The following is a 144,179-nucleotide window of genomic DNA, read 5'->3' as shown; positions in this document are numbered from 1 at the left end:
TCTGCCCCAAGACCCAAGACAGAGCAATACATCACTGCTACAGTTAAATCATCATGCTCCAATGTTGCCAAAGTCTCTGGCTTTCCCTCTTTACAACCAGAGAAAGTAGATAAGGTTTTAGTAGAGAACTGGGCTGTGGAAGATGGACCATTATGGCAGCAAACACAGAAAGAGATTCCAGCTATTGGAGTCAGTAGATCAGATGATGGCAAAGGAATGGCAGCTATGTTACTATCTTGCCCAAAAGAAGCTAGTATACCTGGCTTTCCATCAGCACCATGGCCTAAAGAAGAACAAGAGCCAAACATGCCCAGTCTTTTGTTAACTTGCCCAATGGTTACACATGTCCAAGGGATTCCATCCACAAAGACGCAAAATCAAGAGGATCCTCCAATTCATCAGTGTCCTGTGGAGGAGAAGCCATTTTGGGAAAAGTCACTGAAAGAGAAAACAGTGCAGTCTCTGGCTCCCACTCATGATGAATTAGAGAAGGGAATGGTGTCTATGTTGCCATCTTGCCCAAGTGAGGCCATTGACGCTGGCTTTCCATCGACACATTGTCAAACACCTCTCTACAGTGATTTGTCTCTCAATCAACAGTCAAGTCGAGGTAAAATGCCTGAATGGGCAGAGGAGATATATGACTGCAAGGAGGGCCAAACAGAGCTTAGCCACAAACCCAAACGAATGAAATCAGTGGTGAATGAGAACAAACAAGAATTTAAACATGGCTCAGTTTTGGAGAGGCTCAAGGAAGAGGGGGTCATTCAGACCAGATATGAGGCGCAAGACGTGGGCGTTCTAGAAAGAGGGTGAGTGAGTGGGAGTAGGAGAGCAGACTATTCTAAATCTGCATTATGGCACTTTTATGAGACTTTAAAGCACATTTCTCTGCCTGTCAGTTGCCTGTCAGATAGAGTATGAAACACTTGCATTTCAACTCTGTTTTCAGACACTTGCACTGCCGAATGTGGCACTCCATTCCTACAGACATGCCATTATTCTTGACTGTCAGAGAGAGGTGGGTTGTGTTGGTTTACTGCAGGAGTGCAGCTGTTCTTGTTTGGCTGCTTACAATAATGCTTGTGCACCATCTCCTCCACATCTGACTGACACTACTGTGTTTTTTTGCACTATTCTTGCAAGGTGCATGCCCTGTGCTTTTCACTGTGTAATTCTTCCCGGTTATTTGGTCTCTCACTTCCTGTCACTCTCTTTCAGCCCTTCGTGTCAGTCTCCCATTCAAGGGGGACAGCCATTACCGTATGGGATGGGAGCAGCTGTTGACAATGAGCCAAAAGAAATTTCACACAGCCAGATGGCGTGTGAGGTTGTGGCACTAGTAGAATATCAAGTTGTAGAGGACTTGGACATGATATGTGAGGAAGAAGCGGTAGATGAAGTCTTAGAGTCAGTCTCTGGAATAGAGCATTCTGGGAAGGAAGAGGCTAGGCAGGTGAAAGTTTATGAGATGCGGTAAGTGTGAAAGGGCCACAGCGCTCAACCTCACTACCTGCCAGCATGGTGCTGGTTTAGTTGTGTTGATCTGCATGGTGTTGCATTCCTATTGCTGTTTTTGGAGTTTGGATTTAACATAACTTAAACAGAGCATTAGCCAAATGCAGGAATGGTATGAAATCGTATTGTAAAATTTGTGCTTCTAGACTTAATTGAAGTTGTCGATATTTTGCATTATCAATTACAATTTTAATGACTATATATATATACTGAACAATAATATAAATGCAACATGTAAAATGTTGGTCCCATGTTTCATGAGCTGAAATAAAGATCCCAGAAATGTTCCATACGCCAAAAAAAATATGTTTTCTAAAATGTTGTGCACAAATTTGTTTACATCCATTAGTGTGCATTTATCCTTTGCCAAGATAGTCTATCCACCTGACAGGTGTGGCATATCAAGAAGCTGATTAAACAGCCTGACATAGCCTGACACATTACACAGGTGCAACTTGTGCTGGGGAAAATAAAAGGCCACTCTAAAATGTGCCGTTTTGTCACACAACACAGTGCCACAGATGTCTGAGGAAGTGTGAAATTGGCATGCTGACTGGAGGAATGTCCACAAGAGCTGTTGCCAGAGAATGTAATGTTAATTTCTCTACCATATGCTGTCTCCAACGTAATTTTGGAGAATTTGTCAGTACGTCCAACCGGCTTCAGAACCGCAGACCATGTGTAACCACGCCAGCCCAGGACCTCCACATCCGGCTTCTTCACCTGCAGGATCGTCTGAGACCAGCCACCCGGATAGCTGATGAAACTGTGGGTTTGCGCAACAAAATAATTTCTGCACAAATTGTCATAAACGGTCTCAGGGAAGCTCATCTGAGTGCTCGTTGTCCTCACCAGAGTCTTGACCTGTCTGCAGTTCGGCATCGTAACCGACTTCAGTGGGCGAATGCTCACCTTCGATGGCCACTGGCACACTGGAGAAGTATTCCCTTCACGGATTAATCCCAGTTTCAACTGTACCGGGCAGATAATAATGAATTTATTTAAATTGACTGATTTTCCTTATATGAACTGTAACTCAGTAAAATCTTTTGAAATTGTTGCATGTTGCGTTTATATTTTTGTTCAGTATACATTTTTGCAAGCATGGTTTTGAAAAAACCTTTACATTTGATTGTGTGGTATTTATGCACCTAGATTGGCTTTATCTTGATTGAAGTGTTTGCATTATTAATTGTAATTTTTGTGAATAGTCAGATAATGTTTGAGCATGAGTTTTGGTTTGTGAGCATGAGTCCTGGTTTGTTATAGTCACCTCTGACCATGGTTTACCCTCTCCTCAGACCTCATAATATGGCTTCATCATCTCCAAGAGTTGCCAGTGCACCAGGGTTTCCATCCACTCAAGCGTCCTGTTTCGAGGCTCAATTGGAAGACTGCCCAGTGGACACGAGCATATTATGGGAGAAACCAACAAAGGACGGTCCACAGCTGGCCATGGATAGATCAAAAGAGGAGAGAGACATGGTGAGATTTATGGCAGATATGGTCCCATCTTGCCCAAGAACTGCCAGCATTCCAGGCTTTCCGTCTATACATCTGTCCAAGGAAGTCAAGGTAGAGAGGGAACCTAACATGGCAGATCTAATGCCATCCTGTCCAAGAGTGGCTGGCACACTCAGATTCCCTTCTCTTGAAAGTCAGGTAGAGGAGTGTACAATCAACACTGAGGCAGTGAAGGGGAAAGAAGGGGTGACCATTAGGTCCAGTCCACATTTGGACAGATTACAAGAAGAGCTAATGAAAAACATGGTGACTATGGAGCTATCGTGCCCTACTGCAGCAAGTATTCCTGGCTTGCCCTCTGCACCACATCCCAAAGCTGAGGTAGATCTAAGTATGTTGAGTCTTGTGCCCGCTTGTCCTAAAGTTTCCAGTCTCCCGGGTTTCGCATCCACTGAGGGGGCTGCAACATTAGAGTGGCTTGTTGACCCGAAGCCTATGTTTGAGCACTTGGAGAGAAAGAAGAAGAAAGAAGAAGAAAATGTTTTTCCAAAAGACAGATCAAAAGAAGACAGCGAAAAAATGAAAGCAATGGTTGCTTTGATGCCATGTTGCCCAAAAGCATCCCTGATTCCTGGTTTCCCCTCTGCACCACATCCAGAAGCTGAAGTGGGGACAAGTAGTGTGAATCTTGTTCCCTCCTGCCCTAAAGTTTCTAGTCTCCCTGGTTTTCCATCCATTGAGAACAATAGGGAAGCAGGGTGGGTTGTTGATCAAAGCTCATTGTTCAAGATACCATTAAAGGATAGGAAAGTCATTATTGACAGCTTAAAGGTAGACAAAGAGGAAATTAAAACCAATGTTTCATTGAGGCCTTCGTGTCCTGATGCTGCAAGGATCCCTGGCTTCCCATCTGCACCACAATCCAGTATGTTGAGTCTTCCCACTTTCCCTGAAGTTTCCTGTCTCCCTGGTTTCACATCTACTGAGGGGATTACAACATTAGAGTGGCTTGTTGACCCCAAGCCTATGTTTGAGGACTTGCAGAAGAGGAAGAAAGAAGACGTTTTTCCAAAAGACAAATTTAGGAAGGAAGACAGTTCAAAGGTTGCTTTGGTGCCATGTTGCCCAAAAACATCCATGATTCCTGGCTTTCCCTCTGTGCCGCAACCCCAAGAGGTCTATTTTGAGCCAACTATACTCAGCCTTCTTTCATTGTGTCCAAAAGTCTCCAGTATTGCAGGTTTCCCATCTCGTCAGCAAACTGACAGAAAGGATTGGCACACAGATCTGCCCGAGGATCATCAGCCATTATGGGAGAAGCAAATGAAGGTGAACCCAGTTTTGAAAATGGAAAGGTCAGAAAAAGACCAAGCCAAGACGAAAGGAATGGTGGCTCTGGTACCATCTTGTCCCAAAGTGGCTCGCACTCCTGGTTTCCCATCTGTATCACAACCCAAAGAGGTATATTATGGGCCAAGTATTGTCAGTCTATCATGTCCAAAAGTCTCCAGTATTGCAGGGCTCCCGTCCCGTCAGCAAACTAACAGAAAAGATTGGCACACAGATCAGCCCGAGGATCATCAGCCATTATGGGAGAAGCAAATGAAGAAGAAGCTGGTGTTATTGATGGAATTATCAGAAAAACACAAGCAAGAAATGAAAGAAATGTTGGCTCTGGTACCATCTTGTCCGAAAGTGGCTCGTATCCCTGGTTTCCCATCTGTACCACAACCCAAAGTAGGTATATTATGGGCCAAGTATTGTCAACCTTCTTCCATTGTGTCCAAAAGTCTCCAGTATTGCAGGTTTCCCATCCCGTCAGCAAACTGACAGAAAAGATTGGCACACAGATCTGCCCGAGGATCATCAGCCATTATGGGAGAAGAAAATGAAGGTGAAGCCTGTTGTTATAGATGGAAAGATCGGAAAAAGACAAAGAAAGTATGAAAGGAATAGTGGCTCTGGTTCCATCCTGTCCGAAAGATTTCTCGTGGTGCCTGGTTTCTCATCTGTACCACAACCCAAAGTAGTATATTATGGGCCAAGTATTGTCAACCTTCTTCCATTGTGTCCAAAAGTCTCCAGTATTGCAGGTTTCCCATCCCGTCAGCAAACTGACAGAAAAGATTGGCACACAGATCTGCCCGAGGATCATCAGCCATTATGGGAGAAGAAAATGAAGGTGAAGCCTGTTGTTATAATGGAAAGATCGGAAAAAGACAAAGAAAGTATGAAAGGAATAGTGGCTCTGGTTCCATCCTGTCCAAAGATTTCTCTGGTGCCTGGTTTCTCATCTGTACCACAACCCAAAGAGGTCTATTATGGGCCAAGGATGATCAGTCTATCATGTCCAAAAGTCTCCAGTATTGCAGGTTTCCCATCCCGTCAGCAAACTGACAGAAAAGATTGGCACACAGATCAGCCCAAGGATCATCAGCCATTATGGGAGAAGCAAATGAAGAAGAAGATGTTATTGATGGAAATATCAGAAAAACACAAACAAGAAATGAAAGGAATGTTGGCTCTGGTACCATCTTGTCCGAAAGTGGCTCGTATCCCTGGTTTCCCATCTGTACCAAAACCCAAAGAGGTCTATTATGGGCCAAGTATGATCAGTCTATCATGTCCAAAAGTCTCCAGTATTGCAGGTTTCACATCCCGTCAGCAAACTGACAGAAAAGATTGGCACACAGATCAGCCCAAGGATCATCAGCCATTATGGGAGAAGCCAATGAAGAAGAAGATGATGTTATTGATGGAAATATCAGAAAAACACAAACAAGAAATGAAAGAAATGTTGGCTCTGGTACCATCTTGTCCGAAAGTGGCTCGTACCCCTGGTTTCCCATCTGTACCAAAACCCAAAGTAGTATATTATGGGCCAAGTATTGTCAACCTTCTTTTATTGTGTCCAAAAGTCTCCAGTATTGCAGGTTTCCCATCCCGTCAGCAAACTGACAAACATTATTGGCACACAGATCTGCCCGAGGATCATCAGCCATTATGGGAGAAGCAAATGAAGGTGAAGCCAGTTGTGATAACGGAAAGATCAGAAATAGACAAAGCCAAGATGAAAGGAATAGTATCTCTGGTACCATCTTGTCCGAAAGTGGCTCGTACCCCTGGTTTCCCATCTGTACCACAACCCAAAGAGGTATATTGTGGACCAAGTATTATCTGTCTTTCATGTCCAAAAGTCTCCAGTATTGCAGGTTTCCCATCCAATCAGCAAACTGACAGAAAAGATTGGCAAACAGATCCACCCAAGGAACATCAACCATTATGGGAGAAGCATATGAAGAAGCTGATTTTATTAATGGAAATATCAGAAAAAGACAAACAAGAAATGAAAGGAATGGTGGATCTGCTACCATCATGCCCTACTGCAGCAAGTATTCCTGGCTTCCCCTCTGCACCACATCCCAAAGCTGAGGTAGATATAAGTATGTTGAGTCTTGTGCCCGCTTTCCCTGAAGTTTCCAGTCTCCCTGGTTTTGCATCCACTGAGGGGGCTACACATTTAGAGTGGCTTGTTGACCCCAAGCCTATGTTTGAGCTCTTGCAAAAGAAGAAGAAGAAAGAAGAAAACATTCTCCCAAAAGACGGATCAAAAGAAGACATTGACAAAACAAGAGCAATGGTTGCTTTGGTGCCATGTTGCACAGAAGCAGCTGGGATTCCTAGCTTCCCCTCTGCACCACAACCTAAGAAGGAAGTAAATAGTGTGGATTTCACACAATCGTGCCCCAAAATCTCCAGTCTACCAGGTTTGCCATCTACGGCCAAAGTCCCGACAGGAAATTGGCACGTTGACCAGAAGCCATTGTATGAAAAACCATTGAAGGATAGGTCAGAGGATACCGCACTTTCCAAGCCTGACCTAGGCAGTGCAGTTGGAGATGAAGACCTTAAAACTATGGTTGCACTGGCACCATCTTGCCCCGAGGCAGCAAGCATTCCTGGTTTTCCATCTGTGCTCCCTCACAGTCCAGAGTCTGTAGAGGCACATGGTAAGACGTGTGTGGTTAAGCATGTAATATTCTATTTCCAGTGACTCACATTGCAAGTGGAATGCAACATTCTTTTGCTTTTGGTTTTTAAGAGACAAGTATGCAGACAAAGGAGAAAGAGGTTGCTGGAGAACCAGCAGAGTATGTTCTAGATAAGGGGTAAGTGTTTGAGCATATGACTCTCTGCATGGATTGCAGTGGTAGTGGTAGTGATATGTTGTTGTTTGTCTTATTTGGTCTGCCATGGCCACTGGAAAGCCAGATATTTGAGCTCTGGCAAATCTCTGAACTAACTGTCTAGTGAAAATCTAACTTTTAAAAGTTAATATTCTGTTGACTCATACCCAAATAATGTCGTCGACTCATCTTATAATCGTATTTGTGGCCAAAGCATAAATGAGAGAGAAAAAAAACCCACCGGTAACTTCTATCTCAAACGGACTGTTTCAAAAGTGCTTGCTATGAGCTGGCCAATCAGCGGTCTACTCGCATGAATATTTTCTATGACCGGTATACTCCCATACCATTCTGTTGTTGGGGTACGCCCACACCATTCCAACAGAGAAAAGCTGCTTTTTAACATACTTAATTATAATTTTTGGAAGGAAAACTATTTCACTCATATTGTAATTCATCCTAGGTTATATTTCATAGAAATCTGGAAACACTGAAAATTTAGTTTTAAAGACAGCATGGCTTTTGGTCATTTTCAAGATGCTCTTCATCTGAGATGTGTTTTAGGTCTGTGAGCCTCTTACATGGCAATCAATAATTATGGATAGAAATTCTTACTGAATTTGTGACGGGTGAGTCATTGTGGTGCATGCCAACAGCTGTGTGTTTTTCTGTATGTGGCATGGATTCTGTGGGGATGTTCTTTTCAATGTTCACCTCCTCATGTTAGTGTCCTCAGCAGCCCACAAATAGAGAAGGCCACACCTGAGGAGATCCAGAAGCCCTCAGCAGTGTCAGAACCAGAGCTAGTCTTGGGGTGGGAGGTGCTGGAGGCTGAGGGTTCTGTGGCAGAGAAGCCGGAGGAGGCCTCTGGCCTTCTACAGAATATTGTTGGTGTCTTCTCCAGAGGGTAAGTGGGAGATTGGTGTGAGGCAAAATGTGTCGTGTGTTTTCTTTTTAGAAAGCAGAAGCATTCTGACTCATGAGTCCACTTAAGGTCATTATATTCACCAGTATCACCGTCATGTTCACTAGAGTTGTTTAGATTTCTGTTTGCATGTGATGGCATTTTCTATTTTTGATCTTCATCATGGATTGAAAAATCACCATTTGGTCAAATTTAGAACTTCGAGCAACTTTCGTATGCGATTAATTAAAATACATTTCTTGATGATTGAAGTTTGAATGATCTGTGTTTATTCGCCTTGATTTCTGAGAAGACTTGAGACTTTGTATATGGTTGGCATGCTCCAAATGTGTATGACTCTTGTTTTAGGGTTCAATCCCTCACTTACTGTTAGTATCCCTCTCTCACAGTTATAAAACAGTAGCAGCCATTTTGGGTCCGTCTGGTTCACCTCCAACAGAAGATGTAGACAGTAGTGTTGTGGACCCAGAGGACAGTACAGTCCCATCAGAGAGCTCCTCTGATCCTCTCCCAGATATATCTATCCTTGTTCAGGAAGCAGTGTCTGGAGAGGCACCACATGTTGAGGGTGAAACCAAACCAACTATAGAGCTCCCAACCACCGCTGAGCCATCCTTGTTGACTGTGGAAGACAAGCAATCCAACTCTCCATCAGCAGTGAGACAAGACAGTGAGGATGGGTTTGCTGGAGTCGAAGGCCCAAGCAGTATGAGAAAATGGCCACCGTTGACGGAGGCTGACCTTACTGAGATCTCCAGAGGAGAGTTTGTGGTAACTGGGGAAGAAGAGGTTACCCTTGACTCATGGGCGCAAATAGGGGAGAAGTCAACATTCAAAGTGCAGGATTCTGGACAGATAACAGGTTATGTTGAAGTTTTTTCAGCAGGATCACCTATCGAGACAGAATTATCACCTTCATTACACCTGGACAAGGGGTGAGTGTCATGGCAGCAAACCGGTCTCGGAACTATTTGCCTGCACGGCTTGAGAATTCAAATTCGTTTATTTGCAGTTATAACATTGTCTCTCGTTTGCATAATGATTTGCTCAGCAATGCTTGCTACTCAGTGAACTGTGATGGACAAGTCTACAGTACAGAATGTTGGATGAGTTTAAGCTGCTTCTTGATGTTTAAAGCACTTGTTTGTGGGCCCAGGTCATCAGTGTCTTTGCACTGTTTATGCTGCTATGTCCGACGTGTGATAAATATATGTGTGTGAGCGCATGTTTGTAATTTAAGCAAAGGAACATGGACGATTTGTATGAGTTATAACTGGTCACTGTGTTGAGTTGTTCTCTTGTAACACTTCAGTGTCTCCACAGTGGACTTGGGTATGCAACTGTCTCTATTTAGTCATTTGCTAGCTTATGGAATGTGGCTTTTGTGAAAAATCATTGTTGAAAGGTTGTTTTTTTGAAGATATAATTAAACAAAAAAGCGTTGTTTAAAGTGCGAAGTTAGGACTTCAATGGAATCTAATTCTATAGCAAGACCTGAGACATGACTGTATTTTTTTTTCTTTAAGCCCCCAACACGCAAGCACAGAAGAAGCCTCTGGCCCTACCTCACAACCTACTGCAGACAAGTTGCTAGTAGAGGACAAGTCTGAAGAGCATATAGTACCCATACCAGATAAACCCTCTGATGATCAGACTGTCACCCCAGTCATCTCAGTTGAAACACAATCAGAAGTTGCCCCCCCCCAGAGAGGCAGAAAGAAAAAGAGATCCCTTCCACAAGAGTCTCAACAAAAAGCAGATGGCCAAGGAGGTGTGGCTACCCAGGATGTCGCTGCACAGGTAACAACTAAACTGGTCGCTCCTCATCGTGTGAAGAAAAGAGAGGGAAGTTTTCCTCCAGAAACTCAACGGGAAGCTGATGATCAAGGGATTGTATTTAATGTAGTCCCTTCACAGCCTCTAAGGAGAAAAGACAGCCTCAGTCCAGAGCGCATACAAAAATCTGAGAATGTATCTGGACAGAAGCCCATTGAAGTAGTCACTTCCTGCTGTCCGAAGAGAAAAGACAGTAGTCTTTTAACAGAACCACTAAAGAAAGCTGATGGTCAGAAGGGTTTCACTGCCCAGGCAGCTCCTCAGGTGGTCCCACCACGGCCTGGTAGTAAAAGAGACCGTAGTCTTTCAACAGAGCCACAACAGAAAGCTGATGCCCCTGTCCAGGCGCACACAGAAGTGGTCCCTCCTTGCCGTACTAAGAAAAGAGACCGTAGTCTTCCAGCAGAGTCTCCACACCGACCTTTGAGGAGAAAGGAAAGCTTCACTAAAGACACATCAACACAGGCAACTAGCCTGGTCCCACCTCCGTGCCCAAGGAGAACTTCTAGAGCCTCCAGTGCAGAACCTTCAGAGAAACTTGGCCAGGGAGCCACTGAACTGATTCTACCACAATCAACTCGGAAAGCTGATGAGCCAGAGAATTTGATTGCCCAGGTCGTCACCAAGCTGATTCCACCTCAGCGCACAAGGAAAGCATCTCTCTCTACCGAACATCAACAGAAAGCTGACGATTTAGAGAGTGCTGCTGGTCAGGTCACAACTGTTCCCCTAACACCAGATCATGTACCGATAGAGTTGTACCCGGACTTTGGTGTGAGAGAGACTGCCCCCCTCTTGATCATCAGAAAAATAGCCCCGCCAAGGCGCAGCAAGAAAACAAATTCTCCCCCAGTGGAATCAGGCAAAGCAGAAGATGAGGCTGTGGTTGTAGAGGCCCTGAATGCTGCCAACCAGGGGTCTACAGCACCATCCAAGATAGAGGATCTGATGATAGACTCGTTTGAAAATGTTAAGACCGAGATGCAATCTCAGAAAGTCACAGAAATGGCCACTGAGCCAATTGAAGATAAGCCACACTGTGAAGGGGTTGCCGTGAATTTGACAGTAATTTATAGGCCGCTCATTGACAAGTAAGTTCCTGTATTTCATATTGCAGTACACCTACTGTAATCTTAAAACAGTATCAAAGCAAATACTGTACAATGACATACTGTACAATACCGTAGAATTGACTGTATTATACCGTGAAAAAAGTCAATGCTACCGTAATCAAATGAATGAATGAATGGATGGATGGAGGGATGAATGAAATTCATTGAGAGAATTAGGGCTTGTATTTCACATTATTTTACTGTAATTACATGGGATTGGTGCAAGCAGGTTGGCTGCTAGGTAATGTGTTTACATATCGCAACATATCAAATAAATATTTGGTGTTTTATATCACTTCCACTTCTAGAGGCCTTAACAAAGGCTTCTAAACAGGCTATGACTACAGGGCAAAACGGAACAAAAGGACATGGCAAAATGCTCAACCATTAAAGGTTTAACACTTGTTGCAACTCCAATCCTGTTCCCTATATATTGTAATTTGATGGAGTACTACTACCACATTCCAGTTCAATTGGTACAGCTCTCTCTAACAGGTGCAACAAATATAGCCTCTTATAAGACATGCCTTAAAATATGTTAATGAGCCAGAAACAACAATACCATGCACCCACTAGTGGTCAAAAGGTTTTTGGCGCTCCCAAAATACGGTACGGTACTGTATTCTGTGGAATGGAATTACAGTACCATTCAAAATCCCCACCCACAACAATTTCCCACAATGCACCATAATTTACAGTATGCTGCAGTATAATGCTTCACAGCATTTTACTGTTGATAATACCCCAAATTAGCGCATAAATTACAGTTTTCCGTTACAGGGCAGCTCAGAAGGTATTGACAGAGGACACTGCGCCAGAAGTAAAGACTGAGGACAAGCAGGAGTACTTACCAGTCCCAAAGCCTCGTGGGAAACGAGACCCGACCCCACCTGTCCTTTTAGATGCTACCAGACCAAAGACCCGGCATGCCTCTAGTGGGGATGACAACGATTCTACCAGAGAGAGAGGACGTTCACATGCAGCCTCAGCCTCTGTGCTGGAACCACCTCGACGCAGCAAGAGGAGCAGTAGTCTTCCTCCCGTACCCCCTGGTTGCCAGCCTGCAGCATCTGGTGAAGTGGTGGTTGCTCCTCTGCGTAGGAGGAGGAGTAGACTAAATATAGAACAATCAAGCATGCCTGTTCCAGTTCCCCGCTCGAAAAAACGCCTCAGTTCCTCTTTCTCCGATGGAACTCCTTCAATGGACTCCTCATTCACTAGACAGACAGATTCCCTTGAGGGCTTGTTGTCTCTCTCTCAGGAAGACAAACAAGTCACCAGTCAGGAAGCCACGGAGGGTTCAATATCATTAACCTCAAGCATGGTCTCCGAAGGTAGCTTTGTCACAATTCTTCACTCAGAGGAGATATCACCAGAAGTTATTGTCTGTGAAAAGGGACTGGAGGAGAGTGGGGAGAGCTGGACCTTCACAGATACCGCTATGGTCACTGAGGCTTTCACAGATACTGTAAGCGAGGACATTGAGAGGGGTTCAGAGGCAGAGACTGTCTTTGAGAAGGGACTGGAGGAGAGCATGGAGAGCTTGACCTTTACAGATACTGCCATTGTCACTGAGTCCTTCACAGAAACCCCTAAGTTTTTCGCAGACACTGTTAGTGAGGACATTGAGAGGGGTTCAGAGGCAGAAGTTCTTGACCAGACCTCTCCAACCACTGCTACACCAGCTGAGGACGACTGGTTACATGTTAAGGGAGCCAAAGAGACAGAGAAGATGGAGGTAGAGAGAAAACACATGGGTGTTGAAGAGGTGGACTTTGGCTTTGAGTCAGTCGACGTAGCTGCCGGTGGCTTAGATAAAGAGAGGTACTGTATGTTATGTTGGACACGCATGTGCAAAAGAGTGGTTGCGTGACGTGTTTACATTTTTGAGTGCATTTACATGTAGGGGAGAGCGGGGTAAGTTTAGACATTAACGATCAGCATCACTCCGTCAAGGGAAATAATGTGTTATTTCTAACAAAGATATTTACATATATTTCAGGATGTTGTGTATCCCTGGAAATAATCTGAATTCATGTAAACATGACCGTTTAAAAAAAAAAAAAAGTGGTCTTTTGGCACAACTTACTCCGGGTATGGGGTAAGTTGAGCCGTGGGACGGGCTAAATTAAGCCGCCTACAAATGTATGTACCGAATTAAATATTACCACTACCTTTTTAAAATCATGTCTATCTTTATTTCCCAAACACAATTCAACACTATCAAAAATAGCTTTTTGTCTTTGAATCATTTTAAGCATCTTTTAACACAGGCTTAACACCGAACAAACACTTTGTACTTTTTTAAACACTTCTAACATAAGCCAGGCCCTGTTGTTACCTCATATCCCAGTAATAATGCCTTGCATTATGCCTGGGAAGAAAACATTTGCCAATGGCTCAACCATTGGCTCAATTTACCCCAACCATGGCTGTTGGCTCAACATACTCCAAGGCAAACATTTTGACTATATTTGCCCATACAGCTTCAAGGATGCACTTTCATAACTAGGTTAAGGACCACATATTGAAGCTTATAGAGACCCCAACTGATCTTTAAAGATCTCCTTTGGTTTAGATACAGGCATCATGAAACCTCTAATGCAATAAATTAGTCTTAGTGAGAATCCTAACTTGCTTTGCACTTTTTCCCATGTGGTTTCTTCCTTCACGTACTCCATGAAATGATGACCTCTTCCTAAATCTTTGGTCAAGTGATTAGAAACAAGGGTGACTCAACTTACCCCTTTAGCTCAACTTACCACACTCTCCCCTAGTTGTTGAAAGTTCTACTGCTACTATGCTTGCATGAAAATTAACCGATTGACAAAATCCCATATATTTCATCCATTGCCATTGTTTTAAATGTGTTGCTACAAAACTGTTTGAACAAAAAAATCCAGAGTATAACATTGTTGCTGCGTAGTCAAGTCATATTAAATCCCTGTCTTTCTCTTTTTAGGCAGCAGGAGGCAGCAGAGGAGCCAACAACGCCTAAACGCAGACCTGCAAACTCTCAGGAAATGGGTCAAGACAGTGCTGCTTCTCCAGAAGTACACTATTTATAGTCGTATCAGTTGACCAATCCTCCACCATCCATTTTGTTTCATCATTGACTTATGAAATGTTTACCCTTACCACCATCATTAATGTTTACCCTTACCACCATCATTAATGTTTACCCTTACCACCATCATAAATGTTTACCCTTACCACCATCATTAATGTTTACCCTTACCACCATCATTAATGTTTACCCTTACCACCATCATAAATGTTTAGCCTTACCACCATCATTAATGTTTACCCTTACCACCATCATTAATGTTTACCCTTACCACCATCATTAATGTTTACCCTTACCACCATCATAAATGTTTACCCTTACCACCATCATAAATGTTTAGCCTTACCACCATCATTAATGTTTACCCTTACCACCATCATTAATGTTTACCCTTACCACCATCATTGGACCCACCCCTCGTTTACCCTTACCACCATCATAAATGTTTACCCTTACCACCATCATAAATGTTTAGCCTTACCACCATCATTAATGTTTACCCTTACCACCATCATTAATGTTTACCCTTACCACCATCATTAATGTTTACCCTTACCACCATCATTAATGTTTACCCTTACCACCATCATTAATGTTTACCCTTACCACCATCATAAATGTTTACCCTTACCACCATCATAAATGTTTACCCTTACCACCATCATAAATGTTTACCCTTACCACCATCATAAATGTTTACCCTTACCACCATCATAAATGTTTACCCTTACCACCATCATAAATGTTGACTCCTTACCACCATCATAACTGTCAATTTTGTCAATGACAAAACAACACTTTATTTTTGTAGTTGTTGCTGCGTGATACCTGGTCATTTCTATATCATAAAATGAAGTACCACCTAGATTTAACTCTGAATTGACCTATTATATTTGATGTCGTGTTGTTTTAGCGCCTCATGGCCAGTCCTGGCCTGGTCACTTCCAGCCAGTCACTACTGGAGTGGTGTCAGGAGGCCACCAAAGAACACAAGGGGGTCAAGATCACTAACTTCAGCACATCCTGGAGGAACGGCCTGGCCTTCTGTGCCCTTCTACACCACTTCCACCCGGACAGGATGTAGGTACCGTCTGTGGAGAGCTTAGACATGAACATAAGCAGGCATTATATGATGGTTTCTTTAACCTTTTGAAAATGACATCATGATTATTTTTGTGTTAACTTGTTTCCTGTTATTGTGTATCGATTTTTTTTCTTTTTTTTCTCTCTTCGCTACTTAGAAACTTTGAGATGCTGGACCCTTATGACATCAAGCGCAACAACAAGAAGGTGATTTCCCACATGTTATTTCGGCGTGTGATAATCAGTCAGAGTATAATTTGCTAACCCATAATTTCCTAGGCCTAGAATTTTTATCATGAAGTGTTTAGCACCTTAACATTTTACCAGTGGTGGAGGAAAGTACCCAAAAGTAAAGATACCTTAATAGAAAATGAGTCAAGTAAAAGGGAAAGTCACCCAGTAAAATAGTACTTGAGTAAAAGTATTTGGTTTTAAATATAGTTACATTTTTGAGTGCGTTTACTGTAGGGGAGAGTGGGGTAAGTTGAGCCATTTTTTACATTCTGCATTACTTCGTCAAGGGAAATATAATATTATTTCTAACAAAGATATTTACATATATTTCAGGATATTCAGGATATATCCCTGGAAATAATCAGAATTCATGTTAACATGACAGTCTAAGTCTCAAAAGTAAAAGTATAAATAATTTCTTATATTAAGCAAACCAGGTGGTACGATTTTCTTGTTTTATTATTTTATATAGCCAGGGGCACTCCAACACTCAGACATAATTTACAAACGAAGCATTTGTGGTTAGTGAGTCAGCCAGATCAGAGGCAGTAGGGATGACCAGTGATGTTCTCTTGCAAGTGTGTGAATTGGTAAATGTTTCTGTCCTGCTAAGCATTCGAAATGTAACGAGTACTTTTGGGTGTCAAGGAAAATGTATGGAGTAAAAGTACATTATTTTCTTTCGGAATGTAGTAGAGAAAAAGCGAAAGTTGTCAAAAATAGAAACAGTAAAGTACAGATACCCCCAAAAAACGACTTAAGTATTAACTTAAAGTATTTTTAACTTAAGTACTACTGCATTTTACCCTTCCACCCCATCTCCTCTTTAACCCCCAGGCTTTCGAAGGCTTTGCTGAGCTGGGCATTTCTCGGCTGATGGAGCCCTCAGACATGGCCCTCCTGGCCGTGCCTGACCGCCTCATCGTCATGACCTACCTCAACCAGATCCGCACCTACTTCTTGGGCCAGGAGCTGAGCGTGCTGCACATAGAGGCAGACAGCAGCGAGTCCAGTTACGGCGTGGCCGGGGAGAGCCGGGAGGCCCCCGACCCAGAGGCCGCTGCACGCTACTGTCAACGGATCCACGATGAGGCCCTCACAACAGACACCAATGGGGGCGCTGCAGAGAAGGAGGCGTATAGTGACACTAAGGGGGACACCAATGGGGACGTGGTCCCGCCCCCTAGAACCAAACGGCTGCAGGCTGCAGGGGCAGGAGGAGGGGCACAGGCCCCCGTCGCACCCCCCAGGACACACTTCTTATCTGCCAAGTCTGGGTTCTCCCAGCTAAAGGATGCAGATCTGGTTAAGAAGCGGCGGTCGCAACGCAGGTCAATAGACGAAGCAGACTCAACCGAGGTAAGCGGCCTACGATCTCTCTGTCTCTCTTCACCTTCTCTTACTCTCACACCCAGCCCCTCTTTGTCTCTTTTTCTTTCTTTCTCTCTCTCTCTCTCCTCTCTCTCTCTCTCTCTCTCTCTCTCTCTCCTCTCTCTCTCTCTCTCTCTCTCCCCTCCACTTTCTGCCACTTAATCTGCTATCTCTCTTTCTTCATCTCTGTGAGTGATTCTTTTGTTGTTTTTACAGGTTGCTACAGGTCAGGAAGAGGTTGGAGCTACCAGAAGCAAATCAGAAACAGGTACATACAGTGTATTGATTTTGTATGATGTTATTGGAGTTTACACCCACACAGACTTAATGAGTCTCCAGTTTCCCAGGAACTTTGATTGCACAACACCCATCAGAGGTGCAGTGGAAAGGAGAGCGAGAGAGAGAGAGTACAGACACAAGTCATCACAGTTTTCTTTGCTGTACTTGACTCATCCATCCCTTGAGCATTGGCATCACTCACTCTAATTACTTTGATGGTTTCCTGTCGTTAGGATCAGTCCTTGGCCTATCAAACTATGCTAATTGCCTCTTGTCATCGCAGTCTAGTTTGCCACTTTAATGCTCGTCTAGTAATTTCAATTCCATGCTGTCACAATCACTAGCCCATTCAAGCTTAACATCCTTACCATTTATCGCCCTCCAGATTCCCTTGGAGAGTTCATCAATGAGCTTGACGCCTTGATAAGTTCCTTTCCTGAGGATGGCTCACCCCTCACAGTTCTGGGTGACTTTAACCTCCCTACGTCTACCTTTGACTCATTTCTCTCTGCCTCCTTCTATCCACTCATCTCCTCTTTTGACCTCACCCTCTCACCGTCCCCCCCTACTCACAAGGCAGGCAATACGCTTGACCTCATCTTCACTAGATGCTGTTCTTCTACTAATCTCACTGCAACTCCCCTCCAAATCTCCGATCACTACCTTGTATCCTTTTCCCTCTCGCTCTCCTCCAACACTACTCACTCTGCCCCTACTCAGATGGTAATGCGCCGTCGCAACCTTCACTCTCTCTCCTGTTACTCTCTCCTCTTCCATCCTATCATCTCTTCCATCTGCTCAATCCTTCTCCAACCAATCTCCTGATTCTGCCTCCTCAACCCTCCTCTCCTCCCTTTCTGCATCCTTTGACTCTCTATGTCCCCTATCCTCCCGGCCGGCTCGGTCCTCCCCTCCTGCTCCGTGGCTTGACGACTCATTGCGAGCTCACAGAACAGGGCTCCGGGCAGCCGAGCGGAAATGGAGGAAAACTAGCCTCCTTGCGGACCTGGCATCTTTTCACTCGCTCCTCTCTACATTTTCCTCCTCTGTTTCTGCTGCTAAAGCCACTTTCTACCACTCTAACTTCCAAGCATCTGCCTCTAACCCTAGGAAGCTCTTTGCCACCTTCTCCTCCCTCCTGAATCCTCCTCCCCCTAATCCAGGCACTTGTCATCTCCCGTCTGGATTACTGCAACTGTTGGCGGGGCTCCCTGCCTGTGCCATTAAACCCCTACAACTCATCCAGAACGCCGCAGCCCGTCTGGTGTTCAACCTTCCCAAGTTCTCTCACGTCACCCCGCTCCTCCGCACACTCCACTGGCTTCCAGTTGAAGCTTGCATCTGCTACAAGACCATGGTGCTTGCCTACGGAGCTGTGAGGGGAACGGCACCTCCGTACCTTCAGGCTCTGATCAGGCCCTACACCCAAACAAGGGCACTGCGTTCATCCACCTCTGGCCTGCTGGCCCCCCTACCTCTGCGGAAGCACAGTTCCCGCTCAGCCCAGTCAAAACTGTTCGCTGCTCTGGCACCCCAATGGTGGAACAAGCTCCCTCACGACGCCAGGACAGCGGAGTCAATCACCACCTTCCGTAGACACCTGAAACCCCCACCTCTTTAAGGAATACCTGGGATAGGATATAGTAATCCTTCTAACCCCCCCCCCCCCCAAAAAAAAAGATATAGATGTACTATTGTAAAGTGGTTGTTCCACTGGATATCTTAAGGTGAATGCACCAATTTGTAAGTCACTCTGGATAAGAGCGTCTGCTAAATGACGTAAATGTAAATGTAAATGTAATTGCTCAGTGGAGCTACTGCAATATGTTCCTATGTATTTCCTTACGCTGTGTTTGTGTGTATTTTCCATATAGAAGGGGAAGCTGGTGAAGAAGGACGATCAGCTGAGGAGGAGTGCCAGGTCTGTCTCTTTCACAAATCCCTCCCTGCCGCTGTCATAAACACTTACGTCCATCAAGGAAATACCAATGTTCTGTATATGAAAGAAGGTTGTGTGTGTGTGCATCCAGGACGCCAGCCAGTATGCACTGAGTGAGATGAAGGCCCTGGAGGCGGAACAGAAGCACATTGACAGCAGGGCAGACATAGTGGAAAGGAGACTACGCCGATTGATGGAGTCAGGTGAGGGAGGATGGAGGGAGGAGAGGGGGGGTGGAGGGGGGGAGAGGGGGGGGGTGGAGGGAGGAGAGGGGGGGTGGAGGGAGGATGGAGGGAGGAGAGGGGGGGTGGAGGGAGGAGAGGGGGGGTGGAGGGAGGATGGAGGGAGGAGAGGGGGGATGGAGGGAGGAGAGGGGGGGTGGAAGGGGGAGAGGGGGGATGGAGGGAGGAGGATGGAGGGAGGAGAGGGGGTTGGAGGGAGGAGGGGGGGTGGAGGGGGGAGAGGGGGGTGGAGGGAGGGGGATGAAGAAAGAGAAAGAAAAATACCCTTGAATAAATGCTTTCAGTATTTTCAAGGCTTCTCTTTACAATGATGCCCTCTCTGTCTCCGTACATGCAGGAAGTGACAAGATGCAGGAGGAGAAGCTGATCCAGGAGTGGTTCACTCTGGTCAACAAGAAGAACGCCCTCATCAGGAGACAAGACCAACTACAGCTACTGTAAGATCCACCATCCCCGCTGTGTTCTCTACCGTTACCTAGTGCTTTAAAACAACGCTGACATATTATAGAGCCATTACGTTGATCTAACCAAAAGTTATTCTGCTCCACAGACAAGAAGAGCAGAACCTGGAAACGAGGTTTGAGATGCTGAACCGAGAACTGAGAGACATGATGGCTATTGAAGGTAAAACTGCAGTACCGATATACTGAACTACAAGATTCATGATGCAGCTCTTTTCTGCAGTACAGCTCACTACTGTGGTCAGTTTTGGTTATAGTAACATACAATGGCAAAAATCTGTCTTAAAGCTAGAATCCTTAATTGAAACAATAATAATGTTTTTCCCCCGCCCCTGTTTTGCTAAAAAGCTAAGGGATGGGATTGGATAAATGTAACCCCTCTCAAATTCATAGACAGAGATAATTATGCAATGACTGACTATCCATGATATCAAATGTATAGTTTTAACCCTGTTTTGAGGCTTTACAGTGTTTGTTTACATTTACGTTGTTAACAAACATTGGAGTAAAACAAGCTTATGGGGTTCGACAGTTGAACTAAGCTCACGAGGTGTTTATAAGTTATATTCTTCAAGAATCAATGGATATACAGTGGGAGGAAAAAGTATTTGATCCCCTGCTGATTTTGTACGTTTGCCCACTTACAAAGAAATGATCAGTCTATAATTTTAAATGGTAGGTTTATTTGAACAGTGAGAGACAGAATAACAACAACAAAAAATCCAGAAAAACGCATGTCAAAAATGTTATAAAATGATTTCCATTTTAATGAGGGAAATAAGTATTTGACCCCTTTGCAAAACATGACTTAGTACTTGGTGGCAAAAGCCTTGTTGGCAATCACAGAGGTCAGACGTTTCTTGTAGTTGGCCACCAGGTTTGCACACATCTCAGGAGGGATTTTGTCCCACTCCTCTTTGCAGATCTTCTCCAAGTCATTAAGGTTTCGAGGCTGACGTTTGGCAACTCGAACCTTCAGCTCCCTCCACAGATTTTCTATGGGATTAAGGTCTGGAGACTGGCTAGGCCACTCCAGGACCTTAATGGGCTTCTTCTTGAGCTACTCCTTTGTTGCCTTGGCCGTGTGTTTTGGGTCATTGTCATGCTGGAATACCCATCCACGACCCATTTTCAATGCCCTGGCTGAGGGAAGGAGGTTCTCACCCAAGATTTGACAGTACATGGCCCCGTCAAATGATGCGGTGAAGTTGTCCTGTCCCCTTAGCAGAAAAACACCCCCAAAGCATAATGTTTTCACCTCCATGTTTGACGATGGAGATGGTGTTCTTGGGGTCATAGGCAGCATTCCTCCTCCTCCAAACACGGCGAGTTGAATTGATGCCAAAGAGCTCCATTTTGGTCTCATCTAACCACAACACTTTCACCAGTTGTCCTCTGAATCATTCAGATGTTCATTGGCAAACTTCAGACGGGCAAGTATATGTATTCTTGAGCAGGGGGACCTTGCGGGCGCTGCAGGATTTCAGTCCTTCACGGCGTAGTGTGTTACCAATTGTTTTCTTGGTGACAATGGTCCCAGCTGCCTTGAGATCATTGACAAGATCCTCCCGTGTAGTTCTGGGCTGATTCCTCACCGTTCTCATGATCATTGCAACCCCACGAGGTGAGATCTTGCATGGAGCCCCAGGCCGAGGGATATTGACAGTTCTTTTGTGTTTCTTCCATTTGCGAATAATCGCACCAAATGTTGTCACCTTCTCACCAAGCTGCTTGGCGATGGTCTTGTAGCCCATTCCAGCCTTGTGTAGGTCTACAATCTTGTCCCTGACATCCTTGGAGAGCTCTTTGGTCTTGGCCATGGTGGAGAGTTTGGAGTCTGATTGATTGATTGCTTCTGTGGACATGTGTCTTTTTTACAGGTAACAAGCTGCAGTTAGGAGCACTCCCTTTAAGAGTGTGCTCCTAATCTCAGCTCGTTACCTGTATAAAAGACACCTGGGAGCCAGAAATCTTTCTGATTGAGAGGGGGTCAAATACTTATTTCGCTCATTAAAATGCTAATCAATTTATTATATTTTTGACATGCGTTTTCTGGATTTTTTTGTTGTTATTCTGTCTCTCACTGTTCAAATAAACCTACCATTAAAATTATAGACTGATCCTTTCTTTATCAGTGGGCAAACGTACAAAATCAGCAGGGGATCAAATACTTTTTCCCCCCACTGTATATATAATCAATTTCTAAGTCCAAAAATGGATGTAGCAGCTAAGGATTCTAGCTTTGAGTCTGCAAAGGAAATCTGAAGTATGGCAGTAAGCTTTGGGCGTGATTGACTCACACTAGTTCATCTGTTTGGAAAAGCCAGACCTGCCAACTGTGCCAAGTGGTATCTGCCCTGGAGTTGGTTTGAGGAAGTGATCCTTTCTTTAATGTCATAATTTATCTGAATCCTTTATTTACTTCCAGTTTCATCATTAGGTTCTAAATCTTTAAAGAGGTCCTCCTGAGTGGCGCAGTGGTCAAAGGCACTGCAGTGCTTGAGGTGTCAATACAGATCCGTGTTCGATCCCGGGCTATGTCGCAGCCGGCCGCGACCAGTAGAGACCCAATGACGCGACGCACAATTGGCCCAGAGTCGTCCGGGTTAGGGGAGGGTTTGGCCGGTCGGGATGTCCTTGTCCCATCGCGCTCTTGCGACTCCTGTGGCGGGCCGGGCGCAGTGCATGCTGACACGGTCACCAGGTGTACGGTGTTTCCTCTGACACATTGGTGCGGCTGGCTTCCGGGCTTTGTGAGCAGTGTGTCAAGAAGCGGTGCGGCTTGGCAGGGTCGTGTTTCGGAGGACGCACGGCTCTTGAACTTTGCCTCTCCCGGGTCCGCACGGGAGTTGCAGCGATGGCACAAGACTGTAACTACCAATTGGATATCACAAAATTGTAGAGAAAAAAGGGGTAAAAAAAAATATATATATATATTTCATTGATCTTTAAAAAGAAGTTTAAAATTAAACTACAGGGGATTTTTGTTATGTTTCACACGAAATTAGAATGTTATTAGAGCAAGGTGAAAGCCAATGGAATAAAAAAAGGAAAAAGACCATTGGAAGAAAAAGCTGGTCATGGAACTAAATTGCACATTGGCAAAGCAACAACTGTCTTTTCTACTCTGTACCACCCTCAAACCTGTATCACTCTTTCCCTGTCTTCCTCTCCTCCGTGCCCTCTCTCTCTCTCTTCCACTCCCTTTTTTCTGTCCTCCAGAGTGGCAGAAGACAGCGGCCCATAAGCACAGGGAGCAGCTGCTCCTGCAAGAGCTGGTGTCTCTGGTCAACCTGAGGGACGAGCTGGTCCACGACATGGATGCCAAGGAGAGAGGGTGAGACAGCCATGTCTGCATATCAGGGTTCCCCAATTGGTGACCCGCAGACCGAATTTGGCCTGCGAATGGTTTTATTTGGCCCCTCAAGTTTATGAGCAAAAAAAAATACATTTATTTATTTTAATGGTTGGACATAAAAGACTGTAAAAAGACCAGGAAATCAGCTGCAAGTTATTTTAATTTTGGAAATCTGTTCCCAAGTATTCCCACTCATAATAGAGAGACACGTGATCATATACAAGTTTCTACGCAAGGTTTGAAATCATTATGTTTTAGTCAAATATTATATCTGTTTGGGCATCTTGCGGTCCATTTTCAGTCTACAAATGATTTGTAATTAAGTTCCGGTCCCAACCATCCGCTCAAGATAAAATCGTCCCACCGCTGAATCTAATTGCTGATCCCTGCCCTATACAGTGCACTACTTTTGACTAGAGCCCAAATTGCCCCAGGTCAAAAGTAATGTACTATAGGGAGTAGGGTGCCAATTGGGACGCAGTCCCTTCTAAGTCTGAGAGGGGGACTATTTTCTATGGGACTACTGTTCTAGCAGGTCTGTCTCCCTGTTCTCTGCGCCTTAGGGCTCTGGAGGAGGACGAGAGGCTGGAGAGAGGCCTGGAGCAGAGACGCAGGAAGTACAGCAAGAAGAGCAAGGAGGAGAAGTGTGTGCTGCAGTGAGGCCTGGCGTCGGACACGCCTGAACCAGGCAGCCCTGTGGAAGGTCACCTGGGTGCACTTTGGGACTGATGTTGTATGTGTGTGGCTCATGACATCAACACCGCATGGAAGAAACTGAGGACAGTGTTATGTGACTGCACTAAGAGGACGGAAAATGATGTTCGCCCCCCCCCCCCCCCCCCATGATATGACTGAGCCTCAATCCAACCTATGACTGGTTAGCATCAGTCACTTTGCTCTTCAGATTGTGTTTTGATTGGATTGAAGTGTTTTTCTTGTCGTGTATTTTTCTATATGGATGCAGAGTTTGTGTGTACCTGTGTTTGTGCGTGTGAATGTGTGCGCTGACGCGTGTCATTGTGAGTGCAATCTATGAATGTATGGCGTTATTTTGTGGATTAACTTCAGGTCACAAAGACATATCCCTAACTAACTGATCACCAGATAGGTGCCTTACTGTAGAATCTGTTACAGTAGTGTATTGTATAATGGGTTACTTATAAAAGGTATTTTCCACTGAATCGCATATTATGGACGGGACAGGGCTCCAGTTACTATGTATAACAAAGACCTACTTTAGGCCCATGCAGCAGGTGGGTTGATTCACCCGTCTTCACCTACAGTTACATGAAACTGACAGGAGCAGTCTGTGATTTATTGCCAGTTACAATGGAGAGATGGAAGTGAAGTACTCAACTTGTGCCAAACAAATAATGCCAAAAGGATCTTTCTTATTTCCTGCAGTATGTTGGCTTGCACTGTGCAGACAGCACACAGCAAACATCTGTTGTCTGATTGTTTATCGACGTGGATGTCGAAAGAAGACTGACATTGCTGACAAGGTCTTGGTATTGAAGATGTTAAATGTTTACTTGCTGTGCTCCAACACTCAACCTGAGTGGGAGATTTAGGAGGAAAGGGAAAACGAACGGGAGTCTATACGGTAGCTAGTTTCGTACCCTACAGCTCGGTGTCTGAAAGAGCAAAAACGTTTTAACTTATCAAAATAATTTATGGTTTTATTTATTGAATAGGTATTCAACAGATAATCTTACAGATCCTGCCTGCCGAATGTGCCTTTTGACCAGACCCATAGTTTTAAAAATGACTGGAAGTATGAACTTTGTTCCTAGTTTGGATATGTTTATGCAGTGAGTTTGAGTTCCGTTACTGTTTGTGACATTAGTCTTGTAATGTCTTGTTTTCCATCGATTGGGTTTTGTTGTTTTATTAATTCAATTAATTGACGTAGAAGCTGTGGAGTCTGAAAATGAAATGATCTGAAATACTAGAGAACAGCAATATGCAAACAGAAAACATCAGGCAAATGCATGTTTTGTAGTATTTCCATCTTTACCTCACCGCTATCAATTACTATAGTCTTATGCACGTGGTTATTACAGAAGATGAAATGTGCAAAAGTGTATGCAGTAAACAAATAACCCCCATAAGCTAACATGGTCTAAAAAATACACTTTACTTTTGCAAAGAATATTCTAAGATTAAAACTCCAGCACTTCCTTATTACTATTATTGGCCAAGATTGGACCAGAGGTTGATATACCCTTGACCTCTGCGGCGCAACACAACAGAGTAAAAACTAGATTCTGTCCTGAGTTATTTTGGGGTGCCATTTGACTGAGTGAATTTTTTTTCGACGGTGAAGTGTTTGAACTTGTGTTCCAGTCTGTGCTTCCTCTGCCACTCTGTTGTTAGTTACTTTGGTAATGTTTACTATCCCCTGTGTGAGTTTGAGAAATGTGCTTTTAGTTTTCTGAAATAGCTTTTTGGGGAAGTTTTTTTGTTTGTTTTAATGTTACGTACATTTGCACTATTTGTAATGTTTGGAAAATAAAAGCTATTTTGGATGACTCGGAGAAACCACAATGCGTCTATTTAATTCTAATTTTTATATGGAAATCATTCATGAATCCTTACACTTCAAGGTGGATACATACACATCATAGCCAAAGTATGTGGACACCTGCACGTCGAAGATCTCATTCCAAAATTATGGGCATTAATATGGAGTTGGTCCCCCTTTGCTGCTTTAACAGCCTCCACTTTTCTGGGAAGGCTTTCCACTAGATGTTGTTGGAACATTGGTGCGGGGACTTGCTTCCATTCAGCCACAAGAGCATTAGTGAGGTCGGCACTGATGTTGGGCAATTAGGCCTGGCTAGCAGTCGGTGTTCCAATTCATTCCAAAGGTGTTCGATGGGGTTGAGGTCAGGGATCTGTGCAGTCCAGTCAAGTTCTTCCAAACCAATCTCGACAAACCTTTTCTGTATGGACCTCGCTTTGTGCACGCGGGCATGCTGAAATGGGAAAGGGCCTTCCACAAACTGTAGCCACAAAGTTGGAAGCACAGAATCGTCTAGAATGCCATTCTATGCTGTAGCATTAAGATTCCCTTCAGTGGAACTAAGGGGCCTAGCCCGAACCATGAAAAACAGCCCCAGACCATTATTCCTCCTCCAAACTTTACAGTTGGCACTATGCATTCGGGCAGGTAGCGTTCTCCTGGCCAAACCCAGATGGTGAATGGTGATTCATCACTCCAGAGAATGCGTTTCCACTGCTCCAGAGTCCAATGGTGGCAAGCTTTACACCACTCCAGCCAACGCTTGGCATTGCACATGGTGATCTTAGGCTTGTGTGCAGCTGCTCAGCCATGGAAACCCATTTCAAGAAGCTCCTGACGAACAGTTATTGTGCTGATGTTGCTTCCAGAGTCCGTTTGGAACTCTGTAGTGAGTGTTGCAACCGAGGACAGATGATTTTTACGTGCTGTGTGCTTCAGCACTCAACAGTCCCGTTCTGTGAGCTTGTGTGGCCTACCACTTTGCGTCTGAGCCGTTGTTGCTCCTATACATTTCAACTTCACAATAACAGCACTTACAGTTGACCGGGGCAGCTCTAGCAGGGCAGAAATGTGACGAACTGACTTGTTGGAAAGGTGGCATCCCATGACGGTGCCACGTTGAAAGTCACTGAGCTCTTCAGTAAGACCATTCTATGCCAATGTTTGTCTATGGAGATTTCATGGCTGTGTGCTCAATTTGATATAACTGTCAGCAACGGGTGTGGCTGAAATAGCAGAATCCACTAATTTGAAGGGGTGTCCACATAATTCTGGCCATGTAGTGTAGCTTTAGCCATTAGTGAGCATAGGCATGCTCCGTCTACTTACTATCATGAAAGCTAATGCCAGTGTCAGTGAACCAATGTGTGGTTACTATTTCCATTCAGGTTGCTTTAACTCATTCATTTCCATTCCACTGAGTTGGTCCTCATTGGGTGTCTCACTAACAGGCCTTGCAGTGCCTATGGGCACCATGAGGATTCAGTTAGTCCAGTGCACAGAGCTGTAGGCCTAGAGCTCTAAGGGAACAACAATACAAACTGTGTTAATCTGAAGTAAGGGAACGGGGGATACCTAGTCAATTGTACAACTGAATGCTTCAACTGAAATGTGTCTTCCGCATTTAACCCAACCCCTCTGAATCGGAGAGGTGCCCCATTAAAAGAATGTTGATTAGATTGGGTGCTGGATCATGTTGTAATGTGTTTTCCTGTTAGATAATGGAAAAGAGATTGAATCTCGGGAACAAAGCAGGACTGCCCACTCCTGACACAAGATCTTGTAACCCCCGGTTAACCCCTTATTGTCTTTGGTCAAAGAATGACGTAAGTTACTGGCCAAGGTGTACCTTTCTGTGTACCGCTCTGACCTCACAAGCAAACAAAGACTCAACAAGTTCTAGAGAACCTTTTGTATTTCAGTTGTTTAAGATTTTTAATTTTTCAAAGTTGAAAAGAGAGCATTTGAAACTATGAAAGAGTGAGGGATTAGAAGTGAGTAAAGTTATCTTGTTCCTATAAACAATTAATAGTTCATTTTGTTTACTCATTCAGGAAGCAGGCTCCAACTGCACAAATGGTGTGTCTTTGTATCAGGATAAGGTAAGACCCAGATTCAGACTGTGGCGAAGTAAGCACAGGATGGCAGGCAGGCAGGCTCAGGCAGAGTGGTCAGGCAGGCGGGTTCAGCGTCAGGACAGGCAAGGGTCAAAAACCAGGAGGGTGAGGAAAAAGAGAGGCTGGGAAAAGACAGGCGCTGACAGCACAAATGCTGGCAAGCTTGACAAACAAGATGAACTGGCAACAGACAAACAGAGAACACAGGTATAAATACAAAGGGAATAATGGGGAAGATGGGCAACACCTGGAGGGGGGTGGAGACAATCACAAAGACAGGACAAACAGATCAGGGCGTGACACTTTGGCTACACAGTGTTCCTCACATACGTCCCCCATAGCCACAAAGCTTTGTCAACATTAGAAACATTGGTTATATTACCCCATGTACCAGAAACCTGGACCCTATCCTCGCTGCTTCAGTGTATATGGGATTTGCGGAACAACCCAACTAGCCCATAACGTTCTGAGAACCATAGAACCGCCCCACAACTTTCTGGGAATGGTGCAGGATAGTTGCTTGTCTTTGGAACATTCTCAGCACATTTAAGGAACTTGACAAACAAATATTTTCTTGGTATTTCATTATTTAAAGCTACAATATGTAACTTTTTGGGCAACCCGACCACATTCACACAGAAATGTGAGTTATAGGTCTGTCATTTTCATTGAAAGCAAGTCCCAAGAAGCGGTAGATCTGTTCTATGTGTGCTATTTCTATGCTTCCTGTTCTTAAGTTTTATTTTTGTGTATTTTACTTTCGGTTTTGTACACCAGCTTCAAATAGATGAAAACACTACATTTTTGGTTATGGAAAATATATTTCACAGGGGTTTGGATGGTACAGTGATTCTCTACACAATGACTGCTTGTTTTGTCACATAAACTGAAATGAGCCTAACTATTTGAATTTTAGCAACCAGGAAATGGCGGAGCGATTTCTGCAAATTGCACCTTTAACAGAAAGTTTCCTAAAAGTTCAAACATGGTTACATTTCATTTCAATTTTGGTAATGTTCTAGGAATGTTCTCCAACCGGTTTGACATTGGGAATGTTCTCAAATTGTTGCAAGAATGTTAAGAAACAACATTATTCTGTGGCAATTTCAGTACTAAAGCATAATGTTTCCTACAGGTTTCCTCATGGTTTTATTTAAAGTAATGTTCTCAAATTGTTGCAAGAACATTAGGAAACAACGTTCTGGGCCTCCCGAGTGGCTCAACGGTCTAAGGCACTGCATCGAAGTGCTAGAAGCGTCTCTACAGACGAGGATTCGATCCCGGGCTGTATCACAACCGGCTGCTATCAGGAGTCCCATAGGGACATTCTGTTCTCAGAACATTAAGAAAACTTTAGTAAAGTTCAGAGAACGTTCTAAGAATGTTATTTAAAATCATATACATTTCCTTCTCAGCATGAACAAAACTGTCTCGATCCTCTATCTTGTTAAGTGTGTTGGCCCCGCCCACTAATTGGCCACACCTGATCTTAATGGGTGCATGTTTCCTATCAAATCAGGTATTTTTGAATAGACTAAAATTAACAGCTTTGTAGGCATAAACAAAGATGGAATGCTAGCTTCATCCTGGAGTTAGACAAACTTTGATTTTTCGGCAGGGACATATACAGGATGCTACCCTCCACAGCATAACCTTCACTCCAGATCAAAACTCCAAACCTACAACACTAATTAAGGACAAAATTACCTGGAAGGATTAATATACCATCCAACCTGGAACTGAGACAGACCAGATACAACTTCAATTAGCACTGAGGTGTGAAGTGAGAGGTGTCAAAGCCTTTGAGCCCAACAAATGGCAGGGTACCCCACCCAAATCCAGAGGCCTTGAAGCCCCCTCCTGCTGTTCAGAGACCATCCACTGGCATTTTCTACAAGAAATCTGCCTCCAGTAATAAAAGCTTCTCCCAAGTGGGTGTGACACCTACTCCCGTTGCCTGCTGCACTGCTGCTTGGATTCCACCTGACGATCTGTTCACCGTCTGCCCAGGGGCGGAAATCCCAGGGGGGACGGGGGGGACACGACCCCCCCATCCTGGGAAAAATATGATTTGTCCCCCCCAATATATCACTGAAACATAACAATGTAATTTAGATAATATTAATAATACGCAATGAACGCAATTGTGCTGATTATAGACACTTAATAGCGCGTTTTTAAGTTTCAAAAGATTGCGACCCCCCACCCTTTGCCTCACAATGGTTTGATCCACTGCCAGTTGCTTAGTTGGCAAGGTAACAGAGGGGTCGTATCTACTGTCTGAAAGGCACTCAATGAACATAACTGACGTGAGGTTAATCCAGTCAATCGCGCACACACACTAGCTGAATATGCAGAGCTAGCGCGCAAATATTAACTATTAAGCTAGCTAGTACCTATTCCATTTATGTGGCCTCGTCAAAGATGGAATCTTTGCTATCGTCAATTTATTCCAAGATCAGCATGAGGATGATGTAAATTAGTGCTTCAAAGTCCCTGTGATAAGGTTAGCGATAAACTGAAGTCCAAACTGAACAGAACTACACTCTCTTCTACCATTGTCTTAAATATATTTAATGGTCTCGTTACAAAAGCTAAATTGTCGCAAGGGAACTTTTATTTATTTATTTTATTTCACCTTTATTTAACCCGGGTAGCAAAGATTATAGCAAACACCACTGAAACTGAATTGGTGCTCACTAGCTTTGCAAATTCAGCTATTGTTGGAAGCCAGCCAATATGAAACAAACTATAAAATTACAAAAGGTTGCAGCATATGTTGTGTAAATGGTGAACTCATACAGCTGTCAACTCTTGTCATTTTGATCCGTTTCACATTTGCTAGCTACCTTTTAGATCGAAGCCCAAATAGAATGATATAAGATAAGATGATAGAAGCCCATCTCCTACTGTAAATAACCTACACACTGTGTGTGTGTGTGTAGCCAGCCAGCCAGGTAGAAAAATGGCAGAAAAATAAAAGACGGACATCAGAGTATTTTTCAGTACACCAAAACGCAAAGTAAGAACCCTAGTAGCCTAATATCTCAAAGACTAGTTGATAAAATGTTCATAAGAAAGAAATGAAATTCTAATGGAAATGTTTCACAATGATGTCATTAGGCAGAGCAGGCAACAGATGGCACACAGACAGCAGAGTTGGGGACAGATATGCAGGGACAGACTGGCAGAGACAGGGAGTCTCAGGTAAGTTTGTTGAGTCTTTGTTTGGCAACATTATGAAAGGTTCTCCATTTTTTTAACTTGTAAAATAGGAACATAATTGGAAAATGCCATGGATACCCCCACTCTCAACTTAAACTGGTGACTGAACTAAGATTTGTTAAAGGCAATGGTATTGCTGTTGTGATTAGTTGTGTAGTTTTGGGTACCGGTAGTTAGGAGTACGGCAAACACCTTATTTCTTTGGTTCCTCAATATACATTAACCATATTACAATGTAAGCTATGTGTTACAGCACTACTTTTGGTGTCCCCCTCAGGAATTGCTCTTGAGAAAATTTCATGTAATTGTCCCCTCCAAAGTTGATATCAGATTTTCGCCCCTGCGTCTGCCCTGGATGTCTCCCCCTGTCTGGTACAGGTACCCATACCACACTTCCCCCTCTCTCCTGAGCTTTCGCTCGCCTCCAGCACACGTGCTGTTGGGGCGAGTGACTCTGAACTTACAATGGCTAGCCCTAAGTCGTTATATTTTTTGGGTGCATTTTGCTATTTGCCTCATGACTCCTGCATGCTTTGTTGACTATGGATTTTCTTGTTTACCCAACCGTGGGACAGACTGTTTGTTCCCACACTCGAGATTCTGACTCTCTATTGGTTACACTGACTTTTGACCTCCCACTCTAGTCTAACCACCTCTCACCGGCTTTGTATTCATGTTACCTGATAAAATTGCTGTATAATATGATCTTGTTGCCATCTAATGCAAATTCTATTGTCATCAATCAATACTGCAGAGCTCTCCCTGTCCTCTGCTGTGCCTTGCTTGTAATACTGTTGATGATATCTGGAAATGTGCACCCTGGCCCATCTACTGTTGCTAGCCCCAATTCTGACTTGTGCTCTGATATGTTTCACTGATTTCTGCCCTTGTAAAAGCCTGGGTTTTCTGCACATTTACACTTGAAGCTTATTAACTAAAATGGATCAATTGAAAGTGTGGGTTCACAGCTCCAATCCAGATGTGTTGGTCATTACTGAGACGTGGTTAAGAGTTTTTTGAATACTGATGTTAACTTTTCTGGTTATAACCTTTTTCGGCAAGACTGATCTTCCAAAGGTGAGGGACTGGCAATCTTTACCAAGGATCTCCTTCAGTGCTCGGTTGTCTCCATCAAGTCTGTCCTCAAACAATTTGATTTGCTGGTTTTAAGCATTAAACTTTCAAATAGCTCTTCGTTGACTGTTGCTGTGTGCTATCGTCCTCCATCAGCACCGGCCTGTACCCTACCTGCCCTAAGCTCTCTCCTGGCCCCTTACACTAAGTCTGAATTTGTCCTGCTAGGTGACCTAAACTGGGACATGCTTATACTACCTGACCAAGTCCTAAAGCAATGGGACTCCCTAAATCTTTCTCAGATTATTACCAATCCCACAAGGTATGACTCCAAACACACAGAAAAGGCTACTCTCTTCAACATTATCCTCACAAATAATCCTGATAGGTATCAGTCTGGTGTTTTCTGTAATGACCTTAGTGATCACTGTTTTACAGCCTGTGTTCGTAATGGCTGCTCAGTGACACGACCTGTCCTGATTTGTCATTGACGCTTGCTAAAAAGCTTTAATGAGCAAGCCTTCCTTCATGACCTGGCCTCTGTAAATTGGTATAGAATCGGGCTTGATTCCCTCTGTCGAAGACGTTTGGACCTTTTTTTATATTTTCAGTAATATTGTTAACAAACACGCTTCTGGTTCGACCTTGATCTTGTAGAGTTACTCCAACTCAAGAATTCCATTTGGCGAAAAGCTCGGCACACGCATACTCATGCTGACTGGCTCTCGTTCAGGCAAATGAGAAATAAGTGCACTCAGGCTATCCGGAAGGCCAAAGTTAGTCTCTTTAAGGAGCAGTTCTCTCTCTGTGGGTCTAACCCCAAGAAATTCTGGGTTTTTGGGTAATGTTCTTGTTTTGTATTTCTATGTTTTTCAATGCTGTGTATTTCTTTGTTGGCCTGGTATGGCTCTCAATCAGGAACAGCTGTACATCGTTGTTGCTGATTGAGAGTCATACTTAAGTAGCCCTGTTGTCACCTGTCCCTTTGTGGGAAGTTGTTGTTGTACTGCTGTGTGTTAGCCTGCAACACTTCGTTAGATCGTTTTCTTGTTTTGTTTGTTACGTGTTCTAATAAAGTTAAGATGAGCACTCAACCCGCTGCGCCTTGGTCCATGACGTATGACTACCGTTACAGTTACTCCTGTGGCGGGCCAGGCGCCAGGTGAACGGTGCTTTCTCCGACACATTGGTGCGGCTGGCTTCCGGGTTAAGTGAGCATTGTGTCAAGAAGCAGTGCGGCTTGCTTGGGTTGTGTTTCAGAGGATACACGGCTCTCGACCTTCGCCTCTCCCAAGGCCGTACGGGAGTTGCAGCGATGAGACAAGACTGTAACTACCAAATGGATACCACGAAATTGGGGAGGAAAAAGAGGTACAAGAAAAAGAAGCACATGGCTGAGCTTTTTAATCACCACTTCATTAAGTCAGAATTCCTATTTGATTCAGCCATGCCTCCTTGCCCGTGCAACATTTCCTCATCTCCCACCCCTTCCAATGCGACTAGCTCCGATGCTCCCCCCTCTTTTTCCCCTGCCCCACTACAAAATGTCTCCCTGCAGGCGGTCACTGAATCCGAGGTGCTAAAGGAGCTCCTTAAACTTGACCCCCAAAAAACATCTGGGTCAGATGGTTTCGAGCCTTTCTTCTTGAAGGTTGCTGCCCCTATAATCGCTAAGCCTATCTCTGACATTTTTAACCTGTCTCTCCTCTCTGGGGAGGTTCCCATTGCTTGGAAGGCAGCCACGGTTCATCCTTTATTTAAAGGGGGAGATCAAGCTGATCTTAACTGTTATAGGACAATTTCTATTTTGCCCTGTTTATCAAAAGTGTTGGAAAAACTTGTCAATAATCAACTGACTGGCTTTCTTGATGTCTATAGTATTCTCTCTGATATGCAATCTGGTTTCCGCTCAGGTTATGGATGTGTCACTGCAACCTTAAAGGTCCTCAATGATGTCACCATTGCCCTTGATTCTAAGCAATGTTGTGCTGCTATTTTTATTGACTTGGCCAAAGCTTTTGATACGGTAGACCATTCCATTCTTGTGGGCCGGCTAAGGAATATTGGTGTCTCTGAGGGGTCTTTGGCCTGGTTTGCTAACTACTTCTCTCAATGAGTGCAGTGTATAAAGTCAGAACATCTGCCGTCTCAGCCACTGCCTGTCACCAAGGGAGTACCCCAAGGCTCGAACCTAGGCCCCACACTCTTCTCAATTTACATCAACAACATAGCTCAGGCAGTAGGAAGCTCTCTCATCAATTTATATGCAGATGATAGTCTTATACTCAGCTGGCCCCTCCCCGGATTTTGTGTTTAAACGCTCTACAACAAAGCTTTCTTAGTGTCCAATAAGCTTTCTCTGGGTTTAGAGCTTGAGAAGGCCTTTTGGTAGGCCGTCATTGTAAATAAGAATTTGTTCTTAACTGACTTGCCTTGTTAAAGGTTAAATAAGTAAATAAATTTAAAAATTATGGTGGTGCAGTGGACTAATTCCATGGACAGAACTGAATATTATAGGTTCAAATCTCACTGATGCTGTGTCACAATTACAAAAGTATTTGTTTGTATGATTAATGCCTAAGGAAATGAATAATGTAGTTTGGAGCGAACAGTCGCACTACGCTTCGCTCCACAGGTAATATTACACTTCACTACATTACAACGGCTTGATTTGTTTGATCTGAGCAATTCTTCTTAGCTAGCTACATAGCCGTCTTTGTATCAAAGATAATTGTGTAGTTTAGAGTAATTGAGTAATTATCGAGGCTAGCTATCTTCGTCCTCCTAACGTAGTCAACACTGCTAGCTGCTAGCTAGCTAGTCATCACTGCTAGCTAGCCAACTTCTACCGACTAGCAGCACTGTAGAAACTATTACATTACACCGTAACGACTTGATTAGTGTGGTGTTAGTGTTAGTTAGCCAGCTACATAGTTGTCTTTGCTGTCTCTGTATCTAAGATAATTGTGTAGTTTGAGTAATTATCGAGGTGAGCTAGCCAGCCGCGACGCGGCGCCAGACTTAGTCAACACACCAAGTCATCATTAACCCACTGCTAGCTAGCCAACCGTTACCGACTAGCATCGCTGTAGATACTAATACTTTACAACGGAACGATTTGACTAGTGCAGTGTTAGCTAGCTAGCTACTTAGTTGTCTTTGTCATAGCTTGATAATTGTGTAGTCTAGTAATTACCGAGGTTAGCTAGCCAGCCATCGAGGTTAGCTAACCAGCTATTTCCGTCCCCCGCGACGCCATTTTTCCTAACCCAGCCAACTATTACCGACGAGCAGCATTGTAGAAACTAAATACATTACAAGGAACGTCTTGATTAGTGTTATGTTAGCTAGCTAGCTACAAAGTTGCTTTGTATCATGACAAGGTGTAGTACTGAAACTATCGAGGTTACCTAGCCAGCTACACGTTCAAAGTCAACAACGCAGCCACTGCTAGCTAGCCTACTCCACCAGCCAGCAGTACTGTATCATTTTAGTCAATAAGATTTTTGCAACGTAAGCTTAACTTTCTGAACATTCGAGACGTGTAGTCCACTTGTCATTCCAATCTCCTTTGCATTAGCGTAGCCTCTTCTGTAGCTTGTCTACTATGTGTCTGTCTATCCCTGTTCTCTCCCCTCTGCACAGGCCATACAAACGCTCCACACCGCGTGGCCGCTGCCACTCTAACCTGGTGGTCCCAGCGCGCACGACCCACGTGGAGTTCCAGGTCTCCGGCAGCCTCTGGAACTGCCGGTCTGCGGCCAACAAGGCTGAGTTCATCTCAGCCTATGCTACCCTCCAGTCCCTAGACTTCCTGGCGCTGACGGAAACATGGATTACCACAGATAACACTGCTACTCCTACTGCTCTCTCCTCGTCTGACTACGTGTTCTCGCATACCCCTAGAGCATCGAGCCAGCGGGGTGGTGGCACTGGAATCCTCATCTCTCCCAAGTGGACATTCTCTCTTTCTCCCCTGACCCATCTGTCTATCTCCTCATTTGAATTCCATGCTGTCACAGTTACCAGCCCTTTCAAGCTTAACATCCTTATCATTTATCGCCCTCCAGGTTCCCTTGGAGAGTTCATCAATGAGCTTGACGCCTTAATAAGTTCCTTTCCTGAGGATGGCTCACCTCTCACAGTTCTGGGTGACTTTAACCTCCCCACGTCTACCTTCGACTCATTCCTCTCTGCCTCCTTCTTTCCACTCCTCTCCTCTTTCGACCTCACCCTCTCACCTCCCCCCCTACTCACAAGGCAGGCAATACGCTTGACCTCATCTTTACTAGATGCTGTTCTTCCACTAATCTCATTGCAACTCCCCTCCAAGTCTCCGACCACTACCTTGTATCCTTTTCCCTCTCGCTCTCATCCAACACTTCTCACTCTGCCCCTACTCGGATGGTATTGCGCCGTCCCAACCTTCGCTCTCTCTCTCCCGCTACTCTCTCCTCTTCCATCCTATCATCTCTTCCCTCTGCTCAAACCTTCTCCAACCTATCTCCTGATTCTGCCTCCTCAACCCTCCTCTCCTCCCTCTCTGCATCCTTTGATTTCCTCTGTCCCCTATCCTCCAGGCCGGCTCGGTCCTCCCCTCCCGCTCCGTGGCTCGACGACTCACTGCGAGCTCACAGAACAGGGCTCCGGGCAGCCGAGCGGAAATGGAGGAAAACTCTCCTTCCTGCGGACCTGGCATCCTTTCACTCCCTCCTCTCTACATTTTCCTCTTCTGTCTCTGCTGCTAAAGCCACTTTCTACCACTCTAAACTCCAAGCATCTGCCTCTAACCCTAGGAAGCTCTTTGCTACCTTCTCCTCCCTCCTGAATCCTCCTCCCCCTCCCCCCCCCTCCTCCCTCTCTGCGGATGACTTCGTCAACCATTTTGAAAAGAAGGTTGACGACATCCGATCCTCGTTTGCTAAGTCAAACGACACCGCTGGTCCTGCTCACACTGCCCTACCCTGTGCTTTGACCTCTTTCTCCCCTCTCTCTCCAGATGAAATCTCGCGTCTTGTGATGGCCGGCCGCCCAACAACCTGCCCACTTGACCCTATCCCCTCCTCTCTTCTCCAGACCATTTCCGGAGACCTTCTCCCCTACCTCACCTCGCTCATCAACTCATCGTTGACCGCTGGCTACGTCCCTTCCGTCTTCAAGAGAGCGAGAGTTGCACCCCTTCTGAAAAAACCTACACTCGATCCCTCCGATGTCAACAACTACAGACCAGTATCCCTTCTCTCCTTTCTTTCCAAAACTCTTGAACGTGCCGTCCTTGGCCAGCTCTCTTGCTATCTCTCTCAGAATGACCTTCTTGATCCTAATCAGTCAGGTTTCAAGACTGGGCATTCAACTGAGACTGCTCTTCTCTGTGTCACGGAGGCTCTCCGCACTGCTAAAGCTAACTCTCTCTCCTCTGCTCTCATCCTTCTAGATCTATCTGCTGCCTTTGATACCGTGAACCATCAGATCCTCCTCTCCACCCTCTCCGAGCTGGGCATCTCCGGCGCGGCCCACGCTTGGATTGCGTCCTACCTGACAGGTCGCTCCTACCAGGTGGCGTGGCGAGAATCTGTCTCCGCACCACGTGCTCTCACCACTGGTGTCCCCCAGGGCTCTGTTCTAGGCCCACTCCTATTCTCGCTATACACCAAGTCACTTGGCTCTGTCATATCCTCACATGGTCTCTCATATCGTTGCTATGCAGATGACACACAATTAATCTTCTCCTTTCCCCCTTCTGACAACCAGGTGGCGAATCGCATCTCTGCATGTCTGGCAGACATATCAGTGTGGATGACGGATCACCACCTCAAGCTGAACCTCAGCAAGACGGAGCTGCTCTTCCTCCCGGGGAAGGACTGCCCGTTCCATGATCTCGCCATCACGGTTGACAACTCCCTTGTGTCCTCCTCCCAGAGTGCTAAGAGCCTCGGCGTGACCCTGGACAACACCCTGTCGTTCTCCACTAACATCAAGGCGGTGACCCGATCCTGTAGGTTCATGCTCTACAACATTCGCAGAGTACGACCCTGCCTCACACAGGAAGCGGCGCAGGTCCTAATCCAGGCACTTGTCATCTCCCGTCTGGATTACTGCAACTCGTTGTTGGCTGGGCTCCCTGCCTGTGCCATTAAACCCCTACAACTCATCCAGAACGCCGCAGCCCGTCTGGTGTTCAACCTTCCCAAGTTCTCTCATGTCACCCCGCTCCTCCGCTCTCTCCACTGGCTTCCAGTCGAAGCTCGCATCCGCTACAAGACCATGGTGCTTGCCTACGGAGCTGTGAGGGGAACGGCACCTCCGTACCTTCAGGCTCTGATCAGGCCCTACACCCAAACAAGGGCACTGCGTTCATCCACCTCTGGCCTGCTCGCCTCCCTACCTCTGAGGAAGCACAGTTCCCGCTCAGCCCAGTCAAAACTGTTCGCTGCTCTGGCACCCCAATGGTGGAACAAGCTCCCTCACGACGCCAGGACAGCGGAGTCAATCACCACCTTCCGGAGACACCTGAAACCCCACCTCTTTAAGGAATACCTGGGATAGGATAAAGTAATCCTTCTAACCCCCCCGTAAAATATTTAGATGCACTATTGTAAAGTGGTTGTTCCACTGGATATTATAAGGTGAATGCACCAATTTGTAAGTCGCTCTGGATAAGAGCGTCTGCTAAATGACTTAAATGTAAATGTAAATGTAAATTTCCATGTGTTCTATCTACACTTAAAGTTAACCCCAAATGAGCTAGCAGTGTTAAGTCTTATTGAAACATTCAGTGAAGGTTTTAAGGAAATTTTTGCCTAACCATTTTTTTCTGTTCTCAGTGTTAATAAAACCTCCCAGGTAACTTTCAAGGAACCAGAATAAAACGTTCCCAGAACCTCCCTGCAACCTAAAAATAAAGGCAACATTTTCACTTCTGTTTTCAGAATGTTTAAAAAAGTTTTACAGGTCCGTAAACATATAGCTTAATTCCCACAAACAATGTGAAACCAAAAACATTACGTTCCCACAACTTTCAAGGAATCAAATGTGCTAGCTTGGCCACCTCTTCATTGCTGGAGGACAGTGTGTTCTGATTTCTATTGACAGACTTTGAGAAGACTTTGAAGTGTGCAGACAATGTCGGCCATGAGGTGGAATGTTGTACTTTGGTGATGGATATATGGTGTTGGTACCTTTTGCGCAAACAACCTCTGAGGAAGGTAAGTCACTCAGGTGTTCAAGCTCCTCTCAATGCAATTCACTGTACTGTAGGATATAGTGTCACATTTATTAGATTAATAATCGTTTCCTTTTAAATTGTTCTAGTAGTATCCTAATGCTAATTAAATGGTGATACCAGAGAAGCCGGTGTTTGGAGGATATATTGGCATGGTGTTAGGCCTGAGAGGTTACCAACATATTCAAATAATGATTGACATATTTTCATTAAACTTTATTTTCATTCATTTATTCATACTATTTCATCCTTCCACAAGATATAGTCCAGAAACAAATATACGGTTTCCACTGATCCGGTTGCCAGAGATGCGACCCAGTTGTAAAGTCTTTTTTTTCTGTATCTACTCTATGCATGCGACCCAGTCGTTCGTTCTAAATGTTCCATTGCCATACTGGCTGGCAACATTGTTATCCCTTGCTTGCTAGCTAGCCAGCTACAGCTAATTTACAGTCAGGTTAAACCGTGCAGACAGAATAACAACAGTAGCTGCATTTGTTTAAGCTGTTTTCTAGTGACAATTATTTGGATACATCCAGAAGAATGAGCTAATGAGGCACGATTTCGCCTGGCATAGAACATTTTCTCTCTCATTAGGACACTGTTGTTCAGAGGAGCTAGCCAACAACACAGCTAACACAATAACTTCAAACTGAAGCTGGAAAGACTGCGAACTAGCCGCACTTCATTTCGTTTTCAATTTTTCCATGGACATTTATTTGCACAGTATATTGATAATGTCTAGATGCTTTTTATTTTACATTTCTTTACATTTTAGTCATTTAGCAGACGCTCTTATCCAGAGCGACTTACGGTAATGAATGCATACATTTCATTTCATGCATTTATTTGTACTGGCCCCCCGTGGAGATCAAGTTTATAACTTCCCTGCCTGGGATGATGAAACAGTGGATTGCGCAGTGAGATGGAACAGAGTAAATAGGCATTTTAACATCATATTATTAGCCGGTGGTAACTTGTGGAATAGACACTGGATTGGGTTTTTAAGTCATCAGCATTCTTGATTTGACCCACCCGTTGTATAATGCCTCGTAGCCTACTAGGCCTACATTACACTGCTAAGATTAATACAATCATAATGTTATTCAAAATACAAATAGAAGAGAAAGTAGGGAAAGGAGTTTTGCCGTTACTGTAAATAGACTGTCTGTGCGCTTCACAGTATTTTGATTTCATGCCAGACCACCCCATTTTTTTGACAGCTCTAGCTCAAAGGTTTCTGATGTAAAAAGGGATTTACAAAATAAATTTGATAGACCGCTGCGCCACTCGGGAGCACAAAGGCACGGCATCTCAGTGCTAGAGGCATCACTACAGACCCTGGTTCGATCCCAGGCTGTATCACAATCGGCCGTGATTGGGAGTCCCATAGGGAGGTGCACAATTGGCCCAGCGTCGTTAGGGGAGGGTTTGGCCGAGGTAGGTTGTTATTGTAAATAAGAATTTGTTCTTAACTGACTTGTTAAATAAATACAATTTGAAGTGTGCTTTGTTATTTTTTTTGTGATACATAGATATATGGGAACATAGACAAACTCGATTGTGCACCATTTTGAAGGGACCAACGTATACTGGTCTTGGTGAGGAAATTTTTATATTTTGATGATGCTGATGATGGTGATGACTCTGGGTGAAATTATATATTATATGAAAGGATTTCTTTTAACAAATCTTGTAAGTCAATCTTATCGGATTATGTACTGTATCACGAAATAAAAGAAAGCACACTTCAATCAATCACATTTATTTTGCAAAACCATTTTTACATCAGCAAATTGTCACAGTGTTTTACAGATATCCAGCCTAAAACCCACAATTAATAGAGGGTGCAAACACTTCAAGACTGTAAGATCAGATGGCTTATCATGTTTTAGGAAGTCAAGGGTTGTGGGTGTGGTGGTAAGGGGGATGGTAGTCGGGGAACAGTCCAGGGCACGCCAGCTAATCAGCAGCACAGGATAGGCAGTACGACCAGGTGGATTGGGGACAGGCACAGCCAGGAATCATCAGGCCAGGGTGCCCTCAGGCACAGAGAGAGAATAGGGTGATTAGCGGGAGCATTCAGATCCAATTTGTTTTATTGATATTCATAATTTTGTCTATCAATTGCACTTTTTATGAACATATAATTTAATACACCTATTAACAAAACAATCATTACATTAATTTCATATTGCATCTGGGGTGAAAAATACATGTATTCTACTTTAAATCTCACTAACTTTATAATTTGACTTAATAAATGTTTCATCTTTCTTATTAAAACTGTGACGGGCTTTACAAAATAAATGTGATTGATTATGCTCCCGAGTGGCTGAAGGACTTGTAAGTAAGCATTTTAAATTTTATTTTATTTAACCTTTATTTAACTAGTCAAGTGAGTTAAGAACAAATTCTTATTTACAATGACGGCCTACCAAAAGGCAAAAGTCCTCCTGCGGGGACGGGGGCTGGAATTAAAACAAACATATAACATATAAATATAGGACAAAACACACATCACGACAAGAGAGACAACACAACACTACATAAAGAGAGACCTAAGACAACAACATAGCAAGGCAGCAACACATGACAACACAGCATGGTAGCAACACAACAGGACAGCAACATGGTAGAAAAACAACATGGTAGCAGCACAAAACATGGTACAAACATTATTGGGCACAGACAACAGCACAAAGGGCAAGAAGGTAGAGACAACAATAGATCACGCAAAGCAGCCACAACTGTCAGTAAGACATTTCATGGACCCACTCTTGATTGAGCGTTTCACTGTAAGGTCTATAGCTGTTGTATTCTGCACATGTGACAAATAAAATGTGATTTGATTAGAATAATGTTCTGTAAAAGGAGTTCATGCCAACAAATCCAATACATGTAGTGTTGCCTGGAGAAGTGTGTATACTCTAATTTTGTCACAATTTTTCCAAACAGCCCCACCGGTGAAGGAAAGACACCCTGTGTGAAGAATTCTATGAGTAACAGCGCCATACACTCTAAATGACCTACATTGAAGAATCCCATATTGGTCTTTCACAGTCAGGCCAACCCAAGCTGTAATGTGCAGTAGGATAATAGTAGGCCTACTATTGAAACTGATAAACTGAGTCAGAAATTCATAGGTTTCAGATTTTTCTCAAATTTTGTGGTTTTTCTGTTAGAACATACTTTTTTAAAGTCCATAATAATGCATAAACCACATCAGGAGACCACTTTTGAGGTCTGGGAAAAATCTAAGAAATTGTGGTTTTTGAGAGTAGTTAGCCTTTAATTCAAGTGAGAAGGCACCTAGCACTATTGTTTGATTAGTGGTGATTCTGTAGCACATGAGATGGAGTTTGCAAAAGAAGTCGGCCACTTTATTGACGCGATGGTTACTTTGGTTATTTTGTTGCTAGTTAACATTTAATTAATAGAGAAGGCTTTTGGGAAAGCCTTTCCATCTACCAGAAGACAGTTAGGCCTATCATTACCATCACTATATTTGTCCTGTTCCTTAATTGTTTGAAATCTGGACGTTTTACTTCATATTATGAGGCATGTCTTACCTTGCCTTGCTTCAAAATAGTCTATAGCCAAAATTCCACCATAGAAACGTGGAGGCAGTTATTTTTTATAAAGACTTACTCATATGCCTTCTCCTGTTCTATTGGTTTTGTTTCAACATTCTTTCATTGTCTAGCAGCCAAAGGTATTAGCCTAATCATATTAGCAACCCACAGTGGCGTGTATTCATGGATGCAAAGGGAAGCCAGGCTTCCCCAGAAAATGTACCAAATAAAACATTTATTTGCAAGAGTCTGAATGTATCGGAGCGGGCGAAACAGCGCCCCTCTGTCTCTCTACGTGTAGGCCATCTATCTGATGCTGTCTGGTCCAAACAAATATGACATTGTTACCGCCTGTAGCATTGAATGCAAGAGAAGCCAGCGAGCATTTGGCCTCCTTTGACCAAAAAATATACAACATTTGCCAATCAGCAATGAGCTAAACTGAGCGAGCTAAACTGAGCGAGCTAAACTGAGCGAGCTAAACTGAGCGAGCTCAACTGTGAATGGTCCTGGCGCACCAAAAAGAAAGTGTCAAGGGAAGCCAGCTTGGATTTGGCGTCTCTCCTATCAAATTGCATTGAGAGCATAAGTCATTCACAGACACAACTTGAATTGTTGTGTTGTTGTCCTCTGGTGGCTAGTTAGCTAATTAAAATGGGCCCTTTCCTAAATTAGCAATGGATGGAGATAGGGATTTGGACTTGTGGTTTTACTTAATTCTCCATACTGGCCAATGATTATAACGGCGATTCTGATCCAACCATTAATTCATACATTGTTGGGCACCTGGTCTGCTAAATGAACGGAAGTTCAATAAGTAGCTAGATGTAGAAGGCTAATGTCAACTAGCTAACGTTGCCTATGAAGTTAGGCTAGCAAGCAAGAATTTTAACAAGGTAGCCTAGGACAACAAAAAAGTGTGTATTGTATGACAGTGATAGACCGTTTCCTCAACATGAAAGAGAGGAGGATGGCATTGGCGTTTCTCTACATGTAAGGTGAGTCAGCATGTTTTTTTCTTCTTGCACACACACACAAATTAGAACCATGGACAACCACATCATATTTAGCTTACGTTGATTGGACTACATTTTTGTTAGGTATCTTTTTGTTGTCACTGTATTAGACTAGGCGTAGGTAGATTGATGATATTGAAATGTTGCTTTATCTTGGCCAGGTCGCAGTTGTAAATGAGAACTTGTTCTCAACTGGCCTACCTGGTTAAATAAAGGTGAAATAAAAATAAAAAATAAAAAACTCTCCCTGGTTCTAAATATAGTTGTTAAGTGGTCCGAAAATGTCAGAAAAATTAACTTGCTTGACCATGCTATAGATCACGTAACTGTCTGTTATATGCTTTTGTGGAATTTACCGGACAGAGGTTGCTCTCTGGTTTTGTGATGAAATAAAGGTGTGGTTGAATTTATTCTGCCACAGTGTGTTATTGTCTCTGCCTTTTGGCCTATACATCACGGTCGCATGGCATATGAACTAACAGGTTATAAAGTAAACAACACAATTATCACAACACATAGTTAGTAATATTTCTGTGGGGTAACTAAAAAAACATTCCCAATACTTTCCCTGGCTGCCACTGCTCTTGCTCAACAGAAAATGTCCTCTGTGTCATCACAACTTTCGGAGAAATTTCAACTAAAACGATTATGTGGTAAATTGATCAAATGTTTTTACATTTGGAAAAAGTTGTAGATATATGAAGTTAGATCTACAATTGTTTTTTAAATATACAAGAATGAAGACCTTAAGATAAATAATCCACTTGTTTAGAGAGAAAAATATAGTTTTTGAGTAAAGTAGTAACCCCAATGGTGGAACAAGCTCCCTCACGACGCCAGGACAGCGGAGTCAATCACCACCTTCCGTAGACACCTGAAACCCCACCTCTTTAAGGAATACCTGGGATAGGATATAGTAATCCTTCTAACCCCCCCCCCAAAAAAAAGATATAGATGTACTATTGTAAAGTGGTTGTTCCACTGGATATCATAAGGTGAATGCACCAATTTGTAAGTCGCTCTGGATAAGAGCGTCTGCTAAATGACGTAAATGTAAATGTAAATATGTTGGATGAGTGTGTTGGGGGGTAACTGGCCCCTGGGGGCTAGTTACCCCTTTATGGTAATGAATGTGTTTCTACCCATCATTTAGACAATGACTGGCCCAGTTAGCGCTAGTTTTTGCTAACTTGCTTGCTAGCGAGTTCACTAGCAGGAAATGCGAGCCAACTAGCTAGTTAACATAAGCTGCTAGGAGTGCTAGCCTGAAAACTTACTAAATAAAATAAAATCACATTTTTATTTGTCACATGCGCTGAATACAACAGACCTTACAGTGAAATGCTTACTTACCAGCCCTTAACCAACAATGCATTTTTAAGAAAAATGTGTTTAGTAAAAATAACTAATAATTAAATAGCAGCAGTAAAATCACAGTAGCGAGGCTATATACAGGGGGTACTGGTACAGAGTCAATGTGCGGGGGCACAGGTTAGTCGAGGTAATTGAGGTAATATGTACATGTAGGTAGAGTTAAAGTGACTATGCATGGATAATAAACAGAGTAGCACCGGTATCGCTTGCCGTGCGGTAGCAGAGAGAACAGTCTATGACTAGGGTAGGTGGCGTCTTTGACAATGTTTAGGGCTGTCCACCGGCTGGTATAGAGGTCCTGGATGTCAGGGAGCTTGGCCCCATTGATGTACTGGGCCGTACACACTACCCTCTGTAGTGCCTTGCGGTCGGAGGTCGAGCAGTTGCCATATCAGACAGTGATGCAACCAGTCAGGATGTTCTCGATGGTGCAGCTGAAGAATTTGAGGATCTGAGGACCCATGCCAAATCATTTCAGTCTCCTGAGGGGGAATAAGCTTTGTCGTGCCCTCTTCACAACTGTCTTGGTGTGTTTGAGCCATGATAGTTTGTTGGTGATGTGGACACCAAGGAACTTTGTCCTGAGGATCGGCAATCAGGCCTACCACTGTTGTGTCGTTGTCACGACTTCCGCCGAAGTCGGTCCCTCTTTCCTTTTTCGGGCGGCGTTCGGCGGTCGACGTCACCGTCCTTCTAGCCATCGCCGATCCACCTTTCATTTTCCATTGGTTTTGTCTTGTCTTCCCTCACACCTGGTTTCAATTCCATCAATTACATGTTGTGTATTTAACCCTCTGTTACCCACATGTCCTTGTCCGGAATTGTTTATTGTAAGAGTTTGTGCACGTTATGTCTGGCGTGTGAAGGGTTTCGTCCCATTGTATTTATTTATTGTTTTTGTTCACTGTGATTTTTATTATTAAACTGCACCATTGTAACACAGTCTTTGCTCTCCTGCGCCTGACTTCTCTGCCGCCAGTACGCACGCATTACAGTTGTCGGCAAACTTAATGACGGTCTTGTAGTCGTGCCTGGTCATGCAGTCATGGGTGAACAGGGATTACAGGAGGGGACTGAGCACGCATCCCTGAGGGGCCCCCGTATTGAGGATCAGCATGGCAGATGTGTTGTTACCTACCCTTACCACCTGGGGGTGGCCTGTCAGGAAGTCCAGGACATGTGCAACATCATTTTCCCCCCATATTTTATTTAATAAATTAAAATCAGACAACTAGACTTAGCTGTTAAGTAATACTTACTAAATAATTTCTAAATAAATCTGATTAAATGGATTTTATCACACTTGTGTGAAACCCTATGCCATAATCTTCTATCAGGGTAACTGGCGCCCCCAGGGGCCAACACCCCTTTTCTAAAAACATTTCATGAAATAACAAAAACTGTAGCCATTTATTTCCCTTTCTAGTTTATTCGCCTAAGCATGACCTTCATCCACATACCAATTTTAATCCAAAAGTTGCTTTTTTTGTGTCAGAAATTAGACATTGTTCTTAGGGAGGGCTAGTTACCCCCTAGTACCCTACGCATATTTTCCCAGTTCGATTTAAGAAGGAAATGTACCTTTGCCGTGGCCTTTGAAGCCTGAATGGAGATTTATTTATGTACAAACCGGTATACATTCCTTTTTAGGACAGTAAAATGAAATAATATGAGTGTGTTGGAGTTACCGGCAGATGGTGATATTGAGTCGTTATGGTTCATATCAGTTCGTAGCCCTTTCCTGCATGCAGATTACCTAGCGGCCTCATGGGTGGAATGTTATTCATATTTTTCATAATTAATAAACATTACTTTTTTTAAATGAAGAAACTCAAGTGTTTCTATGTCAAACGGTTTTGTTATTTCAGTCTTCGGTGATGAATATAAAGTGTAATATTGGGATGAAAACTCCAAAATGTAATACATTTCAACTCTATATCTGACATGGTACAGGTGTCTTCTTTTTTTCAAGCCCATAACCATGTGTGTGAAGTGTATACTGTTGTTTCAGATACAGGCTACCAAGAAACATTCTAAATGAACGACTTTTACTTCCCATCCTCTCTCCTCTTTCCCCTTTCTCCTCTTCCTTCCAGTGGAGCTCTTTAACTCAATCAAACTGGCTGGTCTGAAATGGACATCTGATCCTAAACTTAAAGCAGTACATATAGCAAGCTTCCCATTCTCCTCCCTATGCCTAGCAGAAACAGTAGACGCTGTGGGGGTTAAGATTATTTGAAGGAATGGGGTAGAAAAATAACAGTTACCACTTCCTTCATAGATCATTCGTAAAATACATTTTGGGACAGTTTCCCAGACACTGGTTAAGCACAACCATGTGTCATCCTCTCATGTCACTACAGAGGACAGAAAAAGCACTGAAGATGGGTTCAGAGACGGAAGTCCCAGTCTATCAAGCATGTGCTGTCAACAACAAATGCAGATCAGTACTGACCAAATGGATTGCACGGAAAGATGCCCTGCATCTGCTATTGGATCCAAAATTCGTCCAGGAAGAGGAGTCATTTTAGAAGGACATGGATTGTCAGGATGGATGAATCCAAGCCACTTGAAATTATATCTACTTTGTGTGTGTGTGTGTGTGTGTGTGTGTGTTATGGTGGGAAATTACAAGATGATGTGTTAATACTGTTTATGCATCGAATAAGGTTTCCCAGTACTCTCTCATCTGTGTCTGTGGGACTGAGTTGGGCCTCTGGGGCTTGGCGCTAGCAATTGATTTATGATGGCTTGGTGATAGAACCTACAGCCTGCATTCCATTGAATGATTAGTGTCTGTGAAATGCTGGCCTGTCTGCCAGGGCCAGGTGAACCCTCCCTCCAGTTTCTCTCCCACATGCAGAAGAACCCTGGACTTGATGCGTTAGTATCTGTGTGTTAAGGAGAGCAAAACGGAGAAGATAACACTGCATAAACAAGCAGTAAATGACCTAGAGACAGAAACCTGGCGCAATGTAAATCTTGCTGTCTGTTGCTTGATAGCACAATGTACCTTTTTGTATAATTCTACACATGTTGTTTGTCATGAACATTCAGGAGGATGTACTTTGCTATAAAGAGCTGTAACCCAAATCTGCTTGTTGGGCTCTCAACGACCAGCTCCATTATTGAAATACTAAATCGATAAGAAAGATTGATTGTTTGAAGAAATAACAATCTTTCTCACTTGGTTAGAATTTCCGTGCGTGTGTGTGTGTGCGTGTGTGCGCGTGCGTGTGCGTTCATATACTGTATCCGTCTGTCTACAGGGAAATCTTCTGGGATAAACGCCCCTGGCCCCATCCCCCTGGACCCCCACTCATCCCCTCTGGAGGGTGCCTCTTCCTGGCTGACTATAGGAGCTATACGGTGAGTCCTTCTGCTGTTGGCTCTGGTTCCTGTTGCTGTTTGTTCTCTGCAACACATACACCAAGCTCAGGTAAACCTAAATAACTACCTGGGGACAGAGCCTTTGGGACCTTTGTGGTCAAGCTTTGATGTAGACGTTGAAATACATTTATTTTCCAGTCAAGACCAGGAGGAGGTGGAGCTGGTGCCTATTCACTCAGGTGTGGCCTATCATCGTTAAAAGAAGCCACACTTTGCCCCCGGAAGTCTATAACAGTAGTGAGTCTAAAACTGCCAAGAAACACTATGTGACCCAAGATAATTAATTTGACAGTCCTATCTACACTACACTAAAAGTATGTGGACACCTGCTCGTCGAACATCTCTTTCCAAAATCATGAGCATTAATATGGAGTTGGTCCCCCCTTTGCTGCTTTAACAGCCTCCACTCTTCTGGGAAGTCTTTCCACTAGATGTTGATATGTTGCTGTGTGGACTTGCTTCCATTCAGCCACAAGAGCATTAGAGAGATCGGGCACTGATGTTGGGTGATTAGGCCTGGGTCGCAGTCTGCGTTCCTATTCATACCAAAGGTGTTCATTGGGGTTGAGGTTCATTGAGGTATGGACCCCACTTTGTGCACGGGGGCATTGTCATGCTGAAACAGGAAAGGGCCATCCCCAAACTGTTGCCTCAAATTTGGAAGCACAGAATTGTCTGTAATGTCATTGCATGCTGTAGCATGAAGATTTCCCTTCACTGGAACTAAGGGGCCTAGCCAGAACCATGAAAAACAGCCCCAGACCATTATTCCGCCTCCACTAAACTTTACAGTTGGCACTATGCATTGGGGCAGGTAGTGTTCTACTGGCATCCGCCAAACTCAGATTAGTCCGTCGGACTGCCTGATAGTGAAGTGTGATTCATCACTCCAGAGAACTCATTTCCACTGCTCCAGAGTCCAACTACTTCAGCCAACGCTTGGCATTGTGCATAGTGATCTTAGGCTTGTGTGCGGCTGCTCGGCCATGGAAACCCATTTCATGAAGCTCCTGAAGAACAGTTATTTTGCTGAGGTTGCTTCCAGAGGCAGTTTAGAACTCGGTAGTGAGTGTTACAGACGATATTTTACGCGATTTACCACTCGCCGGTCCCGTTATGTGATCTTGTGTGGCTTCACGGCTGAGCCGTTGTTGCTCCTAGACGTTTCCACAATAACACAATAACAGCACTTACAGTTGGCCGGGGGAGCTCTAGCAGGGCAGACATTTTATGAACTGACTTGTTGGAAGGTGGCATCGTATGATGGTGCCGCGTTGAAAGTCACTGAGCTCTTCAGTAAGGCCATTCTACTGCCAACCTTTGTCTATCGAGATTGCATGGCGGTGTGCTCAATTTTATATACCTGTCAGCAACAAGTGTGGATGAAATAGCCCAATCCACTAATTTTAAGGGATGTCCACATACTTCTGTATATATAGTGTATATCTGGTCGGTATATATCCTGATAATTATGCATGTTTCAGTTAATTATAATCTGTTTTGACTCTGTACCTCCAGGAGAGTTTGGCTCTTTACTCCAGAGGAATGGATGGATATCAAAATAGTGGTCAAGACCATGAGATGTACGCATCATTCAGGGATATCTTGAATTATCCCCATGTAAAGTTCATGTAGCCTATTCCTTCGGACTTTATATATGATCCCTATGTGGCTTCAGTTGGAATCCACGTTCAGGAGGACTTACAGTCGTTTCTGAAGGAAGCAGAGAACATGCAGCATTTTGACCATAAAGTCATCAGACTTCTAGCTCACCTTACTCTGAAACGTATTTTAACGCTGACTTTAATGCTAATATTCTATTCAACATTACATTCATCATCCAAATTCTGTCTGCAATATTGGCATCCTTTGAAAGTTGGTTGTAATGTCTGTTTGTCCTGCAGGGTCACTTTGGAGCAGGAGCAGGATTCTCCCCTGCCAGTGCCTCTGGTGATCCTACCCTTCATGAAGCATGGAGACCTGTGCCGGTTCCTCATCGCTACCTGCTACGGGGATATTCCCATGGTGAGTCTCATACAAACACACACACACACACAGAGGCAAGGACGCACATAACACATAGTTTTTTTCCCGTTTTTTTTTAATGTAACCTTTATTTAACCAGTTAGGCCAGTTGAGAACAAGTTCTCATTTACAACTGCGACCTGGCCAAGATAAAGCAAAGCAGTGCGACAAAAACAACAACACAATGTTACACATAAACAAACGTACGGTCAATAACACAATAGAGAAATCTATGTACAGTGTGTGCAAATGTAGAAGAGTAGGGGGTAGGCAATAAATAGGCCATGGGGGCTAAATAATGACAATTTAGCATTAACACTGGAGTGATAGATGTGCAGATGATGATGTGCAAGTAGAGATACTGGGGTGCAAAAGAGCACGAGGGTAAGTAATAATATGGGGATGAGGTAGTTGGGTGTGCTATTTACAGATTGGCTGTGTACAGGTACAGTGATCGGTACGCTGCTCTGACAGCTGATGCTTAAAGTTAGAGAGGGAGATACAAGACTCCTGCTTCAGTGATTCGTTCCAGTCATTGGCAGCAGAAAACTGGGAGGAAAGGCAGCCAAAGGAAGTGTTGGCTTTGAGGATGACCAGTGAAATATACCGGCTGTAGCGCGTGCTACGGGTGGGTGTTGCTATGGTGACCAGTGAGCTGAGATAAGGCGGGGCTTTACCTAGCAGAGACTTATAGATGACCTGGAACTAGTGGGCTTGGTGACGAATATGAAGCGAGGGCCAGCCAACGAGAGCATACAGGTCGCAGTGGTGGGTTGTATATGGGGCTTTGGTGACAAAACGGATGGCACTGTGATAGACTACATCCAGTTTGCTGAGTAGAGTGTTGCAGGCTATTTTGTAAATGAGTGAGTCTGGAAGGAGAGTTTACAGTCTAACCAGACACCAAGGTATTTGTAATTGTCCACATATTCTAGGTCAGAACCGTCCAGAGTAGTGATGCTAGTCGGTCGGTCGGTCAGGTGCGGGCAGCAATCGGTTGAAGAGCAAGCACTTAGTTTGACTAGCATTTAAAAGCAGTTGGAGGCCATGGAAGGAGTGTTGTATGGCGTTGAAGCTCGTTTGGAAATTTGTTAGCACAGTGTCCAAAGAAAGGCCAGATGTATACAGAATGGTGTCGTCTGCGTAGAGGTGGATCAGAGAATCACCAGCAGCAAGAGCGACATCATTGATATATACAGAGAAAAGAGTCGGCCTGAGAATTGAACCCTGTGGCACACCCATAGAGACTGCCAGAGGTCCGGACAACAGGCCCTCCGATTTGACACATGGAACTCTATCTGAGAAGTAGTTGGTAAACCAGGCGAGGCAGTCATTTGAGAAGCCAAGGCTATTGAGTCTGCCGATAAGAATGCGGTGAATGAGTTGAAAGCCTTGGCCAGGTCGACGAAGACAGCTGCAAGTACTGTCTTTTATCGATGGCGGCTATGATATCGCTTAGGACCTTGAGCGTGGCTGAGGTGCACCCATGACCAGCTCGGAAACAGATTGCATAGTGGAGAAGGTCCGGTGGGATGTGGGCAAGTTGCTGCAGGGGGTGCTGAGATGTTGGCCGGGGTAGGGGTAGCCAGGTGGAAAGCATGGCCAGCTGTAGAAAAATGCCTATTGAAATGATCGATTATCATATATTTATCGGTAGTGACAGTGTTTCCTATCCTCAGTGCAGTGAGCAGCTGGGAGGAGGTGCTCTTATTCTCCATGGACTTTAGTGTCCCAAAACTTTTTGGAATTAGTGCTACAGGAAACAAATTTCTGTTTGAAAAAGCTAGCCTTAGCTTTCCTAACTGACTGAATATATTGGTTCCTGACTTCCCTGAAAAGTTGGATATCGCGGGGGCTATTCGATGCTAATGCAGAAGGCCACAGGATGTTTTTGTGTTGATCAAGGGCAGTCAAGTCTGGGAGTGAACCAAGGGCTATATCTGTTCTTAGTTCTACATTTTTTGAATGGGGCATGCTTATTTAAGATGGTGAGGACAGCACTTTTGAAGAGCAACCAGGCATCCTCTACTGACGGGATGAGGTCAGTATCCTTCCAGGATACCCGGGCCAGGTCGATTAGAAAGGCCTGTTCGCTGAAGTGTTTTAGGGAGCGTTTGACAGTGATGAGGGGTGGTCATTTGACCTCGGACTCATTACGCACGCAGGCAATGAGGCAGTGATCGCTGAGATCCTGGTTGAAGACAGCAGAGGTGTATTTAGAGGGAAAGTTGGTCAGGATGATATCTAAGAGGGTGCCCATGGTTACGGCTTTAGGGTTGTACCTGGTAGGTTCCTTGATAATTTGTGTGAGATTGAAGGCATCTAGCTTAGATTGTAGGACGGCTGGGGGGTTATGCATGTCCCAGTTTAGGTCACCTAACAGTACGAACTCTGAAGATAGATGGGGGGTGATCAATTCACATATGGTGTCCAGGGCACAGCTGGGGGCTGAGGGGGGGTCTATAGCAAGCGGCAACGGTGAGAGACTTGTTTCTGGAAAGGTGGATTTTTAAAAGTAGAAGCTCAAATTTTTTGGGCACAGACCTGGATAGTATGACAGAACTCTGCAGGCTATCTCTGCAGCAGATTGCAACACCGCCCCTTTTGGCCGTTCTATCTTGTCGGAAAATGTTATCGTTAGGGATGGACATTTCAGGATTTTTGGTGGCCTTCCTAAGCCAGGATTCAGACATGGCTATGACATCCGTGTTGGTGGAGTGTGCTAAAGCAGTGAATAAAACACATTTTGGGAGGAGGCTTCTAATGTTAACATGCATTAAACCAAGGCTTTTATGATTACAGAAGTCAACAAATGAGAGCGCCTGAGGAATAGGAGTGATGCTGGGGGCTGCAGAGCCTGGGTTAACCTCTACATCACCAGAGGAACAGAGGAGGAGTAGGATACGGGTGCGGCTAAAGGCTATAAGAATTGGTCGTCTAGTGCATTCGGAACAGAGTGTAAAAGGAGCAGGTTTCTGGGCGCGGAAGAATAGATTCAAGGCATAATGTACAGACAAGGGTATGGTAGGATGTGAGGTCAGTGGAGGTAAAGCTAGGCATTGAGTGACGATGAGAGAGATTTTGTCTCTAGAAGCACCATTTAAGCCAGGTGAGGTCACTGTATGTGTGGGGGGTGGAACAAAAGGGCTAGCTAAGGCATATTGAGCAGGGCTGGAGGCTCACAGTGAAATAAGACAATAATCACTAACCAAAACAGCAATAGACAAGGCATATTGACATTGGGGAGAGGCATGTGTAGCCGAGTGATCATAGGGTCCAGTGAGTAGCTAGGCGAGCTGGAGACACGGCGATTCAGACAGCTAGCAGGCCGGGGCTAGCAGATGGGTGTCAGGGGGACGTCGCAACGGGCGAGCCTGTTGAAACACCCTCGAACAGCTACGTCGGCAGACCATTCGTGATGGATCGGCAGGGCTCCGTGTCGGCAGCAAAGGGTCCAGGCCAATTGGCAAAAGAGGTATTGAAGCCCAGGAAATGTCTGATGGATCTCTTCGGCTAGCCGGGAGATGGGCCTAGCTCGAGGTTAGCTCCAGGCTAACTGGTGCTTGCTTCGGGACATGCGATGATCCGGTGTAAAGGTTTAGAGCTTGCGATAGGAATCCGGAGATGTGATAGAGAAAAATCTGTCCGATATGCTCAGGGTTGATATTGCTCTGTGCAGACTGGCAGGAATTGACCAGGCTGAGGCTGGCTGATGTCCTAGTTAATAGTGATGACCGCTAGCAGGTCTAATTGACTACTAGCTAGTAGCTAGTTAGCTGGCTAGCTACTGATGGGGGTTCCGGTTCTAAAGTATAAAAAACAGCAGATCCATAACACATTGGGTGAGGCGGGTTGCAGGAGAGTATGTTGAAATTGAGATTAAAAATATATACGAAATATATACTTAGAAAACGATATATACACGGGACAAGACAAAGACGTCTGACTGCTACGCCATATTGGAAGAGAAAAATAAATACACATATTAGTCTCTGACTAATATGTGTATTATAAATTATTACCTCTCCCCTCCTCACAGTTTGTGCCCCAGAAGAGTCTCCTGCGCTTCATGCTTTACATTGCAGTAGGGATGGAGTATCTGAGTTCGAAGGGGTTTCTGCACAGGGACCTGGCTGCACGCAACTGCATGTGAGTCCACCAGGGGATGCCATTCGGTCAGTGTATACACATGGGAGCCCCACATAAGGCCTCCTTGTTCAAAGGAAGACTGCATCTGCCCACACCATTTGTATTCAGCTTGGACTTACTATGAGATGGACGCAACCAACAATTTCAATGAGGATGGATAAGGGTGTTCAAGGACATAGTATAAAGCCATAGATATTAGAATTGTGGGATGGATGGATACAGTTGTTGGAAACTCAATTGAAACAAAGCAAGCCATAATGAGTAGGCCTACAGATGATCATGAATTAGTGAACATGTTTTCTTTGTTGCTGTAAGTATATGTATGAAAAGTGTATAATAGTATAGTTGAAAAGTATAGTTGACTACCTGTCATAATTGGTGTGTGTGTGTGTGTGTGTGTGTGTGTGTGTGTGTGTGTGTGTGTGTGTGTGTGTGTGTGTGTGTGTGTGTGTGTGTGTGTGTGTGTGTGTGTGTCTGCTTGCCTGCATACGTGTCTGCTTGCCTGCATACGTGTGTGCCTGCCTGCATACGTGTGTGACTTTCCTAGGTTGGGGGATGACTTGCGTGTGTTTGTGTGGCTGACTCTCCAAGAAGATATACAGCAACAAATACTACAGGCAGACAGTGATCGTCCACACGCCGGTCAAGTGGATGGACATAGAGAGCCTATTAGAGTCCATCTTTACCAGCAATAGTGTCGTGGTAAGTCACACCTGACTCGGATGACTAAGAGATCACTGGCATGACATCTGACTGACTCATAAGGAGTCCCAGGAGTTTTTCCTGACCATGTGACCTGTCCATGAAAAGGCCTGACTAATTCGCTAGCAGAGGCTGATCATAATGAATGCATGTTTATAACTGGCTGTTATGTCAATTCATGTTTAAATTGAAGAAAGTGTGTGTGTATTCGTGCGTGTGTCTGTCCCTCTACTACAGTGGTCATTTGGGGTCACGAATTGGGAGATAGTATCGAGGGAAAGGACACCGTATCCTGGAGTCCACAACTATACATTTTTACATTTTAGTCATTTAGCAGACGCTCTTATCCAGAGCGACTTACAAATTGGTGCATTCACCTTATAATATCCAGTGGAACAACCACTTTACAATAGTGCATCTAAATCTTTTAAGGGGGGGGGTTAGAAGGATTACTTTATCCTATCCCAGGTATTCCTTGAAGAGGTGGGGTTTCAGGTGTCTCCGGAAGGTGGTGATTGACTCCGCTGTCCTGGCGTCGTGAGGGAGCTTGTTCCACCATTGGGGTGCCAGAGCAGCGAACAGTTTTGACTGGGCTGAGCGGGAACTGTGCTTCCTCAGAGGTAGGGAGGCGAGCAGGCCAGAGGTGGATGAACGGAGTGCCCTCGTTTGGGTGTAGGGCCTGATCAGAGCCTGAAGGTACGGAGGTGCCGTTCCCCTCACAGCTCCGTAGGCAAGCACCATGGTCTTGTAGCGGATGCGAGCTTCGACTGGAAGCCAGTGGAGAGAGCGGAGGAGCGGGGTGACGTGAGAGAACTTGGGAAGGTTGAACACCAGACGGGCTGCGGCGTTCTGGATGAGTTGTAGGGGTTTAATGGCACAGGCAGGGAGCCCAGCCAACAGCGAGTTGCAATAATCCAGACGGGAGATGACAAGTGCCTGGATTAGGACCTGCGCCGCTTCCTGTGTGAGGCAGGGTCGTACTCTGCGAATGTTGTAGAGCATGAACCTACAGGATCGGGTCACCGCCTTGATGTTGGTGGAGAACGACAGGGTGTTGTCCAGGGTCACGCCAAGGCTCTTAGCACTCTGGGAGGAGGACACAATGGAGTTGTCAACCGTGATGGCGAGATCATGGAACGGGCAGTCCTTCCCCGGGAGGAAGAGCAGCTCCGTCTTGCCGAGGTTCAGCTTGAGGTGGTGATCCGTCATCCACACTGATATGTCTGCCAGACATGCAGAGATGCGATTCGCCACCTGGTTGTCAGAAGGGGGAAAGGAGAAGATTAATTGTGTGTCATCTGCATAGCAATGATATGAGAGACCATGTGAGGATATGACAGAGCCAAGTGACTTGGTGTATAGCGAGAATAGGAGTGGGCCAAGAACAGAGCCCTGGGGGACACCAGTGGTGAGAGCACGTGGTGCGGAGACAGATTCTCGCCACGCCACCTGGTAGGAGCGACCTGTCAGGTAGGACGCAATCCAAGCGTGCGCGGTGCCGGAGATGCCCAGCTCGGAGAGGGTGGAGAGGAGGATCTGATGGTTCACGGTATCAAAGGCAGCAGATAAGTCTAGAAGGATGAGAGCAGAGGAGAGAGAGTTAGCTTTAGCAGTGCGGAGAGCCTCCGTGACACAGAGAAGAGCAGTCTCAGTTGAATGCCCAGTCTTGAAACCTGACTGATTAGGATCAAGAAGGTCATTCTGAGAGAGATAGCAAGAGAGCTGGCCAAGGACGGCGCGTTCAAGAGTTTTGGAGAGAAAGGAAAGAAGGGATACTGGTCTGTAGTTGTTGACATCGGAGGGATCGAGTGTAGGTTTTTTCAGAAGGGGTGCAACTCTCGCTCTCTTGAAGACGGAAGGGACGTAGCCAGCGGTCAAGGATGAGTTGATGAGCGAGGTGAGGTAGGGGAGAAGGTCTCCGGAAATGGTCTGGAGAAGAGACGAGGGGATAGGGTCAAGTGGGCAGGTTGTTGGGCGGCCGGCCGTCACAAGACGCGAGATTTCATCTGGAGAGAGAGGGGAGAAAGAGGTCAAAGCACAGGGTAGGGCAGTGTGAGCAGGACCAGCAGTGTCGTTTGACTTAGCAAACGAGGATCGGATGTCGTCAACCTTCTTTTCAAAATGGTTGACGAAGTCATCCGCAGAGAGGGAGGAGGGGGGGGGGGGGGGAGGAGGATTCAGGAGGGAGGAGAAGGTAGCAAAGAGCTTCCTAGGGTTAGAGGCAGATGCTTGGAGTTTAGAGTGGTAGAAAGTGGCTTTAGCAGCAGAGACAGAAGAGGAAAATGTAGAGAGGAGGGAGTGAAAGGATGCCAGGTCCGCAGGGAGGCGAGTTTTCCTCCATTTCCGCTCGGCTGCACCGGAGCCCTGTTCACGGAGCAGGAGGGGAGGACCGAGCCGGCCTGGAGGATAGGGGACAGAGGAAATCAAAGGATGCAGAGAGGGAGGAGAGGAGGGTTGAGGAGGCAGAATCAGGAGTTAGGTTGGAGAAGGTTTGAGCAGAGGGAAGAGATGATAGGATGGAAGAGGAGAGAGTAGCGGGAGAGAGAGAGCGAAGGTTGGGACGGCGCAATACCATCCGAGTAGGGGGAGAGTGAGAAGTGTTGGATGAGAGCGAGAGGGAAAAGGATATAAGGTAGTGGTCGGAGACTTGGAGGGGAGTTGCAATGAGATTAGTGGAAGAACAGCATCTAGTAAAGATGAGGTCAAGCGTATTGCCTGCCTTGTGAGTAGGAGGGGAAGGTGAGAGGGTGAGGTCGAAAGAGGAGAGGAGTGGAAAGAAGGAGGCAGAGAGGAATGAGTCGAAGGTAGACGTGGGGAGGTTAAAGTCACCCAGAACTGTGAGAGGTGAGCCATCCTCAGGAAAGGAACTTATCAAGGCGTCAAGCTCATTGATGAACTCTCCAAGGGAACCTGGAGGGCGATAAATGATAAGGATGTTAAGCTTGAAAGGGCTGGTAACTGTGACAGCATGGAATTCAAATGAGGAGATAGACAGATGGGTCAGGGGAGAAAGAGAGAATGTCCACTTGGGAGAGATGAGGATTCCAGTGCCACCACCCCGCTGGCTCGATGCTCTAGGGGTATGCGAGAACACGTAGTCAGACGAGGAGAGAGCAGTAGGAGTAGCAGTGTTATCTGTGGTAATCCATGTTTCCGTCAGCGCCAGGAAGTCTAGGGACTGGAGGGTAGCATAGGCTGAGATGAACTCAGCCTTGTTGGCCGCAGACTGGCATTTCCAGAGGCTGCCGGAGACCTGGAACTCCACGTGGGTCGTGCGCGCTGGGACCACCAGGTTAGAGTGGCAGCGGCCACGCGGTGTGGAGCGTTTGTATGGCCTGTGCAGAGGAGAGAGAACAGGGATAGACAGACACATAGTAGACAAGCTACAGAAGAGGCTACGCTAATGCAAATGAGATTGGAATGACAAGTGGACTACACGTCTCGAATGTTCAGGAAGTTAAGCTTACGTTGCAAAAATGTTATTGACTAAAATGATACAGTACTGCTGGCTGGTGGAGTAGGCTAGCTAGCAGTGGCTGCGTTGTTGACTTTGAACGTGTAGCTGGCTAGGTAACCTCGGTAGTTTCAGTACTACACCTTGTCATGATACAAAGCTATGAGCTCCTGGAGATGCTGAACACTGGACACAGACTCAAACCACCTGAGTCTGATAAGAAACTGTGAGTCCTCACTTTATTCTAGTCTAGTAGTGTGACATCACATGTTATGGAATCACATGTTATGTTGTGTAGCTCAGTGCATGTTCACAACAGCTGATGCTAGTTTTGTGACCATAGATACTGTAGCCATTAGCCACTGTTTGCAATTGAATGTGTGAGTGCAATAATTCATTGAGAACTATGATTTATATTTCAAGAAATATGAACATACGTTAACATATTTTTGCACCAACGTTCACCCATAATTTGCTGTATTTAGTGATTCACCCAGTTTTCAGATTCACAAAGAGTTGTTGACAACTTGGGCCCCGTTTGTAAAAAAAAAATAATAATATGTTTTTATGTAACTATGTAACCTTTATTTAACTAGGCAAGTAAGTTAAGAACAAATTCTTATTTACAATGGCGGCTTACCCCGGACGACGCTGGGCCAATTGTGCGCCGCCCTATGGGACTCCCAGTCACAGCCGGATGTGATACAGCCTGGAATCGTATCAGGGACTGTAGTGACGCCTCATGCACTGAGATGCAGTGCCTTAGACCACTGTGTCACTTGGGAGCCCCAAAGTAACGTGCTGCTGGTTTCTCCCCTTAATATTTATTGGCTAGCTTCTGGACCGCCCCTGTAATTCTGCAGCCCTTACTAATTAAATAAACGTGAGCCTTAAGCACAATAGGCTGTAACTGAGTGTTGAACATGTACACATAGGTGACATTGTCTGTGTAATTAATCAGATGTCCCCCCTGCCTCTCTCTCTCCCCTTCTCGATCTCAATCCATCTTCCTTTCCCTCTTTCTGGTACTGTACTGTCTCACTTTTCCTTTGTTCTGTCTCTCTCCATTTCTCTTCTTCTTTCTGCACTATATATCTAGTTATCTCTCTCCCCCCAGGTATGAGGTGATGCTGAGTTTTTGGTACATGGAACTGGGACAGAGGCCTGGTTTCAGGGAGCTTGGGGAGAGGTTGAAAGCCCTTCTGTGTGAGCTGCCACCGCTGGAGGCTAGCCAGGAGGCCCAATACATAAACCAGGGCCTGTAGGCTGCCAATGGGGTGCCAACGAGCACGGAGGACACAGCGGCCTCGATTTTCGACGAGGGCGCGGTAGGGAACGTGTACCTGCCCACCCCTGTGGGTTTGTGGCTAATGCTAAACCTCCACCCAAGAAAGAGGAGGAGGACTCACCCAAGGAAGAGGAGGAGGAGGAAGGATATCTGTTGGGTATTAAAAGTGGATCTGCTGTTAAGACAGTGGATAATGAAAGAGCTGTGGGTGTTTTTATACATCCTTTTCGTGACAGAGAATCTACTCTTTAAATCGTGCTCTGGTGTTTTTGTGTTTCAGTCAGTTTGGTGTTTTATGTTCTGTCAACTACAGTAATCCAAGCGTGTTTGAATGTATTTATTCAATGTGTTAGCTCTGTGGTTAGATATCAGTGCACAAATCAACATAGCAAACATCAATAATTTCAAATCACCTTAACACTTTTATATTTTTTTGACACCACATTTCAAAAAGCAAGTTCTGCAGGCTCTGGTTTTGTCTAATCTTGATTATTGTCCAGTCGTGCGGTCCATTGCTGCAAGGAAAGACCTAGTTAAGCTGCAGCTGGCCCAGAACAGAGCGGCACATTTTGCTCTTCATTGTAATCAGAGGGCTGATATAAATACTATGCATGCCAGTCTCTCTTGGCTAAGAGTTGAGGAGAGACTGACTGCATTACTTCTTCTTTTTATAAATGTGTAAAATCCCAAGTTGTTTGCATAGTCAACTTACACACAGCTCTGACACACCCACTTATCCCACCAGACATGCCACCAGGGGTCTTTTTATAGTCCCCAAATCCAGAACAAATTCAAGAAAGCATACAGTATTATATAGAGCCCTTTTTGCATGGAACGTCCTTCCATCTCATATTGCTCAAATAAACAGCAAACCTGGTTAAAAAAAACAGATAAAGCAACACCTCACGGCACAACGCCTCTCCCCTGTTTGACCTAGATAGTTTGTGTGTATGCATTGATATGTAGTGTGCCCTTTTTTTAAATGTATGTAGTACTGTCCTTGAGCTGTTCTTGTCTATTGATGTTCTGTATTATGTCATTCTGTATTATGTTTCATGTTTTTGTTTTTTGCTTTTGCAGCACCTAATGGGGACCCTAATAAAATATGTACAGTGTATCTGTGCGTGTGTGTGTTGCAGGCAGATTACAACAGCTGGGCATTACTAGCCTAACGACTCACACTAAATTATTCCGCTGCTCTGTCGTTCGCTACATACTTTAGTCTGAGACTGCCATCATTGAAGTCGTTTGTGGTGACGAGGGGCACGAGGAGCGTTGTACAAAACAAAGTCATCAGCGATTGGATTTTCTCTAACCAATCAGAGTATCAAAGCCAATGACGAAATTTCAAACCAACGCTTTACCCACGTGTGTTCTGGCTCTGGCCCAATCCATCGCTTTCTGGACCAATCAGACGGCCCTGAATTCGGTGAAGGGTCGGGGAGGTACTGGGCGGATTCGATTATGCCGCGAGGCACCTGTCTATGGCACTTGACGTGAACAGGTGTCACGACTTCCGCCGAAGTCGGTCCCTCTCCTTGTTCGGGTGGCGTTCGGCGGTCAACGTCACGGGTATTCTAGCCATCACCGCTCCACCTTTCATTTTCCATTTGTTTTGTCTTGTTTTCCTGCACACCTGGTTTACATCTCATAATTTCTATGTGTATTTAGCCCTCTGTTCCCTCCATGTCTGTGTGGGATATTGTTTATTGTCAGGTTGGCACGCTTCCGGCTGGTTTGTGCCGGATTTTGTTTTACACCCGTGCTTTGTGGCAGCCGGTACTTTGTACTGGGTTATTGTACTTTGTGCTGCCTCACTTGTTCTTTGGGCATTTGTTTTTGTGACGCGGTTGCGTTCTGTTCAAATAATTGCCTCAGTAAAGTGCTTTGTCCACTCATCTCTGCTCTCCTGCGCCTGACTTCCATGCACCAGCTTCACCCACCGTTTGACAACAGGCAAAAGCAGTGAGGGAGGAGCACCCTTCTCAATTCGAACAGTAATCTGCGCCTCTAGGTCATGTTATGAACATCTTTTACATAAAATATATGTTTGAATTTTCAAACTAGTTTTCATTAGGAAGGCAGATGAAGCGTTTTTATCAAAAGCAATCACTTTGGCATGTGAAAGCACATAATTCTACTCATTACTCCACGTGCTTAATTATGCCACTTTTGTCACAGGCCTTGAATGGGGCACCTGGCTCACGCCTGGGAGTCAGCCCGTGTCCAAAACGAATGTAACCAACTTTCACCAGGTGTAAAACACACCTTCCTGGGTGCCCGGGATTAATCGAATCCCCTCACTGATATAATGGCGCCGGTGGAGATGGTTCCCGTTTTACGGGCTCTGAACCAATTGTGCTATCGTGTGTGTTTTTTTCGCATTATTTGTAACTTGTTTTGTACATAATGTTTCTCAATGTTGTATGACCGAAAAGAGCTTCTGGATATCAGAACAGTGATTACTCACCTCATACTGAACAAAGATTTTTGGACGAGAAGGATTTACTTTAGACACCGGACAAAGCCCAAATCCACATAATTCGCATGAAGAAGAGACGGTCGGGTCGTAGTTGTGGTGCCTTGTAAGAATCCGACGGCGATTGGGTAACCCGCCTCTACCATCAGTCCTATTAGCCAACGTGCAATCACTGGATAATAAACTGGATGAGCTCCGATCAAGACTATCCTACCAACAGGACATTAAATACTGTAATATCTTGTGTTTCACCGAGTCGTGGCTGAACGATGACATGGATAACATACTGGGTTTTCCGTGCATCGGCAAGATAGAACAACTGCCTCCGGTAAAACAAGGGGTGGTGGTCTGTGTCTATTTGTCAATAACAGCTGGTGCACGAAATCTGACATTAATGAGGTCTCAAGGTTTTGCTTGCCAGAGGTAGAGTATCTCATGATAACCTATAGACCACACTTTTACCAAGAGAGTTTTCATCTATATTTTTCGTAGCTGTCTATTTACCACCACAGACCGATGCCGGCACAAAGACTGCACTCAATGAGCTGTATAAGGCCATAAGCAAACAAGAAAATGCTCATCCAGAGGCGGCGCTCCTAGTGGCTGGGGACTTTAATGCAGGGAAACTTAAATCTGTTTTACCTCATTTCTACCAGCGGGTAGAACCAGAGGAAAAAGAACTCTGGACCACCTTTACTCCACACACAGAGATGAGTACAAAGCTCTCCCTCGCCCTCCATTTGGAAAATCTGACCATAACTCTATCCTCCTGATTCCTGCTTACAAGCAAAAACTAAAGCAGGAAGTACCAGTGACTCGCTCAATACAGAAGTGGTCAGATGACGCAAATGTTAAGCTACAGGACTGGTTTGCTAGCACAGACTGGAATATGTTCTGGGATTCTTCCGATGGCATTGAAGAGTACACCACATCAGTCACTGGCTTCATCAATAAGTGCATCAATGACGTCGTCCCCACAGTGACTGTATGTACATACCCCAACCAGAAGCCATGGATTACAGGCAACATCCACACTGAGCTAAAGGGTAGAGCTGCCGCTTTCAAGGAGCGGGACACTGACCCGTACGCTTATAAGAAATCATGCTATGCACTCAGACGAACCATCAAAAAGGCAAAGCGCCAATACAGGACTAAGATTGAATCGTACTACACCGGCTCCGACGCTTGTCGGATGTGGCAGGGCTTGCAAACTATTATAGACTACAAAGGGAAGCACAGCCGTGAGCTACCCAGTGACACGAGCCTACCAGACGAGCTAAATTACTTCTACGCACGCTTCGAGGCAAGCAACACTGAAGCATGCACGTGAGCACCAGCTGTTCCGGACGACTGTGTGATCAAGCTTTCCGTAGCCGATGTGAGTAAGACCTTTTAAACAGGTCAACATTCACAAGGCCGCAGGGCCAGACGGACTACCAGGACGTGTACTCCAAGCATGCGCTGACCAACTGTCAAGTGTCTTCACTGACATTTTCAACTTGTCCCTGACCGAGTCTGTAATACCAACATGTTTCAAGCAGACCACCACGGTCCCTTTGCCCAAGAACACCAAGGTAACCTGCCTCAATGACTCCCGGCCCGTAGCACTCACATCTGTAGTCATGAAGTGCTTTGATAGGGTTGGTCATGGCTCACAACACCATTATTCCAGAAACCCTAAACCCAGCCCAATTTGCATACGGTCCCAACAGATCCACAGGTGACACAATCTCTATTGCAGAGATAGCAAGAGAGCTGGCCAAGGACGGCGCGTTCAAGAGTTTTGGAGAGAAAGGAAAGAAGGGATACTGGCCTGTAGTTGTTGACATCGGAGGGATCGAGTGTAGGTTTTTTCAGAAGGGGTGCAACTCTCGCTCTCTTGAAGACGGAAGGGACGTAGCCAGCGGTCAAGGATGCGTTGATGAGCGAGGTGAGGTAGGGGAGAAGGTCTCCGGAAATGGTCTGGAGAAGAGAGGAGGGGATAGGGTCAAGTGGGCAGGTTGTTGGGCGGCCGGCCGTCACAAGACGCGAGAGTTCATCTGGAGAGAGAGGGGAGAAAGAGGTCAAAGCACAGGGTAGGGCAGTGTGAGCAGGACCAGCAGTGTCGTTTGACTTAGCAAACGAGGATCGGATGTCGTCAACCTTCTTTTCAAAATGGTTGACGAAGTCATCCGCAGAGAGGGAGGAGGGGGGGGAGGGGGAGGAGGATTAAGGAGGGAGGAGAAGGTAGCAAAGAGCTTCCTAGGGTTAGAGGCAGATGCTTGGAGTTTAGAGTGGTAGAAAGTGGCTTTAGCAGCAGAGACAGAAGAGGAAAATGTAGAGAGGAGGGAGTGAAAGGATGCCAGGTCCGCAGGGAGGCGAGTTTTCCTCCATTTCCGCTCGGCTGCCCGGAGCCCTGTTCTGTGAACTCGCAGTGAGTCGTCGAGCCACGGAGCAGGAGGGGAGGACCGAGCCGGCCTGGAGGATAGGGGACAGAGGAAATCAAAGGATGCAGAGAGGGAGGAGAGGAGGGTTGAGGAGGCAGAATCAGGAGATAGGTTGGAGAAGGTTTGAGCAGAGGGAAGAGATGATAGGATGGAAGAGGAGAGAGTAGCGGGAGAGAGAGAGCGAAGGTTGGGACGGCGCAATACCATCCGAGTAGGGGGAGAGTGAGAAGTGTTGGATGAGAGCGAGAGGGAAAAGGATAGAAGGTAGTGGTCGGAGACTTGGAGGGGAGTTGCAATGAGATTAGTGGAAGAACAGCATCTAGTAAAGATGAGGTCAAGCGTATTGCCTGCCTTGTGAGTAGGGGGGGAAGGTGAGAGGGTGAGGTCGAAAGAGGAGAGGAGTGGAAAGAAGGAGGCAGAGAGGAATGAGTCAAAGGTAGACGTGGGGAGGTTAAAGTCACCCAGAACTGTGAGAGGTGAGCCATCCTCAGGAAAGGAACTTATCAAGGCGTCAAGCTCATTGATGAACTCTCCAAGGGAACCTGGAGGGCGATAAATGATAAGGATGTTAAGCTTGAAAGGGCTGGTAACTGTGACAGCATGGAATTCAAATGAGGAGATAGACAGATGGGTCAGGGGAGAAAGAGAGAATGTCCACTTGGGAGAGATGAGGATTCCAGTGCCACCACCCCGCTGGCTCGATGCTCTAACCTGTGCCCCCGCACTTTGACTCTGTACCGGTACCCCCTGTATATAGCCTCGTTACTGTTATTTTATTGTTGCTCTTAAATCATTTTAAAGGTTTCTATTTTCTTCTTTTTATCTTATTGTTTACGTCAGTTTATTTAGTAAATAGTTTCTTAACACTGGTTACCTGTTGTTTTCGGCACGTGACAAATAACATTTGATTTGATTTTGAGATGTAGACTTATTGCGGAGAAGGAGAAGAAACTAACGTGGTCACGGAGTAGCGTTTGGCCTGAGCAAGGAGTCTGGGTAGCCAGGCAAGGGCATTACTGTTGTGCCACAATGTTTCTCCAACTTGAATGTTTAATTGTTCATAATATGTGAACTTGAATAAAGTTTGATACTTTTTTCTAATGAACATTGTTTTGGTGATTTCTTTGAAACCCATAATTACATAAAATTATTACCTTTTCCTTTTTCCATTGAATTCAAATTTGCATGAAGAAAGAGGGATATTTTGCAACAATACAGTGTATCCATATACTTATGCATATACAAAAGGTGTGTACTTAACTTGATGTGTGTTTTGTCCTATATTTTTATTTAATAAAAAAATTAAACCCAGCCCCCGTCCCCGCAGGAGGCCTTTTGCCTTTTGGTAGATAGTCATTGTAAATAATAATTTGTTCTTATCTGACTTGCCTTGTTAAATAAAGGTTAAACAAGTACAAAATCCCTCATATCTAGGTAGACTTTGAACTACAACTCCCAGCATTCAGAGACATTCTAGATTTGTCCGTAGTGCCACGTCATTTGATGTCACTGCCGCACCTGCGCAGCCATCTTGTACTTTGAGCGAAGAGCGGACACAGAAAGAAAGAAAGAAAAGGAAGAAAATAAACCTGTCAAATCAGACGAAAATAGGAATGTCTGTAAACGTTATATAGCCTCATAACGATTAGACAGCCAAGAAGGACAAGGGGAGTTAGAAAATACGGTGAAAGACATCCAAGTGCCTAGGAAATTGAGACCGACAATCCACATTTGCCTGTGAAAGCGGAGTGAGTGAGAGAGGAGGAAGGAACAGTGAAATCGCCGATAGAAACATATCCCGAACGTCAGTCAAATCATGAATCCAGAATAGTGAGTAGACTACCACCAACACAACCACTGATATATTTTACACTCCCTTTCCTTTTGTAATGTCACATGCATAGATCGAACACGTTATTGTAGTTTTATTGTAGTGGGGCGCGGGCAATTCCATAAATGTGAGTCTCGGTCGTTATTTAACTAACATTCAGCCAACGTCAGCTGATCGCTTGTTCGTGCCACATTGTCAGCTAACGATAGATGGCTAGCTAGCATACGTTTTACATAGAAATAGCTAGCTATAATATAATTGTTGTCAGTATTGTCAATGAACATAACTAGTTAGTCCCTCAAACATCTGTCACTTGTGTGTGGCCCTGAAATGAGAGAACACGCGCATAGATCCCCTGCTCTGTGCGGTAGCGACCGGAGAAATAGGACGTGGTGCTGAAACGTCATACCGGCCCACTAACTTACAGTAGCAAAGCTGTCTTGCTGCCTATGGAGATCTAGCTAACAAACACCAATAATTGCTTTGAGATCGCTTTGTCATTAACAAACACACACCCTCCGTTCTGTGATGGTGCTCTCTTCTTTGTCTCTAACGTTAGTGTGTAACGTTAGCTAGCTAGTTAACTAACGTTATGTTAGGGACAAAACATAGGTTGCTACTTGCTAACTTTACGAGTAGATTGGCTATGTGCCGGGTGATAGCAATTTAGCCAGCATATGCCGTTTCCGTACATAGCAAGCGTATGGACATCGACTTAGAAAGCATAGGTGATTTGTTGTAAAAGCCACTTATCTTCGTGAATGTGGGAGACATCGCCACATCACATCAAAGTCTGCGTTTGGGGAAGAGATTGCCACATACATGCAGCCTGTGTTAGTTTCCATAGCATGGAAGTTCTTTGGCAGAAAAACATGACACATCTCAATTTCAGCAGACACAAGAATAGCTCTGTCATTGCGCCACTTCTGTGCAGTGGAAGTGTGTCACATGCATGTGACCATATTTTGCAGAGAGAGTTCATGTGAAAGTACTACACCATAGTATTTACTTACTCACAAACATTTCGGAGAGTTCCATATTGGTGAATGAGTTCACCGTGTACTGGCTGTGGCCCTGCTAAATGACCTATTTAGAAGTAGTTGCTTGAACACAACTTGATATTGGTCAATCGGTTGGTTGCCTCGGGAGTGTCTTTCCCCACACTTTCTCTCTATTCGCCCTTTAGCCTAGAATTCTAGGCTCTCTGTCCGAAGTGGAAGAAACTGACGCAACATAACATCAGTAGGGCTTATGACTGGAGTTAAGTAGCAACACTGTTCAGTATGTCTAGTCTTTGGTCTAATGCTGGATGCTTTAATTTCAGTGACTACCTGTTCAAGCTCCTCCTTATTGGTGACTCCGGTGTGGGAAAGTCCTGTCTTCTGCTCCGGTTTGCTGTAAGTATAGTTACCGTATGCTATGACTGTACACAGTTATTTAGTAAGTGTCGTGTAGGTGCCTTTTTGTCAAAATGCAGCTTCCGGAATCTGTCTTGACTGTTCTCTCTCTTCTGCCCTCTGTAAACTCCTTCCTTTTCTTCAGGATGACACCTACACAGAGAGCTACATCAGCACCATCGGCGTAGACTTCAAGATCCGCACCATCGAGCTGGACGGCAAGACCATCAAACTGCAGATTGTGAGTCTGACACAATGAACACTGCAACATGCCGCTACCCACACCACCAACTACAATTAAGAAGTGGCTGTTAGGAACGCTTCATTTTAATTAGAAAGCTTAGCCCCGGCTATTGCTATTATCATGAACATTTGAGGGTTTTGCACCGCTCATAGCTGTGATCTATTTTGCACCGCTCGCTTGCGTGTGTGATCTATTATAGTCTAATAGGATGTAATAGGATACTGTTTTGGTAGGAGAAAAGGCTGTACCATTACGAACGGATACATCTGGTAAAACAGGAGGAGCGGCTCCCCCCGCCAACTCCTGATGTTATAAAGGCTTGATTAGATTTGATAAACGGTTCAGTAACCTAGTTATGTTGCTTAGTTTTACGTCCTGTGCTTGCTCTGTAGTTTAACACCTCGCCCTAAGGCTGAACAACAGGCCTGCGATCCAGTTCTGTTCCCACCATGGCTCTTTAGATGCAAGGAGAGGAACTATAGATGTTAGGTGTGGTATTCTAATGTCCATAGATGCTTAACTAGTGCTATTCCAAATGTTTTCAAGACAGGAATGAATGGAACTTGGGTGATGACAGGTGTGTGTGTGTGTTTTTAGTTATTTAAATTAGCCTGTTTCGTTTGTTTGCATTAAACAACTATCTCTCCCCTCCCTCTCTCTTTTGTAATTCTCCACTCCCTCTCTTCCAGTGGGACACTGCTGGTCAGGAGAGGTTCCGCACCATCACCTCCAGTTACTACAGGGGTGCCCACGGCATCATCGTGGTCTACGATGTCACAGATCAGGTGGGTTATTAGTTCAAGGGGGATCTATGCTTAGACCTAAGCTTAATACTCTATTGTGTATTTTTGTAGTCAAATATTGTATTTCCCAAGTTCTTTTGACTTTCAAAAATGTCTAATTGGCATAATTAAAAAAAAAAATCCCCATTAAAAAATCTTTCAGTTTAAGCTAGCATTGGATGCCTCTCAATCCACCGCATCCGCCGATGTCGCACTTCCGCATCTGCGGTGAAAGGTGACACAGAGTTAGAGCGGTGTTTGTCAGACCATGAGAGATCCCGAAAATCAGTCTTCTCACAAAGTCAACTGTATCGTCCGAACGGTTTCGCCCGCAGGCCTTACAAGACTCTTTTGAATGTCTCCCTGTACCTGCTGAAAAATGAATGGAAGTCTATATGGAAACTGTTTAATGCCAAAAACAAGGGGTTAAATAAATGTCCAAAAAATGTATATAAAATGTTTCCTGATCTTTCTTATATCTCTCAGATATAAAACAGACACTTCAGAACAAAGTTCCTTTTTTGGGAGACTATCTGTTGTTCCATGTACTGAATCTGTTATTCAATGCATTTGTATGGGCTAATAGCAGTAAGGCCAAATACAATTTATTGCATTTATTTTTTTGACACTTCAAGGGGTCTTACATTTCAAAATCAAATATCAAAATGATCATTGGTATGACCTTCTTAAAACAATTCCATATAGCTTAGTAGAACCTCCTCCCTCCCCCGGCTTAGACAGGGCTTAGACTCTTATGGGTAAAAATCCCTAAAACTGTCCACTGTTTCTCACATGCCTGTAGGATAGGCAGCCATGCACTGTGTGACTAATCTCATTCTGTCCTGTGTGCTGTAGGAGTCATACAACAACGTGAAGCAGTGGCTGCAGGAGATCGACCGCTACGCCAGCGAGAACGTCAACAAGCTGTTGGTGGGGAACAAGTGTGACCTCACCACCAAGAAAGTGGTGGACTACACAACAGCCAAGGTATGGCTACAGGGGCATTTCTATGATTTGAGGATATAGGGGGCTTACCCCAAAGCCAGAGGGGGAACCCTAATCGAGGGTTCCGGGGGCATCCCCAGGAAGAAAAATTAAATCTCACCTGCTTCATGAATGCATCCATCAGGTGCACTTTGAGATGAACACTAAGAGATTAGATCTACTCAGAATTGTGTTAAAAAAAATAATAATTTAAAGACACATTTTTTTATAATAATGTGGGTGAACAATCCCTTTAAAATAGGGCTTGAAGAAAGTCCTGCAGGGAGGTGTTTCTCCCAAGTGGAAGGGATTTGAAAATATTCACGCTATAACAATGAATTACTCCAAGTCACCTCACCATCAACAAAAATCTAAAGGTGGTTGAGGCTGACATGTTGCGAAAATGTGTCATCTTACTGTATATAGGCAAGATATTTTACGTTTACGAGCTTTTGAGATTCCCCTTGCCATATCTGCATAGCAGCTTGTGCACACAGCTAAAATGACAGAATAATTGAGGTAAGAGACATTTCAGTATTTCCTATTCTCCTTGTTATGACTTACAATCAACATGTCCATGACATAACTTACCTACACGAATGGCTAAAAAATGCATCGCTTCTTGTCATATTTATTTTCGAAGGCACAAGTGCGCATAATAGATTTCAAAGAAGTAGTTACACCAGCAAAACTGTGAGGAAGTGACATACTAAAAGAAGTATGAGGAATAACAGTACTGTTCTTGCTGACAAGCGCACTAATTATCCTATAATATGATATCCCATCATAAGGAATAGATGTTCCATTGACTTACATCAGCTAATGTGAAAGAAAGAAATTCAACAGAAAATCTCTTGAAGACAACATGGCATAGCCTAAATCTTTCCAGGGCTACACCCTACCCAAATGATGTTTATTTGTTTTATTAGAATAAAACGTATACTTTTGGGTTCACAATCTCTTTCTCCATGTGCCATCTTAAAACAAATTTTTGCCCGTTCAGTTACCAGATTGTTAGCTAATAAGGTAACATGACTGAACAAGCTTGTTTGTTACACTACTTGGCCAAAAGTATGTGGACACCTGTTTGTCGAACATTTCATTCAAAAATCGGGGTCGTTAATATGGATTTGATTCCCCCCTTTGCTGCTATAACAGCCTCCACTCTAACAGCCTCCACTCTGGGAAGGTTTTCCACTAGATGTTGGAACATTGCTGTGGGGACTTGGGCGATTAGGCCCGCAGTATGCTTTCCAATTCATCCCAAAGGTGTTCGATGGTGTTAAGATCAGGGCTCTGTGCAGGCCAGTAAAGTTATTCCACACTGATCTCATTTCTGTATGGACCTCACTTTCTGCATGGGGGCGTTGTCCTGCTGAAACAGGAAAGGGCCTTCCCCAAACTGTTGCCACTAAGTTGGAAGCACAGAATCGTCTAGAATGCAATTGAATGCTGTAGCGTTAAGATTTCCTTTCACTGGAACTAAGGGGCCTAGCCCAAACCATGAAAAACAGCCGCAGACCATTATTCTTCCTCCACCAAACTTTACATTTGGCACAATGCATTTGGGCAGGTAGCGTTCGCCTGGCATCCGCCAAACCCAGACTTCCCCGTCGGACTGCCAGATGGTGAAGCGTGATTTGTCACTCCAAAGAACACTGCTCCAGAGTCCAATAGCGGCGACCTTTGCACTACTCCAGCCGACACTTGGCACTGTGCATGGTGATCTTAGGCTTGTGTGTGGCTGCTCGGCCATGGAAACCCATTTCATGAAGCTCCCGACGAACAGTTCTTGTGTTAACGTTGCTTCTAGGGGCAGTTTGGAACTTGGTAGTGAGTGTTGCAACCGAGGACAGACGATTTTTACATGCTACGTTCTTCAGCGTTCCCGTTCTGTGAGCTTGTGTGGCTTACCACTTCGCGGCTGAGCCTTTGTTGCTCTTAGACATTTCCACTTCACAATAACAGCACTTACAGTTGACTGGAGCAGCTCTAGCAGGGCAGAAATTTGACAAACTGACTTGTTGGAAATGTGGCATCCTATGACGGTGCCACGTGAAAGTCACTGAGCTCTTCAGTAAGGCCATTCTACTGTCAATGTTTGTCTATGGAGATTGCATGGCTGTGTACTCTATTTTGTACATGTGGCTGAAATAGCCTAATCCACTAATTTGAATGTGTCTACATACTTTTGTGTATATATGGTGTATCAAACAAATAGGCTTCTCGCAGTCCGCTATTTTATTATATAATATGTTTCTCCCCAATTTCGTGATATCCAATTACGATCTTGTCTCATCGCTGCAACTTCCCAACGGGCTCGGTGGTGTCATGCGTCCTCCGAAACATGACCCGCCAAACCGCGCTTCTTAGCACCCGCCCGCTTAACCCGGAAGCCAGCCACACTGTGTCGGAGGAAACACCGTTCAACTGACGACCCAGGTCAGCCTGCAGGCGCACGGCCCGCCACAAGGAGTCGTTAGAGCGCGATGAGCTAAGTAAAGCCCGGCCAAACCCTCCCCTAACCCGGATGACGCTGGGCCAATTGTGCGCCGCCCTCTGGGACTCCCAGTCAAGGCCGGTTGTGACACAGCCGGGGTCGAACCCAGGTCTGTGGTGACGCCTCAAGCAAAGAAGATATTATTTCCAGTCAAATTTATCATATCGTTTGAATGGTTTGGGCGCACACAGTTTTCAGTAAAGTAATAGCGAAACCATATCCCTATGGCATACTACCTAGCTTGTAAGTTATGGAAACTCATATCAGACATACAGCCTGCAATTTTGAAATTATTCATCCATCAAAAGGTTCTGGGCACTTCACAAAACACACTACATTTCAGGCACAACACAAAACAATTAAGTAGCTAATTTTGTTGTTTTGAGCAGTCGATTTCTCTAGGAAGCTATTTCCTCGTCAATGTGGGAATACAAAATCGAGTTGGCTCCTGTGGTGATCAATAGCGTGATATTGGAGCTTTAACTTATTTACAATTTTCATTCATGCATTTTCAACTCGGACAAAATTACAGACCGTACTTTTCACATTGATACAATTCACAAAATACCTACTTTTTTTTATCCTTTCTGTCCCTCCTTGCAGCATCATATTGCTTTATATTTAATACTGTTTTTTTAATATTTTTTTTCCCCCATGGTCAATACTACAACAGCTGGGCATTACCTTGTATGTTTTTATATCTATGTTTAACCCCTATCTATTCTGTCCCTGTCTGCCGTCTGCAGGAGTTTGCCGACTCCCTGGCCATCCCATTCCTGGAGACCAGTGCCAAGAACGCCACCAACGTGGAGCAGGCCTTCATGACCATGGCTGCTGAGATTAAAAAGAGGATGGGACCCGGGGCCACGGCCGGCGGGGACAAGCCCAACCTGAAGATAGACAGCACCCCGGTTAGGCAGTCTGGCGGGGGATGCTGTTAAACCGGACCCTGTTCTGGATGCTCACCTCCTCCACCTCTCCCTCCACTCTTCACCCCTCAGCCTCCCTCCCATCTCCATCTCCCTTTCTCTTACCCTATGGGAACAGGGTTAAGTGAGGGATGGGTGGTCAGGGAGAGGTTGAGAGAAAGGGATGGAGAGGAGGAGTTGAAGGGCTCGAACTGGGGACTGACTTGAAGACTATCTCCCCTAAAAAAGTGAGTGGGGAAAAATAGTTAGATAGGGGTGAGGGGGGGTTTGAGGACTTTTTGAGGGTTTTTTCTTCATTTTTGCTGAGCGATGAGGCAGGAAGGTAAACAGATATGAGAAAAGATTGGTATTGATTTAGAGGGGAACTGGGTGATAGAAGATTAGGTTTTAGATTCTGGCGAGCGCTTATCTCTCTCCCTCCCTCACACACACACACACACACATTGAAAGTGGGTCGGAGTGATTCTCCCATTCGAGATAGTCACAGGTATGGGTCTCTCTTTCCTTCAGGCTATGTCTTTCATTGCAGCCCAGTGAAAGTCATATAGCAAAATGTAAGTTTAGTGTGCTACAATAGTCATCTGTCTATTGGGCGTATTTTATATGTTGGGGTGCCTTGTAGTCATCTTAAGTCTGTCTACAGCAGAGTGAGTCACGTGCACCGTCTGGTCCACGTTTTATGGCTCAAATGCAATAGTAACACTCATGTATTCATGACTATGCATCCGTTATACAAACTGAATTGGCATTGGAGCAGAAAGCAGACAGTTGTGTGCCACTACCAGCGTACTAACATTCTAGTGAGGCGGTGGTGAGTCATCGATGTTATTAATTGATGGGGATGCCCATTTGTTGTGCTTTCCCCCAACCACCTCCAATCGCTCGCTTTTTCTGCCTCTGAATGAAGGCATCAGCAGACGGGGGGGAGAGAGAGGAGAGACTCATACACTGCAGTCTGTGTGAAGAGGGTATTCTGGGGGTGGTGGGACTTCTCGTAGACCGCGTGCTTTAGGTTGACTCGACACTCCATGCAGAACATGAGAGCTTTTGGTCAAACTTGGAGTCACTCCATTCCCCCTCCCTCCATCCCTCTACATGCAGAATGGAGGATGTAGTGAGAGAAGGGGAGAGAGCAAGACATTTCTGTTTGGTTCTGTAATATATGGTGTTAGTTAGCCCACATCACTCCTCCTGTTAGGATTTCACATATTAAAGAATAAGAATTAAAAAAATAACACATAAATATGTGAGATACGCTTAGGTCATGTTTGAATGTCTTTAAGTTGTCATGACACTAAATATTACCTTTTATAAATCAGCCCTGAATGCTGATTTGCTGACAGCTGTGGAAAATCAGACCGTCTGCCACAGGTTTGACAAAACATTTATTTTTACTGCTCTAATTACGTTGGTATCCAGTTTTATAATAGCAATGAGGCACCTCTGGGGTTTGTGACATGGCCAATATACCACGGCTAAGGGTTGTGTCCAGGGACTCCGTGTTGCGTCTTGCCTAAGAACAGCCCTCGCCGTGGTATATTGGCCATATACCACAACCCCTCGGGCCTTATTCCTTAAATCTACCCAAGGTGGTTCTTCAACACACACACACACAGACAGTACACACACACAGATAACGGGGCTTGACATACTGTAGCACTAGGTTAGGGGCAGGCGTAGATAGCGGCTTGGGCAATGCAACTGATATTCAACAACGAATTAATAGGACATTGCTCTGACACCACAAATTGGCAATATCCTACATTCTGTGTTCATCTTAATAGATTATTATTCATATTGTTTCATAGGTATTATTACAATGATTTTATTTGATATTGTTTTTTTTTTTTGTAGAATTGTTTTTTTTCTAATCAAATTGCTTGAAATGCTGTCAAACTTACGTTATGGGTGGGTGGGTGGGTGGGTGGGTGGGTTAATAACTTACGTTATTGGGTGGGTGGGTGGGTGGGTTAATAACTTACGTTATTGGGTGGTGGGTGGTGGGTGGGTGGGTGGGTTAATAACTTACGTTATTGGGTGGGTGGGTGGGTGGGTGGGTTAATAACTTACGTTATTGGGTGGGTGGGTTAATAACTTACGTTATTGGGTGGGTGGGTGGGTGGGGGGATGTTTTTTTTTTTGGTTGTTGCTAGGTTTGGTCGGGGGAGTTTGTCTATGAAAGCTACTGTTCCCTCCTGTGCCTTACTGGTCTCTTAAAGATACTGACCGCATGCGTAACTTATGTAGCATGTCACTCACCCCACAGGTTCTTTATGCCTTGGCCATGACCGACTTCTCAGACCGTGTTTTCCATTCCCCCCCCCCTTTGTCGTCACGTGTCCCACAGTGCATTTCCTTTATGGTTGTCACGGTTTCATGTCAGTTAGTGTGGTTGTTAAGAAGCGTAGCCAGTGCATCACGGTTTAAATGGCCCAAGATGTCCTGACTGACCTAGCTAATTATGTTCAAGCAGAGTCCCTACTCGGACCGAGGTCTCCGTACTGTACTATGACCACCCGTCAACCCATTACCTCAGAAGCTCTCTCTTTAGATCAGTGCGTGAATAGTGTTCTTCAATGTTCATCATTGTCAACTGCTGGTTCCTGTAGCCTCTATATAGCCGAAGACATTAAGTGTTTGGAAAGTCGGAATGTGTGTCAATGGTTCCGGCTGTCCTGATTTGTCAGCGGCATTCCTATGGAACTATGGAGCCTCACAGGGATGTGGAGAAAACCCTTCAACCCCTGACCTTAACCAACACTGGTGGTTTTTAATTTCATGCGCTGCAGTACAGTGAACAAGGCCTCTAAGCTTTTGTGTTCTAGACAACAAAGACTATTGGCTTTCGTTGATTATTACAACCTCAGTTTTCAACCCCTTTTTTTTTAAATTTCAAGACCGTTTACGACTGTATAAGTAGGCATGGTTACAATCGGACTTCGGGAAGATCTATTCTCTGGCTTTGGTGGGAATTAGGGTGACATGCTGAGAGCCAGGACTAGACCTAAAGACGTGACAGCACTATAGTGGGCCTGTATGTGTGTGGAATTGATACGCAGAAAGTGATATTCTTTTTGTCTTTATGGTTTTCCCTTGTCTTGGTCTTGACAGTCTGAAATCATCCAGTAGTGTGTGTGTGTGTGTGTGTGTGTGTGTGTGTGTGTGTGTGTGTGTGTGTGTGTGTGTGTGTGTGTGTGTGTGTGTGTGTGTGTGTGTGTGTGTGTGTGTGTGTGTGTGTGTGTGTGTGTGTGTGTAACAGTTCTAATCTTGTACCTGTATAGCTATGTAAAGTGCAGACAGAGAGGTTCTTACTTTTACGACAACTATATAAGCAAGTTATGGTCATGCTATTTGGTCATTAAGCCTGGTTCAGGATGTTCCGTTTGGCTTCATTGGATTTGATCATGTTACGTCATCGTGGTCATGTTACGTTCGTAGAGCATGGTCGCGGTCCTAGGTTCTGGTTCATTGGGTTGAAGTGTTCGACTGTGCTTGAGCGTTCGGGGTTAAGAGGGACTGACTGGTCTTGCCATGCAGACCGGGTATGAACTCCCATCAACCTCCTCGTAAAGCCAATCCATTTTATTAAAATTCAACCAATCCAACAATGTCCTTTGTGACCGGTTCCAACTACTCATCGTTGATAATGGAATCTCGCTTGGACTTTGGGAGCATTCCTGGTGTTCCCGGTTGGTCTTCGAGAGAGACTTGAAATTCCTTAGTGCTTAAGGTGGCACGGCCTTGTCCTCCGGGCTCAGCGCTCCAGGTAGTGTGGTATGCTATGCATTCCCCATGCAATTGCAAAGTGCAATTTCAGCCTCTACAAACTGTGATGTCCAATTAATACTGATAAGTTAGTGAGCTCTTGCTGTCCGCAGCATATGGCTACCAACCAGCCTATGGCATTCATGTCTAGAAGAGGGATGTTACAGCAGAATGCAGTATCTGATTATTAAGTGTGAACAGCAGGTTTAGAGAAGGTGTGACTCTTTTTATATGTAGGGTAGTAGATACAGTAGCCATCTTAGCACTTGTATTTTTAGTAGAGCCCTTACAGATAGGGTGGGAAAACTAGGCTAAACCCCGTGACACAATGCAAGACTCAACCGGACTGGATTGTGCTGACTCATTTTATGCTCAGGCAGTTTGGTGTGATGAATTTGAGAACCTGGTAGTAATCAGCTGACTGTCACTGGTAGGAAGGGAGGGAACAGTAGTAAGGAGGTGAGGGGGGGGGGGGGGGGGCGGGTGGAGACAGGGTTGGGGTTTGTGTGTGTAACATTCCGGCTCTCTGAACACAGGCTGGCTTTCTGGCTTTTCCCTCAAATCTTACATGAGCCCTTCTGCGAATGAAACAATTGTTTGAAACTCCACAAACAGACACACGCACACTTGGTCACACGGACATGCTAAAATGGACGTAAAATGGACATTTCACGCCATAACAGCGGGAGTCTCCTTTTGATTTGTTCTGGATGTGCTTTTTCCTTCCAAGACATCTTCATATTCTACTGCTTTTAATATATGAATTGAAAATATACTGTGGTAATATTGTGTCGTCTGGTCCGTCGAAGGATAAGAGGGAGGGGTTTAGGAAATGTGGGTGGGACAACACATGGGGTGTGGAGTTAGGGGTGGGCTCTGGTTGGGAGCTTACTCATGAATGTGATTATGACGGAACTAGAATCTTGCTAGAATCCCTAGAATGTTTTTCCATGTCATTTTCCCACTACTTTGTTGCTCTTCCGTGGCTTAATAAAGGAGCACGCACTGTTCTTTAATACCGAGCATCATGCAGGTCCTCTCCTGGTCGTCGGCACTTTTTTCTTTTCTGTTTTTCGCTTGTCCACTTTGGTGCTCTGTCTCACTGCTGATTTTCATCATGTTTTTTTTTTCTGTACATATTATAAATATATATATAATAAAAAATGATCAATGTCAACAAGGGTAAACTGTCCCTTTATTTCCCCCATGTACTGTGTATTATCAGTGCACCAGCGTTGTTAGGTGTGTGAATGTGTGCGTGTTTATACATACAAGTCCGTGTCAGCTAGTGTGTCTCCTCTGCATGTGGTCGCTCAGTACCCTGAACACATCCAGTATCTGCCTCGCAGCCTGCCTGTCATCTCTACTTTGTCCTTGACTTGTATCATCTCCACACACACACACACACACACACACACACACACACACACACATAAATAAACAAACAGTCAGACTGAAGAAGACCCAGGCAGCTTCTCATCTGAAGGGGTACTCTACTCTAACACCGCATGAGTATGAAGGAATGCGTTCAATATGGAGATGCTTCAAATGGAATAATTCACATATTGCTGGGGAGGAGTGTTTGCGCTGTGGGCAGGGAAATGCTGGCTCTTTTTTTATTCAGTCTAATATAAAGTACTGCAGACATCCCTCTTAGGACTACTGCTGCAGTCGGCAGTGTCTGCAGTAAGAAGACCCTCTCAGCAAAAACATACCAGCTAATCCCTTTCCAGCGCGATTTGCATCACATAATGATAAAGCTAGAAGTCATTACAATGGAGAATTGCAGGAATGTGTACAAAAAATTCATATTGTATGTTGAATTCAATGGCGCTACTGTATGGTTGTGTGATATATGGCAAATACATAATTTTCACTCAGACATTGGTCTAAATATATAGCATTTCAGGCTTAGAATTAGGCCATTATTTAAAATAATTCCAATGCAATATGTACTGATTTTGAGAGTGTGATGTGCTCATTGACCTGACCTACAGTATGTGGAATCTCATTACTAAACTGACCCATTGTCCTTCATCCTCCCTCCCTCCCTCCCCCCCTCCCTCCATCCATCCCTCTCTTCCCCTGTCGTGGCCCTGTGGTGGTGGGGCGCTGGTGACCTTGAGCGAGTTATTTATAGCGTTGGTGTTGGTGGCGGCGCTGCAGACTAGGAGCTGGGTACCAGACGCTCCTCAGGGGAGACAAAGAGAGAGATGGACCCTGATGAAGGTTAAAAACAGACCTCACTGGATAGGTTTCCTCAAGTGGATGGCAATCACGTCATCCATTAGCTGTTTTTGGTTAGACCTGGTGTAGTAATTCAGATGAATCCGATCGAATTAGTGAATCACCAGGATAGAAACAGTTTGCAGATCTAGCTCTAACATAGGGTCAATGGGGAATCAAGTGCTCAAAAACCATCACTTGTTTTAGATCTGTAAACACAATGATACAATGGATGGTTTTACCATGAGATCTAATTCATCTGGATTAACTGAAACAATAACCAGTTCACCAAGAATTTCACATTTTCAAATATTGAAATCACATCTAATGATGAAACTATGCGTCGGATGACACGCTTTTTTACCTACAATCAGTATTCCAAAGATCACCAAACACCAGTCACGTATTCATTTCAACACCTTTTATTTACATCTTCCCCAAATACAACTCAAATGCCATTTATGCATCATCTACTTCCATCACGTTTGCCTCTTTTCTTCAGTTCAGTCCATCGTCATTTCGACAGTCTTTGCTATTCTTGTCCCTTCACGTTTCCTTATAGACAGTCCTTTTATACATTTCCCCAGTCCACCTTCCCTCTACCCTGCCCCCTATCTCAGCCACTCAGCTCCAGTCTCAGTCGACGGGCCCCTGAAAGATGAGTTTGATGTGCCCCTGCTCGCCTGTCAGCCAGGTGCCGCAGAAGGGGCATGCGGCGTGGAAGGCGTGCGTTCCATGCGGCAGCGGGATTTGGCTCCAGCCCGCCACAGTTTTTTCAGAGCACACGTGGCCGCAGGGGCAGAAGGCGTGCGTCGGTGGCCCAGCGTCCAGGTACAGCCCGCCCTCGCAGCCAAGCCACAGGGGCACGTAGGGGCCCACGCGCCGGCACATGGGGCACTCCCTCTCCCCGGTACTCGCCGGAGCCGTCCCCCCGGGGCCCACATTGTGGCCCTTGTCTTTCCGGTAGCCCCAGTTGTGGTAGCCGTGCACGTGACCACAGTTGACATAGACCCAGGGCTGCTTCTTGTCAACAATCTCTCGCCGGGCCAGGCTGGGGAAGGCCAGGGTGTTGAAACCCACGGGGCACTGGGGCCGGGCGGCATTCAGCTCCTGGCGGAGGGACTCCAGCTGCTTGAGGGTGGGGGTGCGGCGCAGGCCCGTCGGGGTACGCCACAGGAGGGTGGCGCCGCACAGGTCAATCAGAGAGCCGTCCTGCAGGGTGTTGGACTCGTTCTCCACCTGGAGGGAAACGGGGTGGGGAGGAGGATTAAGGGGAGGATTCGTAAACAGGTACAGACAATACTGTAACTGTCAAACCATAACTATTTGCATAATTTTTTTCCTTTTTGTGTGCATTTGACTTTTTTTTTTTTCTTCTGTTTCCCTATCCTACGACCACTTTATGGCACTGTGATCATCCTACCCTGTCGCATACCATCAAGAATCGAATCAAACTTTAATGATTGATTCACAAAACATCATTCATAACTCATAGTTGGGAAACTCTAAAGCTCATCAGATGTTTAGCCTGACTGTGGAGTCCTTGATTTAACCCCTCAGAGAGAGAGAGAGAGAGAGACACACACACACACACACACACACACACACACACAGATATATACAGTACCAGTCAAAAGTTTGGACACACCTACTCATTCAAGGGTCTTTCTTTATTTGACTATTTTCTACATTGCAGAATAATAGTGAAGACATCAAAACTATGAAATAACACATGGAATCATGAAGTAACCAAAAAAGTGTTAAACAAATCAAAATATATTTTATTTTTGAGATTCTTCAAAGTAGCCACCCTTTGTTAAAAGTTAATTTGTGGAATTTCTTTCCTTCTTAATGCATTTGAGCCAATCAAGCTAGGGTTGGTCTGCAGAAGATAGCCCTATTTGGTAAAACACCAAGTCCATATTATGGCAAGAACAGCTCAAATAAGCAAAGAGAAACGACAGTCCATCATTACATTAAGACATGAAGGTCAGTCAATCCGGAAACATTACAAGAACTTTGAACATTTCTTCAAGTGCAGTCGCAAAAACCATCAAGCGCGATGATGAAACTGGCTCTCATGAGGACCGCCACAGGAAATTAAGACCCAGAGTTAACTCTGCAGCAGAGGATAAGTTCATTAGAGTTACCAGCCTCAGAAATTGCAGCCCAAATAAATTCTTCACAGAGTTCAAGTAACAGACACATCTCAACATCAACTGTTCAGAGGAGACTGTGTGAATCATGGTCGAATTGCTGTAAAGAAACCATTACCGAAGGACCAATAAGAAGAAGAGACTTGCTTGGGCCAAGAAACACGAGCAATGGACATTAGACCGGTGGAAATCTGTCCTTTGGTCTGATGAGTACAAATTTGAGATTTTTGGTTCCAACCACCGTGTCTTTGTGAGACGTAGAGTAGGTGAACAGATGATCTACGCATGTGTTGTTCCCACCGTGAAGCATGGAGGAGGAGGTGTGATGGTGTGGGGGTGCTTTGCTGGTAACACTGTCTGTGATTTACATAGAATTCAAGTCACACTTAACCAGCATGGCTACCACAGCATTCTGCAGCGATACGCCATCCCGTCTGGTTTGCGCTTAGTGGGACTATCATTTGTTTTTCAACAGGACAATGACCCAACACACCTCCAGGGTGTGTAAGGGCTATATGACAAAGAAGGAGAGTTATGGAGTGCTGCATCAGATGACCTGGCCTCCACAATCACCTGACCTCAACCCAATTGAGATGGTTTGGGATAAGTTGGACCACAGATTGAAGGGCCAAAAGCGGCCAACAAGTGCTCAGCATATGTGGGAACTCCTTCAGACAGTTGGAAAAGCATTCCAGGTTGGTTGAGAGACTGCTAAGAGTGTGCAAAGCTGTCATCAAGGCAAAGGGTGGCTACTTTGAAGAATCTCAAATATAAAATATATTTTGATTTGCTTAACACTTTTTTTTGGTTACTACATTATTTCATATGTGTTATTTCATAGTTTTGATGTCTTCACTATTATTCTACAATGTAGAATATATATATATATATATATATATATATACTGTACACACACGTGATCGCCTTGATAATGAGATAATGTTTCCTTGATCAATTATTTTACTCATAAAATATCACCAATTATCATTCATAGTTGGATAGTCTAATCTCAGTGTCCTTCAGATAACTCCAGACATAACAGTAGTCCTGATAACCAGACAGGTTTGAGGCTTTATCCCCCCCCCCGTGGCTTGCCACTGATGACGACCTCCCCCTCACCAATTTTCCCCTCTGTTGGGCCGAGCGCGTCTCCCGCAGGGCGAAGACGTTCCCGCACACCGAGATCTCCCGCCACACGCCCGGCGCCGGCTCCGACACGAAGTCTCCCGCCGGGTGCATCACCAGCACGCCATTGGTGGTCAGGCCGTCCATCAAGCCGTCTGACGTTCGCCATTTGGCAGCCCGCTCCTGAGAGACCCGCACACAAACAGACAGACATAGAGCCAAGGTGAGGGATAGTGATGGATAAAAGCAGAGAAAGATAAAAAGAGAGAAGGGGGTAGAAGGGGAGGAAGAGGCAGAAAGAGAGTAAGAGCGAGAGAGAGAAAGAGATGAGTGGGGGAGAGAGATGAAGGGTGGGGGAGAGAGAGAGAGAGAGAGAGAGAGAGAGAGAGAGAAGAGATGGGTGGGGGAGAGAGATGAAGGGTGGGAGAGAGAGAGAGAGAGAGAGAGAGAGAGAGAGAGAGAGAGAGAGAAAGAGATGGGTGGGGGAGAGAGATGAAGGGTGGGGGAGAGAGAGAGAGACAGAGAGAGAGAGAGAGAGAGAAAATAAACAGCTAACATTGCTTTCCTGCACTGCTATATTTAGACCAGAGTAGGACTACTATACTGACTAACACACAGCGATGCACAAGCACACATAAACATTGCAGGGCATTCAGTCCCTGCAGTGGCAGTGTTAAGATATTTTCTGTCAGTGGGCATACATTTCAAAGCAGGCATGACTACAAGCCATTCAACCAGTGTTATTGTATAAGCCTTTCAGAACATTTATGTCCTAATATTTTGAATAAACTCTCTTTCTCCATCCCCTCTCTCTCCCTCTCTCCATCCATCCCACTCTCTCTCCATCCCTCTCTCCCTCTCCACCTCCACAGTAGCAGTGGGCCGAGCTGCCTGCCTGGCTCCGCTATCTGCCAAGGACATTGTGTGTGTGCCAGTTATAGAGGAGGGAGCCGTGCGGAGGTTATTCAGCCTTCGCTTCATTGACAGCAGCTAGCAGCTCTTAAGCTATTGAGGGCTCTGAGGTTTCTTCCCTGTATTTTTAGCATAGCCGCGCACCGGCCACATGCTACGATGCTACGATGAATTATACACGTCTCTGTGGTGGGGTTAGGTTAGTCATCCGGATGTTATCTCGTGATGATGTCATGACGTGGACACATTGTCCTATTTGTTTGTATTTTTAGTGTCACAAGGTTGCATGTGATGTCATGCTATAATTGTCATCGATGCCATCATTTTGTTGTATATTTGTAGTCAACGAAACCATTTTCAGAATAAACACATTTCTTGTGTGATATTCAGTAAAACATATGTAAGTATATCTTAACTGTGTATGGTATATGAACTATCCTGTCATTGCCCTTGGTCACTGTTGGCACACGACGCACATTGACCAGTCAATCGTTTCAAAAACATTACCACCTTCCTTAATCTAATCCAATATGGCCGCCATTCCTGCCCCTCATAATGAAGTGCTAGTGGAGGTCAGTGGCAGGCTGGCGGTGCGGCAGTACAGTGTGTCTGACTCTGACCCTAGGGCCGACTCCCATCGATGGAGATGAGTACAGCTGGACTCCTGCCTCCAATGTCTTCCACAATGACAATGGCCCCTCCCCCCCCCGCTCCATTCACCCCCCGCCCTCCCCCCCAAATGGCCTCCCCATCTCTCCTTTGCCAACTCTCTCTCTTTCTCCATTTACACTCCATGTTCATCTCGCAGAACCCCTTCGATAACTCATTCCCTGTATGGGCGAGGGGGATGGGGGAAGACAGGGAGAAGTGGGGGAACTGAGTGCCTCTGCCAGAATGGATCAAACACAAGCAACCCCCCTCTACTTCACTGCACTGGACCACTGCACTGTAATTTTAATGCAGTGTATTGTTGTGTTTGCTGATTGGAGTGGTTTTTAGCAAACACTCACACGTGCGGGCAAGCACACACACGCGCGCGTGCACATACTTGCACACAGATAAAGACAGAAGTGTTTGACAGGGTGAAAAAAAATCGATACAGTTACATATCGGGATATTATTTTTGACGATATAGTGTATCGCAATATTCTTTATGCACTAGTTTGCTGTAGCGGCACCAAAACAATTTTTCCTTCATAGCTTGTTCTTCATCTTCTTTTTAAATAGGTAGCCAATTTGTTTTCCTCACTTTTATTTCCATGACTGATCAACACTCATTTTCTTATGGCTCTCTCTTGTCCCCCTGCAGCAGACATACCGTATGGTGAGAAATATGTTTGGGACAATCCCAGTATTGAATCATAATACAGTACATACAGAATTGTGAGAATCGTGAACATCACAATACATATAGTATCGGCGCTGAAGTATCGTGATAATATTGTATTGTGAGGTCCCTGGCAATTCCCAGCTCTAACACACACGTCACTCACATACCCCAATAAACGACTTACTGTATGTGTGTATCTGTACTTTACTTTACTATTTATATTTTTGACAACTTTTTACTCCACTATATTCCTAAAGAAGATATGTACCTTTTTATTCCCATACATTTTCTTGACACTCAAAAGTACTTGTTACATTTCAAATGCTCAGGAAGGACAGCAATATTGTCCAATTCGCACATCTATCAATATAACGCGTTGTCTTCCCTACTGCCTATGATCTGGCGGACTCACTAAACACAAATACTGCATTTGTAAATGATGTCTGACTGTTGGAGTGTGCCCCTGGCTGTCCGTAAATGAAGACAATTGTACCGTCTGGTTTACTTAACATAAGGAATTTGAAGTCTAGCATTTACTTTTACTCTAGTATGACAATTGAGTACTTTTCCCACCACTGCACACATATCAATTTAATCACGGCTCCTTGATTCCCATTTCTCTGCCGTTTGTGCAAATGTGTGTGTATAGAATCCAACAATGCTGTCATAAATTCAATCCATTAAAAAAGCCGTGGCCCTCAGAGCCTGAAAGCAAATGCGGCCTGGCCGTCCCGGACGTGTGTCTATTGATATTTACCATTGATAGTCTTATCTCTAAACAAAGTGCGGCCAGGGCTGTTTTTGTGGTTGGGTGCTGGGCCAACCAGCCAATGAGAGGCAATAGCCCTAAGGCGAAGAAGACACACCTGTGTGTGTGTGTGTGTGTGTGTGTGTGTGTGTGTGTGTGTGTGTGTGTGTGTGTGTGTGTGTGTGTGTGTGTGTGTGTGTGTGTGTGTGTGTGTGTGTGTGTGTGTGTGTGTGTGTGTGTGTGTGTGTGTGTGTGTGTGTGTGTGTGTGTGTGTGTGTGTGTGTGTGTGTGTGTGACAAGAGATTGCTAATTTCTTTGTCCAGTACAGACGGGTAATTTGTGTATGAATATACACCTCTAATAAATATTGCCCAAGAAACAGACCACATGGTGAACATTCACACACCCACTAACAACTCCTACACACCACACCACCATTTCCTCCCGGACTTCAATCAATCTCCACAGTATATCACACATGGTGACGCTCATCACTGCGATCGACATGGTCGGGGTGTGATGTCGCCCATGCTGTCACTCACACTGTGGTCATCACCGCGACTCACCCCCAGGAAGATATTTTTGGAGGAGTCGAAGCCGGCGGCGTAGATGCGGGCCGTGTAAGGGGCGTTGCGCTCGCACATTATGCGGCACGCGTAGCGGGAGATTGTGCTCTGGGCCGACTGCCCCCCTCCTCCTCCTCCAACCCCCTCGCCTGCCGCCCCCTGGACCTGCCACCCACCGCCACCACCACTGGTGCTGCTGCCCGCTGTGTCCGTCACCACAAAGTCAATCATGCTCTCTGTAGAACGCCCGATCTGTAGGGCGAGGTAGGACATAGGAGATAGAGGTAGATTCATGGTTAATAGAATTATAGAATAAAGTACAGTAGAATAGAGTAGAATAGAATAGAATAGGGTATATGAGTGGAAACATGTCTTTGGGGAGGAGGGAGGTAGAAAACTCAATCCCATTTCACTCCCACTGAAGTCAGGATATCATCTGGAGTGTTGTGGACAAATGCCCACAACATACCAGTAAACAAGTTTTGTTTCCTCCCAGGCTGCCAGGAGATAAAATGGCAGCCTCATCACAGCCCCTGGTTGGAGAGAGAGAGAGAGAGCAGGCAGATGAACAGATGGGACCGTAGCCCTGGAGCCTGCAGCACCTCAGATCCATTCTGCCCGCAGGAGTTTGGACTCCTTCATTCATCACTGGGATGAGAGATAGACAGCTAGAGCAGTCTGTCGCTGTCCGAAAGGAGAGGAGAGGGGGAGGGGAGAGAGGGAGTCTGCTATCTAACACACAGGAAATAAACCCTCTCCTTGCTCCTATTCTGACGGGGTGCGCCCCAAACGGTACCCTTATTCCCTATGTAATGCACAGATGTTGACCCCTATGGGCCCTGGTCAAAAGTAGAGCCCTAAATAGGAATTGTCATTTAGGATGCACACACTCCGTTGTCAGCTTCTAGGTCATTGTTGTGCTGAAGTGTTGGGGCTCTGGCTGACTTGGCATGTCATGTGTAGGTAATATAAAAGATGACTCACCTGATAACATGTCTGTGTTGGTGTCGTGAGTGTACTCTACAATGACCGAGTGACTCCTGGACAGGGTGTAAGAGATGCTGTGCTGGCTTTTGTTTGCTGAGGGGCCTGTCGATGCAGAACACACACATATACAAGGAAGCAGGTCATATAGCCAGCTACTCAGGAAAGGGCATCCCAAAAGTTTTGCCTGCTTGGAAATGTATTAGTACCATATGTGGTAAGCGTTTTTATAAAGTAGAGTCGTACATACAGCGTGTACTCTTCATTCCTGCATTCAGAACGTTTTTAGAGTTAATGAGGTAAACATTTATAGAGTTATTAAATAGCGTTTAATACTGTGAAAGACTGTCTAAATCTAACGTGATTTAGACAGTCACCTCTCACCTTTGACACCAGAGGGGTGGAGACATTGTGGATGACATCTGGTTTGACCCCGTTGGCTTTGGGTCTCTTGTAGAGGGCCAGGCGACTTCTCCTTCGCCCCTTATCCCCATTGGCCAAGGAACCATTGTGCCTGAGTACAGTATGATGCTGTCGCTATACTTGGATGTCTAATTGTCATTCTGCATTATGTGTAACATTCGTCGTTATGGGTAGACCAAGGGGCAGTGTGAGTTGGGTTCATCATATTTTATTTAAACCAGCAAAAAACAATAAACAACACAACGAACGAAAAGCTTCGTCGTGCAAAAAAATACATGCAACCAAACAAAGACAAGATCCCACAACTGAATGTGGGAAAAAGGGCTGCCTAAGTATGATCCCCAATCAGAGACAATGATAGACAGCTGCCTCTGATTGGGAACCATACTAGGCCAACAAAGAAAATGAAAACATAGATATACAAAAACTAGAGTACCCACCCTAGTCACACCCTGAACCTAACCAAAATATAGAGAATAAACAGGAATCTCTAAGGTCAGGGCGTGACATTATGTGACAAAACAGAAGTACTCTCTCTTCTTTGCTGACTTGGTGCATTTGCAGAGTGTGTGTGTGTGTGTGTGTGTGTGCGCGCGCAAGACAGGCAAAATGAATAGGGCTAGGTGGGTACAAGTGAGCCAAGCATTTTCATGCAGGGAGTTAAACGCCTAAATCTACAGCCTCAGCTTGTACCACATTGTGTCTCTATCTGACATATCCTACCATTGTTAAATGAACTCAAGTTCTATGGCCATTGGCAAGTGTTACTATAGTCCTTTGTAGGGCCAAGAATCACTCAAAACAAGAGAACATGTTTCCCAAAGCTTTTAAAGTTAACAACCAGATAACCATCAATCGATGTTCTGTCGTGTCCGAGATTCTTAACAAACCCTGTGAGAGCTGCAACTTTTCTCTGGGTTCAACATGATTGGTTTTCAGTTTTTACAAAAGGTTTATGGCTGCCTGGCTGGCTGTGGCATTTCAATGGTTCGATTGGGGGCACTGTCAAATGAAAACAAGCACTTGGCATTAAAGGAATTGGACTAAAAATACATTTCTATGATAGTCTAATGCAATTGTATAATACCACAGGGTTACATTCTAGTGGTGCTTTACAGAAACAAGCATCACATCACATGAATTATGAATAAAGGAAAGATGATTATTCTCCTCAAACAGTGGGTGTACATATACAGTAGAAACGTCTATTTACATTTAAATCTCTTTGACATTTGCAAATGTACACAAGTAAAACCAATCTCTACATTCCCTGTCTGTGTTGGCAATGAGGCAAACACAGGTTCTATGCCAATGTTTATTATAAATACCCTATTATCAATCAAAAGTGGGCGAGACCACCTACATAACGAATCCAATGAAGCCAGTGACATCACACAGCCAGCCATAATAGACCAATGCCTTGTTCACTATTTATGGATCATGAATATGGCATACCTACACAACAACAAAGAACATAATGTTATGGTTATAAACAGACTGGAATTCCAACTCTGCTATATGTTATCTTCCCCCAGAAGTACAAATTGTCTGATCATAGAAATAGATTTACTAGAACTGACATTCCCATTCTATGTCTATGTGTCTGATATCCGATATAATCTTGGGTTTGGGCATTCAAACCTCAAAGCCCCATCCCTCAAAATGAACGGCCAGACCAGACAAGAGCATGGGGACCACAGCTGTTCCGGCGAGTTGTCAATTGCACCACGACGTGAACATGAGACTTTATTCGATATAAACACGTCTAATCGGAGGCCAACACAGAGAACATCCCCTCGTAATGAGATGATGGACGACAGAGAGCGGATTTCGGCAGGCGGTCGCCATTTCATTACGGCTCTCCATTGCTATGGCTGGGAGATGGAGTGTTATAGGAGTAGGATAGAGAGAAAGAATGGACACAGGGGAGGTAGAAAGGGAGTGAAAGAAAGAGGGAGGAGTTGAGTAGGGAGAGGAGGATGAGACTGAAATAGAAAAACCATGGCGGCATGGGCGGATGGATGGATGGATGGATGGATGGATGGATGGAGGAGGAGAGAAATGAGAGGTGGAGATACAAGATACCTTGCACTGATGTGTACAAGCACAGACAGACATAAAGCATGGCACTAAGACCAAAGGCAAAATGGGAAACCAGAGATAGACAATGAGAATAGGAGTGATGGAGGCAGACAGACGATGGGACTGAGAGAGGGGACACAGTTTACGGTGTGCGTGGGCGTGTGTGTGAGACAGTGTGTGTGTGCGCATGCTCGCCGGTGCAGGGGTTTGGCAGGGTGATGGATTACCTGTTCTCTGCCACGCACTTTCTAATCAACCCACTGCCACAACCTGGGAGTGGAGAGAGAGAGAGAGAGAGAGAGAGAGAGAGAGAGAGAGAGAGAGAGAGAGAGAGAGAGAGAGAGAGAGAGAGAGAGAGAGAGAGGGTGGGTGGGTGGGTGGGAGGGGGTTATTGAGAGAAAGAGACAGAGGAACAAAGAAAAGCTGTGTGACAAAGGAAGACAAAGGGAAAGGGAATAATAGAGAGAGAGAGAGAAGAGAGATAGAAATGCAGTCCACATTAAAAGACTGGGATGGTAGCTATAGGGACTGGAAAGGAATAGCGACCACTGATAATACACAGGTCAACAAACACAAAGGAAAACAATGAAACATAGCGACATGTTTCACGATTTCCATTGCAGTTATTACACAGGGTATCACAACGTAATCTAACGTTTATTATATTATCTTTGGTTGGTTTTATTAAGAACATTCTTCAACCTTAGCTCCCCCTTTCTGGCTCCAAATGTCTCCCTCCCTCCCTCTTCTTCACCACAATTCACCCACAATTCTCTCTCCTCCTACTGCAGAGGAAGGGTGAGTGTGTGTGGGTGAGAGAGAGAGAGAGAGAGAGAGAGAGAGAGAGAGAGAGAGAGAGAGAGAGAGAGAGAGAGAGAGAGAGAAGATGAGAGAGGAGTGAAATGGAGGGGTGAAGCTCTTCCATCTCCATCCAGTAACAAATGAACAGAGAGCTAAATATACACACCAGGAAATGATCTCAGGAATAAATTATGAATTCCTGACAACATTGATCACATTTTACTCCTTTCCAGACATTTTTTTTACATGTATTTTTTATTTTCTCCCATGTCTGGAGAAATGTAGCCACTATCATATCAGTTGTATAAGATTATAGAGGCGACAATTTCCACTCAGTGATGGTTTGTGGTTTAACATTTGTAGCAGCGGTGCTAATGTTTGCACAGTGGTGCCACTATCGTTGCTTGTAGTAGGGTTATTACTACATTCTTATAAAAACGGGTTCCAAAAGGCTTCTGTGTCTTGCCCCATAAGAAAAAACAAAAGGGTTCTTCTTGAAACCCAACGAGTTCTTCCACCTGGAACCAAAAGGGTTCCTCAAAGGGTTCTCCTAGGGGGACAGCCAAATAACCCTTTTAGGTTCTAGATAGCACCTTATTTCTAAGAGTGTACTGCAGTGAATTCCATGGTATTGCCTAGTGTCAGCTTCTTCCTGATACTGGATATCGCTGGGAATACATTTCCTGCTGTACATGACTGTACTGTCATGGTATCTGTGATACTATCTCCGACATTTTATCTTGGTATGCAACACGACGAAAACATGGCAACGAGGGACTCAGATTTAGCACCTTGCTAAGAAAAGCAAGATGTTTGGCAGGAGATAAACTGAGATATACCCTAACTCTACTGTTATGTTTATATTCATATCACCACCTCGATTCCAGTCCGTGTCCAATGCTAGCTGATCGAGGCTATCTAACCTACACAGTATGCACAGGCACATGAGACTACACTGTCGGCAAAACCTGAGTTATCGCATTGATTGCCAGTCAATGGTCGGTCATGGTCTATGGTGGCCAAGGTGTCACCTGTTTATCGAAGCAGACACAAAGCCTGATAGCACTGGCGTTGTGTACTAATGGGCCTGCTTGATAAAGGCTGTGGCCGGCCAGTGCTGTGCTGTGCAGCAGGTGCTATGATGCCGTTAACGGAGCGGGAACAACATACTACCTCAGAGACTGAGAGAAAGTGTGTGTGTGCGCGTGTGAGATTGTGTGTGTGTCTTTCCAACAAACTTCAAGAGGGTTCCGCCTTAAATCAGGTTAGGTAAATCACTCAAACAATATTCTACACTAGGAGACAAATATTCCGAGTAAAGAAATCCTCCTTTCACATCAAGCTGACACACAGGCATAATAGAGCCTGTGGTATCCCAATAGAGTGCTTAGTCAAACTCTGAGACAACAGCAGCAACAACATCATCCATTACCAGGTTCAACCATCCATTCCATACGACATCTTAGTCCAGGTTTTATCTGTATCTTCTCGGTAAAGGGGCCCTTGTTCAGTGAACAACACATTGTATTCCCCCAGAGTCACACTGGGGTATCTTTGTCTGGTGTATTTTCATTTTTTTTTAGCTCATTGATTTTTGGTTCCAAGCTCCTTTTTTACTTGTTTAAGAGGGTTCATAGTTGAGGATGTTCTCTTCCTTTTGCTGAGACTACTCTTTGTCAGGTTCAAATGGGTTCATATCTCAATAGCTAAAATGCACAGGTTAATATACGTATATCTTAATGGTTCAAATGGGTTCAGCCTACACTTGGCCTAAGGTTCCACTAAAGACTTCATAGTATTTTGTTGGTAAGTATACGTTATGTAATCTCTCTGTGTTATTGCCACCTCCACCTACCTGCTTGACCCCTCTGGCTTTACAAGAAGACACACAGGTGGGCCGCTCAGTCACCTCATCACCTCTTCACCGGTACCACACACACCCTCTCTCTCTCTCTCTCTCTCTCACCCTCTCTTTTTCTCCTTTCCTCTTCCTCTATTACTCACCCTCTCGCTATCCCGCTCTCCTCTCTTCCACTCTCCCCGTCACTCGTCCTCACTGTCTTTCTCTTTCTCTATCCCTCCCTCCCTTTCTCTCTCACTCTCTCTGTCTGTCTCTCTCTCTCTCTCTCTTTCTCCCACGTGTCACAGCAGACAACCAGCTTACGGACTGCCTGTATGAGTAAGCATCAGTCATGCAGGGTTCATCTGTGCGACGGTAGACAGAAGTCTATTTAACAAGACTGTGAAGCACGCATTTTGAATGGGAGTATGTTTAAGTGTGAGGAACTTACTCATTAGGATTGTCTGTATTTACTCTTTGAAGTTGTAAACAGTATTAACGAAGTTGTGTATTTACCCTATAGGGGGAAGAGGAAGAATAGGAGGAGGAACAGGGGCAGGCAAAAGAGAAACAAAACAGACAGATTCCCAGTAGGCTCTAGCGAGGACACAGGAGGAGAACATAGAGGCCTCTTTAACAAGCACAGCAAGACCACAGCAAAACTACAGTACATGATGAGGAATAGGAAACTGGTTATATGGAACATTCAAATTGAGAATGAGATGCTGCAAACCTGTTGTTTGTGTGTGTGTGTCTGTGTGTGTGTGTGTGTGTGTGTGTGTGTGTGTGTGTGTGTGTGTGTGTCCATAATGTCTACTGTATACACACCATCATATACATAAAAACAGTACCAGTCAAAAGTTTGGACACACCTTCTCATTCAAGGGTTTTTCTTTATTTTTACTATTTTCTACAATGTAGAATAATAGTGAAGACATCAAAACTATGAAATAACACGTGGAGTCATGTAGTAACCAATAAAGTGTTAAAAAAATCTAAATATATTTTATATTTCAGCTTCTTCAAAGTAGCCACCGTTTGCCTTGATAACAACTTTGCACACTCTTGGCATTCTCTCATCCAGCTTCACCTGGAATGATATACCAACAGTATTGATGGAGTTCCCACATATGCTGAGGGCTTGTTAGCTGAATTTTCTTAACTCTGTGGCCAACTTATCCCAAACCATCTCAACTGGGTTGAGGCCGGGTGATTGTGGAGGCCAGGTAATCTGATGCAGCACTCCATCACTCTCCTTCTTGGTCAAATAGCCCTTACACACCCTGGAGGTGTGTTGGGTCATTGTCCTGTTGAAAAACAAATGATAGTCCCACTAAGCGCAAGCCAGATGGGATGGGGTATTGCTGCAGAATGCTGTGGTAGCCATGCTGGTTAAGCGTGCCTTGAATTCTAAATAAATCACAGACTGTCACCAGCAAAGCACCCCCACACCATCACACCTCCTCCTCCATGATTCATGGTGGGAACCACACATGTGGAGATCATCCGTTCACCTACTCTGCGTCTCACAAAGACATGACGGTTGGAACCAAACATCGCAAACATCGCAGATTTCCACCGGTCTAATATCCATTGCTCGTGTTTCTTGGCCCAAGCAAGTCTCTTCTTCTTATTGGTGTCCTTTAGTAGTTTTTTTGCAGCAATTCGACCATGAAGGCCTGATTCACGCAATCTCCTCTGAACAGTTACTTGAACTCTGTGAAGCATTTATTTGGGCTCCAATCTGAGGTGCAGTTAACTCTAATGAACTTATCCTCTGCAGCAGAGGAAACTCTGGGTCTTCCTTTCCTGTGGCTGTCCTCGTGAGAGACAGTTTCATCATAGTGCTTGATGGGTTTTGTGACTGCACTTGAAAAAACGTTTAAAGTTCTGGACATTTTCTGATCTTCATGTCTTAAAGTAATAATGGACTGTCGTTTCTCTTTGCTTATTTGAGCTGTTCTTGCCATAATATGGACTTTTACCAAACAGGGCTATCTTCTGTATACCACCCCTACCTTGTCACACAACTGATTGGCTCAAAGCATTAAGGAAATAAATTCTACAAATTAACTTTTAACAAGGCACACCTGTTAATTGAAATGCATTCCAGGTGACTACCTCATGAAGCTGGTTGAGGGAATGCCAAGAGTGTGCAAAGCTGTCATCAAGGCAGTGGCAACTTTGAAGAATCTCAAATATAATGTTTTGATTTGTTTCACACTTTTTTGGTTGCTATATTATTCCATATGTGTTATTTCATAGTTTTGATGTCTTCACTATTATTCTACAATGTAGAAAATTTTAAAAATAATGAATAACTCTGGAATGAGTAGGTGTGTCCAAACTTTTGACTGGTACTGTATTTATATTCCAGACTCTGACATTGCTCGTTCTAATATTTTTATATTTCTTAATTCTATGCTTTGTATTGTTAGGTAGGCTATTACTGCACTGTTGGAGCTAGGAACAAAAGCATTTCGCTAAACCAGCGATAACATCTGCAAAATATGTGTGTGTGTGGGTGTGTGTGTGCGCTTGTGTGTGTGTGTGTTATACTGTGCACATAATTCAGTATATGGCAAATTAACACAGATTTATTAGACTGGGACCTTTGTTTATTTCTAAAGATCTTTATCTACACAGCTTATTTTATCTTAAACAATTATATATATTTTTGTGTGTTGGACAAGAGGCCCTAATGGAACCAAACCTGCTCAATAATATTTATACACTTCCAGGGTCAACAATGTATACTTGCACTCCAAAGTCTGAGAGAGTTGTAAGCCATCTTGTTCCCCATTATCATCATGCGTATAGGATTTTTTTTTCTCAGCAAGCAGGCCTCCCCAAAGCACATAATTTGCCAAACACCTAACCAGAATAAATAGGCTATGCTCAGAGTCCTTCAGCTATGCGATAAGGCTAAGCTAAACATATTTTGATATGTAATGTGAACCAACTAAGCTACACACTGACTTGGGCACTGAGAACATGATCATGGCTGGTTCTGCTCTGTGCTTTCAAGGGCCAGATTGCAGAGGATTGCGTCTCCCTCTGTTATGCTCACGACAGACGCCTATGATCGCTAAAGCCAAGGAGACGCAATAATTTTAACAAGGACTTGTCATTTTGGTCATAATAATCATAGCCGTAATAGCATGGAAGATGACATTTCAGTTGGATATAAATATTGCAGCTATTAAAACCTTGTTTAATGTAGGCTTGCTGAAAGAACCATCGCAGGAAAAATCTATTGGGCTATATTAAAAAATGACATGTTATGGTGAAAAGTGATTATGATGGGCTGGTAATTACAATATCTTTAGGCCTACTGAGGTTAGTGTTTTTTTTAATAGCCTACCCATTGTAATAATTTGTTTTAACGTTTCTCTGCTCCATAGCACAGCAGTCTTTGAGGCAGGGAAGTACACGAGGGAATCCACTGCACAGACAATAAATACTACAATAATAAGACATCACCAAGCACGCAAGCACACACGCACAGACAACAGAATAGCCTATCCTATCTGCTATCATGAATGTAAGAAAATAAAAAAGACATAAGACAGGCCAATTGTCAACCCACTTCAGCACCAAAACACACATCGATGGACAGTAGCCTAATTGAACAGGTTGGCAAATTAATCAATAAATACCCGCTAATGTGTGCCGAAGGAGGTCCGTTAGATTTTTTATTCCCTTTTGGATTGTGTCAATCCCCGTGCGGCCTCAATATCGGACGTCGTGCCGTTGTTAAAACACCACCTGCGAAGGTATGTTGGATGGAACAACCATTGGACCGGACAGTCGGCATTGCCTCTCCGTTGTCATCGGGTACATCGGAGACTGCGAGATGCTCTTTCCTCCCGGAGACTATTCGTGGTCCAGACAGCCTGTTGTCACGCCCATCTCTCTTTAGCACTCTACCTTGGAAAAAACACAGGAGTAACACCGACACACCATCGCCCACATTATTGCCTCTCTGCGGTTGATCAGGATTCCGCGATTCTTGCGTAAGATTTGCACAATGTGCTGGCTCCACCTACCTGCTGATCCCAGCCCATGCGCATGATGCTTGTACAGTACAGTTGGTAGGCTACTGTAAAGAGGCGCTGTTCAGGAAGGTACAGTTGCCAAGGCAGTGTGTAGATGATTCTGTGTGAATGATCATGTATTCTTTTTTTGGGAAACACCCCCAGGTCTATTTTATAGGGAGATGTGATTATAGAGGTTGTAAAATTGAAGAAAGAGCAAGTTGTTGACTTGCTTAAAAACGTATGTGCTACCTCTTTCCAAGGAAAAATAACAGAAAATACACTACATGGCCAAAAGTCTACTTTCCAACAAGTCAGTTAGTCAAATTTCTGCCCTGCTACAGCTTCCCAGGTCAACTGTAAGTGCTGTTATTGTGAAATTGAAACTTATAGGAGCAACAACGGCTCAGCCCTGAAGTGGTAGGCCACACAAGCTCACAGAACGAGTGTTGAGTGTCAAAGAGTTTAGCGTGCAAAAATCCTCTGTTCCTGGTTGCTACACTCACTACAGAGTTCCAAACTGCCTCTGGAAACAATGTGTTTGTCAGGACCTTCATGAAATGGGTTCCAGGTGAAGCTGGTTGAGAGAATGCCAAGAGTGTGCAAAGCTGTCATCAAGGCAAAGGGTGGCTACTTTGAAGAATCTCAAATATAAAATATATAGGAGAGTGATGGAGTGCTGCATCAGATTACCTGGCCTCCACAATCACCCGGCCTCAACCCAGTTGAGATGGTTTGGGATAAGTTGGCCACAGAGTTAAGAAAAATCAGCTAACAAGCCCTCAGCATATGTGGGAACTCCATCAATACTGTTGGAATATCATTCCAGGTGAAGCTGGATGAGAGAATGCCAAGAGTGTGCAAAGTTGTTATCAAGGCAAACGGTGGCTACTTTGAAGAAGCTGAAATATAAAATATATTTAGATTTTTTTAACACTTTATTGGTTACTACATGACTCCATATGTGTTATTTCATAGTTTTGATGTCTTCACTATTATTCTACATTGTAGAAAATAGTAAAAATAAAGAAAAACCCTTGAATGAGAAGGTGTGTCCAAACTTTTGACTGGTACTGTTTTTATGTATATGATGGTGTGTATACAGTAGACATTATGGACACACACACACACACACACACACACACACACACACACACACACACACACACACACACACAAACAACAGGTTTGCAGCATCTCATTCTCAATTTTTATGTTCCATATAACCAGTTTCCTATTCCCCATCATGTACTGTAGTTTTGCTGTGGTCTTGCTGTGCTTGTTAAAGAGGCCTCTATGTTCTCCTCCTGTGTCCTTGCTAGAGCCTACTGGGAATCTGTCTGTTTTGTTTCTCTTTTGCCTGCCCCTGTTCCTCCTCCTATTCTTCCTCCTCCCCCTATAGGGTAAATACACAACTTCGTTAATACTGTTTACAACTTCAAAGAGTAAATACAGACAATCCTAATGAGTAAGTTCCTCACACTTAAACATACTCCCATTCAAAATGCGTGCTTCACAGTCTTGTTAAATAGACTTCTGTCTACCGTCGCACAGATGAATCCTGCATGACTGATGCTTACTCATACAGGCAGTCCGTAAGCTGGTTGTCTGCTGTGACACAAGCATTTTTGTCCATAAATTTACTCCAATTAGGGGAGGGGATTTTAGAAACACTGGTGTGACGTTTTGATAACCATGTAAATTTCTCTATGACAAGGTGACTTTTATCAATATATTTGCCTGTATTTACACCCCCCAAAATGAAATGCTAATTAGCTGCTAATGTGGCTATCATAAAGAACTACAAATGCCATGATGATCTGGACAAGACTGCCGAATTGATGAAAAGGTAAGAATCTCTGGATGAACTAACATTAGCTAAATGTAGCAATGAATAAATTGGCTACGTTTTTTTTAAATGGACAATTCTGTGAAGTGTCTTGTGCAAGCTTTAAATTGACACAATACCTGTTAGCAAAGGTGCCAGCTAGAGATGACGTGCAGGAGCTTGCAGGGCTTTGTAGTTTTGCATGATGTCTACTTTGATGCTAATTAGCATTTTTGAATCTGAGAGTAAATAGAGCCAAATATATTGATAAAAGTCACCTTGTCTGAGAGAGATTTACATGGTTATCAAAACATCACATTAGGGGAAGCCTAGACTCGACACAGCCCTTATTTTAAATGTTTCTAAAATACCCTGTCGGAAAAATTAATGGTGGAAAACAATTGGAACCATTTCTGTTTGACCACTAGGTTTTATGGGTATTATGACACCTCAGTTGTGTTCGAATATTCATACTAATTGCACTAACCGTGCTATTGAGTACATAGTATGCTTATTGGTCATAGAATGGATATAGTTAGTATGCCAAAAGTTCCCGGATGTCATACTACATTCTCCAAAATTCGTCAGGAAAGGCGTGGCTTCACATTGTTTTCAGATTTGAAGAAAATGGCGGAAAATATGCAGTCGAAGTCCAACGAGAGCATAATTCATTGTTTTAATTAATTATGACAAATGTTAAGAAAATGTTGAGCAATATAATAAAGTAATGACTTTTCAAATAAGTTACCTTACATGTTATGTTAGCTGACAATTTGTTAGCTATGCTATCCTTGCGAACCACCTAGCATATCATTACAGCAGTATGTACCAGTATGTTAGCTAGCTACGTAACGTTAGTTGACTACTAATACATCAAACTTGCCAGTATATTAACTATATGCTATCTAACTAACTACCCAACGTTTATTGACTTGTTTATTCCCGTCATTCTTAGCTAAGTGGTGTAGTCGTTGTGCGTTCTCAGTGGACACTCGGGTGCTTTCGTAAATTCACTTTGTCTATCTACTCCGATTTCAAAGCAATCTCCTCTTAGCTTGGGTGCACGCTAGGGTCAACCCTATTCCTCGGCCAGAGCATCCAGTGTGCGCTCTGCCATGAATTTACAAACAGACAATCTGAAAACGCTCTGAATTTATGAACAACCAGAGCGCACTCTGGTACACCAGATTGAATTTAACACACCCAGTCATAAAATGTATTGCTAGTAATTTGTTACGCTAACAAGCTAGCAAGAGGTTGCATAGCAACAGCATCAACTTCCGGTAGACAGGCGAAGCTAGTACGCTCAATTGAAAGGATACTGTTCGTTTACAGTATACCAGAATTAACTAATAGTATATACTCATTAAGTATGTAGTATACCGTTTGTTAGTATGTATATTCGAGCACAGCTCTCTGTGGGTTCATTCATAAATTCACTCTGGCTATCTACTCCGATTTCAGAGCACTCGTCTGAGTGTGTCAGAGCACTCGTCTGAGTGTGCCAGAGCGCAGAATAACTGATGAATTTATGAACGCTCAACACCGGTTGAATATGGCCGGTGTCAGTAAACGTCGGCAAAAAGTGTAATTCAAGTGTTCCCAGCAGAACAGTTACAGTCACCAACGCTCTGGATAATATGAAAACTGCCTAATATGTCTGGAGGTAGCTAGCAAGCTAGCTAACTTTAGCCAGTTAGCTTGGGTGCTTGATTGCCGTTGTGAGATCAGAACCCTCGGATCAACCCTACTCCTCGGCCAGAGCGACCAGTGTGCGCTCTGAATTTACGAACTGACAATCTGACAACGCTCTGAATTTACGAGCGCCCAGAGCGCGCTCTCTGGCACTCCAAAGTGAATTTACGAACGCACCCTATGATTGATCCTCAGTGCATTGATCATGGGAAGGTGTGCATCCGACGCAACGTGATGACGTTATATTATAACGCCAGGATATGTGAGCGAGAACTGACATTTTTCTTATCTTGCTTTTATGAATCTTTTCACGAATTAAAGTGGTCAAGGAATTACTACACCACGACATAAGCTCTTCGTTTAAACACAACCATTGACACTGTCCCCTCGCCATGGTAGAGGATGACGATTTAACGCCAAATCTTATGTCAAACCAAGTGTGGCGCGGCAATGGCGAGTTTGTACCTCCAGACGGAATATGCTGGGTGTCTGTACTGTCCTGTTTGCTGCTTGCCTGCTCCTACGTCGGGAGTTTATACGTATGGAGAAGTGACTTACCCAGGTAAGCCTCGTGTTTATTCAATTTCTTTACTTTCTTGATTCGTAGAAAATGCTGTAGAGGAATGTGGGAGCAGTAGTTAGCTATCCTGTCGGCGCATGTTAGGTGGTAGTTATCTAAATTAGGGAACTAAATAGCTAGCATGGCTTTCGTGCAGCAGTCTGGGGGCAATTCCATCGTAACAGAACGACGCTGAGACTCAAATCAAATTTTATTTGTCACATACGCATGGTTTGCAGATGTTAATGCGAGTGTAGCGAAATGTTTGTGCTTCTAGTTCCGATCATGCAGTAATATCTAAGAAGTAATCTAACAATTTCACAACAGCTACCCTATACACACCTGTGTAAAGGAATGAATAAGAAAATGTACATACAAATATTTGGGTGAGCTATGGCCAAACTCAGATTTTTCACCTTGACATGTATGCCAAACAAAAATAATTGATTCCAAAGTTTAAAGAAACCATACAACTCTATGCACAAGGACTGCTTTTAACAATTTCTCCTGAACATTTCACAAAAACATTTTACTTAAGAACAGTGCAGTTTAAAAAAAACCCTGTGTTAAATATCTACTCTGTATTAAGATTAAAAGATGTCAGCAGAAAGAATAGGGTGTCAGCTATAATATGACACCTTTTGTTTTTTTTAAACTATTTTGGTTATATACTACAGTAAGTGAAGTGGGTTAACACCTGTGGGAGGGAGGACGGTAGCAGGTGACCCAACTGGTTTGTGACTGTCATTTCCCATTTTAGCCAATTAATTGAAATCATTCTGTGAAAGATTTTTCAGTTACGGATTTTGTAAGAGAATGACACATTTAAAAACTTAATAAATCATAAACAAAATTGATAGTCAGAAAAAATACTAGTTGGTAGGTCTATCTCATGAGGGAGAGAAATTAGGAAATATCTTAAATATGTTTTTTTTTTTTGTAATAAAATGACAAGACACTCGGCAATATTTCTTAAACTTACAGAAGGCAAATCATTTCAGCAAAATTAAATACATGTTGATATTAGTTGTCAGGGGTCTTAACTTCAACATTATTCTGTTTTTATGTATTTTTAATAGGCCTATCTTAAGACTTGAATCTACTTTCTGGTAGATGTTATCTAAGAACCCTTTTACGTCTGTTTGACCAGAAATCAAAGCCTTCGCTTATTCCATTATTTGCTGGTAAATTAGCAAGCGATCAAACGCATCTGGGTTTATTTATTGTTTCCTGCTGAACTACAGTGTTCTTATACTAGTTTCTTGAGGAGTTTGTTTGTTTACAAAATGTAATTTTGACATGTGTCTGCTTGTGTGTCCATCACGTGCTTGCCCCCCAGAGACCACCCGGCCGTTATCAAGAGGCGATTCACCAGTGTCCTGATCGTATCTGCCGTGTCGCCTGCCTTCGTGTGGGCATGGAAAATGTACACTGGTGTGATGGTGAGTCTCTACACAGCACTGTCTCAGCAACCTTTATTTAACTAGGCAAGTCAGTTAAGAACAAATTCTTATTTACAATGACGGCCAAACCCGGACAACGCTGGGCCAATTGTGCGCCGCCTTATGGAGCCCAGCTATAGGCTGAGTGCTATACTGCCCTACAAAGGCAAAGTGCATTGACTACGAATTTGGTAAAAATCTTTGATCTGTTTTAATCAGGGGAGAGTGACCCTTCTCATTGAAGCCACGGAAGTTCAGGGCCGACCGCATTAATGCAGGCATTGTTTGCAGAAAACAGGATCCCCCCATTATAGTGAATGGAAAAATTGCAATCTTCATGTAATTTTTTTTTGGGGGGGGGAGACGATGATAGTACCAATAATTGCTTCTAATACACATGTTGTATGTCCTTGAACCGATTTTATAAAAAAATCGCACACAGAAGAAGTTCTAAGGATAATTTAGTTGCTAATGGCAGCCTGCAGTACCCCGGTCAGCCTTCAACTTTAGTTACACAATGAGAGGCAGCACTGAGGTAGCCAGCCCCATCACTTCCTGGGTCTTTTGTCAATTGGTTTGCTCAACTCCCGCGTCCTCTCTGGCCACCTTTTGAAAAAGGTAATCGAGGAGATGCTTCAAGGAGAGAGAAAGGGGACGAAAATACATTCGTTGGAAATGAGACTCCCCTTCTCCAATCGTGTGCCAATAGGCAAATTACGTTTACAGGGTGGAATCCAAAAATATGTATAAAGTGATACAAAAATAAAATTGCTAGTTGTGAAATACATTTTATAGAAAGATAAGTAGAATATAATTATTAAATGTTAGAGAAAACAATAGCTGATTCAAAGGGGGGTGGCAGATTTCAAAACTCTTCTGCAAAGGACTCTGGTTGGAAACACTTGTGCTTCCTTGCCAAAAGGAGACTATCATGAGGGGAGGACCGTCTTCCATTTGCCTACTAATGTATTGACACTCTCCTCAACCACTTATCGGTTTACGGGTCACGGAGGAGGGTGGACGGACTTTTTCCCAAATGAGAAAAGGCCCTGGAGTAGCTCAAACTGCACATGTTATGTCTCCATGAGTCGCCATCTTAACCGACTTAATTTGGCTTCAATGCGCTAATGAGACTTTACATAGGAATGGGTGGTGTCACGTGATCGATGGCTTTGTGTGTGTGTGTGTGTGTATATGTATGTACAGTTGAAGTCGTAAGTTTACATACACTTAGGTTGGAGTCATTAAAACACGTTTTTCAACCACTCCACAAATTTCTTGTTAACAAACTATAGTTTTGGCAAGTCGGTCAGGACATCTACTTTGTGCATGACACAAATAATTTTTCCAACAATTGTTAACAGACAGATTATTTCACTTATAATACACTGTATCACAATTCCAGTGGGTCAGAAGTTTACATACACTAAGTTAGCTGTGCCTTTAAACAGCTTGGAAAATTCCAGAAAATGATCTCATGGCTTTAGAAGCTTCTGATAGGATAATTGACATCATTTGAATCAATTGGAGGCCTACCTTCAAACTCAGGGCCTCTTTGCTTGACATCATGGGAAAATCAAAAGAAATCAGCCAAGACCTCAGAAAAAAATTGTAGACCTCCACAAGTCTGGTTCATCCTTGGGAGCAATTTCCAAACACCTGAAGGTTCTGTCTCCTAGAGATGACCTTACGTTGGTGTGAAAAGTGTAAATCAATCCCAGAACAACAGCAAAAGACCTTGTGAAGATGCTGGAGGAAACGGGTACAAAAGCATCTATATCCAAAGTAAAACGGGTCCTATATCGACATAACCTTAAAAGGCCACTCGGCAAGGAAGAAGCCGCTGCTCCTAAACCACCATAAAAAAGCCAGACTACGGTTTGCAACTGCACATGGGTCTGGTCTGAAGAAATAAAAATAGATGGCATCATGAGGGAGGAAAATTATGTGGATATATTGAAGCAACATCTCAAGATATCAGTCAGGAAGTTAAAGCTTGGTCGCAAATGGGTCTTCCAAATGGACAATGACCCCAAGCATACTTCCAAAGTTGTGGCAAAATGGCTTAACAACAAAGTCAAGGTATTGGAGTGGCCATCACAAAGCCCTGACCTCAGTCCTATAGAATATTTGTGGGCAGAACTGAAAAAGCATGTGCGAGCAAGGAGGCCTACAAACCTGACTCAGTTACACCAGCTCTGTCAGGAGGAATGGGCCAAAATTCACACAACTTATTGTGGGAAGCTTGTGGAAGGCTACCCAAAACATTTGACCCAAGTTTAACAATTTAAAGGCAATGCTACCAAATACTAATTGAGTGTATGTGAAATTCTGACCCACTGGGAATGTGATGAAAGAAAGAAATAATTATCTCTACTATTATTCTGACATTTCACATTCTTAAAATAATGTGGTGATCCTAACTGACCTAAGACGGGGCATTTTTATTAGGATTAAATGTCAGGAATTGTGAAAAACTGAGTTTAAATGTATTTGGCTAAGGTGTATGTAAACTTTTATATGTATGTATATGTGTCTGTATGTATGTCAATGGTTGTAATGACCCCCACACACACACACACACAAAATAAGCGTATTTTAAATGTGTATTTTTCCAAATTGGCACATCCTATTTGTTTTAATCAAATCAACTATATTCACTGAGCTTGTTTGATGCTTTAGGCACACTGTTTGATTAAATAATTATACACACAAATAACTAGAGGGAGTCCAACCTGCAATTGATTTGATTGTGCCCGGCTAGGCTCAGACTTGCTGCGCTGTGTTTAAAAAAAATATAAAATAATGACAGCGAGTGACTGACTAGCACCCGTTGTCTCTCTCCTCCCTGCTGCAGCGAACACCACATAACATCAACGTGTTTATCGCGCTGTCCGTGTTGCAGAAGCTGCAACATAATTACAGCCATGTGACTAGAAAGTTGTTACGGAAATCCCTAATTTGTTTAGGAAAACCATTTCTTATGCCCTCAATCCTTGCTCTCTTTACGTGACACGTATGCACGTGACCATAGCCCTATTCGCACGGGACTAGTATTACTAGAGAACGTTGGCTATGTAATTATTACTCCAGAATGTCCGTTATTCCAGAGGACGATTAAAACAGGATTACCTTAAACTGTAATAATTTTTTCCCAATAAATTTACAGTTGTGACGGAAGCCTAGAGGTTTCTATTCTAGGCATGAAGATACAGTATTTCAACATGTCCAGGCGGTAGGGCCACAGTGATAACTCTAGCTTGGTTCCCAAGTTTTTAAACCATACCAGACCATCTTTCCTATAGTGTCGCTATAATATTTGAATTGAGGAAGTGTGATCATAATCAGTGGGATATTTTGGCGATCCGCTGTAGGTCCTAAATGCCCCCCAGCCTTCAGATGTAAACTAAACAGTGCAATTGCACTTGAGATGCATTTTAATTATATGGATGAGAAAGTTAACCGTTTGGAAATGGTAAATTAGGTCAGTTGTATGCTGCTGCTTTTGCGATCTATGAACAGCAAGGGTTGCATTAAATAGGCTCAATATTTTTTACTGATGCAGTTGGCAATATTCAATTCATACGCACAAAACATATAAACAGAAACATTCTGTGAAAGTTGATAGGCTACATGTACTGTAGGCCATTCATATATATAGTTTATGCGCAGCGCTTAGATCAATTTATCTAATCAGTTATTGTTTTATTGCGCAAACCGCAAGCAACACCTGTCAAACTCAGACATTTCTCTCAAAACACAGGGATGTCGATTCGCACCGGACTAGGATTACCAGAGGAGTTCGGCAAAAAAACGGTATCTTATTCTGGCTAGAATTGTTACTGTCCTGCCATGTAATTAATAACTGACTGCAGATTCGGACGGGACTAAATGGTGTTTTGTGCTCGTTCACATAATTACATTACCCGACCTACATTAAGACTAAACACGATGTGCTCATAAGGCCTACAGCTGGTGGTGGTGATACAAGGCTGCTATACAGCTGCTGCTGGTGGTGGTGGTGATACAAGGCTGCTATACAGCTGGTGGTGGTGATACAAGGCTGCTATACAGCTGGTGGTGGTAATACAAGGCTGCTATACAGCTGCTGGTGGTGGTGATACAAGGCTGCTATACAGCTGGTGGTGGTGGTGGTACAAGGCTGCTATACAGCTGGTGGTGGTGGTGGTACAAGGCTGCTATACAGCTGGTGGTGGTGGTGGTACAAGGCTGCTATACAGCTGGTGGTGGTGGTGGTACAAGGCTGCTATACAGCTGGTGGTGGTGGTGGTGGTGGTACAAGGCTGCTATACAGCTGGTGGTGGTGGTGGTGATACAAGGCTGTTATACAGCTGGTGGTGGTGGTGATACAAGGCTGTTATACAGGTGGTGGTGGTGGTGGTGGTGATGATACAAGGCTGCTATACAGCTGGTGGTGGTGATACAAGGCTGTTATACAGGTGGTGGTGGTGGTGGTGGTGATGATACAAGGCTGCTATACAGCTGGTGGTGGTGGTGATACAAGGCTGCTATACAGCTGGTGGTGGTGGTGATACAAGGCTGCTATACAGCTGGTGGTGGTGGTGATACAAGGCTGCTATACAGCTGCTGGTGGTGGTGATACAAGGCTGCTATACAGCTGGTGGTGGTGGTGATACAAGGCTGCTTTACAGCTGGTGGTGGTGGTGATACAAGGCTGCTATACAGCTGGTGGTGGTGGTGATACAAGGCTGCTATACAGCTGGTGGTGGTGGTGATACAAGGCTGCTATACAGGGTGGTGGTGGTGATACAAGGCTGCTATACAGGTGGTGGTGGTGGTGATACAAGGCTGCTATACAGCTGGGGGTGGTGGTGGTGATACAAGGCTGCAATACAGCTGGGGGTGGCGGTGGTGATACAAGGCTGCTATACAGCTGGTGGTGGCGGTGGTGGTACAAGGCTGCTATACAGCTGGTGGTGGCGGTGGTGGTACAAGGCTGCTATACAGCTGGTGGTGGCGGTGGTGGTACAAGGCTGCTATACAGCTGGTGGTGGTGGTGGTGGTGGTACAAGGCTGCTATACAGCTGGGCTGGTGGTGGTGGTGATACAAGGCTGTTATACAGCTGGGGGGGTGGTGGTGGTGATACAAGGCTGTTATACAGGTGGTGGTGGTGGTGGTGGTGATGATACAAGGCTGCTATACAGCTGGTGGTGGTGATACAAGGCTGTTATACAGGTGGTGGTGGTGGTGGTGGTGATGATACAAGGCTGCTATACAGCTGGTGGTGGTGGTGATACAAGGCTGCTATACAGCTGGTGGTGGTGGTGATACAAGGCTGCTATACAGCTGGTGGTGGTGGTGATACAAGGCTGCTATACAGCTGCTGGTGGTGGTGATACAAGGCTGCTATACAGCTGGTGGTGGTGGTGATACAAGGCTGCTTTACAGCTGGTGGTGGTGGTGATACAAGGCTGCTATACAGCTGGTGGTGGTGGTGATACAAGGCTGCTATACAGGTGGTGGTGGTGATACAAGGCTGCTATACAGGTGGTGGTGGTGGTGATACAAGGCTGCTATACAGCTGGGGGTGGTGGTGGTGGTGGTGATACAAGGCTGCAATACAGCTGGGAGTGGTGGTGGTGATACAAGGCTGCAATACAGCTGGGGGTGGCGGTGGTGATACAAGGCTGCAATACAGCTGGGGGTGGCGGTGGTGATACAAGGCTGCAATACAGCTGGGGGTGGCGGTGGTGATACAAGGCTGCAATACAGCTGGGGGTGGCGGTGGTGATACAAGGCTGCAATACAGCTGGGGGTGGTGGTGGTGGTGATATAAGGCTGCTATACAGCTGGGGGTGGTGGTGGTGGTGATACAAGGCTGCTATACAGCTGGGGGGGTGGTGGTGGTGATACAAGGCTGCTATACAGCTGGAGGTGGTGATACAAGGCTGCTATACAGCTGGAGGTGGTGATACAAGGCTGCTATACAGCTGGAGGTGGTGATACAAGGCTGCAATACAGCTGGGGGTGGTGGTGGTGATACAAGGCTGCTATACAGCTGGGGGTGGTGGTGGTGGTGATACAAGGCTGCTATACAGCTGGGGGGGGGTGGTGGTGGTGATACAAGGCTGCTATACAGCTGGGAGGTGGTGATACAAGGCTGCTATACAGCTGGAGGTGGTGGTGATACAAGGCTGCTATACAGCTGGTGGTGGTGGTGATACAAGGCTGCTATACAGCTGGGTGGTGATCGGCTGCCGCTGGGTGGTGATACAAGGCTGCTATACAGCTGGAGGTGGTGATACAAGGCTGCTATACAGCTGGAGGTGGTGATACAAGGCTGCTATACAGCTGGTGGTGGTGATACAAGGCTGCTATACAGCTGGGTGGTGGTGATACAAGGCTGCCATACAGCTGGGTGGTGGTGATACAAGGCTGCCATACAGCTGGGGTGGTGGTGATACAAGGCTGCTATACAGCTGGTGGTGGTGATACAAGGCTGCTATACAGCTGGTGGTGGTGATACAAGGCTGCTATACAGCTGGTGGTGGTGATACAAGGCTGCTATACAGCTGGGGGGGGGGGGTGATACAAGGCTGCTATACAGCTGGGGGGGGGGTGATACAAGGCTGCTATACAGCTGGGGGGGGGGGTGATACAAGGCTGCTATACAGCTGGGGGGGTGATACAAGGCTGCTATACAGCTGGGGTTGGTGGTGGTGATACAAGGCTGCTATACAGCTGGGGGTGGTGGTGGTGGTGGTGGTGATACAAGGCTGCTATACAGCTGCTGGTGGTGGTGATACAAGGCTGCTATACAGCTGCTGGTGGTGGTGATACAAGGCTGCTATACAGCTGGTGGTGGTGGTGATACAAGGCTGCTATACAGCTGGTGGTGGTGGTGATACAAGGCTGCTATACAGGTGGTGGTGGTGGTGGTGGTGATACAAGGCTGCTATACAGTTGATGGTGGTGGTGGTGATACAAGGCTGCAATACAGCTGGGGGTGGTGGTGGTGGTGGTGATACAAGGCTGCAATACAGCTGGGGGTGGTGGTGGTGATACAAGGCTGCAATACAGCTGGGGGTGGTGGTGGTGATACAAGGCTGCAATACAGCTGGTGGTGGTGGTGATACAAGGCTGCAATACAGCTGGTGGTGGTGGTGATACAAGGCTGCAATACAGCTGGGGGTGGTGGTGGTGATACAAGGCTGCAATACAGCTGGGGGTGGTGGTGGTGGTGATACAAGGCTGCAATACAGCTGGGGGTGGTGGTGGTGGTGATACAAGGCTGCTATACAGCTGGAGGTGGTGATACAAGGCTGCTATACAGCTGGAGGTGGTGATACAAGGCTGCTATACAGCTGGAGGTGGTGATACAAGGCTGCTATACAGCTGGTGGTGGTGGTGATACAAGGCTGCTATACAGCTGGTGGTGGTGGTGATACAAGGCTGCTTTACAGCTGGTGGTGGTGGTGATACAAGGCTGCTTTACAGCTGGTGGTGGTGGTGATACAAGGCTGCTATACAGCTGGGGGTGGTGGTGATACAAGGCTGCTATACAGTTGATGGTGGTGATACAAGGCTGCAATACAGCTGGGGGTGGTGGTGGTGATACAAGGCTGCAATACAGCTGGTGGTGGTGGTGATACAAGGCTGCAATACAGCTGGGGGTGGTGGTGGTGATACAAGGCTGCAATACAGCTGGGGGTGGCGGTGGTGATACAAGGCTGCAATACAGCTGGGGGTGGCGGTGGTGATACAAGGCTGCAATACAGCTGGGGGTGGTGGTGGTGGTGATACAAGGCTGCTATACAGCTGGGGGTGGTGGTGATACAAGGCTGCTATACAGTTGATGGTGGTGATACAAGGCTGCAATACAGCTGGGGGTGGTGGTGGTGATACAAGGCTGCAATACAGCTGGTGGTGGTGGTGATACAAGGCTGCAATACAGCTGGGGGTGGTGGTGGTGATACAAGGCTGCAATACAGCTGGGGGTGGCGGTGGTGATACAAGGCTGCAATACAGCTGGGGGTGGTGGTGGTGGTGATACAAGGCTGCTATACAGCTGGGGGTGGTGGTGGTGGTGATACAAGGCTGCTATACAGCTGGGGGGGGTGGTGGTGGTGATACAAGGCTGCTATACAGCTGGAGGTGGTGATACAAGGCTGCAATACAGCTGGGGGTGGTGGTGGTGATACAAGGCTGCTATACAGCTGGGGGTGGTGGTGGTGGTGATACAAGGCTGCTATACAGCTGGGAGGGGGGTGGTGGTGGTGATACAAGGCTGCTATACAGCTGGAGGTGGTGATACAAGGCTGCTATACAGCTGGAGGTGGTGACACAAGGCTGCTATACAGCTGGAGGTGGTGATACAAGGCTGCTATACAGCTGGCGGTGGTGATACAAGGCTGCTATACAGCTGGCGGAGGTGATACAAGGCTGCTATACAGCTGGCGGTGGTGATACAAGGCTGCTATATAGCTGGAGGTGGTGATACAAGGCTGCTATACAGCTGGAGGTGGTGATACAAGGCTGCTATATAGCTGGAGGTGGTGATACAAGGCTGCTATACAGCTGGAGGTGGTGATACAAGGCTGCTATACAGCTGGAGGTGGGGATACAAGGCTGCTATACAGCTGGAGGTGGGGATACAAGGCTGCTATACAGCTGGAGGTGGTGATACAAGGCTGCTATACAGCTGGAGGTGGTGATACAAGGCTGCTATACAGCTGGAGGTGGTGATACAAGGCTGCTATACAGCTGGTGGTGGTGATACAAGGCTGCTATACAGCTGGTGGTGGTGATACAAGGCTGCTATACAGCTGGTGTTGGTGATACAAGGCTGCTATACAGCTGGTGGTGGTGATACAAGTCTGCTATACAGCTGGTGGTGGTGATACAAGGCTGCTATACAGCTGGTGGTGGTGATACAAGGCTGCTATACAGCTGGTGGTGGTGATACAAGGCTGCTATACAGCTGGTGGTGGTGATACAAGGCTGCTATACAGCTGGTGGTGGTGATACAAGGCTGCTATACAGCTGGGGATGGTGGTGGTGGTGATACAAGGCTGCTATACAGCTGGGGGGGGGGTGATACAAGGCTGCTATACAGCTGGGGGGGGGGTGATACAAGGCTGCTATACAGCTGGGGGGGGGGGTGATACAAGGCTGCTATACAGCTGGGGGGGGTGGTGATACAAGGCTGCTATACAGCTGGGGGTGGTGGTGATACAAGGCTGCTATACAGCTGGGGGTGGTGGTGATACAAGGCTGCTATACAGCTGGGGGGGGGGTGATACAAGGCTGCTATACAGCTGGGGGGGTGATACAAGGCTGCTATACAGCTGGGGGTGGTGGTGGTGGTGATACAAGGCTGCTATACAGCTGGGGGTGGTGGTGGTGGTGGTGGTGATACAAGGCTGCTATACAGCTGGGGGTGGTGGTGACACAAGGCTGCTATACAGCTGCTGGTGGTGGTGATACAAGGCTGCTATACAGCTGGTGGTGGTGGTGATACAAGGCTGCTATACAGGTGGTGGTGGTGGTGATACAAGGCTGCTATACAGTTGATGGTGGTGATACAAGGCTGCAATACAGCTGGGGGTGGTGGTGGTGGTGGTGATACAAGGCTGCAATAGAGCTGGGGGTGGTGGTGGTGATACAAGGCTGCAATACAGCTGGTGGTGATACAAGGCTGCAATACAGCTGGTGGTGGTGGTGATACAAGGCTGCAATACAGCTGGTGGTGGTGGTGATACAAGGCTGCAATACAGCTGGGGGTGGTGGTGGTGATACAAGGCTGCAATACAGCTGGGGGTGGTGATACAAGGCTGCAATACAGCTGGGGGTGGTGGTGGTGGTGATACAAGGCTGCAATACAGCTGGGAGTGGTGGTGGTGGTGATACAAGGCTGCTATACAGCTGGGGGGGGGTGGCGGTGGTGATACAAGGCTGCTATACAGCTGGCAGAGGTGATACAAGGCTGCTATACAGCTGGCAGAGGTGATACAAGGCTGCTATACAGCTGGAGGTGGTGATACAAGGCTGCTATACAGCTGGAGGTGGTGATACAAGGCTGCTATACAGCTGGAGGTGGTGATACAAGGCTGCTATACAGCTGGAGGTGGTGATACAAGGCTGCTATACAGCTGGAGGTGGTGATACAAGGCTGCTATACAGCTGGAGGTGGTGATACAAGGCTGCTATACAGCTGGAGGTGGTGATACAAGGCTGCTATACAGCTGGAGGTGGTGATACAAGGCTGCTATACAGCTGGAGGTGGTGATACAAGGCTGCTATACAGCTGGAGGTGGTGATACAAGGCTGCTATACAGCTGGAGGTGGTGATACAAGGCTGCTATACAGCTGGAGGTGGTGATACAAGGCTGCTATACAGCTGGAGGTGGTGATACAAGGCTGCTATACAGCTGGAGGTGGTGATACAAGGCTGCTATACAGCTGGAGGTGGTGATACAAGGCTGCTATACAGCTGGAGGTGGTGATACAAGGCTGCTATACAGCTGGAGGTGGTGATACAAGGCTGCTATACAGCTGGAGGTGGTGATACAAGGCTGCTATACAGCTGGAGGTGGTGATACAAGGCTGCTATACAGCTGGTGGTGGTGATACAAGGCTGCTATACAGCTGGTGGTGGTGATACAAGGCTGCTATACAGCTGGTGGTGGTGATACAAGGCTGCTATACAGCTGGTGGTGGTGATACAAGGCTGCTATACAGCTGGTGGTGGTGATACAAGGCTGCTATACAGCTGGTGGTGGTGATACAAGGCTGCTATACAGCTGGTGGTGGTGATACAAGGCTGCTATACAGCTGGTGGTGGTGATACAAGGCTGCTATACAGCTGGGGGGGGGGGTGATACAAGGCTGCTATACAGCTGGGGGTGGTGGTGGTGGTGATACAAGGCTGCTATACAGCTGGGGGTGGTGGTGGTGGTGGTGATACAAGGCTGCTATACAGCTGGGGGTGGTGGTGGTGGTGGTGGTGATACAAGGCTGCTATACAGCTGGGGGTGGTGGTGATACAAGGCTGCTATACAGCTGGTGGTGGTGGTGATACAAGGCTGCTATACAGCTGGTGGTGGTGGTGATACAAGGCTGCTATACTAAGCCTACTAATGATAATGACATTACTTATTATTATTATTATAATATTCATAAGAAGGAGATCAAGAAAAAGGAGCATTATTATTATAAATATTATTTCTCTGACAAAAGGCTGCTATACAGCTGGGGGGGGTGGTGATACAAGGCTGCTATACTGCTGGGGGGGGTGTTGGTGGTGATACAAGGCTGCTATACAGCTGGGGGTGGTGGTGATACAAGGCTGCTATACAGCTGGGGGGGGGGTGGTGGTGGTGATACAAGGCTGCTATACAGCTGGGGGTGGTGGTGATACAAGGCTGCTATACAGCTGGGGGTGGTGGTGATACAAGGCTGCTATACAGCTGGGGGTGGTGGTGATACAAGGCTGCTATACAGCTGGGGTTGGTGGTGGTGGTGGTGATACAAGGCTGCTATACAGCTGGGGGTGGTGGTGATACAAGGCTGCTATACAGCTGGGGGGGGGTGGTGATACAAGGCTGCTATACAGCTGGGGGGGGGGGGGTTGTGATACAAGGCTGCTATACAGCTGGGGGTGGTGGTGGTGGTGATACAAGGCTGCTATACAGCTGGGGGTGGTGGTGATACAAGGCTGCTATACAGCTGGGGGTGGTGGTGGTGGTGGTGATACAAGGCTGCTATACAGCTGGGGGTGGTGGTGGTGATACAAGGCTGCTATACAGCTGGGGGGGGGGGTGGTGATACAAGGCTGCTATACAGCTGGGGGGGGGGTTGTGATACAAGGCTGCTATACAGCTGAGGGTGGGGGTGGTGGTGATACAAGGCTGCTATACAGCTGGGGGTGGTGGTGGTGGTGGTGATACAAGGCTGCTATACAGCTGGGGGTGGTGGTGGTGGTGGTGGTGATACAAGGCTGCTATACAGCTGGGGGTGGTGGTGGTGGTGATACAAGGCTGCTATACAGCTTGGGGTGGTGGTGGTGGTGGTGGTGATACAAGGCTGCTATACAGCTGCTGGTGGTGGTGATACAAGGCTGCTATACAGCTGCTGGTGGTGGTGATACAAGGCTGCTATGCTAAGCCTACTAATGATAATGACATTACTTATTATTATTATTATAATATTCATAAGAAGGAGATCAAGAAAAAGGAGCATTATTATTATAAATATTATTTCTCTGACAAAAGTGTAAACATTAAATACATTATAAATAATAACAGAAGCTGTTCTAACGAAAAAAAAAGTGTAAAGCCTATATAACAGCAAAGCAAAGATTTAAAAATAGCCAAATTTGTTTACTTGACATATCATTAGGCTTGGTGCTCATGGAATCAGTAGGCTATTAAACAAACACTCAAACAGCAACAGAAGCAGGCTCTGTCTTATTTCTGTAGATACAGTAGCAGTCAGTTTGGACACACCTACTCATTTTCTACATTGCAGAATAATAGTGGAGACATCAAAAATATGAAATAACACATGTCGTAACCCCAAAAGTGTTAAACAAATCAAAATATATTTTATATTCTTCAAAGTAGCCACCGTTTGCCTTGATGACTGCTTTGCCCACTTTTGTGTATTCTCTCAACCAGCTTCATGAGGAATGCTTTTCCAACAGTCTTGAAGGAGTCCCCACATATGCTGAGCACTTGTTGGCTGCTTTTCCTATGCTCTGCGGCCCAACTCATCCCAAACCATCTCAATTGGGATGAGGTCGGGTGAATGGAGGCCAGGTCAAATAGCTCTTACACAGCCTGGAGGTGTGTAAGGTCATTGTCTTGTTGAAAAACAAATGATAGTCCCACTAAGCGCAAACCAGATGGGATGACGTATCGCTGCAGAATGCTGTGGTAGCCATGCTGGTTAAGTGTGCCTTGAATTCTAAATAAATCACAGACGGTGTCACCAGCAAGCACCCCCACACCATCACATCACCTGCTTCACGGTGGGAACCACACATGCAGATATCATCCGTTCACCTACTCTGCGTCTCACAAAGATACGTGGTTGGAACCAAAAATCTCAAATTTGTACTCATCAGATCAAAGGACAGAATTCCACCGGTCTAATATCCATTGCTCGTGTTTCTTGGCCCAAGCAAGTCTCTTCTTGTTGGTGTCCTTTAGTAGTGTTTTATTTTCAGCAATTCGACCATGAAGGCCTGATTTCACACAGTCTCCTCTGAACTGTTGATGTGTCTTACTTGAACTCTGAAGCATTTATTTGGGCTGCAATCTGAGGCTGGTAACTCTAATGAACTTATCCTCTGCTGCAAAGTTAACTCTGGGTCTTCATTTCCTGTGGCGGTCCTCATGAGAGCCAGTTTCATCATGGCGCTTGATGGTTTTTGCGACTGCACTTAAAGAAACGTTCAAAGTTCTTAATGTTCCGTTTTGACTGACCACAATGTCTTAAAGTAATGGACTGTCGTTTCTCTTTGCAAATGAACTTTTAACAAGGCACACCTGTTAATTGAAATGCGTTCCAGGTGACTACCTCATGAAGCTGGTTGAGAGAATGCCAAGACTGTGCAAAGCTGTTATCAAGGCAAAGGGCGGCTACTTTGAAGAATCTCAAATTTGAAATATATTTGATTTAACACTTTTTTTGGTTACTACATGATTCCATATGTGTTCGTAGTTTTGATGTCTTCACTATTATTCTACAATTTTGAAAATACCGTTTTCTACAGCGCATTTGGTAAAAATGACCCAGCAAATTACATTGGTTGTCCATCAATTTAATAAAGCCTATAATTTAATGTTGCTAAACCATTGTACAAACATCTGAATGCTGAAGGTGCCGTGCAGATGTTGCTTACGAATATTAGAACTAGAGGCTGACCGATTAATCGGAATGGCCGTTTTCATAACAATCGGTAATCTGCATTTTTGGACACCGATTATGGCCGATTACGTTGCACTCCATGAGGAGACTGCGTGGCAGGCTGTTACGCAAGTGCAGCAAGGAGCCAAGGTAAGTTGCTAGCTAGCATTAAACTTAACTTATAAAAAAACAATCAATCTTAACATAATCACTAGTTAACTACACATGGTTGATGATGTTACTAGTTCATCTAGCTTGTCCTGCGTTGCATATAATCGATGCGGTGCCTGTTAAATTATCATCGAATTACAGCCTACTTCACCAAACGGGTGCTGATTTAACAAGCGCATTCGCAAATAAAGCCCTGTCGTGGCACCAATGTTTACCTAACCATAAACATCAATGCCTTCCTTAAAATCAATACACAAGTATATATTTTTAAACCTGCATATTTAGTTAATATTGCCTGCTAACATGAATTTCTTTTAACTAGGGAAATTGTGTCACTTCTCTTGCGTTCCGTGCAAGCAGAGTCAGGGTATATGCAGCAGTTTGGGCCGCCTGGCTCATTGCGAACTGTGTGAAGACCATTTCTTCCTAACAAAGACCGTAATTCATTTGCCAGAATTGTACATAATTATGACATAACATGGAAGGTTGTGCAATGTAACAGCAGTATTTAGACTTGGGGATGCCACCCGTTAGATAAAATACGGAACGGTTCCGTATTTCACTGAAAGAATAAACGTTTTGTTTTCGAAATGATAGTTTCCAGATTTGACCATATTAATGACCTAAGGCTCGTATTTATGTGTTATTATAATTAAGTCTATGATTTGATAGAGCAGTCTGACTGAGCGATGGTAGGCAGCAGCAGGCTCGTACGCATTCATTTAAACAGCACTTTCCTACGTTTGCCAGCAGCTCTTCGCTGTGCTTCAAGCAACAGCTGTTTATGACTTCAAGCCTATCAACTCCCGAGATTAGGCTGGCAATACTATAGTGCCTATAAGAACATCCAATAGTCAAAGGTATATGAAATACAAATGGTATAGAGAGAAATAGTCCTATAATTACTACAATAACTACAACCTAAAACTTTTTACCTGGGAATATTGAAGACTCATGTTAGAAGGAACCACCAGCTTTCATATGTTCTGAGCAAGGAACTTAAACGTTAGCTTTCTTACATGGCACATATTGCACTTTTACTTTCTTCTCCAACACTTTGTTTTTGCATTATTTAAACCAAATTGAACATGTTTCATTATTTATTTGAGACTAAATTGATTTTATTGATGTATTATATTAATTTAAAAGAAGTTCATTCAGTATCGTTGTAATTGTCATTATTATATATTAAAATCGGCCGATTTTAATCGGTATCAGCTTTTTTGGTCTTCCAATAATCGGTATCTGCGTTGAAAAATCATAATCGGTCGACCTCTAATTAGAACAGGGATAGGGTAGGCCGCCTTCTCGTTGGAGTGAGCAGCTGCGTCTCCTGCACTGTGGGCACAGTTGTTATCCGAATTGTAGATCATTGTCATATGCAGTTACATGCATAAATGTTAGGCTGAAGGAGACGACTCATCAATTCCGTCACTACCGATTTTTTTTAAGTCATTTTTTAGAATAAAAAATAAAAACCGCTGATTCGTAACGTTTGAATCATTTTTCTTACGGATGCATGCCTTATTTGGATTGGTTTGGGCTCCCACTAACCGATGCACTGGCATCTTAAACTTTTGACGTAGTGGTGGAGTGTCGACTCAAATAATTGATTCCTCGACTCCTTGCACATCGACTCCCATTTCTTTGTGTCAATTTTAGATTCCACTAGGTATTCAGTATTTTTGAATCCGAGGCGACTGATTTTAGTTTCCGTACTTCCGAGAACACAAACACTCGCATCTTTCACAGTGAGCGAGGGACGGAGAGAGAGGGGCACAGTATAGGCAGGTCGGCCACCAGGCAGACGGAGTCAAAACCATGCGCTATGCCTATCAGGAATCAAAAGCTGTATCTTGCAATTTTTTTGGGCTTGTAATTTCTCGACTTCAGTAAAGCAGGGCCTAGGATACTGAGATGAGTGTGATGCAACACTATGCTGTCACACAGACACACACATACAGTGTCTGCTCTCATGTGCACGGGTTCGCTTCAAGCTGTTCACAGCATGGTAGCCAGGGCTTCAAAACAGAGGAGAAGTTGAGCCTCGCGCTTCAACGCTCTTAGTTGTTGTGGAAATTGACCCACAATGCTGTTTACTTTCTACCTTTAAATTACACAACTTTCCCCAGGCCTTTATAGCCTAGCGTCTAGTTAGGCTATAACACAGAATATAAGGTTTTGGGATTACTGCACTGTGCTTTTAATTTTACGGGGCAAGAAAAACATCAAAGCTGTTTTTCGGTTAGAGATTTTTCTTAATGTTAAGAATTCCAATTTTGTTTAAAGTTTTAACGTTCACATCCCTAATACACATGAAAACATTTCCATGAATTCCATCAGTATGTCTCATTTTGTTCTTCCACAGTCTGGTCCCTCGTTGCTGGCTCTGATGGGCATTCGCTTTGAGGGCCTCATCCCAGCCATCATACTGCCTCTGCTGCTCACCATGGTAATAGAAACTCGCTTTGATCGACCTCTGCCTATGGTCTGACCGTTGGTTGACCTCTGACCTTTGCTCTGGTAGGTGCTGTTTGTTGGCCCCCTGATCCAGCTGGCTATGGACTGCCCCTGGGGCTTCATGGATGGGATACGGGTGACCTTTGGTGAGATACTGTCTGGAGATTATTATTCATCCAATATGTCTATTACTGTGTTATCCTGGAGTGGAGACTATTCATTTCTGCTATATGTCAAATTTAGATTATGACCTAAATCTTAACCTAAGATTTGGACGCTTAACTTGAGTTTCGTTCAAACCTCCCACTGACACCAATGCATGATTTATAAGTTAAGTGTGCCAATCTCAAAGTAGGATTCAGCCCTAAGTGCATCCATTTTTCCTAGACGTGTACAGTATCCCTCTCACACGCACAATATCGCATACATCATCTCTCTAAAGCTTTCTGTCCCTTCCACAGACCCGTGGTTCTGGGCTCTGTGCCTCAGTGACATGCGCTGGCTGAGGAACCAGGTGGTGGCCCCTCTGACTGAGGAGCTGGTGTTCAGGGCCTGTATGCTGCCCATGCTGGTACCCTGCACCAGTCCTTCCACTGCCATCTTCACCTGCCCCCTCTTCTTCGGAGTGGGTGAGTCCCACTCAAAAAACAGCATAGGGGGATCTTCTAGATCTTTCCTCGATCCCAACTGACAAAAATAGCTAATTTAATTAGAACAACTCTTAAAATGTGTCTGATATGTAAGTTTATGTCAGTGCCATGTACTACATTTAAATTTGCGGTGTATATATGCGAAGATGAGCGTTTTTATAAGGGGAATATGATTTAACCTGTGTTTTGGAAACTGCTGGATGCAATCAATTGTGAGTTGCAGTATTCTGAACTCTCCTAGGATAATGTGCCCTTCCCAACTATTTGAAATATAATGGATATTTTGCTTGTGCTAAATGTCAACTGTTTTCTTCGCAGCCCACTTTCATCATGTGATCGAGCTGCTGCGTTTCAGACAGGGCACCCTGTCTGGGATCTTTCTCGCTGCAGGTAAGGACCATACCATATTCATTGTTCTTCTACCTTCACTTCCATGTGCTGGTAGTTTGTTATGCCTTTCTTTTTCCATGCACCGTTAGATTGTTTAGGAGTGGTTAGTTAATGACTTGTTGTGCTGTTTGCTTTGCAGTATTCCAGTTCTCCTACACCGCTGTCTTTGGAGCTTACACTGCCTTCATATTCATCAGAACAGGTGATCCTACAGTTTCTCTCTTTCTGGTGTACAGAAAACGCACACGCCTAATATATGTTTCATTTTGTTTTAGATGGTGAAAGCTCTACATAAATGCTATGTCTCAAGGCACTTCACATTGTTTGGGGCTAACTCACCCCATCCACTACTACTGTGTACTGTAATACCAACCTGTATGCATTATATGCAGTCTTGTCATTCCCTTCCCCTCTGGTCGTCAGGTCACCTGGTGGGGCCGGTGCTGTGCCACTCGTTCTGTAACCACATGGGCTTCCCGGCCCTTGGCATGGCCCTGGAGCACCCCCACCGCCTCACCGTCCTGTCCTGCTACTTGCTGGGGGTCCTCCTTTTCCTTCTTCTCCTCTTCCCCCTCACAGACCCCATCTTCTACGGCCTTCCCACCCCCGTCTGCACCCTGGCATCCGTCCCCAGCTCCCTCTGCGTCTCCTGATCCCACCCCCACCAAACACCCCTCTGTATTAGATGGTCTGATCCACTGAGCGGGTCGCCACCACCAGCCAAAAGTAGGAGCGGTTCCAAGTGGTCCAAGAACGAGGGGTGTTTTAGCTCTTCGGTCATGCCCGCTTGAGTGTGATTTCTCTGGTGGGATGTGGGAAGGTGAGCAGAGGTGAGGGTTTAGGTAATTTCAGGTATGGACACTCAATGCTATGGGCTGTCTCTACTATGTATGCTGCTGGGGGGGAGCAGGGTAACTTAAATAGCCATTCCTTATGTTCAGGTCACATTGGCTTTCAGTCAGTCAGTTAGCCAGTCAGTCAATAGGCCTACGTGGTCTGTAGTGTAGGAACACTATCTGGCTATGATGTGAGGCACTGTAGTAGTAATACATTCTAGTGGTGAATATTTCAGTGTTTTCATAGGTCCTAGATGCTGAATAAGAGTATTTATTTACACATCTGCATGTTTCTATAATGTAGTGTTTATTTGTTTTATTGGTGGGGGATGTAGTGGGTTGAGGGTTGGGTTGGATTGTTACTATTGTAAAGGGTTGGACGTGCAGACTGTTTTTTTTCCATTACCTCTTCTATGACAGTTTAGCCACGATGCTCTCAGCTTTTAACTCAGGCTGATATTTGAATTGGCTGCAAAGCCTTTCTGTCCAACTGTTTTAAGACGCCAGACAATTCGTGTTAGGCGATGTCACAAAGGGTACAGTCTTTACCCAGCCCTGAATTCAATCATTCACTCTAGTTGACGCTCATTCCAAATATCCATTCCAAGTCATGCAGATAGAAGCCTATAATTACTAAAGCTAACAATACCATTGCTCATTTGTTGGGCCAGGAGTTTTTCCCTGACCATGTGAACCTGGTCAGGAAAAACTCTGGGCCCCTACCATTCGCTTCACACACAGTTCTACCCAGGGTTATCTATGTTCATTTTATTTGAGTGTTTAAAGAGGGAATTACCTTAAGCTGGGCTGCGATGACAGACCGTTTCCCCCTCAAGGGACTCAAACCCTCTAGAACACTCAGGTGTAGTCATATGTATGTCGTTTTGAATGCTATCTACCCACTACTTAGCATGCTGCTACACGTACGGATGTCAGACAAGACGACGCGTTTACATTTTTCGCACAAACCGAGCTATACTCCAAAAGAAGATCATGTACAGACTCAGTGTTATATCGCAATGTTTATCCACTTACTCATCTCAACTACTGAAACTTTGCATCGTTTTTTTGAAAATACGTTACTTATTTGACCAGGCTATGACCATTGTAGTCCATTTCACTGTATAGACAGGGCGTTTAGGTGAAAATGTTCCTTTTTTTTTATTTTTTTTTAATAATTTCAAATCAAATTTGACACATTTAGCAGTTGTTACTGCGGGTGTAGCGAAATGCTTGGTGGTTTGTGGATTTTTACGGGGAACGCTAATGGACTTTATCCCCTTTTTATGAACCCGGCGCAATACTATGTAACAACTCCAGTTGACTAAAACAGAAGTGTAGACTGGTTTATCAACTAGAAGATTGCATCACACTGAATGTATTGAAATGGGATGTCAAGGTAAATGAATGAACTGATCATTTTGTAAACAGACTTCACTGTGTAAATTGGATCCATATTTTTGGAGAGGCCCCTGCAAAAGGCTCTAACGTTCACTGACGGGAAGATAGATCTGTGAAGCTTTCTACCACAGCAGCGAGGAGTTGTCAGTTGCTGTACTGTATAATCTATGAAGTAGTTACATTACGCTCTTCAGCAATAACTTAGTGGATGGAAAATGACCAAAATCAGGGAATTATCTGAAAAAGCTGTATATATGTGAATAAAAAATAAATATATGCCCATTCCTGTCGTTTAGAGGTGAAATGTTAAATACTATGGTGATTGAAGGTTTTGACATCAGAATAATGATCAGCCAGTATTTTGAGTAGATCGTTTGTTAAAGCTGACCTCAGATGGGCCATATATCCCCAAGTTGAAGGTTTTAATATACATTCTCTTGAATGAACCTGCAAGGTACATGCATCCAGACCAGCTGTAATGATCTAAAATGTACGCCAGAGAGCGCCAGAGTACCAAGTCTGGGTGTTGTGCTGTGGAAATGTGAATCACAGGAATCTGGGACCTTCGCACATCTGTTCATTAGGTTTCTCTGATGGGTGGTCATCCGTCACTTGAAAAAAACAATCCTTTTTTTTTTTTTATTCTGTTATTTCCTCTTGCCTCTTCGTCTCATCACACGGCGCCCCGTCCCAATAGAGAAGTCGTATATAGTTCTAGAGAGGAAAGGGGAGTTTGACCCTAAGAACTTAGATAGCTACCTGTCTCTCTGTTGAGCATTCTCTCTGATCAATTTAACAAAGACTCTAGCCTTTCTTTTTAGAGTCAAACTCTAAACTATCTTGCGGTCTCCATCTCACATCCAAAATGATGCCCTTGAATGTTTTTGCCTGAGGCGTTGGCCTAGCCCCTAGAAAAACATTTTTGGAGTTCAATCAATCACTGGTTTCGGAGAATCTGAGATGTTTAACCCTACAGAGACATGCTGTCAGGTTCAGGTAGCCGATCAATTTCGACAACAAAGTAAATCTACACATTCACGTCTCAATGTCGAAGCTGTGTTGAATTTGTATTAGGTAGGGTCAGAAGAAGCACATGTAGAGAGGTGTTTCAATACAATCAAGTTTCATCTGTGCTCACCCGTTGCTTATCATTCTCCCACATCATCAACATTGTCCCCTTTTGGAAAAGAGACATTTCTCGTAAAGATTGTCCCTGGCTCGTATTGTATGAATCCTGCCTTAGGATTCACACTTTAGGCTACTTCTCACCACTGTTCTTACTTTATTTTCCTGGCATTGACTTGAATTGAAATCCGGTAGACATAACTAGGCTTCAGAAATGCTGACTCCACTTTCCTGCTGAAAACACTGTCACATTGTATGTATCTTTCTTCATTTTTCTCTCAAATGTCCTAGCAAAACAATCGTATCAACAGTACTCTAAGTAGTGACTTACAGTATATGCATAGACCGGAAACACAGCAGTAGAGACAGGAATATATATATATTTTTGTAACTGAATATGTAGCTCTGCTATTTTAGTAAAACAACACAACAGAATGATTTTAAAGCTTGGATTTTTCAGACTAGTTGAATACGTGCTGTGACTCTGACCTGGTTGTAAAAAACCAACAACAATATTATCCAGATGTTTTTATTAAAGACTTTATTTTGTAAATCAAATCTATTTTGGTGACATGGACTTGAATGTACTGATATGTGCATGTGTATTTTGTGTGTGCAATGCCATTTTTTGGAGACTCACCAATCTTCAATGGCCAGTGTTTTTATGATGACAATCTTTTATGGGATCTTATAGAAATCACACACTGCAAAAATAATCTCAGCCATTCGGAAATAAACTATCTAATTTTATAAATCGTCTCTAGGTGTTTTGTCATGTTTTTGTGCCCGATGTTGTGCTTTTCACTCAAATCAATGACTGACTCTTTGAATTCCTGGATCTGTCCCAAGTTGTTGAGTGCTCTATGTACTGAGTAATGATTGTATTGAGTCTGTTTCTGATGTCAGAGTTCACCCTTTGGTTAGGAACAACATATCAAAGTTTGTAGTGCTGAAAGTTAGCCAACCATATAAGCTAGACCTATAGTCCATACGGTATTGATCATCATCAAATTTAATTTGTCATGATTTTCTTTTAATGACCAGGTAGATATCTTTCCTCTCAGTCCTTATACAAATACTTTAGTTGTGTAACTAAAATCTACATTTATATTGTTCCTGGCAGACTTAATATCACACGTGTCATCACAAGAACAGCCCAGCAGATGATTTAATAATTAGTTAAAGGCCAGGCTCCATTCAATGGTGCTGCAGACACTTTTACACGATGGAAAGTTGTTGTCGCTTTGTTATAGTCATCCTGGGGATGAGTAGACGCACAGAGATGGTAATCAGCCATTGCAGAAAGGGGATGTGAGGACACCTCGTTGGCTGAATCTTTAGCTTGCTGAAAGTAGTATCCATTATACTGTAGTAGCTCCCCAGAGTGTGTGTGTGCGATGGTGTGTGCAGTACGCTGATTTATTTTGTTTGCCATCCCCACAGTTATTTTGAGTTTATCAATATGTCTTGGGAGGATTTTTTTTGTAGATATCTCCATTCCCTGTGTTTATTTCTGTGGTCTGGATCCATCAAGCATTGATTCTTATGTTTTCTGATGGTGTTCTAGTTATTCCACCTGCATAGTTTTTTTTCTGCACCACACTCAAGTCCCCCTGTGGCCTTCATCGTATTGTACCTCACCCATTTCTTTATCTGTTGTCACACACTTTGCAAAACTCTATTTTTCTAACGCTGCCTGTGTTCAAGGGCTGTGAATCATGCTTCGGAAAAACGTCTCAAGGGAGAGCGAACATTACTCGGTCCCTAAAACAAAAAAAGGATCTGAACGGGCGGTATGGTTGCAAGCAAACACCCTCTCTGATGCAATCCGCACAGCGTCCTCCAACGTTGATCTCTTATGTTAATTTTAATCGAAATGAATTAGCGCTAGAGGGGAAGCTAGCTGGCTATAGAGTGAGAGAGTGTCATACGTGTGGATGTAGGCCTACATGAGACTCCCATCATGGGGTTTTTATGATGTCTGTGTCACATTCAATTCCACTTGCTGTCTCTTATGAAAGGAGCTGATTATGGAGTTGCCGGCATTACTCCAATAAAGCTTGCCGTCTTCGCCTGTTTGTCATTTAGATTCCTCCTCACCAGAATATGGGTACGACTATGAAATAACCCAGTGAATTACGACGTATCAATACTGAAGGTTTTTACACCAATGATTTGAGTCTTGGCAGCAATTGGAATGCAGGTTAACATTCACACTGATGTATGGGTCTTCTTTTTTTTACTGGCCTTTCTTCTGCAGCTTCCAGATGTGTTGTTTCTCTTTCTTGTTCTCTAAATCCTAACCCCTCTTAACTGTACTCTCAGATTATTGCAGTGAGACAGAGGGTGATAGCTCAGAAACCATAGAGAAGTATTTACTGTATATTGGCCCATAACCTTCATAACACCAAGTTCCTAGTACTTCAAATCCAATGGAGACCCATGGTGAGTAAACTAGTCGTCCTGGTTAGATACTGTAATCTGTGGAAATGTGATAACCTACCCTAGTGTTACAGGCTCTTCAAACGTACAGATTAAGTAAAGTACTTTTCATTAAGTACCTCCAGTTTGTGACTGAATTGTTTAGATTAGGGACAGTGTGGGTTGATGACTACCAGAACTCTATCCCTCCATTCCGCCATCCCTCCCTCCATCCCCCCCAAACAAAGTGGCCTCTTCAATCCAGACTACCTGCCTATTGATCCCCTCCTCCTTCGCAATGTCTCTCTTCCTCAATTCGTTCGAGGGCCTGTGCAATCTAAGTGACAATGTTGAGGACAGACTGGGGAAAGCGAGAAGAAAGAGCGAGGGAGATGGGCCCGGTTCCACGAGAGGGCAAAAGGGGCCTTAGCCCTCAGTTGAAACTTATGTCCCTATTTTAAAAATAGCAAAAAGTTCAAATGATTGAGTGACCGGTTGGCGCCAAATCTGTATCTCCGCTGCGACGTGTCAGCACCATGAAAAGAGCGCGCCGCAGAGTTTGTGTTTGTGTGTAAGGGGGTTATGGAAAGCCGCTGGGCGGTTTGGTAGGACTCCTTTGCGTTTCCATAAAAAGCGGTGGAAACACTGCTCATCTATGCTAGGCTACGTCAATAACGAGATATGCCTCCGCCTGTCATTTTTGATTTATAAGGACGGGTCAGGCTTACAGTTGAAGCTGCTTCACTCAACTCTGCCTCACGCCCCACCACTACATAGTTTAGTTAGCTTCTTAGCTCGCTATAAAAGGCGTTAGTGTTATTAGCCTATTTATCTCTAACCAACTAATTTGCCACTGCCACCATGGATATCAGAAATGAAACCACCAAGGCCGCCGCCAAGCACATCAGCGTTGATGCTGTCGAGCTCTGCTAGTGCGGCGTGAAGAGCCCCTCCTTTCCACAAGTGCCGCCAGGGTGATGGCTTCATAGTTCCCTCCACCCCCGATTGTTCCTGACGATCTTGGAAAAGAGGAGCCAGCCCAGGTTAGCCTAGAGTCCTACAGCCGCAGGTTTTCTGTCCAAACGGTTAATTTAATAGCAACTGGTTATAGGAAGAGTGGCTGGAATAACACAGACAAGGCCTTCGCCCAAGGCGGGTATTCTGACTGGAAGCATGCTATTGCTAAAACCAAAGGATTCGCTAGGCACTGCAAGTAGCATTTGAAATGCACTGCGGGAAAACAACTAGTTTTATTATGCTGCATTCACACAGGCTGTTTGTAATAGGTGAATTACCCGTTCTATCTCGTAGCGTACCCTAATATCCATTGCTGAATAGGCATTGCTTTTCTGTGTAGGACGCTGTCCATTGTGCTGATACAGTTTAGCGGAGATGGGCTACAGATTTTGCGTCAACCTGTCACTTCAAAAGCTCTCAATGGTCTCGGAGTCTCTGCATTTGAACTTTGTTTATTGTGGTATAGCTTGAGTTGGAGTTTGATGTTGAGGGTTAATGGCATTAGAGTGTGGGCGAGGGCTTACTGTAATGTGTGTGTGTGGTGTGTGTGTGTGTGTGACAGAAAGTGTGTGCTTGCGTGCATTCTCACCTTCTCAGGGGCAACTGGAGCTGTTTACGGCTAAACATTGTTTAACCTCACTGTCAATGCTATGAATCATGAGCGCCTGGGAGGACGATTTTCTCTTCCAATGGAAAATGTCAGCCCTCTGTTTGAAAAGAGAGACCAGGAGACATGAGCATGCACAGGTCAACAAATTATCCCGTTTGACCCTCCAAATTTGACGTTTGTGTATGTTTTTCCAAATGTCTATGGGTGAAGTCAAGTAAATGTCGGTTTTTGACATTTTAAGTTGAGACACTGTTACCTAACTCTGTGTTGGTCTGTTTCACATCTATTAAGTTAAGGGTTAAAGGGAAACTCCACTCAAAACTATATCTTTATTTTCTTTCATTAGTTCTCTGTTGATACAGTCCCAAAATGTTTTTCATGTCAGCAGTCAAGTTTTCAAGATATTGGACATTCAAGAAACAAAGTGTCACTGGCCACATCATCATGAGATTGCAAAATGCATCAAACTTGACTGCTGACATGCAAAACATTGTGGTACTGTATCAACAGTGGACTAATTGTTAAAAATACAAAACAAACATGTTTTTGAGAGGAGTTCCCAGGGATAGGGAAAAAATAGGGTTAAGTTTAGGAATGAATTCAGATTGGTTAAGTTAACCTTTTACACTCGTGGGAATTGGCCTATATGGATAGAGCTAAATTTAAATGTTTCTTACAGAAGGAAATATGAAAAGCATATGCATAACCATGGTAGCAATTGAAAGGGAACAGTTTGGAGATTATAGGGAAATTATTCAACCAAATTTGAGGACACAACAGTTCACCTGACACAAGACTGAATCCAAACATTACACTGTTGAGTGTATGTCTTTTACATTTACTGTACTTTTCGCCGCATTTGTTAACGAAATCTGAAAATACTCTGGACACATTCAGTAATATGGAAAATGTGGGGTAGGTGTAACATAAGACACAAAAATTACAAGGGTTTGATTGAAAGGAATAAGTGGTGTCTGCAAGTGGCCACACACCTCTCCAAAGTGTGCACAGTTCCTATGTAATATCAATGCACTTTCATGACTCAAAGAAGAGACTTCAACGATACGGTGCTTTTTTTTTGAGCTCTCCTAGCTGTGCCGTTGAGGAACTAGAGCAAGCGAACTTGCAGTTGTTTTGTTTGGAAAACAACATTGCATCCCCGCCATCACACAATAACTGTTATTGTTTACGCAATCTCAAAACGTCCCATTTATAAATCTCAATCTGGGTCAGTTGGACATCATTTGAACAGTGACGTGTATTCTTGGATGCCAAGGGAAGCCAGTCTTGTCTGGTCCAAACGAGTATGACATGGTTGCCTCCTGTTTGTTTGATTTATTTTTTATTTAACCTTTATTTAAACAGGGAGTCACATTGAGATTAAAATCTATTTTACAAGAGAGCCCTGTACACATTACAATAAAAACAGAATATTAAAACAACATACACGTGTATAAAACAATACAATTCAGCAAAATAAAAAAATTCATAAAAGTGATCACATTCAACTACATAGACGTCCTCAATCAATAATGTGAACTGGCTGAGTAGCACCAGCACACACATTTATTTTTATTTTTATTTATCCGTTATTTTACCAGGTAAGTTGACTGAGAACACGTTCTCATTTGCACCAATGACCTGGGGAATAGTTACAGGGGAGAGGAAGGGGATGAAAGAGCCAATTGGAAACTGGGGATTATTAGGTGACCATGATGGTTTGAGGGCCAGATTGGGAATTTAGCCAGGACACCGGGGTTAACACCCCTACTCTTACGATAAGTGACATGGGATCTTTAATGACCTCAGAGTCAGGACACCCATTTAAAGTCCCATCCTAAAGACGGCACCCTACACAGGGCAATGTCCCCAATCACTGCCCTGGGGCATTGGGATATTTTATTTTAGACCAGAGGAAAGAGTGCCTCCTACTGGCCCTCCAACACCAATATAACTGCAGTGAATTTTGCAGATTATTCCACAAATTTGGGGCATAAAAACAAAATGCAGATTTTCCCAAATCTGTGGAGACTGAAGGGACCCCTAGTGTTATCCATTCCTGTGAACGGGTTTGGTAAGTTATGCTTTTTATCTTAATTAATGATGTTACATATAGAGGGAGTGTCTGTAATATTGCTTTGTAAATAAATAAAAGAGAAGGCAGCTTTCTTCTTACAGACAAAGAGGTCCAGCCCACATTTTTGTACAGACTACAAAGATGAGTCCTAAAATTGTCCCCTGTGATAAAACGTATTGCTGAATGGTAGACTGCGTCCAAGGGTTTTAAAACAGAGGTTGCTGCATGCATGTAAACAATATCACCAAAATCCAATATAGGGGGAAGCATTGTTTGAACAATCATTCTCCTATTTTTAATACTAAGGCATGATTTATTTTGATATACAAAAACTATCTTGAATCTTAGCCAGATTTTTTATATGCGTTGTGAAGAACAACTTGTCAATCCAGACACCCAGGTACTTGTATTGAGAAACAAGCTCAATGTAGGCTCCATTTATAGCGCAAATATGCAGGTCCTCAGGGTCAACATTTCGTGACCTAGAGAACAGCATGAGCTTGGTTTTACTTGTATTTAACACCTAATTTAAGATCTCTGAATTGAATCAAATTCATGCTGAAGTTCACGAATGGCCTGCTTCACTGAGGTGGCACAGGAATACAAAACTGTCATCTGCATAGAGATGAATATTAACAGTGTTTCCTATGTCATTAATATACAAAGTGAACAATAATGTACCCAAAATCGAACACTGAGGAACACCTTTTTCTATCAAGATGGCCTGAGTTCTGTTGCTAAGATAATTCTGAAACCATAAACAGGCTGGCTGTATATCTCAGGCCTACTCTTGAACATTTCTTCAGCAAAACAGAATGATCAAGAAGTGTCGAACGCCTTCGACAGGTCAATGAGCAAGGCATTGACAAGATCATTTGCAACTAGCATGGTTGCTGTGGTAGTACTATTCCCAGGCCTAAACCCTGATTGGTTTATATTAAGAATACAATTATCAGATAAAAAGGAACGAAGTTGTACATTAACCAAGGATTCAAGAGTCTTAGCTAAACAAGGTAGTCTTGAAATGGGGTAATAGTTGGGAAGACCATTTGTATCCCCACCCTTATGGAGTGGCAGCACATATGCAGATTTCCATGCTTTTGGAATACTTCCTGATAACAATGTTAAATTAAAAATGTGGGCTACCGAACCAGGAATAAGGGGTGCTGCACACTTAAGAAGACCAGGCTCCAAATGATCAGCCCCTGTAGATTTTTTTGTTGTCTAATGTTTACAAAGCATCCAGAGGACTTCTTTATCAGTGAATTTCCAAAAAGAGAACTCCTGATCAGCATTTTCAGTATCATTCAATAGATTTTCACCATCTACATGCAAACTACTATTTTCAAGAGCTGGCTTTGAAATACATTAAAATATAAAGCCTGCAGAGATAAAATGGTGATTAAATGCACTAATGATATAAATTCTGTCAGTAATAGGGCCAGAATCTAAATGAATTTCTTGGGTGAGAGAAGAGGAGACACAACCCTTCAGTGATTTAACAGCTTTCCAGAATTTATCTGGGTTCCCTGTACATTCAAATAGTGTATTAACATAATAATCTGATTTGGATTGTTTAACTAGTTTTACACACATATTTCTCAATTGCTTAATAGACTGCTAGTCTGGGGCTGAGTCTAGCTTTTTATCTAGCTTTGGCCCAGGCAACATCTCTGTTGTGTATGACTTCAGATAGCTCTGGACTGAACCAAGGGCAAGACTGATTTTTAATTATCAGTTTTTTTTAAAGGGAGCATGTTTATCTACAATACAATTGAAAGCATTTGTGAAATGGTTCAAAACCAACTCTGGATCAGGTATAGATGCAATCAAATTCACCAAAATAAAGGTCACAAAAAAAGGCCTGTTCATTGAAATCTTAAAAATTCCTCTTGTTGATAAAACAAGGTTTGGATCGAGGCATTCGTATATCCCTGACACATAAAATGGGACAGTGGTCACTAATATCTAATGCAAATACCCCACTCCCAGCATATTTCTTTGGAGTATTTGTAAATATGAGGTCAATCAAAGTCGATTTCGTTGGGTCCTTTAAGTTTGGACGAGTGGGTTTTGTAATCAGCTGGGTCAAATGTAATATATATTCCTATAATATTCCTTGTGTAAATAGCAACACCACCACCTTTGCCTTTCCTATCAGCCCTAAACACATTGTAACCATCCATAGAAACAGGGGGTTTAATCAGTTAACCAGGTCTCAGATACAATAAAAATATCAGGGTCTGCCTGAGGCCCAGATCTTGACATTATCCATTTTAGGTAATAAACTACAAATATTAAGATGTAAACATTTCTACTTTTCTGCATTTAAAATCATACGGAGTTTAAATACAAGTCAGATTACTTTGAGATTTCAGAACAACAGGAGACTCAAATATTGGATTATACCTATTAGGAAAATAAAACAAAGTAGAAATAGCATTTACATTTCTCCGGTTATCACCATTTGGCATGTCACCACTATCAGATACAATATGTGGAACTCTCATAGAGACCAAAGACGGGATGGTAAAAATTGACTTACATGTAATGCTAATAATATTGTCCTCACTTGTAGCATTGAATGCAAGAGAAGCCAGCGAGCATTTGGCCTCCCTTGACAAAAAAAGTTGAAAGAAATTGCCAATCAGCGATGAGCTGAACTGAGCGAGCTCAACTGTGAATGGTACTGGCAATTTTTTTTTTTAAAGTGTCAAGGGAAGCCAGCTTGGATTTGGCATCTCTCCTATCAAATCGCTTTGAGAGCATACGTCATTAACAGAAGCAACTTTAATTGTTGCATCTTGTTCTGTTGTTGTCCTCTGGTGGCTAGCTAGCTAGCTAAAATTGGCCCTTATCTAAATTAGCTATGGATGGAGATAGGGATTTGGACTTGTGATTTTACTTAATTCTCCGTGCTGGCCAATGATTATGAAGGCGATTCTGATCCAATCAATAATTCATACATTGTTGTGCCCCTGGCATGAGAGGATGGAAGTTCAATATGTAGCTAGATGTAGAAAGCTAATTTTAACTAGCTAACGTTGCCCATGAACGAAAGTTAGGTTAGCGAGCAAGCATTTTCGCTAGGTAGCCTAGGACAACAAAAAATAAAAGCGTATACTGTATGACAGAGTGATAGACCGTTTCGTCAACATGAAAGAGAGGAGGATGGCATTGGCATTTCTCTACAAGTAGGGTGCATTACGGTCGCAAGGCATGTGAATGAACAGGTTATAAAGCAAACAACGCAATTATCACAACACATAGGTTGTCATATGGGGGTGATGTCTAACTTTGACTTCAACTAGAACGATCTTCCTGGCACAAATAGTTACTGTACTATGGAAGGCTAGTGGACAGGCTTCCCACTCTGTATCAAATGATCCATAGCCTATGGCAAATGCCTCTAGGGTCCATAGGGCAATAGAGGGATTGTTGTTGGGGCATTTCAAATCCCCCCCGTCCCCCCCCACACACACACCTGCCCTCCCTCTCCCCGGGGGTAATGCTGTGTGAGGATAGAGCCTCATATCCACCACACTGGATGTCTCTGACCTGCTGACTAATTACAATGGCAACACCTGCTCACTGTAAAATCAGACTCATTAATCCGAGGCTCAATCCAAATTCGGCTGACCTCAGTGCCCTCGTGCAGGGGATATAAAATGATATTTACACACACACACACACACACACACACACACACACACACACACACACACACACTATCCCTCCCTCATGCAGGGGATATGAGATTACAGAGAGTGTTGGCATCTCTTATCGGCTCATAGAGGCAACAGCTGTTAAGGGAATTAAGACTTACACCAGGGAAGACACAGATGCCTATTCAGGTAATACGTCTGTCTTTCCTCCCTCTGTTTCTATTGTATAATATGCATACATCACATATTCTCTTTGTGTGACATTATAGTCCATGTTACCAGTTGTCTCAGCATCTTCCATTTAGAATTGATGTCATGATTAGGTTTAAATTGAAACGTCCTGAGTTTTTCCTACTAGGGATCATGGTCAAGTCAGGAAAAACTCCTGGCCCTATGATGTAATTACACAATTATCTGTCCATTTATTATTGAAATGAAACTACAGAGTCAGATGAAACGGCTTAGCACTTATATAGCCAGTGACTCACTCGTATGGATTTTACCTGTCTTCCTAACAGTGAGAGATGTCTTCCAAAGCTTTGCTTGGTTTTTATTTTAATCTGCAGTATGTTTATATCCCAGAGGCTCACCATAGTGAAACTCACCAAATGGGTGAGCAGAGGTTCAAATGTTCTTCTCTCTACATACATACAGTGTGTGTTCTATGTAGTGGTTCCCAAACTGCCCCCCCCCCACAAATGTTTTATTTGTACTGAACAAAAATATAAATGCAACATACTACAATTCCAAAGATTTTACAGAGTCACAGTTCATATAAGGAAATCAGTCAATTTAAATAAATAAATTAGGTCCTAATCTATGGATTTCACATGACTGGGAATACAGATACGCATCTGTTGGTCACAGATACATTATATACACAAAAGTATGTGGACACCCCTTCAAATTTGTGGATTCGGCTATTTCTGCCACACCTGTTGCTGACAGGTGTATAAAATCGAGCACACAGCCATGCAATCTCCATAGAACATTGTCAGTAGAATGGACTTACTGAAGAGCTCAGTGACTTTAAATGTGGCATCGTCATTGGATGCCACTTTTACAACAAGTTGGTTCGTCAAATTTCTGAAATGGGTTTCCATGGCCGAGCAGCCGCACACAAGCCTAAGATCACCATGTGCAATGCCAAGCGTCGGCTGGAGTGGTGTAAAGCTTGCGACCATTGTACTCTGGAGCACTGGAGTGATGAATCACGCTTCAACATCTGGCCGTATGACGGACGTTTCTGGTTTTAGCGGATGCCGGGAGAACGCTACATACCCCAATGCATACAGCCAACTGTAAAGTTTGGTGGAGGAGGAAAAATGTTCTTGGGCTGTTTTTCATGGTTCAGGCCTCTTAGTTCCAGTGAAGGGCAATCTTAATGCTACAGCATACAATGCCATTGTAGACGATTCTGTGCTTCCAACATTGTCAGTTTGGGGAAGGCCCTTTCCTTTTTCAGAAATACAGTGTAGACATTGCTAATGTTGTAAATGACTTGTAGCTGGAAACGGCAATTTCCCCCCTCAAAAAAATTGAATATCTACATAGGCGTACAGAGGCCCATTATCAGCAACCATCACCCCTGTGTTCCAATGACACGTTGTGTTACCTAATCTAAGTTTATAATTTTAAAAGGCTAGTTGATCATTAGAGAACCCTTTTGCAATTATGTTAGCACAGCTGAAAACTGTTGTCCTGATTAACGAAGCAATACAACTGGCCTTCTTTAGACTAGTTGAGTATCTGGAGCATTAGCATTTGTGGGTTCGATTACAGGCTCAAAATGGCCATAAACAAATAACTTTCTTCTGAAACTCTTCAGTCTATTCTTGTTCTGAAAAATTAAGGCTATTAGAAGTGAAGGCTATTCCATGTGAGAAATTGCCAAGAAACTGAAGATCTCGTACAACGCTGTGTACTACTCCCTTCACAGAACAGTGCAAACTGCCTCTAACAAGAATAGAGAGAGGAGTGGGAGTCCCCGGGGCACAACTGAGCAAGAGGACAAGAACGTTAGTGTCTAGTTTGAGAAACGGACGCCTAAAAGTCCTCAACTGGCAGCTTCATTAAATAGTACCCGCAAAACACCAGTCTCAATGTCAACAGTGAAGAGGCGACTCCGGGATGCTGGCCTTCTAGGCAGAGTTCCTCTGTCCAGTGTCTGTGTTCTTTTGCCCATCTTAATATTTTATTTTTATTGGCCAGTCTGAGATGTTTTTTTCTTTGCAACGCTGCCTAGAAGGCCAGCATCCCGGAGTCGCCTCTTCACTGTTGACGTTGAGACTGGCGTTAAGTAAAACAATTGCAGATTGCTAAATTAGTCTTGTTAGTATAGCTAGCTATCTAAACTTGTAGTAATCGTGGCCGAATTACCGACTGGGCACGCAGGGCACACTCCCAGCAGCCCTGACCTCCGGGGGGCTCTCATTAATTTTATTAGTCACTGTCACACAGAAGTCATGGTAAAATGTGTAGTATTATAGGAAATTAGCTTTAAAACAACAAACATTTCTCCCTACCCCATGGCAAAATGGGTAGGATTGCAGGAAATTTGCTGTAAAACTGCAACAAAAAAAAGGCAAACTTAGTTGTTCATAAAACACTTTTTCAGCTAACAGATCCCGCTGTACATATTCAATTATTGTTTTTAATCCTGGTGCTCAGTTAATGTGTAGCGGCTAATTCATGTGTAGCGGTATGATAATGGCGCTGAAGGGGAAGGCTGCCATTTTACGGGCTCCAAACCAACTGTGCAGCAACTTAATGTTGCTGCTGCTGTCTCTTATGACCGAAAAGAGCTTCTGAACATCAGAACATCAATTACTCTCCTCGAACTTGACGAAGATATTTTCTTTAATGTGTCCGACGCGAAGGATATACTGCTTTGTCGAGACAAGGCCCAAATCCCGTCATCAGCGTGAAGAAAAGACAGAGAAGAAGAGGGAGGAGGGTGGAGTGCCTTGTAAGAATTTGCAGACGAGTAGGTAAACCACCAATACCCTCGGTATTATTGGCCAACGTGCAATCATTGGAAAACAAATTGGACGATCTATGATTTAAGACTTACCAACGGGACATTAAAAACTGCAATATATTATGTTTCACCGAGACCGAGATAATATAGAGCTGGCTGGCTTCTCCGTGTATCGGCAGGACAGAGCAGCTATGTCTGGTAAGACGAGGGGCGGGGTGTGTGTCTATTTGTCAATAACTGCTGGTGCGAAGTGTCTAATATTGAATTAGTCTCGAGGTATTGCTTGCCTGAGGTAGAATACCTCAAGCTGTAGACCACACTATCTACCAAAAGAGTTCTCATCTATATTATTCGTAGCTGTATATTTACCACCAGAAACCAATGCTGGCACTAATACCGCACTCAGCGAGCTGTGTAAGGCCTTAAGCAAACAAGAAAATGCTCATCCAGAAGCAGCGCTCCTACTGGCCGGGAACTTTAATGCAGGCAAACTTAAATCTCTCTCTCGCCCTCCATTTGGCAAATCTGACCATAATTCTATCCTCCTGATTCCTACTTATAAACAAAAACTAAATCAGGAAGTACCAGTGACTCGCTCAATACGGAATTGGTCAGATGACGCGGATGCTACGCTACAGGACTGTTTTGCTAGCACAGACTGGAATATGTTCCGGGATTCATCCAATGGCATTGAGGAGTATACCACCTCAGTCACCGGCTTCATCAATAAGTGCATCGATGATGTCGTCCCCACAGTGATCATACGTACGTTTCCCAACCAGAAGCCATGGATTACATGCAACATCCGCACCGAGCTAAAGGTTAGAGCTGCCACTTTCAAGGAGCGGGACACTAATCCACTTATAAGAAATCCTGCTATGCCCTCAGACGAACCATCAAACAGGCAAAGCATCAATACAGGACTAAGATTGTATCCTACTAGACCGTCTCTGACGCTCGTCAGATGTGGCAGGGCTTGAAAATTATTATGGACTACAAAGGGAAACCCAGCCGCGAGCTGCCCAGTGATGGGAGCCTACCAGACGAGCTAAATGCCTTTTATGCTCGCTTTGAGGCAAGCAACACTGAAGCATGCAGGAGAGCACCAGTTGTTCCGGACAACTGTGTGATAACGCTCTCCGTAACCGATGTGAGCAAGACCTTTAAACAGGTCAACATTCACAAAGCTGCGGGGCCAGACGGATTACCAGGACATGTATTCAAAGCATGCACAGACCAACTGGCAAGTGTCTTCACTGACATTTTCAACCTCTCCCTGACCGAGTCTGTAATACCTACATGTTTCAAACAGACCACCATAGTCCCTGTGCCCAAGAAAGCGAAGATAACCTGCCTAAATGATTACTGCCCTGTAGCACTCACGTCGGTAGGCATGAAGTGCTTTGAAAGGCTGGTCTTGGCTCACATCAACACCATCGTGCCGAAAACCCTAGACCCACTCCAATTTGCATACCGCTCCAAGAGATCCACAAATGACGCAATCTCAATAGCACTCCACACTGCCCTTTCCTACCTAGACAAAACGAACACCTATGTGAGAATGTTGTTCACTGACTACAGCTCAGCGTTCAACACCATAGTGCACTCAAAGCTCATCACCAAGCTAAGGACCCTGGGACTTAACACCTCCCTCTGCAACTGGATCCTGGACTTCCTGACGGGCTGCTCCCAGGTGGTAAGGGTAGGCAACAACACATCTGCCACGCTTATCCTCAACACGGGGGCCCCTTAGGGGTGCCTGCTTAGTCCCCTCCTGTACTCCCTGTTCACTCACAACTGCGTGGTCAAGCACGACTCCAACACCATCATTAAGTTTGCCGATGACACAACAGTGGTAGGCCTGATCACCAACGATGAGACAGTCTATAGGTAGGAGGTCAAAGACCTGGCAGTGTGGTGCCAGGACAACAACTTCTTCCTCAATGTGAGCAAGACAAAGGAGCTGATCGTGGACTATAGGAAAAGGAGGGCCGAACAGCATCCTGACCCATTTCTATCACCGCCTGGTATGGCAACTGCTCTGCATCTGACTGTAATGCCCTACAGAGGCTAATGCATACTGCCCAGTACATCACTAGCGCCCAGCTTCCTGACATCCAGGACCTATATACTAGGTGGTGTCAGAGGAAGGCCCCAAAAATTGTCAAAGACTCCAGTCACCCAAGTCATAGACAGTACCGGAGCGCGAAGTCTAAGACCAAAAGGCTCCTTAACAGCTTCTACCCCCAAGCCATAAAACTGCTGAACAATTAATCAAATGGCCATCTGGACTATTTACATTGACCCCCCTCTACCCCACTTGACTTTGCTGTTTATTTTCTATGCATAGTCACTTTACAAATTACCTCGACTAACCTGTAACCCCGCACATTGACTTGGTACCGGTACCCCTGTATATAGACATATATAGACATAGCACAAAATAGTTTAACCTCAATTCAAGACAATCTGTTGAAGTTACATAAAAACACTTTTCTGACAATTAGAGGAGATTAGAAAAAAGTAACAATGCATATCAACTATTTTCTCGTTACTGTTATGTAAATATCTTTTTGCTTTTTTTTTTTACTTTGTTTATTTAGTAAATATTTTCTTAACTCTATTTCTTGAACTGCATTGTTGGTTAAGGGCTTACAAGTAAGCATTTCACGTTAAGGTCTACACCTGTTGTATTCGGCGCAAGTGATTTCATTTAATTTTATAGCTAATAGGCTATGTGTTTGTAGATCGATTGAGGTGAATGAAGCAACAGTAACCAATGTGATAATCGCCGGGGTCATTTTTGCTTGTTTTTGCTGTTCTCCAAATAGCATTTTAGAGTGTTTAAATTGTATAGAAACGCAGTAAATGAACTTCAACTTTTAGTGAGGCCCCTCACTAAAACTCAGATCTTGGCTACAGCACTGGATGACTTAAAATTGAGGTCTTTAGCCATGCAGTGTTAAGGAGTCTGCCTGCCTGCCTTCCAGCCACCCAGTCTTTCTCTGTCTGTCTGTCTGTCTGTCTGTCTGTCTGTCTGTCTGTCTGTCTGTCTGTCTGTCTGTCTGTCTGTCTGTCTGTCTGTCTGTCTGTCTGTCTGTCTGTCTGCAATGTATTGACTTATGCGTCATGTCTCGTGATGCATATATTTTTGCACAAGCGTCACAGACTGAGCGTCACAGCCTCCAATTGGCTCATTCATCCCCCCTCCTCTCCCCTGTAACTATTCAACAGGTTGTTGCTGTAAATTCTCAGTCAACTTACCTGGCAAAATAAGGGTTACAAAAAATATGTATTTATCAATGATATCATGTTGGTCCCGTGTGGCTCAGTTGGTAGAGCATGGTGCTTGCAACGCCAAGGTTGTGGGTTTGATTCCCACGGGGGACCAGTACGAAAATGTTGGCACTCACCACTGTTTTTGAATTTTTTATTTAACTAGGCAAGTCAGTTAAAAACAAATTCTTATTTACAATGACAGCCTACCAAAAGGCAAAATGCCTCCTCCAGGGATGGGGGCCTGGGATGAAAATAAATACAATACAATACTGTAAGTCGCTTTGGATAAGAGCCTCTACTAAAGTGTGTGTGGGTACTGTGTATGCGTGTGTGGGTTTTCCCCATGCCGGCCTCCTCATCTCTCAGCTGGGACAGGATAGGGTCAGGTCAGTCTTTTTGTTATGGGGGCTGCAAACTCCTTAGGCTTTACATGACTTCTCTGTGTGTCTTACTGACAGGCTGGCGTTCTCTCCCTCCCCCTGGGTGAAAAATATGTTGAAGGAATGTCTTTCTGCTTGGTTAAGGGCCTCGGTCCCCCCACAAGTGCATGCTGTCATCAAGGCAAAGGGTGGCTACTTTGAAAAATCTCAAATATATTTGTATTTGTTTAACACTTTTTTGGTTACTACGTGATTCCAAATATAGGAAAAACCCTGGAATGAGTAGGTGTGTCAACTTTTGACTGGTACTGTATATAAAACACAGGAACATCATGTTTTTGACTGTACTGGGTATTTAAAAGACACAGAGGGGGTTTTCACTCTGCTAGTGGGAATCTTAAATAAATATTTAAAAACACAGAATGTGTATGGTTTGATGTAGATATGTATTTGGATGTGCCGCATGTTGTCTGTCAGTGTGTTTTTGTGTGAAAGCCATCTGGTTTGTATGGCTGGGTAGATGTGCACAGCCACATAGATGGGGGGTCCTGAATTACATTAGCGCAACAAAAACAGTCAGAAGTATAGAAAACGGGAACGTCGCAACCCTTCGGTGATCTGGAAATGAGATAAAGACACTAACTGGTTTGCAGAATGTGATCTCGCAGCTGTCATCCCAGTCACGCCAATAAACAGGCCCAATAAATGGTAACCAGAGAGGGAAAACAAAGACCAAAGTTTGGGCTCCCTGAGTGCCTGGGTGAGCGTACTCATTCCTCCCAACTCAATTTGAAGGGAAGCTATGCAGCCTATGCAGTAAGGCGACCCCCTAGCCCGGCCTACTACCCGCTCTTGGTCGTCTCTTCGAGGTCGTCTTTCAGCCAATAGGAACTCATGATTCCTAGCTTCCTGTTATGTTTGCCGGGAGGCATTGCTGGGGAGCAGTTTGCGGGGGGAACGGAACACAGTGGTGGGCAGCCTCTCTGAAAGTCTAATTTCAGTGATTCTCTGGAGGCCCTGAGTACACAAATGGAGAAGACGGGCTAGCCTTGACAGCTTCTTAACTCAGTAATATAATCCACATGGCCAAAGCTGAAATACTGGATTACTGCTGAGTATCGAGAGGAAGTGTTAACATTAACCTAAGCAATGAAACAAATTCCATACAACCAGTAAAATGAACTATAAATCTATCAGACTTTCCATACATTTTTCCTGAACACATGACCTGCCAGGAAAGACTCTAGGCCCTAGTTATGGCTATCACTAGGGCATAGAGCAGTGTTCTCCGACCCTGTTCCTGGAGAACCATGGTCCTGTAGGTTTTCCCTCCAATCTAGCACACCTGATTCCAGTAGTTAAAACCTGTTAGGGCTAGGGGGCAGTATTTGCACGGCTGGATAAAAAAATGTACCCGATTTAATCTGGTTACTAATCCTACCCAGTAACTAGAATATGCATATACTAATTATATATGGATAGAAAACACTCTAAAGTTTCTAAAACTGTTTGAATGGTGTCTGTGAGTATAACAGAACTCATTTGGCAGGCAAAACCCTGAGACATTTTCTGACAGGAAGTGGATACCTGATGTGTTGTATTACCTTTAAACCTATGCCATTGAAAAACACAGGGGCTGAGGAATATTTTGGCACTTCCTATTGCTTCCACTAGATGTCACCAGCCTTTACAAAGTGTTTTGAGTCTTCTGGAGGGAGATCTGACCGAACAAGAGCCATGGAACGATGATGCCCATTAGACACCTGGCGTGCGAGTTCATGTTGGGTACCCTCGTTCCAATACGTTATAAAAGAGAATGCATTCGTCCACCTTGAATATTATTCATGTTCTGGTTAAAAAAGGCCCTAATGATTTATGCTATACAACGTTTGACATGTTTGAACGAACGTAAATATATTTTTTCCCCTCGTTCATGACGAGAAGTCCGGCTGGCTTAGATCATGTGCTAACAAGACGGAGATTTTTGGACATAAATGATGAGCTTTTTTGAACAAAACTACATTCGTTATGGACCTGTGATACCTGGAAGTGACATCTGATGAAGAGAATCAAAGGTAATGGATTATTTACATAGTATTTTCGATTTTAGATCTCCCCAACATGACGGCTGGTCTGTATCGCAACGGCGCAGTGCTCAGATTATTGCAAAGTGTGATTTCCCAGTAAGGTTATTTTTAAATCTGGCAAGTTGATTGCGTTCAAGAGATGTAAATCTATAATTCTTTAAATGACAATATAATATTTTACCAATGTTTTCTAATTTTAATTATTTAATTTGTGGTACTGACTTGACTGCCGGTTATTGGAGGGAAACGATTTCCTCAACATCAATGCCATAGTAAAACGCTGTTTTTGGATATAAATATGAACTTGATAGAACTAAAAATGCATGCATTGTCTAACATAATGTCCTAGGAGTGTCATCTGATGGAGATTGTAAAAGGTTAGTGCATCATTTTAGCTGGTTTTATGGTTTTGGTGACCCTGTCTTTGAATTGACAAAACATTACACACACCTCTTGTAAATGTACTGTCCTAACATACTCTAAATTTATGCTTTCGCCGTAAAACCTTTTTGAAATCGTAAAACGTGGTTAGATTAAGGAGATGTTTATCTTTCAAAGGGTGTAAAATAGTTGTATGTTTGAAAAATTTGAATTTTGACATTTATTTGGATTCAAATTTGCCGCTCTTGAAATGCACCTGCATAGAGCTTATTTCTGGTCAGGTCATGTGGTCAGGAAAAATGTAAGGCCTTCAATCCCAGGTAATTATAATGGATTCAATGGCTGCTTACACAACACTCTTTAGCTCAGCTACGAGGTTCATTGCAAGGTGTTTTGTGTGTGGGCATTAACTCCATTAGAACCAAACTTCCCACAGCAAAACAAGCTGAAATTCACTACTTTCATTCATCTGCTTGCTCTTCCCTCATATTTAGCCTCACAAGGGTTTTACCATTTTTAGGACAGTTGCATTCATGAGTTGTAGTAACAAATGTCAATAAACAAATAAGGTCCGTCATACAAAATACTGACCCCAAAAAATGCCAATGATTGGTATCAGTGGATGCAGAATAAATAGACACATCCTGTGCAAAATCCCAGAAGTCTGTAGCTCAAAAAAAGCAGTATGTGTAAAAACGGTAGAGCAAATACCCTTTCTTGCTGTTCTTGTCGTCATTGCCTTAATGAAACTCTTAAGGAAGTTGTCATTCATTTGAATGGAGAAAAATAACACTCCTTATGTACAGTACCAGTCAAAGGTTTGCACACACCTACTCATTGAAAGGTTTTTCTTGATTTTTACTATTTTCTACATTGTAGAATAATAATGAAGACATGAAAGCTATGAAATAACACATATGCAATCATGTAGTAACCCAAAAAGTGTTAAACAAATCAAAATATATTTGAGATTTTTCAAAAGTAGCCACCCTTTGCCTTGATATTCAGCTTTGCACACTCTTGGCATTCTCTCAACCAGCTTCATGAGGAATGCTTTTCCAACAGTCTTGAAGGAGTTCTCACATAAGCTGAGCATTTGTTTGCTGCTTTTTCTTCACTCTGCGCTCCAACTCATCCCAAACCTCAACCCAATTGGGTTGAGGTCAGGTGATTGTGGTGACCAGGTAATCTGATGCAGCACTCATCACTTTCCTTCTTGGTTAAATAGCCCTTACACAGCCTGGAGGTGTGTTGGGTCATTGTCCTGTTGAAAAACAAATGATAGTCCCACTAAGCACAAACCAGATGGGATGGTATATCGCTGCAGAATGCTGTGGTAGGAATGCTGGTTAAGTGTGACTTGAATTCTAAATAAACCACTGACAGTGTCACCAGCAAAGCACACCCACACCATCACACTTACTCCTCCATGCTTCATGGTGCGAACCACACATGCGGAGATCATACGTTCACCTACTCTGCGTCTCACAAAAAACAAAAATCTCAAATTTGTACTCATCAGACCAAAGGACAGATTTCCACTGATATAATGTCAATTGCTCGTGTTTCTTGGCCCAAGCAAGTCTCTTCTTCTTATTGGTGTCCTTTAGTAGTGGTTTCTTTGCAGCAATTCAACCACGAAGACCTGATTCACAGTCTCCTCTGAACAGTTGATGTTGAGATGTGTCTGTTACTTGAACTCTGTGAAGCATTTATTTGGGCTGCAGTTTCTGAGGCTGGTAAGTCTAATGAACTTATCCTCTGCAGCAGAGGTAACTGGTGAGAGACAGTTTTATCATAGTGCTTGATGGTTTTTGCAACAGCACTTGAAGAAACTTTTCAAGGTTCTTGAAATGTTCCTGATTGACTGACCTTCATGTCTTAAAGTAATGATGGACTGTTGTTTCTCTTTGCTTATTTGAGCTGTTCTTGCCATACCAAATAGGGCTATCTTCTGTATACCACCCCTACCTTGTCACAACAAAACTGATTGGCTCAAACGCATTAAGAAGGAAAGAAATTCGACAAATTAACTTTTAACAGTGCGGGTGCG

The 144,179-nt window shown here is 44.3% G+C and overlaps 3 protein-coding genes across 3 annotated transcripts; 2 read left to right on the top strand and 1 right to left on the bottom strand.

Annotated features, from left to right (window-relative positions):
• Nucleotides 1-66,624: 66,624 nt before the first annotated feature.
• On the top strand, nucleotides 66,625-75,687 carry rab1ba (zRAB1B, member RAS oncogene family a). Its single transcript, XM_014155615.3, has 6 exons — nucleotides 66,625-66,946; nucleotides 68,272-68,344; nucleotides 68,490-68,585; nucleotides 69,278-69,373; nucleotides 70,226-70,357; nucleotides 73,601-75,687. The coding sequence occupies exons 1-6, from the start codon at nucleotides 66,933-66,935 to the stop codon at nucleotides 73,793-73,795; spliced, it is 606 nt and encodes a 201-aa protein (XP_014011090.1). The 5' UTR covers nucleotides 66,625-66,932; the 3' UTR covers nucleotides 73,796-75,687.
• A 4,493-nt stretch (nucleotides 75,688-80,180) lies between these two features.
• On the bottom strand, nucleotides 80,181-88,111 carry LOC106577516 (E3 ubiquitin-protein ligase pellino homolog 1; the record flags this gene model as incomplete). Its single annotated transcript, XM_082965078.1, has 5 exons — nucleotides 80,181-81,013; nucleotides 83,050-83,238; nucleotides 86,612-86,869; nucleotides 87,603-87,691; nucleotides 87,973-88,111. Coding segments are annotated over 5 exons (1,278 nt in total), but the record flags the coding sequence as incomplete, so codon positions are not given.
• Nucleotides 88,112-100,281: 12,170 nt separating this feature from the next.
• Nucleotides 100,282-123,988, top strand: LOC106577518 (CAAX prenyl protease 2). Its single transcript, XM_014155614.3, has 8 exons — nucleotides 100,282-100,863; nucleotides 102,200-102,302; nucleotides 118,736-118,819; nucleotides 118,895-118,973; nucleotides 119,289-119,456; nucleotides 119,796-119,867; nucleotides 120,007-120,069; nucleotides 120,291-123,988. Exons 1-8 carry the CDS (start codon nucleotides 100,694-100,696, stop codon nucleotides 120,518-120,520), a joined length of 969 nt encoding a protein of 322 aa, XP_014011089.1. The 5' UTR covers nucleotides 100,282-100,693; the 3' UTR covers nucleotides 120,521-123,988.
• The last annotated feature ends 20,191 nt before the right edge of the window (nucleotides 123,989-144,179 follow it).

This window comes from Salmo salar, chromosome 18 (assembly GCF_965601325.2).
Source record: "Salmo salar chromosome 18, fSalSal1, whole genome shotgun sequence".
In the NCBI taxonomy this organism is placed as follows: Eukaryota; Metazoa; Chordata; class Actinopteri; order Salmoniformes; family Salmonidae; genus Salmo; species Salmo salar.
This window is presented reverse-complemented; position numbering and strand designations above follow the sequence as displayed.

Excerpts from the sequence above, each read along its gene's own strand:
- rab1ba (XM_014155615.3), top strand. Across the intron at positions 69,374-70,225 it reads TCTACGATGTCACAGATCAG|GAGTCATACAACAACGTGAA; the intron begins GTGGGTTATTAG and ends TGTGTGCTGTAG. Across the intron at positions 70,358-73,600 it reads TGGACTACACAACAGCCAAG|GAGTTTGCCGACTCCCTGGC; the intron begins GTATGGCTACAG and ends TGCCGTCTGCAG.
- LOC106577518 (XM_014155614.3), top strand. The coding sequence starts at position 100,694 with ATGGTAGAGGATGACGATTTAACGCCAAATCTTATGTCAAACCAAGTG. Across the intron at positions 119,457-119,795 it reads CCCCCTCTTCTTCGGAGTGG|CCCACTTTCATCATGTGATC; the intron begins GTGAGTCCCACT and ends TTTTCTTCGCAG. Across the intron at positions 120,070-120,290 it reads CTTCATATTCATCAGAACAG|GTCACCTGGTGGGGCCGGTG; the intron begins GTGATCCTACAG and ends TCTGGTCGTCAG.